The 144,179-nt window shown below is 41.0% G+C and overlaps 1 long non-coding RNA gene across 1 annotated transcript; it reads right to left on the reverse strand.

Annotated features, from left to right (window-relative positions):
* Positions 1–34,326: 34,326 nt before the first annotated feature.
* LOC137501481 (uncharacterized) lies at positions 34,327–109,075 on the reverse strand. The gene is made up of 3 exons (XR_011018565.1): positions 108,972–109,075; positions 43,620–43,740; positions 34,327–35,117 (listed from the first exon to the last, which is right to left on the reverse strand). It is a non-coding gene; the product is annotated as an uncharacterized lncRNA (long non-coding RNA).
* Positions 109,076–144,179: the final 35,104 nt, after the last annotated feature.

The raw sequence follows: 144,179 nt of genomic DNA on the forward strand, positions 1-144,179 counted from the left end.
TGCAGCGCCATCTAGTGGCGAGTTACAACTAAGTGGTATATGACACTATTGATGGTGATTCGTCCGTCGGATTGGGACTTTAAGACTTGAGCAAACCCCTTACTGCTATTCGACAGGATTACGCAATGTGCGGGCACCGGGTTTCATCTGGTTTTTTCTCCATGAAAATATACAAATACAGTCGAACCTCTATATCTAGAACCTCCATTACTCGAATTTTCAGGATCTCGAAGTAACTTAAATTTCCCGGCCGTTTGTCCACTTCTTCACGTGTATTTATTTCTCTATTACTCGAAATTCGGTTACACGAATTTCTCGATTTCTCGAAGCAAACAGTTCATCCCTTGAAGCAAAAAATACTCTGTAACTCGAATTTTGTCGAATATTTACAATGCAATACGGCATTTGTGAAGAACAGTTAACAAGTAAAGAAAGATTAACAGTGATGCTGAGAGCTAATATAACGGGAACCGAGAAACTGAAACTTCTAATCATCGGAAAATCGGCGAAGCCTCGCTGTTTGTCGGATGTGAATTAATTAGCGGTCACGTACGATAGCAACCCTTCGAAGTTGCGGATGACAAGCTCCATTTACGAATCTCGGCTGCGTCGTATTGACGAGAAGTTTCAGCGTTAAGAGAAGAGACTAACGGATTATTTCCAGAGGTGTTAACCGAGGTATGTTTTTTGTTTCACCACTGTGTGTATAGATCGCGCACCTTTTAGCGATATTTCTTTGTACGGTGGGGTGGAGTAAGGAGGGAGGTCTCATGGTTCCGGTAATATTGCCAACTGAATGAAAATGAAATCTGAATTGGATCGATAATATGATCGATCAATATGAATTTTCTAAACCTTTATCATCTTAAGCCAACGACTGTGTCATACACACTTTATATAACATTAAATAGCATTTCTCGATACGAATCTTGTTCCCAGCATGAATTTTATAGTTTGGCTTTGCTGTGTAAACAACAACAGTACTAGTACGTAAAGTGTACGCCAGATGTCACACAGCGATGCATAGGCGATTCATAGTCTGTGATAGTGATGCCATGAAATGGAGTTTGTATATTTTTAAATACTGTTAAAAATAATGTATTCAGTATAAGCCCGTAGATACATATGATTCAATTATGTTCTAAACATGTTCATGGAGTCGGTCTTGCAAAAACGGTATTCTCTATATCTCGAGATTTCGATAACTCGAAATAAAATTTAGCTCCCGAGGTGACTCGAGATATCGAGATTCCACTGTATGTGCCAACTTTCATGATGATCGGTCAAACACTTGAATCAACTATATTCAGTGGCTCACACACATCGACCCGCACACAACAAAACATTCTTCAAGGAGCGCCAGCTGTGCAATCACCATGCCCGTCTAGGAACACGGCTGATTACTCTTAGAATGGAGTTTCATAGCTGATTTGGGAGCCATTTTTGCGGTCATGCTATCAGCGGACCATCTACCTCCTGGCGACACAAAGACGTGTATAGTCACAATATCACTATTTGTTATTATTGAGGATTGAGACGTCGATATCATTTTTGTGATCGATTAAACGGTATAGAAGTTGATACAGTACCGCTCAAAAGTTTAGGACCGCATAAGGAAATCACGAAATGTCATCCAGAACTTAAAATTGTGCCACTAGACCTCTGTAATTTTCTTTCTGAGCTCTCGCATCTAATAGGATAAAATATGTCGCCTGATTTCATTGAGTTAGCCCAAATACTGTGGAATTTATGAATTTTTAACCCTTGGAAGGTCACACCAAAAAATCAAATATTTTGGTAATATAATGTGCTGAATACTCTAATTGGTTGCAAGTATCACCACCAACACTATTCTAATTTAATGTAGGATAGCCCAATTTATGGTGACACACTTGGTGTTTACCAGACAACATTCATTAAATTTCAGCCATGGACGCCCAAGAAAGTTTCGATTTACTCGGTCTGCCATCTAGTGGGCCTAGAGTAAAACAGAACGTCGAAATTGAGGAGCAGACAGCCAGATGGCGTCAAATTAAAATGTCTGCACACGGTAGTTGAGGCCATACGATTATTATTATTGTATTCAAAATATTATATGAGCGGCAAATATTATTTTTATTTCTAGAAAATGCCATTACATGACTATTGCTTATGTTGAAATCTAACTCATCAATAATGCTCCAATGTGATATGGTGTGTAGGTTTTTCTGAAGAAATGTGCAGTTCTCGAACGATTTTGAATATATTAATATCGTTTGCGAGTAAAATATGTTTAATACTCTGTGTTCTTAGGAAGACCATTTGTAAGTACCTGTAATAAGAAGATAAGTAGTCCACGATTTTAGCCCTGAGGGACACCAGTTCGGGTATTAAAACATGCAGAGTGATTAGATCTTGTTTTTTTCCTGGCCTGCGTATCTTTTGTGTTTTATCTTAATGCGCTCTGAACCCATTTCATCCTTGCCTTCTCATTATATTTCACCTTATCAAGTATAATTTCATTTATTCCTTCTTCTTCATGACAGTGTAGTTTTGGCATCCTTTTCTTAACAATATAATTTCACTGCCTCCATTGTTCTTCTCGCCATGAACTCAATTGTCCGGGATTTCAACAGAAATGTATTTTACGTTGAGAAAACTGCAAAATATTCCTTCTATCTGTCCAGTGATTTCCTAGGAACTAGGTACTATGAGTCCACCTGATTTACCCAATACATTATTCATTTCGGTTTTCTATCCGTATCTAAATCAGTTCTTGTTTGGAGACATTGTGTATGCCATGTTTCATTTACAAGCTACCCTTCATCATTCTACCAGGTTGTTGCTTTTTCTCATCTTTAGCCGCAGTTGTACATCGGCTTTCTTTTGTCGTTTCTACCAGCATCCCTCTACGCCATGGTGTGGGTTACAGTAGTCATGTCCTAGTTCGCGAACTATGAGGAGCGGCGTATCAAGTGGTCCTGAGAGTCGGAATACCAATTATTATGCAATTGAGGTCGGCAGCTTAGTTATATTCTGGATCAACCACCCCTTCCCCCTCCTTGTGCTCAAGTGCTCAAGACTATACAATCTATACAAAAGAGAGATTCTCACTGCGACTATGTGTAAGCAGAAATTACGGACCTCAAAATATTTTGACCCTATCACATATCTTTTATTAAAATATAAATCAATTAAATTTAATATTCTGTCCGAGTGTTGATTATTTTCACCGGGAAAGTCTTTTAATCGTTCTTGTTCTTTGTGTAACAATCGGGACCAAACATTTCGTTTGTTTGCCTCTTTGGTTCTTTTAGGGGAAAATGCTGACATTATTTACATTAAATGTCGTATTTATGTTCATGTTAGTTCAAATTAAAATATATGCTGCATATAGTGTTTAAACTCTACTTATGCTAATCATAAAAGAATATACTGGTTTTCTATCCTTCGATGGCCGGGATGAGTGGCTCAGACGGCTGAGGCGCTGGCCTTGTGACCCCAACTTGGCAGGTTCGATCCTGGCTCAGTCCGGTAATATTTGAAGGTGCTCAAATACGTCAGCCTCGTGTCGGTAGATTTACTGGCACATAAAAGAACTCCTGTGGGACTAAATTCCGGCACCTCGGCGTCTCTGGAAACCGAAAAAGTAGTTAGTGGGACGTAAAGCAAATAACATTATTATATCCTTCGATGAATGAAGGTATCTTAATTTAAAAGTAAAAAGCGAAGTGTGATATACCGTACTCCCTCTACCTCAGAAAGATTATACCCTTGGTATAAGGTGAAGAGCTTAAACAGAATGAATGTTCATCCTCTTTCACTCTATATTTTGTTCTCTCGTATTCCACTTTTCAGGTAGGCCTACGTGCTGCAAGGGTACTAACCCACAGGCAATGACAGCTTCCTCATAAAACCTAGTCGTAGTTCATTACGAGAATTCATATAAGTATATGGATCACTTTTGGCCGGTACCCCTTTTCCTGGTGCTCATACGTCTTTGCGATTCTTAATTTGGCATATTTCCATTTATTTGTGCCAGCTCTCTTCCTTTTCTTACCCACCTTCTTCCTGATGTCTTCTGTTGATGTTTCACCAGTATTTGTGACTGAAATTTGTTGTATTGTATATCTATGCTCGAGTAAACAATTACATTTGTTTTTTAGAATAAAATAAATTAAAGTACCTGTGCTCATAAAAAATCTCAATCCTCTAGATCAATGGATTTAGTAGTTAATTTACTGAATTCAGACTTTACCCTCCTAGAAGCGAGCTTATACCCATTGACGGCCAGGAAAATTCTATGTCATATATCTACTGTTTAATATTACTGGTACGTGACATTTTCAGAACAAGGTACAGTATAAGACTTGTAACATTATAGCTGTAATTTTGAAGTGAAAGGTATTTATAGTAATAAACAAATATGGGAAATATGCCAAAAATTGTTATTCTATAATGTAGTTCAGAGCATTTCAAACGTTGTTACACAATAGTATTGTGAAATGTACTGCATTTAATTAAATATCAGAAGAACAACTTCACTCAGAATATCTATATCGTCCAAAACCAGTATGCTGACTTGGATTGTTTGGACCAAGTCAAGAAAGATAAGAATATTAGAAGTTATAGCAATATTGATAAAGGTTGAAATGCAGTCTTCAAATCAAGTTATTATTAAAATAAAAATAGGCAAGCTGTCCAACACGAAATAAATTTTTATTTTCGTACTGTTCGTAGATAACTGTGGAAGACTCCTTAAGATCACATATTGTCTACTTACTTCACTTTTTTCCATTTTATGAGTTAAAAATTCTTCCGGGTCAACTCAATGCTTTCGTTATACCTTGCTGTACATTAGCCCATATTTGTCTGAATGAATTATAAAATATACACAGAAATAGGTGCAGTGCACTCTCGTAATACGAAGGAGGTACAGTTTAAGATTACGTTCCAACTTGTACGCTTGTTCTTCATTATGTTTTCTTTTTTACCTCAAGTCATTCCTTCTTCCTCAGTTACCATCTTGTGCGTATTGATTTATTCTACAGTACGTAACACATTTAATTTATTTGTATGTCAGAATATTGAAGAATAAGACCAGCGGGAAATATTTCCGGATGTGTTCTTCTACAACGCTAGGTAAAGTTCCACATCCACCCTCTTACCTTGACATGCCAGTCCCTACATTGTTCCCCAACAATTACTGAGCCCTAGATCGGATCAGCCTCCAATCCACTTTGTTGGCTGACCAAATTAATGGACAGTAATGGGGACGCATTTCTCTTGCACACGCCTCTCTTGCTTCTTTTGTTTCCCCGTCTCTCGCCGGCGCCTCCTTTAGCTTCTTCCACTGACCGGACACGTGCTACCGGGAACAATGCATAACTAACGCTACTGATTTGATTTTGATGTCCTACGGTTTTAAGCTCATTAGTTTAGTGGTTCATATCTAAATGCAGCAAAATAGCCTCTCATAGGGGAACGTTGCTAGCAACGATATAATCCATTAAATAAAGTACAGAGGAAGATATGTTTTCTACCTCAGGCAGCAAATTAAATATTGTACTTAGACTCTTCAAAATTATATACCAATTTCATAATGCTTTCTACTAATAGGTTCAATTTTCTATTTCCCTTTATGGAAGAGTAATATAATTATCACGTTCATCATGGGGACTGTTAGTGGAGATGTGATTTTAATCACTTTAAATGGCGCTAAAATTGCTCCAGCTCTTCAGATGTCTCCATCAATACTACATAGTCATAGATATTTGTATTAAAATTATATCAAATGATACATACGATTACATTCGAAATTATGTTTTATACTTGCAGAATTAATCCAATACTGACAAGCGAGTTGTCTGAGTCCCGAATATCATGATAACACAACGTTCCTCTATGTACATCGCAGTATTCTCCCCAAAGATTTTCGTAAGCCAGGTGGCAGGAATGAGTAACCGGACGGGGAATACTACGTTAAAAATGAATATCGGATAGTATGACTGCTAAATTTAACTATTTTAATGTTATTCATGAGGTATATTTTTGGGCTTGTGCCGTGTAATTAATTACAAAACACACTCAACGCGTTTCGAAAGGAACCTTGCCTTTCTTCATCAGGAGACAACTGAGAAATGAAACGTCGCATAACAGGTTGCTAGGAGAAAGCAACACGGAACTGGAAATGGTGCCCTAAGATGTAAACGGGACGCCATTTTATCCGCAACTAGAGACAACGAATGGCAACAGTAAAGTATTACTCTCTAATGGTTCTAATAATAGGTAGCCATGATTCACTGAGGTTGTAGCCTGTATCGCGGTTGAAATTATCTGGGTGTTTACGTATTTCAACCGCCTCCCTGGTAATTCTTGGGCGATATTGCTTTATGCGGGCAAGAACATCCACTTCTTGGAACAAGACATCATCTCCAGGTGTTAAGGCATGATCAGCAACAGCTGATTTATCAGGTTGGTTGAGTCTGATACATCTGGTATGTTCTTTGATGCGAGTTTGCCTAAATTGCAACAACCTGGTATCTACAGGGTTCCCTGTACTTGTGGCAAGGTTTATCCTGGGCAGACTTCGAGAACGGTATGTACTCGCAGTGTTCTCCCCAGAGATTTTCGTAAGCCAGGTGGCAGGAATGAGTAACCGGATGGGGAATACTACGTAAAAAATGAATATCGGACAAGTAAACACTGACTGCTAAATTGAACTATTTTAATGTTATTCATAAGGTATACTTTCTTATGAGGTTCTTGCCCGTATAAAGCAATATCGCCCAAGAATTATCAGGGAGGCGGTTGAAATACGTAAACACCCAGATAATTTCAACCGCGATACAGGCTACAACCTCAGTGAATCATGGCGCCTATCATCAGAACCATTAGAGAGTAATGCTTTACTGTTGCCATTCGTTGTCTCTAGCTGGAGCTAAAATGGCGTCCCGTTTACATCTTAGGGCATCATTTCAAGTTCCTTGTTGCTTTCACCTAGCAAGCTGTTATGCGAAGTTTCATTTCTCTGTTGTCTCCTGATGAAGAAAGGCAAGGTTCCTTTCGAAACGCGTTGAGTGTGTTTTATAATTAATTACACGGCATAAGCCCAAAAATATACCTCATGAATAGTTACACGGGCCGTGAAAGTCTAAATGATAATATTTGAATGTTATTATCACGAATAAGATATAACAGAGTATTTTGAACTCTACTGCTCGATCATAATTATGTAACACCGGGGCTTACAATTCGGTTGATGTAGAATGTAGAGTATGCCTTCGCTGGCAGGATCTAGTGTTTACAGTGCACTATGTCTTCTGGTATAGGCTATAGCAATTTTGTTACTTTCATAGATCTGTCTCTGTCTTATCCTTGGCTTTGACAATATGAACGTGACTGAGGTATGAGTGATGCTAGTAATGCCAATTCCTTATGCAGCCAGTCCCTGCTATGAATGGTGTGAAAATGTTGCTCATAGGGTCGGTTGATGCATTTCAGTGGGCTTGGCAGACTGATATGTAATAGCAACTCTGGCTCGGCGAGGAAAGCAACCGGAAACTACCTCACTCCTCATTTCCCTAGTACGCCTCTTCAGTGGTGCCTAGGCCATCTATGACAGCTGATGGCAGAGCTGTTGAGGATCCCACCAGCGGAAGCGCTGACGGACTGAACATACATACAGACTGTAGAGTGTCAAACGGGTTTGTGACGTCATGCGGAACAGACTGCTCGCATACGATTCCACGCCAGTCGAGACACTACAGGACAGTGAAGCTAAAGATTTAAATTCTGCTGTACTATGGTTGACGAGAAGTCACGTGGATACTGGGTAAGAGGTGCGAGAGGTAAACATGAATGTCGCGCTTGCTTCTATCTCAAGTCTCAAGGCCTGACAATAAACATATGTTCCGACCGCGATGACTCTTGCGAACTGAAGTGCTGTGGTGAAGTTTCAAAGTGATAGTGCAATATTGTGCCTTAGTTACATATTTACAGTATGTACTGCATGATGGACAGTTTGACCATGAATATACATTTATTCAGAGAACTCTCACTGTCTGTCACGACTGATGTTTGTAGCTAAGAGTGTATTATCAGTTACTAGTGCCGAACCTACAAGCTGCCGCGACGCAGATAGTAACAAGTGCAAATATGCTGACAATAATTAATATTTATCATTTAAATAAATAGTTTTAAAACATAATTTAAAGAACTAATTTGCTTTACGTCGCACCGACACAGATAGGTCGTACGGCGACGATGGAATAGGAAAGGGTTAGGAGTGGGAAGGAAGCGGCGGTGGCGTTAATTAAAGCACAGCCCCAGCATTTGCCTGGTGTGAAAATGGGAAGCCACGGAAAACAATCTTCAGGGCTGCCGACGGTGGGGTTCGAACCCACTATCTCCCCTAATCGCACGGCCAACTTTCCAGGTGCATTTTAATTTGGAGCAGCCAATTACTCAAACATGTATTAATATTATGTAACTAGCACATATCTAAGTTACGTTAACCGAGCGGTTTGTAAAAACGGCAGGGTGACGCGCCAATTGAAAAGGTCCTAGGGGCAACACTATGCATGATATCACGGAGCTTGAAACTTTCACGAAGTGTCTTTTGGCCATTTTTCCGGTTGGTTCAATTTTCTTTCAGATATTCTAAATACATACATACGATGAGATTTCCATTTACGGAGGTGCACATGGCCTTGAGATTCACTCAGCCTACACTAAAAATGAGTACCAGGTTAATTCCTGGGGGCAAAGGGCGGCCGGGTGTAGAGCTAACCACTCTACCCCATCAAGTGCCAAAGTTACGGATAGTGGAAGCCTTTACCTTCCACCCCTCCACGGGCCCTTTCTGGCCTGTACGGAGATTGCTTTGCGGTTATTAGAACTCTGAATCAACATGGCAATTTTATTCTTAATATTTTATGCCACATTTTTATACGCCAAGTTACTTCTATTTTGTATGCGTGGGAGATTTCACCTGGTCGTCATACAAACGTCAATGAAATCAAAATAATGCCTTCTACTTCTTCTGCCCCCAATATAGGCCTATTTAAATGTGAGGAAGTTATCCTTCAGAATGCAGGCTCTTGTCATAATTCAGAAGCTGTTACACTTGAAATGAAATGGGGTGAAAGAATCAGTTCCAGGAACACTTTCTTCAATTTCAAACACGCATAAATAACTAGAGAACTCCATTACCATACACAAACGTAATTTCAATTCATTCATAATTCGCATTAATCATTATTAAGGCAGGTTCCCTTGTCCCTCGGGATATTCCCCACGACGATACATCACGGCCTTCACGTGGAACACCGAATCCCAATCCCTCCTCTCAAACAGGTCGTTAATGAGACATCCGAGTTAATTACTGGAACAGAGCACGTGTAGGCGGCGCGAGAGAGCTATTCCCCTGTAAGAAGAAAGGGGAATGTACGTAATTCAAATATCCCTACTACCTACAAGCAATAGGGTTTGTTTACATGATACAGGGTGATGGTTCGATTCCAATGTCCTGTATTTTCAAAAGATGTACTCTGTACGACAAGTTGACCAAGAAGGAGAGGGAAGAAAGTTAGATTGTTTAACCTGTGATCAAGGAACAATAGCTGATATCTCTCAGTTGGCAGTATTGGGACCAGGCTGGTTTCCAATTATGCAGCTTATGAGGAAAGTTATTCTCGCCTGACATTAGAAGACCATCTTTAGCCGTTTCTGATGGATGCAGTGTGTTCGCATTTTTTCTCTAGGCGCAATTTAGAGCTGAATTTAGCTTCCGCCGAAGTTCTAGTCACATCCTCGGCTGTGACAGAATGTAAGTTGCCGAGGTATGGGAGGTGATGAGTTCAGAACACGTTTAGTGCATCTAAGTGTTGTGAAACGAGTCATTCACAGGGTTAGTCATGCTGCAGTAGCACATTTTGGCGATTAAGGAAAGCTATAGCAAACTACCTCACTCTTCATCTTGGCTAGTACGCCTCATTATGGTGAGTTACCGGCTTTGGCGGTTTCTCTATTGCCACATAATCTTGGGTGGTGCTATTCCAGGATCCAATCAGCCTCTCGTCTGAAGCCCTAACAAATAGACATACATTATTAGAAAAGACATTGACAAACGAAAGTGGTGATGGCGGTGATAATTTTTTTTTAGAGGAAGCACTACTTGGTAATACTAATCAGAGGAAGAAATTGAGGAGTTCCAAACCTTCAAATAATGAATATATTGATAAATAAAGAAATGACCGTCACAAACCTAGTATCGACTTAGCCAGAAAAGAACAAGAGTTGACCAAGCGAGGTCAAAAGAGACAGATGAACACGAGAAGAATGAAACAAGTAAGTGGAAATAAAACTGTACTCAGCTAGAGGCGCCATGGTCTCGAGCCAATACTCCTACGCTGAAGTCCGGCTCCATGGCTAAATAGTTAGAGTGCTGACCTTTGGCCACAGGGATCCCGGGATCGATTCCCGGCAGGGTCTGCAATTTTAATAATTGGTTAATTCCGCTGGCCGGGGGCTGGGTGTATGTGTCGTCTTCATTATCATTTCATCCTCATCGCGACGCGCAGGTCGCCTACGGGTGTTAAATCGAAAAACCTGCACCTGGCGAGCCGAACATGTCCTCGGACACTCCCGGCATTAAAAGCCATACGCCATTTAATTTGTCCTAAGCTGAAAACACCTGAGAGGTTGGGGTGAAACTGTATACATTTCAGGACAATATTTTTGATAATGACTCATTCTTAATGTTATGCTAATAATTCAAAAACTGCAGGTTGTGAAGCTACTCGTATTTCGTTTTCTTTCTCAGGCATGTGATTAATTATGTAACATTGTGCTCGCCACTTGGTTGCTCAGGGGTAGGTTCCCGATGGTGTCGCGATTTTAAGACGAGTTTAAGGGCCTAGAATTGCGTTAACGCGTTGCGGGGGTGCATCAGTACTAAGTGCCATGTCCATAACACTGAGTTTTAGCTTCAATCAGGAAATGTAGGCCTATCACCCAAGATCTTTTTCATGTCGATGTCGTACGACATGGTGTACCAAGTGAATAGTACTCTGCCTTTCTAAAGTACGACTACCTCTATCGGATTTGAACCCGCGGTCTAGGGTCATTTAAGACTCGTATGACAAGTACGGGATAAATGAACGTGTTCCCGCCCACAGAGTGAAGTGCAATGAGAGGATTCGATTATAGATATTTTTTAAACAAGCAAGCATTCTGGTAAACAGTAATTGGTTTACTACATATTAAATCATCATTGTCTTTTGTACACTCCTGTTTGAAATGTTTGATTCTTCTTAGTTTCTACCGAGGAAGTACATGCTTCTTCATCGATATTCTAGGATTTTTTATGTAGATGTCCAGTAAACTGGCTGAAGAATGATAAAGTATCCTCCCGGTATAATTATGAACTAGAACAGCCGGCACCCTATTGTCGGGTAAGAATTACCTGCAGACGCTGTTTTGACAAGGGCTGAAAGCAGTCTGTATAGGCGGGAATGGAACAAATCATGTTTGGAATCCTCATCTTTTAGAGTTACGTCGTGGGAATGTTGATATTTAAATTCAGAAGGAAAGATGTTGGGAAATGTTAAGGATCTCCATATCTATGTTCAGCTATACGGACAACATAGAGTTCTTAATAATTATCGAGTATGTTCCACCATATATAGGGCATTAGCTGAATTGAAGAATTATCTAACTTGATCTACAAGGTTGCCTATGTCAATTGCATATCCTCAGGGTACATGTATAATGGACTATTTCCATTTCATTTGAGTTCAGTATGACAATTGCTCGTTATAAATACGTATGTACTAATAAATGAATTGCACTGATAAGGATCCAAATTAGAGTCTGTAATAAAACAGACAGAAGAATAGGTAACTTTTTACGTTCTCTTTCATAGAATGTATCAAAAGTACAGAGTAAAATTCCAAGAATGGGTATCCTAATTTCAGGTAAGTAAAGCAGGTTATAACAACATTAGCCTGAAAATTATTTGTATTTCAATGTTCAACAGACACTTAAGTACGATCATAGTGTACATTAATGTCTCCCAAGCGCTGTTAGCTTGGGAGCACGGAGCTAGCTGGGTCTTACATTGATTTAAATTACATGTGCAATCCTTGTTATCATTTTTCCTATTCGATCTCACACGGTCAACACTTATTCTATTTGGACACTAATAGTTTTCTGTTTGTGAGGCATAGGGGTTCAGTTATGTTCAGGCTCTTCCTGGCCCATCCCTTTCTTTTTACCATAATTTTTAAAGGGTCGGAACTCCTCTATTTTAATCTGGAGTAAGTAGTAGTAGTAGTAGTAGTAGTAGTAGTAGTAGTAGTAGTACCTAGAATTGTGTTAACGCAAATTTCAGGCAAACGACGGAGGAGAAAAGTTGGTTACAATTCCACTCAAATACCTTTGAAGTGGAATGCCAAATATGTTCATCATGACTGCTCGTTCCAATAATGACTCTAATAATAATAATAATAATAATAATAATAATAATAATAATAATAATAATAATAATGACCTTATCTACAGTGTTGTAGACATTTTGATATGACGCCATCTTAATTTCGATGTTCTCTTTTATACTACCACATAGGAGAGAAATCAGAATTCCGCTGGACAGCCTACTGCTGGTTTTTAATTCCTTCTTTTTTTCGAGTGAACACCAAACGTGTCGCTAGATAGGACTATCTATTACATGCTAACGCCACACGATATTGAGTGTCGAGTGGTATTTTCCGCCCTTCAAAGTCCGTTTACCCGCCGGGTTTGAACTCAATGAGGTCAAAACTAGTTGAGAAAGTGAGGGGAACGTGAGAGGACAGTCACAAATAAGTAAAAAAAAAAAAAAAAAGGTAATAGGCTCAACTGTGTGTCACGTAATTGGCAACCCATCTTCCAAGAGTGGTGACCATGACAGGTAATCCCTCTACCATTAGGCGATATGTTAACTTTCCAATCACAAATAAGAGAATATGGTAGATATCTAATTGTGCTTTGTGCCAATATACATGCAAGAAGAAAGAAATTTCAATGGGATTAACAGGTTTACCCGCCGGGTTTGAACTCAGTGAGGTCAAAACTAGTTGAGAAAGTGAGGGGAACGTGAGATGACAGTCACAAATAAGTAAAAAAAAAAGGATAATAGGCTCAACTGTGTGTCACGTAATTGGCAGCCCATCTTCCAAGAGTGGACACCATGACAGGTAATCCCTCTACCATTGGGCGATATGTTAACTTTCCAATCACAAATAAGAGAATACGGTAGATATCTAATTGTGCTTTGTGCCAATATACATCCAAGAAGAAAGAAATGTCAATGGGCAAAATATTTGCTGGAACAACTTGCAGCACAATTACTTCATTACACGCTTATTAATATAAGCGTCTTTTAGATCTAATTTCTGCAAATATGAACTGGAGTGTTCTGTTTTAGACGGCACCAGTAAGACCTCATGACTGCCTTGGCTCTCCCTTCACGCGTAGAAGGAAATTCGCCTAACAATTCAAGTCCCAAGTGTGAAGACCATTATCCAGCAATTCTCTGTTCCGCTGTCTTCCTCTTGTGTGTGTGTGTGTGTGTGTGTGTGTGTGTGTGTGTGTGTGTGTGTGTGTGTGAATGCGCGTTCCTCCGGGGATTATCGAGCAAAGAGATGAGCTCAAATTGGTTATGTAATTATACGCTTTACTAATTAAGCGAGCAGCAATACGGCATCTTCATTACAATCACCTTACCTGGGAATACGATCATGATTATGAAACGGAAGTAAGTCGTCTGCAGTAGGCTTGTGTTTCTAACTTGAAGGAGATAATATTTTCTAAGTTATCTGACTTAAAAGTTTTGTTGTTATATGCTCATGTGGTTTTCCCCGAGGGTTAAAGATCATACGCCCTTCCTTACATCACGTATTTTTTCAGTTGAAAATTCCAACCCGGGATCGACCGGGATTTGAGCCCCAGCCATCCGGGCAGAAAGCCAGCAGCTAAGCCGACTGCGCTAACCTTTACATTTAAATCAAACCATACAAAAAAAACTATGATAAAATGATTCCTATCAACTCTAGCACTTGAATTGTTTCGTATTATTTATTAAAAGCTTGAATATGACAAGAGCCACTTACTGACATATTATGTAGCTATTCGATAACTCGGAACGGTTAACAAAAGCAATGTAAACTTTCTGAAAACAGTGCTATGGCTGTTCAATGGCAATGCAATGACGGATGCCTTTCTCAGGTATGGCTTTGTTTAATTGGACAACACTGACGTAAAATTTAACAGTATAAAGCTGAAGGAGAATCATTCTTCGTTTGCAAACATTCTACTGTTATTACCACTGTATTAAATACCTGTATAAACTCAAATATGCCAGAATATAAACAAGTCACTATCTATAGTAGAAGCGTGAGATCCTGAGAACTTGATCTTTCCACAACATTTAACAATGTTGTTTTCGCAATAAGTGGTATTAGATGGTGGAATCACATGAAAAATAATAGTTCAAGTATGGAAATAGTGCATACAGTTGCGACTTGAACCCATTTCTTTTAGTTTTTTAATATCTACAACTGCACGTAAGTGCTGAATGTCAAATTCGTGGAAAAAAGTCGTACTGACTCAAAGATTGATGAGGTAAGGATTGAGTTAACCATGCATCAATTGTTGTTTAAAAGGACAAAACAGAATTATCAGTCGTAACTGGTAAGCTTAACCAGTCAGATTACACTGACCTATCCCCATCACTAGTCATCTCCTCCACTGACACAACCATCAACTACGAAAATCCTTACTCGTGTGTTAAAGATAACTCCATTTTACCAGTCTCCCCTAGAACCAATATCATTATTTTCGTTCTTGAAATTAAGGGACCAGTACCCATGAACAAGTGTGTCATACTGGAAGCTCTCACACATATCATTCCATCCCACAGAGCTGTTACTGATAATCCCACAGTAACATTCTTATGATTACCCCAACCAAGAACTGCCACGTCCTCCAAGCCCCGAACTCAACACACGATTATCAACGTCCACACCCAGACCACCCCGTTACTTTCTACTAAATTCACCCAAACACCGCCCCGAACCAACGACTCTCTCCAAAAAAATCACAATCTAAGAAATAACATACACATGACAAATTTACCATAGTTATCCCCACCACAGATTACACACACACACACACACAGCTTAAGAGATACGGAGGATGCCCAGTCAAATCACGATACGTTCCCCACGCCAGAAATCACCACTCAAACGGAACCTAGGGCTGCAGAACCCCAGGTTTCTCACCCTCTCAACCCACTGTCTCATCTCTAGTCACGTGCACCTCGTGCTAATTCAACACTAACCACCCAGTGTTATAACTGCCTAAAGCTACATCATTCAGCTGCTTCCTGCAGATCCTCCACCCACTGCAACGCTCCCAAGCTAAGAGCCCCTACCCTCCCTCCCCTCTTCAGGCACCTCTAACGACAGGCAGGAGATATCGCGGGTGAGAACCACAGGTACCCCTGTGGGTGGGGTTGGTAGAATAACATACACGGTAATCCCTGCCTGTCGTAAGAGGTGACTAAAAGGGGGCCGAGGGGCTCATAATTTTGGAGCATGGGTTGGAGATCATTGGGCCCTTAGCTTCCACTTACTTGTGCCAGGCTCTACGCTTTCATCTAACCTATCCGATTTCCCTTGGTCAACTCTTGCACTTTTTGACCCTAACGGTATTAAGAGCATCCGAGGCCTAGTGAGTCTTTCATTTTCACGCCTTTCATGGCCCCTGTCTTTCTTTGGCCGATAACTTCATTTTTCGAAGTGTCGCATCCCTTCCATTTTTTATCTCTGATTAGTGTTATATACAGGATGGTTGCCAAGTCGTACTTAGAACAATAATCACCACCACCATTGAGTAGGCCACCTCGGGACTAGGCGAAGTGCGCTAAGTTCCATGCCAACCATACCGCTATGTTTACTGGCAGCCCTATATCAAGAAGGGAATTATAACTCAGTAGAAGCGCCACTACCAACATCTAAACACTCACATCGAGCAATATTCAATAATATCATCATGGGAGAATACACATCCTAAATACCTGAAGTGATCCACGTGTACCGGTTTTGAATTTCCCGACCTGTCATTCCATACTCTCATGTTCTTTCCCTGCTGAAATCACTTTATCTCCTGGAAATGTTAATTTTCAGATCATGCTGAAGTGATGGTAGTGGTGGTTGTGATTACGGTTTTTAGTGAAAAAACAAATGGGCAACCCCATACTTGATTAACACTAATCAGAAGGGAAAAATGGAAGAGGTCTGACACCAAAATATGAAGGGCATGAAAATGGAGGACCAAGGAGTTTGGATAGGAAAGATGAAGGTGAGTACACCCCCCGTGCGCTGGCAACACAGTCCTGAAGGGCCGTCGTCTACCAGGCGACCGCTGCTCAGCCCGAAGGCCTGCAGGTTACGAGGTTCGTGTGATCAACACGACGAATCCTCTCGGCCGTTAGTCTTGGCTTTCTAGACCGGGGCCGCTATCTCAACGTCAGATAGCTCTTCAATTCTAATCACGTGGGCTGAATGGATCTCTAACCAGCCCTCAGATCCGGGTAAAAATTTCTGGCCTGGCTGTTAATGGAATCTGGGAACTCCGGGTAAGAGGCAAGCACGCTACCTCTACTCCACGGAGCCGGCATGAATGAGAGCAGCCTTACATTATTAAGTGGAAGTGGTGGTAGACTCAGCATGGGGAACCGTTGCCGCCAACCCGCGCACCATAGTTATGAGCCCTTGGTAATACTGGAGTGCAGGAACACAAATCTTCATTGATGAATAGGTTAATACAGTAAGTTATCTTCTTCTCCTTAACCTACTTACCCTTCAGGGTTGGTTTTTCCCCGGACTCAGCGAGGGATCCCACCTCTGCCGCCTCAAGGGCAGTGTCCTGGAGCTTCAGACTCCGGGTCGGGGGATACAACTGAGGAGAATGACCAGTACATCGCCCAGACGGCCTCACCTGCTATGCTGAACAGGGGCCTTGGTGGGGGATGGGAAGATTGGAAGGGATAGACAAGGAAGTGAGAAGGAAGCGGCCGTGGCCTTAAGTTAGGTACTAACCCGGCATTTGCCTGGAGGAGGAGTGGGAAACCTTGCAAAACCACTTCCAGGATGGCTGAGGTGGGAATGGAACCCACCTCTACTCAGCTGACCTCCCGAGGCTGAGTGGACCCCGTTCCAGCCCTCGTACCACTTTTCAAATTTGGTGGCAGAGCCGGGAATCTAACCCGGGCCTCCGGGGGTGGCAGCTAATAACACCAACCACTACACCACAGAGGTGGACTTACTAAGTTATTCTAATTGAATTTCTTGTGTTTAAGATTCAGGACATCCTACATCTGAAACCCAATTTTCAGTAGAACAGAAAATAAATTGATATATCTAGTGGTGACTTTCATGGCCTTAGATCTTTGTTCCATTCCGTTCTATGACTATGGGAACCATTATATCTGACTTTCCATCTCTCTTTTAAAGAGCTTGTTATGCCTGCATAATGATAGGAATTTTTTATTAATCTGCCTAAAATTACACACGACCACAATGATACACAACACCACCGTAACTTTGTACATTAATAACCTACAGCGGTTATGAATGAAGGTGACATATACAGTAAATATCGAATGAAGAGATTCCTGATCTGCAGCACCAGAGTGCGTTAAAGTGAGGATATATGTCATGGCATGCACTGTGCTCGGTGCAAAAGACGACTTCGCTTGGTTGACCACAGTGCAGACCCCCACTCCTCGATTTGGACCAATAGCGCTGTCTTTCTTTTTCCTCACGCCTGTATCGCTCGCTCCCCCTGTCTCCCTCTAACTCACTTGCTCCGTAGCGCTCCAAATCCGAGCTGAGTTGAGCCGAGTTGAGCCGAGTTGAACCGAGCTTAGCCGAGTAGCCCAGAGACGAAGCGTTGCTCGGAGCCGAGCCGAACGGGACCGATGATCTGTGCACAGGAACTCTGCACCGCTGTTTGCGCGCGTGCGATTTTGAGCGCTTGAGAGGCCCTGATATATGCAGATGATTTATTTAAGATCCTGATTAGTGCTGCGAGGGTGACGGTGTTGATGGCATACTGTTTGATTCCGAATTTGTTGCAAAATTTGACACCGTTTAACTGTTTCAAAACTCAAACTAAGACAAACACAATCTGCAGTCGGAACACTGAAAGCTCAAATAGAGGACAAGAACATGACCCGCTATTTCTCCTAGTGCTTGGGAAATGTGACATTAATATAACGCAGAACCCAAGTTTATGGCACAAAATACTGTTAAAATGTTTTCATTTCGTATCGCAAATTGGCAAGGCGGGCCTCCTAGAGAATAACTCCCTCTCTCAGTCCAGACAGATTTGAGGTAGTGGTGATTATTGTTTAAAGAGGAAGTACAACTAGGCAACCATCCTCTATATATAACTGTAATCAGAGAGAAAAAATGCAAGGGATCCGACACTTCCAAAAATGAAGGTATCGGCCAAAGGAAGACAAGGGCCACGAAAAGCGTGAAAATGAAAGACTCCCTAGGCCTCCACACGTAATATCGTCGGGATAGTAAAAGAACAAAAGTTGACCAAGAGAGGTCGGATAGGATAGATGAAAGTGAGGAGCCTGGCACAAGTAAGTGGAAGCAATGAGAGAGATTTTAAGGGGTGATTTGAGGTGTTGAGAACAAGAAAGAGTGGCGGCCGTGGACCATAAAAGGAACTGTCCCGCCATTTGCATCAGTGTACAGTAGAAGAACGGAAATCCACGCTAAACCTTTCTCAGTGCAGCCGACGGTGGGGACCAGCTCCTCCGGCCCCCGAATGCAGAGGTGCAATGCAAGTAAAATCAGCCGCTGTTGAGCCGAAGCCCACTTGCCATATGTAACAGTAAACCCCCACCTCGGAAGGAGCTGCCTGTGTTAGGTGTCCGGTTCCGGTGCTTCTATTGCGCTCCTCTACCGGGACTGTTTAGAAACATACATATTTGTAATAATGAAAAGAAAAAAAAAAGCTGCAACCTGTTTTCGAGTCATTGACCGGGTCAGGGATGGAATGAATGAAGCCTCCATCTTGCGGCGAGGAGAGGAATTGTGCCGGCTGCCGAGGGCTGTCGCACTCCTCTGGGACAATGATTACTGACTGACAGATGAAATGAAATATTATTGGAGAATATTGCTGAAATGAAAGATGACAGGGAAAACCGAAAGCTGTTCGCGTACCCCACTAAAAGTCTCAGGCGTACTCTAGGGGTTAGTGTACCACAGTTTGAGAACCTCTGGTTTAGATATTGCATGAAGATAGAATAACGACAACTGTAATATATATACAAACTCAATGGTAAGGAAATTCTATGAGGCATCGTTCCCAAACCTCGCGTGTTATCTCTCTAGTCATCTTCCACGCCTCACACCCGTAGAAGAGCACTGATTTCACATTTGCAGAGCAATCAAGATAAAATTAAAAGGAAGAAACAACGGAAACAACTGATAAAGCAAAGTCATCTCCGTACAGGCCATGAAGGCCCTTGGAGGGGTGGAAAGTAAAGGCTTCCACTATCCGTAACCTCGGCACTTGATGAGGTTGAGTGGTTAGCTCTACGCCCGGCCACCCTTGGCCCCAGGAATTAACCTCGTACTCACTTTTGGGCGATGTGCACCTCCAGATGTGAAAATCTCGTTTCTTAAATTTTACGATTTCCTGACGGGGATTCGAACCCACGTCCTTCCGGGCAAACCGAGAACGCCTTTAGCGCCTTGACCAGGCAGCCACTGGAAAACCCTGATGACCGAACTAAGTAACAGTGGCGGTGGGCTCTCAGGAGCACATGAGCACGTGAACACCCAGTTTTAATACAACTTTACGCATTCATGGATAATTTAAAACTTTCCTTTCTTTCGACCTGATTTCGACAATCGATCGAAAGCCTTGGACTTATATCGAAGCTCCGTTACACCGACAGTTGTTCGTTTTGACTGACAGTGCAGCGAGCACATTAGATAATGCGCTATTGTGATGAAGATTATACGCATGCGTAAAGCAGATGACGTCATGGTTTATGCACTGATATTCCCATTAGCGAGGAGCACGGTAAGGTACGTGCCTTGCCGTCTAGAGCCACACTCAAACCAGTGCCAATATTACAGTTGACCACAAGGGTCCGCCACCTCCCCTATTACGGTTAGCCACAGCCTCGTAGGAGCTACTATTGCATTACATTACCGCCAGATTTCGCTAGTAATTCTGAATAGGCATTTTCTAGCACGTTGTAAACAGGTGTTCGCAATCGCGGGAGGAAGTTTGCTTTACCCTGTGATTGGAAAATCTTTTCAAGTGAAATGTATTTGAGTGTTTTGTTTTGCTTCTCTGTTTGTATCGTTTGTAACCCTGGTATTCTGTATGTAAGGGGAAATGAATTCAGTTCATGTAATTTTAACCAGCGAAATATTAACCGTGTTGAAAAGTGGTACGAGGGCTGGAACGGGGACCACTCAGCCTCGGGAGGTCAACTGAGTAGAGGTGGGTTCGATTCCCGCCTCAGCCATCCTGGAAGTGGTTTTCCGTGGTTTCCCACTTCTCCTCCAGGCAAATGCCGGGATGGTACCTAACTTAAGGCCACGGCTACTTCCTTCCCTCTTTCTTGTCTACCCCTTCCAATCATCCCATCCCCCGTAAGACCTCTTTTCAGCATAGCAGGTGAGGCCACCTGGGCGAGATACTCGTCATACTCGCCGGTTGTATCCCCCGACCCAATGTCTCACGCTCCAGGACACTGCCCTTGAGGTGATAGAGGTGGGATCCCTCGCTGAGTCCGAGGGAAACCCAACCCTGGAGGGTAAACAGGTTAAGAAAGAAAGAAGAAATATTAAACAGTCCGCCTCTGTGGTGTAGTGGTTGGTGTGATTAGCTGCCACCTCCGGAGGCCCATGTTCGATTCCCGGCTCTGCCATGAAATTTGAAGATTGGTACGAGGGCTAAAACGGGGTCCACTCAGCCTCGGGAGGCCAACTGAGTAGAGGTGGGTTCGATTCCCACCTCAGCCATCCTGGAAGTGGTTTTCCGTGGTTTCCCGCTTCTCCTCCGGGCATGTGCCGGGATGGTTCCTAACTTAAGGCCACGGCCGCTTCCTTCCGTCTTCCTTGTCTATCCCTTCCAATCTTCCCATCCCCCACCAAGGCCCTTGTTCAGCATAGCAGGTGAGGCCGCCTGGGCGAGGTACTGGAACTGGTCATCCTACGCAGTTGTATCCCCCGACCCAAAGTCTCACGCTCCAGGACACTGCTCTTGAGGCGGTAGAGGTGGGATCCCTCTCTGAGTCCGAGGGAAAAACCAACCCTGGAGGGTAAGCAGATTAAGAAAGAAATATTAACCTATCAGGATAAGTTAGAAATTAAAAGCTGTGGACCGGACAGACCAGACTTGATTATCGAAAAAGTTACAAAAACTGACAAACGCGAGTATGGACGTAAGTTTAAGAGAGAAGTGTACGAAATACAGAAGAAGATCTAGGAGTGCACTTTTTTGTTTGCCCTGTTTATTGTTTATGGAATACAGCTGGGTGCACAGACCTTGCTCATTTGAGTGCAAAAATAAATTAGCATGAAAATTATAATGCACACAAAAACGCGATTATTGAATTCCCTATGCTAGTGTTGCCTATAATTTCCAAGACGAGAATAATTAACATTTGATACAGTAGAACCCTGATTAACCGAGATAATATGGAGACTATTTGGGTCAATTGGGAAACAATTATTTTTTAAAAATTGAGCGGTAAATGCGGTACACATTATTTCTATGCTTCTCGTATTGCCCATGTGAACTTCGTGCTATATAAAAACCAAGAACAGTGCTCGCATCCTTCATTGTTCGCTGTGTAGTAAAGTTATTATGAATTTTACTTTTGTTCTACACTAACACAGCCTGCCCCGTGGTGTGGGAGTAGTGCACCTACCTCTTACCCGGATACCCCGGGTTCGATTCTCGGCCAGGTCAGGGATTTTTACCTGGATGAGGGCTGGTTCGAGGTCCACTCAGCCTACATGATTACAATTGAGGAGCTATCTGAAGGTGAGATAGCGGTCCCGGTCTAGAGAGCCAAGAATAACGGCCGAGAGGATTCGTCGTGCTGACCACACGACACCTCATAATATGCAGGCCACCGGGCTGACCAGCGGTCGCTTGGTAGGCCATGGGGATTGGTTTTATTCTACACTAACACCTTGGTGAACTGCGTGCTATTTAAAAACCAAGAATACTGCTCGCATCCTCCAATATTCGTAGTGTAGTAAAAATATTATGAATTTTACTTTTGTTCTACACTAACAGATTACAGATTACAGAATACAGAAAATTTATCCTCGGTCACAGGAGTTCTACCATGTGATTTGTGAAAAAGGAACCGTACAAGGAACTTTTAGTGAAGTGATTTATGTACCTATGTTACCTTTTTTTGCTGATTTGAGACATGAACAAAAATGTTGTTGTGAACCCCCTAAAAATGTTGTCACGAGCCGCCACTGCTAAATAATATCATTACGCTTGTAATAAAAGGGTTTCGAGCAATCAACTGACTTACTGACTTAATTCCTATTACTCCTGGGTGGAGCACAGGCCACATACAAGAGCTCTCCATCTGACTCGATTTGCTGCCACAGTTTTGATATTCTTCCAAGACTTCCCAATTGATGCCGCCTCCACTTCCACTGTTCGACGCCATGTTATCCTTGGTTTCCCTCTTCTTCTAGCCCTCTGTGGATTCCATTCAAGAGCCTGTTCTGGAATGCTATCAGGATCTTTCCTCAGTGTGTGACCTATCCATTTCCATTTACGTTCTTTTATCTGGATTTCAGCCTTACGTTGTTGGGTACGCTTCCACAATTCCTGATTTGACATAATATCTGGCCATCGCACTCCTAGGATGATTCTTAAACATCTGTTAATGAAAGTCTGGACCTTGCGTGTTATCTCTCCAGTCATCCTGCACGTCTCACACCCGTAGAAGAGCACTGATTTCACATTTGTCGAGCAATCAAGATAAAACTTGTAACGGTTCAAATCCCGTTACAAGATGATATCTGTATTTTTATTATTCTATGATTTTATCAGTATTGTATTATTATTATTATTATTATTATTATGTCAGTATTATTATTATTATTATTATTATTATTATTATTATTATTATTATTATTATTATTATTATTATTATTATTATTATGTTTTCTGTGATATTGTTGCTATTATTGTAATTATCAGTCTTATTTCATTCAATTTTGCAATGCCTGTTGCTTGCAAGATTTTACTTAGATGTATGCATATATACCTATGTGTAGATTATCATTAAATACCTGTACAGTGAGAGTTTCGATGTATCAGATGTGGAAGTGACGTTGTTATATTGCTATACCACTGGCGATTCTGCCAAGTCATCGCCACTCCATGGCTACGGCATCGTATTTATTTAGCAATGCGCTCAGAGAGTCGGCCGCTACGGGCTGTTTCAAAACTGTATGTAATATCTGTCGCGTAGGTGGGAGTATGTCATTGTTATTTCTGGAGATTACGTAGCTGTGTCAACCAACGTCTATAAAAGGTGGATGCACATTGTAGCGTCAGTCATTATTTAAACGGAAGCAGTACAGTGAACAAGTCTACTAGATGAAGAGGCCTCAGTCAGTCAGTCAACGAGTGTGAACGAGAGATGGTGAAGACTCAGTGAGCCATTAATTATTGGTCATTGAGAGAGTGAGACCAAATGGTTGGTCCGTCACTTAGTGGAAGACACGGACGCAAGGGCTTACCATGAAGTCAGAGAGGGCAACCCTGGACCTACCAAGAGGTAATACCATATTGACTTACAAAGAAGTCAGATGATATGGAGAAGAAGCAGTCACAAGGATGTATCACCAAGTTAGGCGTGACACATCTACAGTAAACACCAGATCAAAGGAATACGTCGTAATTACACTAAGGGTGTTGAAGGTACAGTCAAGTGTATCAGTGAGGGAAATATTTCGTATAAATTGTTAAATGTCCGGTCAAGAAGAATTCAAATTCATGCCTAGTTTTTTTCAGTTGCAATGTCATAATTTCATATTCTCATCTGTTTTATCGCAACAAGACTCACTATTTTGTTTATATATTATTTAAAGAATATATTTTGTTCTATCAAACGAATTCATAGTTTTATTTCAATGAAAGTAAAATATCTTAACCTCAAAATTAATGAGGAAACCGAACGCCAATCTCCTTTTTCCCAGAACTTATATGGTATGTTGTCAAAAGTAAGCTTATTACCCCACACCCTAGAGATAGTCAAGCGTCTCATTCTATTATTGCTGTACTGAGTGACAGCTGGCGCCCTTCAAATAACGTATGTGTAAGTAAGCAGGTAACAAGTAACTGTGAATACAAGGTCCGACGAGTGTGTATTTTATTTAATGAATCTTAATTTTCAGATTTTCCATTTTAAATGCAGATATTCAGATTTTTCAATATAAATGCAGTTTTAAATATAATATTTGTAAAATTTACTCAGAGATTTAGGAAAGTCACAATGTGGCGCCCAACGTGGGGCACGAATAAATTCAGAACTTGGTCTGAATGACAGCATATCATAGGTTCATTTTGGGAAGTGTATGCGCATTTAAGCCAACGGAAATTATTACCGGTAAATGTCAGGAGTGTAAGTTTATGATATATATTTGTATTTTGGGGATATGTCAAGGGATTTGAAGAGGGAAATTAATTTGAGATCGCGTACTATCAATAGTGAACCAAAGATGGACGAGGAAGACAATAACAAGTCATGTGAGGAAGAGGTCATTGCTTCTGCGGACATCCAAGGTGAAATTCAGAGTAGGGAGCAGGTGAATACGATGGAACCTTCTGAGGAAATTCAGGAAAGTGCAGAAATTGAGAAGCATACTGAAACCCAAAAGGAAATCGCAGGGGGAATGAACCAAGATATTCTAAATTTGCTGATGGCCAGACTTACCGAGCTCAGTAATGAAAATAAGAAGCTCAGTGAAAAGATTGATACTAGTAGTGAAAAAAGTCAGAAACGAATGGAGGAAAAGATTGATAGTAGTAATGAAAATTGTAATAAACAGATTAACTCTCTAAGTAGTAAAATGGAACAAATAATTAGTAGTAACGAAAATAGTAAGAAAGAGATAAGTAATAAAATTGAAGAAATGATTCGTATTAGTAATGAAAATAATAAGAAAGAGATGAACGAATTAATTGACAATAGTAATGAAAATTGTAATAAACAGATTAACTCTTTAAGTAGTAAAATCGAAGAATTGATTAGTGGTAACAGTGCGATTAATGATAAAATAGATGGGCTAAGTGAATCACTTAATTCTAAAATAGATACTAAGATAGTAGAGGTAACTAGTCAAATATCTAAGTTAGAAGATAAGGTAAATAAAGAGTGTGTTGACCTTAGAGAAGAAATGGAGTCGAGTCGGAGCGATCTTCATACTCAAATTGAGCATGTCAAAGGAACTTGTACAGAGAATATCAAAGAGTTAAGTAATAAGATTTCTAGTAATCAGGAAGAAATTCACGAGATTATAGATAAAAGACTAGACAAGATCCATAATGCAGTGGGGCAAGATATGAAGGAATGTGTCAGTAAGGTAGAAACGTTTGAAAAAGAGCTTGGGCAGGTCAGAGAACTAAAGAATAAACAAGAAACTTTGTCACAGAAGGTTACCGAGAAAGAGGAAAAATTACAGGAAGAATTGAGAATAATGAAAGAGAATGCGGAGAAAGTGGCGGAAGAAAAAGTTTTGAATTGCCAGAGGGTACTACGGCAAGAAATGAGAGAAGGTCAGATTACAAGAGAAATAGTAGTAACGATTGGTTTATACAATAGGGACCAAGATTTGCCTAAGTTTACTGGAAAACAATTGAATCCTATGGAATTTCTAACATTAGTTGAGAAAAGATTTGCAAATAAGTTGAGGGATAATATTATTGAATGGGAATACGTGGTGGAAATCTTGTCGAATGTTTTTATCGGTGAAAGTAAAATATGGTTTCGAGTGTACTGGAATAATGTGTCTAATTTAGGAGAGATTAAAGGCAAATTCATTGATAGGCTTTGGAAAGAATGTGTGCAAGGGCGCGCGCGCGAGAGAGAGCGCATGATGTCTAGGAAAAGTAATATTGTAGAGAGAAGGGGGAAAATGTTAGCCGTGTATCAGAGGAGAGGGGGTGATCATGATCCGCAGAGGATTAATAGTTGTGTTGATGGTGATAGTGGTCAGAAGAGTAATCAGAGAGAATCGGATGATGGGAGGCGTATGTATTTGAGTTATGAGAGAGAAGGTCAGAAGAGTAATCAGAGAGAAGCGGAAGATGGGAGGCGTATGTATTTGAGTTATGAGAGAGAAGGTCAGAAGAGTAATCAGAGAGAATCGGAAGATGGGAGGCGTATGTATTTGAGTTATGAGAGAGAAGGTCAGAGGAGTAATCAGAGAGAATCGGGAGATGGGAGGCGTACGGATTTGAGTTATCAGAGGGATTATGATAAGCCGAATATGAAGGTTATCAAGGTGTCGTTATCGAGCCAGAGTATTTCAGATTCACAGGGAATCGGGTAAGTTAAGTAGACAGGCTGAAGGTAGTAGATGAACTGGTATTTAGTATAAGTAGTTATGTAGTGAAAGTAAATTTAAGTATAGTGTGATTGTGACCTAAGTAATGTTAAGTGAGATATTTAAGTAGTGCCGTAGTCGTAGATCATGCAGTAATTAATGGTAGCAGTAAGTTAGACGTAAGAATTGTTCTGGTAAGTGATGTAAGTACTTATAATACTGAGAATATGATGTAAGTAGTGAGGTAGTAACTCCGATTATGGAAATTGTGATGTGAAGAAGGTACTATTTTATAACAGCCGTTAGGTAAGTCACAGTGAGTAAATAAGATGATAGCGGTAGTAATCACGATAGAAGATGATTGTAAGTTTCATCTATGCGTTGTACCAAAACTTGTGTATTCAGTTGTTTTAGGAGCTGACTTGGTTGCAAATCATGGAAGTAGAATAGACTTTAATTTAGGTAGTGTGTGTTTGTTCTGGGAGTAATCTAGCAAAGAAGTACGTGTTAATTATGATGGTCTGAGGTAAGTGTGTTGGTGACGTGTGTTCTTTTGAAATATATGAGAGGTAAGTGAAGTTGTTCCTAGTGAGAGGAAACGTTAAGGTGTGTTACGCGTCTATAACGACCAGTATCCGAGGGATAGTCGGTATGAGACAGTGACGTGAGGTAATTTGAGTGAATTACAGGAGGAGTAATTGTGTTCGATGTTTGGCAAGCATCGAGATGTATTTAGTGGTAAGTGAGGAAGAACACGTATATGAACAAATTTGTTGTACATGACCATTCATGATTTGTGGGAGGTAAGTACCCCAGTCAACTTAAAAATGCTAGTGACGTCTAGGAACAAATAAACATTATGCTGGATTACGGAATAATTGAACCATCTTGTAGCCATAGTATTGATTCTTTAATTATTGTTGCCAAGGAGGATGTGATCTATTGAGATATGTAAGTTAATAAGGGCAAAATTGATGCGTTTGAGTGACAGAGTGCTACTCAGAGTTCCATTTCATCACCTGCAGAGGCGGGAAATATGTTGAAGTTATTTTTTGTATCAGGGGTATTTCACTATTGTGAACCGTATCGGGAAGTGTGCATATTCTTAAAAGATCAGAAAGGGGATATTGTCGGTATTTATAGTATAATGAATGTAAAGAAGTACTTCATATGAGATTTGTTGAGATAATAATAAGATGATTAAATTTTGTGAGAAACTGGCAAAATAAAACTAACATCTGCGATATGCGTGTGAACCAAGTGTCGTATTGGTGCATTGGAAGAATAAGTGCTACATTGTCATGTTCTGTGTGACAAAACTGAGAACAGGACATTGGACAGTTATGTGCGATAACAATATGCGAGAAAAGTTCTCATATAAGTAAATTTTCACAAAATGTTTTGATATGTTAAAAAAAAGGAGAAGAATGTTGTATATTGATTGAAAATTATTTGTGTGTGTTAAATTAAGGGCTATGCTCTTGTGTATTGTATGAGAATGGGACACTGGACAGTTATCTGCGATGACAATGTGCGAGAAAAATTCTCATACCTTTGATATTTTATAAAATGTATGGATGTTGAAAAAGAAAATTATTGTTGTATACTCATTTAAAGTGTTTATATGTGTCAGTGTTATATTTATATTATGTTGTTCATAAATCAATCGATTCTTTGTTCTTCGATTTATTTATGAGCGAGGCGAATTGTAACGGTTCAAATCCCGTTACAAGATGATATCTGTATTTTTATTATTCTATGATTTTATCAGTATTTTATTATTATTATTATTATTATTATTATTATTATTATTATTATTATGTCAGTATTATTATTATGTTATCTGTGATATTGTTACTATTATTGTAATTATCAGTCTTATTTAATTCAATTTTGCAATGCCTGTTGCTTGCAAGATTTTACTTAGATGTATGCATATATACGTATGTGTAGATTATCATTAAATACCTGTACAGTGAGAGTTTCGATGTATCAGATGTGGAAGTGACGTTGTTATATTGCTATACCACTGGCGATTCTGCCAAGTCATCTCCACTCCATGGCTACGGCATCGTATTTATTTAGCAATGCGCTCAGAGAGTCGGCCGCTCACGGCCTTGATATGCCTGATTTAGTGTGACATCTCAAGACGTCAACTTAGACATTGCCCGTTAATTTCAAAGGAGTGGGTGAAATTGGCAACTGTTCCAGATGAAGCACGAAGGACATGACCATGCCATTGGAGACGTTTCTTCCGTACCTTCTCAGTGACGGTACATGCGAGCACAGAAATGGTGTCCCGATATAAACAAAGCATGGTATACCCCCCACCTCCACGCTTAACGCATTGCTGCAGGTAGACAGCCCGCTACAAGACTGTTGTGATTGAAATGGGCACAGTGGTGGATGTATAGCAATACACACACCGTGCCTTCAGCACTACCCGTTCACTCCCTCCCCTCTTTCTCCGTACTGGAGTGGCCTTCGACACTACCCCTTCACTCCCTCGCCACCTATCAGTACTGGAGTGGGGCAGTGTTGATTGTTTACGTCGGGACACCATTTCTGTGCTTGCATGTACAGGACAGAAGGATAATATAAAAATATGTATGATCGAACTAAGTTGTGAAACAATGAAATATTGTAAGTGGTTTCCTCTTGTTGCAAAAAGATGTACTTTGTATTAACAGAATCTACTGAAACGAAAGCTTTCAGAGTCTTTTTGATCTTCTTTTGTCCTGGCCTTTTACCCAATAATTTAGGGCAGGCACTAATGCGGGCTTCACAGTTTTTTACACCCGGATGCCCTTCCTGACCTCAAACCTATGTGAGGTGTATATGTTTTTAAATGTTTTTTATTCGGGGCGTTGACTTTGCACCATATGTTATGAACCTGCGTGTATTTGGAAATGGCGGAATGTGAGGAAAGGAACATTAAGGACGACACAAACACCCATTCCCCACGCCAGGGATATTAATCATTTACAATTTAAAAAACCCATACCCGGCCGGGAATCGAACCCGGGGGCCACCGTGTGACAGGCGGACGCGTTGCCCCCTACACAGCGGGGCCGGGCATGTGAGGTGAATACTTTTTTGCATGCTTCTGTGGTGGTCGGTAGTGTGAGGTGTTGTGTTTACATGAAGACGTATATTAAAGCGATAAGTAACTCCCTTCCCTCGAGCTAGAGGAATTAACGTGACTAAAATCCACATCCCGGTCAGGAATCGAATCCCGAGTCCTATGAACCGAAGGACACAAAGCTGACCATTTAACCAAATAGCCAGACATTCGGAGTATTAGGATGAGCAATTAAAATTGAAACCTGTAACTCCGAATCATAAAAATCCTCAGTCTGTTTCCAGTCAATCGACCCGGTCATGAATGGAATGAATGAAGCCCCCATCTAGTGGCGATGATAGGAATTGTGCCGGCTGTCGAAACCTGTCGCACTCCCTTGTGCCAATGAATAATGACTGACTGACAAAAAGAACTGGTATTGGAAAGTGTTGCTGGAATGAAAGATGACAGGGAAACCCGGAGTATCCGGAGGAAAACCTGTCCCACCTCCGCTTTGTCCAGCACAAACCTCACACGGAGCGGCCAGTATTTGAACCACAGAACCCAGCGGTGACAAGCCAGCACGCTCCCACCTCAGCCACGGAGGCTTACTAACTCCGAATCATATTAAATAAAATATTTCTATTTTCGAGGCAAAAACATCAGAATTTTAATAGTATTGCTCGATAACTTAAATTATTCGTGTTCAGATGTTTCTGAATGTTGTGCGACAACCATAGAGGCTCTACTGAGCCTTGCATTAATTCCTTCTAAGTGTGCCATGATGCTGCTCTCCTTAATATTTCATATTTGATCTCCTGATCTCGAAGGTAATAGGATTGTGAAGTTCTGAGAGAATTTTGTTTCATCTATTTGCTCCGAAGACTTGTACTCAATTCTTTCTTTCCTTCTTTTTTTCTTTGGAGGGTAGAATTGTACTCCTTCAGTCTTCAGTTTGAGGATTGTGATAACGACGTTAATGCCACTTTTTCTTAAGTTCCTCACTTTCTACATAATGATCAAGGCATATAACTGTTTTATTTTACATACCCAAGTAGGAATTATCCAGTCCTTTAAAAGATATAATAGTATAGATAAAATTAGGTAGTAGAATGTATGACTGATAGTGAGATCTGCAATTTTCACAGATTACTGATGAGTTGTAAACTGGCTATTATCGATAATGATTGATCTCGTTGGAGAAGAGGTACTGCATTAAATGGATAAAATCAGTGATTTACTTGCGGGGAAAATATTTACAGAAACTCATTAATTCAGTAATAGACAAATGGACTCATAATGGATGTCGAGTACTGCGTTCTCATGTTTTCCACGTGCTGTTTCATCAGCTGCATATCTTACCTTTCGTAGTTATGACTTCACATGACTGTAGGTCCAACGCTGTTTACAAAGATAAGTGCTTGATCTTACAATCAAAAGCCTATTTCTCTTTTCGGAGTGGATTTCATTTATCGGCGCGAAAGCTCTTTCACTTTTTCCATTGAGAATGGAATTGTCTCTACAGCCTTAATTAATGACACTCTAAAGAAAAAAAAATCCGAAATGACGTTCCGGTACGTTTTGATCCAGTTAAACTATTGGATAAAATTAATGTGCAGCGAGGATTGATAAATCTTCAAAGAGTACATACCTGCATCTTAACTGCCAACGGATCAGTTCTTATCCTACATATATCATTAGATCATAGGATCATGTGAACTTCAGCGCCAGAATATCAGAAGCACACTTTGATTCTCAAATTACAGACCGTCTGATTGTTGAGACCCAGAATTAGGGTGGCACATATGTCCGCCCTACGTAGCTGTCAATGGGATCGAGAGCAGCGTGGCAGTCCTAATGGATTGGCTCCTAGAGCGGCCAATCTGATAATGGCGGTCTTAAGCTACACATCCCGCCTTACTGGGAGACCTTGCCCACTAATGTTATGCCGCCTGGACCAGCCCACTACTGGTTACGACTTTCTGTGATAGTCTTTTCCACTCACTCTTCCCCCCGTCTTAACCACTCCTACTCGAACAATTACTACATTAGCTGAAAGAGAGGGCATACAAGAGTTACCTATTTTATTTTACGTTCCGGTAGTTACAATTAGTTGAGTGTGTGAGGTGGTGATAATGGTGATTATTGGATTATGAGGAAGTACAACTGCGCAACCATGCTTTCCTTACACTAATCATAAATTAAAATGGAAGAGGTCGGATCCTTAAGAAATTGAAGGCATGTGAAAAATTAAAAAAAAAAGAGCCACGAAAGGCGGTGAAATGTAAATACTCCCTAGGCCTCGCAAACCCAATGCCGTCCGGGTCGGAAGAGAACAAGAGGTGACCAAGGGAAGTCAGTGGTGGTGGTGATTATTGTTTTGAGAGGAAGTACAACTAGGCAACCATCCTCTATATAGGCCTAACACTAATCGGAGAGAAAAAATGGAAGGGATCCGACACTTCAAAAAATGAAGACATCGGCCATAGGATGTGAGCGCCGCGAAGGGCGTGAAAATGAAAGACTCCCTAGGTCTCCATACGTAATACCGTTGGGGTCGGAAAAGAACAAGAGTTGACCAAGGGAGGTCAGATAGGATAGATGAAAGTGAGGAACCTGGCACAAGTAAGTGGAAGCAATATCAGGACTCAGCTGAGGGCCCTGGGGTAGCCAACACACGCTCAAAAGTTCGGAGCTCTTGGGACCCCTTTTAGTCACCTCTTATGACAGGCAGGTAAAACTTTAGATGTATTCTACAATCCCAACCCACAGGGAGATGAGTGACGAGGAAGAAATAAGTTATCGCTACCATACAGTACCGGTCAAAAGTTTAGGACCACCTAAAATAATCATGAAATGTCATTTGGAACCTAAAATTGCGCTACTAGACCTCCTTATTTTCCCCCTGAGATCTCGCATGTAATATGATACACGTCGCCTGAGTTCATTGAGTTACGTCAAGTATTGTAGAAGTTATAGATTTTTAATTGTTGGAAGGTCACATCAGAAAGTCAACATTTTTAGAAATATTGTGTACTATATACTCTTCTTGGTTGCAAGTATCACCACCAAGATTATTTTGTAGACTTAGCAATTGTTGGGAGTCATTACATTATAAATATTAGGTTCCGAAAAAATGCGGCATAGATTTTTGTGTTTTTTTTAAACCAGCGCTATAACAATCGTTTTCTATAATTTGAGTTACTTTTTATTCTTATCTTTGAGTGCTCATCTAATTGTTCATCACATATTCTGATATCGGTAGTTTATTATTATTATTATTATTATTATTATTATTATTATTATTATTATTATTATTATTATCCCTCCGAAAAAGGAATGTACATATCATAAAACAAAACCCAAGATGCTACAGTCCTGACGGGCCTTGGCTTACCAAGCGACCACTGCTCAGCTCAAAAGCCACCGGATTGCGAGGTGACGCGTTGTCAGCGTAACGAATCTTCTCGGCCGTTATTCTTGGTTTTCTAGACCGGAGTTTCTCTCTCATCTTCACATAGATCCTCGACTGACGTGAGGGTGAGATAGCAAATGAGGTTGGGGCTGATAGGACCTCAAACCAAATATCAGATCGAAGGAAAACTCCCTGACCTCGCTGGGAACCTAATCCGGGGTCTCTGGGTAAGAGGCCTACACCTACAAGCACCGACCAGCTATGTTTATGTCAAAACGTACTTTCTCTATTTCTACAGACAACACTGAACAGGTTGCATCCTCAGCTAAAATTAATAGAGAACAATACTGAAATAATAATGAACCCAAAAATAAATGAAATCAGGAAATTCTTATCTCCGTAATAATTTATTTTACCTTTCATTTGCATCCTGGTATTCTGATCATCGGGCCCTTCTTCTTTGTTTTCTTAAATTTAATTTTTTGTTTTTCTTCTCTTTTGGCTGATTGTCTAAATATTATTGTCCTTAAATTCAAAACAGAAAACAAGAAATCAAACAGGTAACAATAATGTTCCTAAATTTGCCATATGTATTCGGTATTTGAATATATTTCGTACTAATTTAAATTCAATTTCATTTATTCACGAATAGTCATTGTCCTCGGACACTCCAGGAACTAAACGCCATACGCCATTTCATTTCATGGATAGTCATTATTTAGGAATAGCACGCTAACTGATATAGATTCAGGCTACTATAAGAGAAAGAGAACAAGAAGATATGTGCTGAAATAAGAGAAACTTTATTAAAGACCTTTTATTTATTAAGATAATTGCAAATTCTTAAGATAAATTATGCTGAAGAAATTACATTGAGTATACATAATAGCAAGGGTAGTTAAAAAATGAACGTTTTGTACAACGTAAAAGATTTATTTTACTAGATAAAACTGAGAATCATACAGTTTTACCTCTTAATATAACAACATACAACAATAACAACACGAAGACTATCGCTGTAAGGTGATCACACATAAATAAATAAAAAATAAATAAAGTGGACAAAATTGGATTTATGTTTAAAATATACAGCCATTTTCGTACAGTCGCTTCATTCTAAGTTTGGTTGAAAGAAATCAGCTACCTGCTCAAACACTGTTTTGGACGCACGCTCTCTCTCTCTCTCTCTCTCTCGCACACACATATTAGAATGAATGCTATCAACATTGCAATAGAATAGTAAAATGCTGAAAAATCTTTAGCAAAGCTCTGTACTGACCATGATCACCAAACAGAGTAGAAGGTAAAAGCTTCCACCATCCGTACTCTCGGCACAAAGTTGGATATATTGGTTAGCTCTATATTTGACCGACTTTGCCCACATGAATCACCCAAGTACTCATGTTTGGTGTAGTCTGAGTGAACCTCGAAGCCATGTTGCACTCCAGAAACTGACATCTTGTTTTCTAAAATTTTTCGACTTCTTGATAGGGAATCAAGCCCGCGTCGTTCTAGATGAACCGAGAACGTTATTACCACCTCGGCCTGGTATCCCCCACATAGCCTTGAAAGTTCAGAAATAGTTACTTTATCTACAACAAATTAACTTGTAATTCATTTAAAACTTCTTGCTTGTGTTCTTCAATGTCATTTTCTGTTCATGAGAGGAAAACGTACTATTCTTCAAAATTCACCTGCATCAGGTTCACCAACTCACGACTACTGACTGATAGTCTGCCTACTTACCGTAATTTATGTTCCTTTGAAGTTTTCTTAGTAATACTGTTTAAATTCATAAGTCGTACTCTATAGCTGGGATGTATTTCATTTTATTTGGTCAGGGAAGGCAAGTGATTTGATGTCATAATCTTCAGATGTTGATCAACAGTGCAGGTGGGAGTTGAAGGATCCCACGCAAATACCACAATGTGGACAGTAATGATCAGCCACCTTGCAGCGTCGAAATAAATATGGACACCAGCATAGCCTGCACAAATAACAGCAGTGTTATATAAAGTTTTTAAATTTTTACAATAAGTTAGCTTTACATCGCACCGACACAGTTAGGTCTTACGGTGATGACGTGGTAGGAAAAGGCTAGGAGTGGGAAGGAAGCGGCCGTGGCATTAATTAAGGTACAGCCCCAGCATTTGCCTGGTGTGAAAATGGGAAACCACGGAAAAAACATCTTCATGGTTGCTGACAGTAGGATTGGAACCCACTTTCTCCCAGATGCAAGCTCACAGCTGCGCGCCACTAACCGCACGGCCATCTCACCCGGTACGGTTGTATTTACTCGGCTTAAAAGTTGATATTGATTTTTGTTTTAAGGAAACTGCTGTATCTCCATCCCAGAAAACTTGAGCAAGTAACAGTGTTGCATTGCGGTTGCTGTATTTACTTGGCGTGTATGCTGAATTGATTTCTGTTGTATGGGAAGGTATCTGTATCTGTAAGCAACGAAAAGGTCTTTACAGTGGGTACACAGTAAGAGAGAACTACTGGTTACAACCAAAAGCAGAAATGCAGCCTGTTTGGGCTATATATTTCCTATTGAGGAATACAATGCTCTGCAACTTATTTTAAAAGGCAAAATTGAAGGGCAAAGGGGAAGACGGAGAAGACGAACACGCTGCCTTAGTAATATTAAAGACTGGAATGGTATGTAGAGTATCGAACAACTGTAACTTACTGTGTTGCATAAGAACGAAGAGCATTAGCTTCGGTGATGGTCAACGTCCGGGAGACTGGACATAGTATGTAGAAGATCTGTACCTCAGGGAACTTCATACGTGGTGAACTGGGAAACGGAGACGGACGGAGAGTGATAAGGATTAGTTGACACTGAAATATACTAGCGAAAAAATATCCAAACACGAAGAAGTGGTTGTGCTAGATTAACTAATGTTGGTAGGCGTGTTTATACATTTGAAAGATGACACTGATTCAAATTTTTCGCAAATCGCATTAGTGTTGAGCTAGTAGCGGCCCCATGATGCTGCATATAAGGTTTGCTTTAAATACGGCATGTACTGTGCGAGAGCGTTAGTTACCTGTGAGACTGGATGGAGTGACTGTGATTGGGTCAAGAATGCATTTATGACGACGAAGAGACCAGTATCAACAGCTCACTGCTGTTGAACGAGGCCGTATAATAGAGCTACGTGAAGGTGGATTTTCCTTCCGCTCTACTGCAGAACAACTTGGCAGGAATGTCTCCACTGTGCATGCGTGCTAGCACCAGTGGTCACGAGAAAGTACGGTCGAAAAAATGTCCTGGCTCCGGACGTCTCCGTGGCACCACTGGGAGGGAGGACCGCCGTATTCGTCGTATGGTCATGGGCGCAGTGGACTGCGTCTGGAGGAGCAATTCGAGCGGCAGTTGGCACCGCAGTGACGCAGCAACTGTTCGAAATCTCTTACTTGAAGTATAGGTCCGAGCCAGACGCCGTACGGTGTGCATTCCGCTTACCCCAAACCACCGCCGTCTGCGACTTCAGTGGTGACAAGCAAGAGCTCATTGGAAGATGGAGTGGGGGTCCGTTGTGTATTCCGATGAAAACCGGTTCTGCCTTGGTGCCAGTGATGGCCGTGTGTTGGTTAGGAGGAGGCCAGCTGAGTGCCTGCATTCCACCTGTCTGCGGCGTCGACACACTGGACCTACACCGGGAGTTCTGATCTGGGGAGCAATTTCCTATGACAGTATGAACACTCTCGTGGTTATCCCACGTACCCTGACTGTAGATGCGTACGTCCGTCCGCTGATTCGACCTGTTGTGCTGCCATTCATGAACAGCTTTCCCGGGGGTGTTTACCACCAGAATAATACAAGCCCCCAAGCCGCTGTTGTAACCCAATGCGCTCTACAGACTGTCGACATGTTGCCTTGGCCTCCGTGATCCGGGATTTGTCCCCAAATCGAGCGCGTATGGGAGATCATTGGGCGACAACTCCAGCGTCATCCACAACCGGCATTAACTGTCCTTGTATTGACAGACCAAGTGCAACAGGCATTGAACTCCATCCCACAAGCTGATCATCCAGCACCTGTACGACACAATGCACGCTCGTTTTCATGCCTGCATTCAATAGTAAGGCGATTACACTGATCATTAATGGAACTGTATGGCACATTTGCGTGGATATTAACGTTTAGTCTTGTACCTTTAATGAATTAAGTTACCTCCACAAATATATTGCGAATATTTCCGTATTCTACATTCCTTACTTCATGGTGTTCGGATATTTTTTCCGCCAGTGTACGTCCTCACTCAATGCAGAAAATGTGTACTGTAGTTTTACTCTAACGTAATACATACCCAGTGAAAATAAGAAGCATTTGTTCGCTTTTTTCAGAACTAACATGTCCCGTGCAGAATATCTACGCACTAGGAGTTGTACAATCAGGAGTTAAGTTGCAAAGGAAGTACAGAAATTTTCATATTTAGATTGTAAATTTTCCGATTACTGACTTACTTTTGCTTCCTAATTCCCTCTGAAGATGCTAACTGCGTTTGAAGTTTCTTTGACAATCATATTCTATCCTAACAATGTTCTGCAAAATATTATTTCAGAGCAGTCACTATCGGATCTTTCTTTGAATACGCAATTTGTATTTCTTGAATGGGAGATGTCGTAGTGTGTTAAAAGATCTCATTCGTGAAAGATGCCCATACCTGAGGACTGATTTTTGGAAATAAGGAGAGATTTTGCTAGAAGTTCGACTCTGAGACACTGATTGTCACTGAGAAAACTAGCTCTATTGGCGATTGTCTTAAAAGACATGCATGTGTCAGAGGGAGTAAGTGTTATTCTGCGTATGCGAGTTGTTGTTGTAATAACAGAATCTATAACAGTTGCTTCCAATTCTGTAATTCTTTTACTATAAATCTCGTCTCTCGGCAAACGCCTTTGAAGGGTCTTAGATATCTTAGTCAAATGGTTATAGCAAACTTATTCAATCTGAATTTGTATGGAGGCATGCTGGTTGGTGTTAGACTGTAAATACATTCTTCAGGGTAAGTTGATCTTCTCCATAAAAACTCACAATACTGACTACACTTTTGCACACTACCTCATCCCCAGGTAAAGATTGTTGATTCCAATTTATTCTTTGCTATCAACAGCAGGAATTGCTCTTCTTTCGAGATGTTAAACTGTGACAGTGGTGAAGCCATTATCACCACGCAGTTGTTTAAATGGGTCTCGCATTTTGTAGGTGGCATTTTGAAGAATTTGCGATCGCTGTTCCAGTCTTAGCTTCTCCTACTTCTGAAAGATATATTTAAACGTTTCCCTCAGAGTCATCCATGCATATTCCGGATATCATTAAAGTGAATTAATTTCGAAGTTTATGCTATTTCAAACAACTGGTAACGTCATAGAACATGAACCTGTCATTATTATAGGCAGGATAAGAGAGAAATAGCACTGAAAGGTTCAGCACATTTGGTAAGATCACTGAGAAGTATAGATGGGCCATTGGATCTACATCCAACCCTATTCATTTTGCATGTGGTAGGCCTTTGGTTTGGGTGCGTTTTATTTCACGTTGTAGACCGAATTACATTCAGAATCAATCGTATTTTGCAAACGAAATGAGGTGATCTGATAACAATTAAAAGTGTAGCTGCTATTCCGGTCGACAATACTGGAGTAGCCTTATCCCCTGTTCTTCTGATTACGAGGGTTGGAACCTAAATAGTGGCAACACTGCTGTGGAGACGCTATGCAACGGAACCTAATATTGTCTCTGATAGCACACGTTGGTTACATATCTACCTTACCTCAGAGCAAATGGACTCGCCCTTCCCACATCGCCTGGGTGCGCACAAGCGAGAGAAACACAGTCACTTGTGAGCTAGTTGTCACTATGTTTTCCAAACAGGAACAACGGAGTCGGATCAAGATTGAATGTGCCAGAGGTCGTACAGCATAACAGTGTCATCAAGGTCTTCAAGAGACTTGCGGGGAATCCGCATTGCCTTACAGAACAGTAGCACGTTGGGTAAAATCCTTCAACGATGGTCGGCAAACTGTGGCGGACATTTATCGGGCAGGTCGTCCTACGAGTGAAGAAGAAGTGCATGCTCTTGCCGCGTTACTAGACAGTGATCGAAACCAGACGATTCGTGAGCATTCGCTTCAGAACTGTTGCAGAGATTCGACAGGCAGTAGACCGCTCCATTCGCACCATCAATAGAACAGGCCCTGCTGAAGGTATACTACGACTTCCACATCGCTAGTAACGGGTTATAAACAACGCTGGTGACTGCATTGAAGGACAGTATAGGTTTCTAACATATAACTCTTTTGTATCTGTTGTAAATAAATAGTTGCCACTATTTAAGTTCCAACCTTCGTATTCGTAGCAGTGTGGATTAATCTATAACTTAGTTTTTACCTGTATCTGATGTTCCATCTATAAAGAAACACCTGTTTGGTTTCTATACACTGCATCAAGGACTAAATCAACAGCCATTAGACTATTGTTTTTCATTTTATGATTATTGCTGGTGGTCCTAGCTTGCTCCTATGCAGTATAAACGTGGTGCATTCCTAGACTGTGTACACGCAGCTTTATACCTGGAAATAAGTTTCTTCAGATGTAACCCGTAGGAATTACTAAGTCCATTGATTTTTGCAAGTGTATATTTGGACCACTTCTTCAGAATATCTGCGTATAAAATATTGAGATGCCGCACTTCTATTATGTTTCCCAAAACTCTGGAAAGATTTCTCGTTCTCCAAAACCACAAATTAGAGCAAATAACTTTCGCAAGTATCATGGCATTCGTGTATGAGTTACTTCAAATAAAGTATCATGCCAAATTTTAGCTCTCTCAAGAAGTCCGCATTGTTTACATATTTCTAGAAAGACGTTGCATAACATCCTACCAAGAATCTTTCTATTCTCAATATTGTTAGCTGTCTTCTCCCACGTTAGTAACATTCACAACAAATATCATCCCCTATCCTGAAGACTAACTTGCATTCTCCCGACTGCCTTTCCTTCTCCTCGTTGTCGCCGTTTCCTTTTTGTTCTATTTTCATCGTAAACATAGTAATTCGGTAAAGGGTCTATATGTAAGTCCCCTGCAAACAATAATCATCATCAGTAATTCAATGTATCTATGTAAGTGTGGATACGCGCATGTTCATCACTGTATGTTCGAAACAAGTGGTTAATATCGTGTGTTTTGAAAAAGCTGTTGCAATTAATGTTCTTGTCCTTCGTAAATAATATTTATTGTTGTTGTTGTTGTTGAGATGTATTCACTGACAGTCTGATTACTGTTGTTCTCTTCAATGGTGAACTACTTGATTCTCCACGCTACTTCCCCGGGGTCTAACGTGTCTGCCATCGAAATGCTGAAATGTAATCAAGGTCGAGTTTTGTGTTACTAATTGTATTTTACAATTTAAAAGATGCGAAATCATGTCCCTCGCAGAATTATCGGTAGAGATATTTGACACTCTTCACTCTTAAAAGAGGTGCAAACTTCTGTATCGATCCGAGCACTGAATTACTTTTAATAACTATAGATTAAATGGAACCACACATCCAATGTTAATGGCAAACTGGCCAGCTTTAAGGGAACCGGGAAATGTGATAGGCTCAAAAATGTCAATTTTCGTTTTGTTTAAGCTTTAATAATAAATTTAATGAGCCTCCGTGGCTCAGACGGCAGCGCGTCGGCCTCTCACCGCTGGATACCGTGGTTCAAATCCCGGTCACTCCATGTGAGATTTGTGCTGGACAAAGCGGAGGCGGGACAGGTTTTTCTCCGGTTACTCCGGTTTTCCCTGTCTTTCATTCCAGAAACACTCTCCATTGTCATTTCATTGCATCTATCACTCATTAATAATCACCTTGGGAGTGGCGACCCCATTGTAATACTAACCTATATATGTTTCATCCATTACAATCCTAACGCGGTCTAAGACTGGAAAACAGGTTGTAGGTTTTCATTTTCAATAAATCTAATATTTCCTGGAGTTATATTTAAGGCAGTACAATTAGGTTTAAACACAACTCTGCACGCTGAATATGATCATTAGATGCCAGCTACCAGTCAAACATTTTTTTTCGGATTTTCCGTGTCATATTTTTGGAAATTTTGTGTACCTTTTTTCAGAAACTATCACATCAATGTATTTGAAACTTGGTAGTCTCTTGGACATAGGTATGTTTGTGGAAGTAAATTTAATCAGATATCTTGATTACTTCATGGAGGCCAGCTTGAAGTGAGTGAATATTTTACAGAAAATTTCAGTTTTCAACTAGGATATAAAAAGCATTTCTCAAGTCCTGTGAATAACAGGGCAATAATTTTACTTCAGAAGCTCCAAAATGTTTTAAATATTATCCATGCAAAGCTTCTTGGGTCTGGTTTCAGTATTTTCTCAGAAAGGTACACAAGTTGAGGGAATCTTTTTTAAAAAACATATTACTTATATAACGTTCTTTCTGACAAATATTAAATATAGAAGTTTTATATAACAATGTTGAATGTGTTCTAAATACCACCGAGCTCGATAGCTGCAGTCGCTTAAGTGCGGCCAGTATCCAGTTATCGGGAGATAGTGGGTTCGAGCCCCACTGTCGGCAGCCCTGAAGATGGTTTCCGTGGTTTCCCATTTTCACAGCAGGCAAATGCCGTGGCTGTACCTTAATTAAGGCCAAGGCCGCTTCTTCTACTTCCTAGGCCTTTCCTATCGCATCGTCACCATAAGACATATCTGTGTCGGTGCGATGTAAAGCAAATAGCAAAAAAAAAAAAAAAAAAGACCGAAATACCTCTTAGTTTTTGAGATATTTAACTAAAGATCGGAAGTTACATTTTTATCTCGTTTCACACGGGAGTTGTGTATCGTCTTCTGTACATGGGATATTCATTAATGTAATCTTCCGTTACTTCTCTGAATTCGAATGGGATGTTGTACAGCGTATTCCTTATTTCATGCTGATTAATTACAAAGCATTGTCTTATGATTTCAAAAAGCCTTGTCAGGTATTTAGGCACTTAAATGTTTGTCCACGTAGCCTTCTTTGTGGATTCTTGAACCTGAATCCAATACAGGCTTCGTAAAATATGAGCATACAGAGTGTACGGAGTAGTTATACCGAATACTTGAAGGGTGTATAGAAAGTCTATTTGCTTCAATATGGTACAACTGTCAACGTCCTGTTATTGTCCAAAAGGGACGAAAGATAATGTCTTCCATTTAGCTCACCATCGCGCGCGCGGCGAGTGTTTAATGTAAACACATACGTACATACACATACGGGTGACCGTCAGACCAACACCACCTAGATATAAAGCCTGTGCATGGTGTCGAGATTAAAAGGAAAATGGCGAACATTTGAGGCAATGCCTTGTGAAAGTGATCCTTAATTTTGTCATACAAAATACAGCAATGGTCTACAAATGTTGTGCGCCTAATTATAGGGGAAACTACAGTGCTAATAGCAAAGTACAGATTTTTAGATTTCCGAAAGATGAAGATCTAAAAAAGAAATGTGCAATAAAGCGCGAGAATTTCGTTCCAACGAAGTATTCAGTGGTAAGTAACTAGATACTAGGTTATCCTTTTTTTTATTCGCAAATGTTCTTATTTCATATTGTGTTCATATATTCATATAATCAAGAGATGGTAGTATAAGATATCTGAAAAAATGGCTATCAGGGATCTAACCTCTAACATGCGTGGTGAAATTCGTTAGGTTTGTGAATTACATTTTAATCTGTCCGAAATAAGGAAACATACAGAGTGAAGGGAGGTAAGTACCCCAGTCAACACTTCGAAAAATGAAGATATCGGCCAAAGAAAGGTAAGGGCCACGAAGGGCGTGCGAATGAAAGACTTCTTAGGCTATCTAATACAGTTGGGGTCAGAAAAGAACAAGAGTTGACCAAGAGAAGTCAGATAGGATAGATCAGATTGAGGGGACTGACACAAGTGGAAGAAATGTCAGGACTCAGTTAAGGCCCATTTTTAGTCGCATCATACGACAGGAAAGGGTTAACGTGGGTGTTATTCTACCATCCCAACCCACCGAATTCACACACCAAGTGACTCCTACAAGTAACACATTTCACACCATTCATTACAGGGACAGGCTGTATAAGATGTAATACGAAGTATTACTTACGTCGCTCATAACTCATTGACTTCATTGTTAACGTCAAGGAAGAAACTGGAAAAATCGATGAAATTAACATTCTACCTCATACTAGAAGAGATCGTGCAATCTGAACTCTGTTTCACCAGAGATAGATTTGGACTTTACTTGTTGTTCTAAAATATTATAAAACCATTTAAAATAATTTCATTATTAATAATGGTTTAATTATACACCAGATTTACCTAAGTGCTCAGAGCTGGACAACTCATTGTGACACCGGCAATCAAACTCATCCACTTCACACGGCTTTAACCCAGATTCAGTTAACATTATGGATGTTATTTATTTATGATTACTCACAATAAAGGGCAGAGCAGCAAGGCGTAGAGATGAGTAGAAGTTCCAGTGCTGAACTTAACTTTAGTCCGTATATGCTCTTCACAATGTGGACACGTGAGATGTATAGGCAAGTATACACGTTCTGAAACATCACAAGAAGATCGTTATTTTTATTTATCTTGCTGTGCTGACAAACTGTTTAATGGGGACTTAATTAATTGTTCTACAGTACATATTTTCCGAGAGTAGTCAGTTATGCATATGTGCTGTACGTAACAAGAGACTGCAGGGACACTGAATTTCCTTTTAAAATATTCGGATTGTATAAATTAGTAGTCTATAGTGTCAGCCTCCTGTGAAATACAAAATAATGAATGTGAAGTTTTCTCAGAGATACCTCAATAATGTCGTTCAAACAATTAAAATATATTTCAAATTTTTCTAAACAATGTACAATTTTCTCTACGTCGCACCGACACAGATGGGTCTTACGGCGAGAATGGGATAGGAAAGGGCTAGGAGTGGGAAGGAATCGGCCGTACAGCTCCAGTATTTGCCTAGTGTGAAAATGTGAAACCACGGAAAACCATCTTCAAGGCTGCCTACAGTGGGGTTCGAACTCATGATCTCCCGGATGCAAGCTCACAGCTGCGCGCCCCTAACCACACGGCCAGCTCGCCCGGTGAAAAGAAGCGGCCGTGGCCTTACTTAAGGTACAGCCCCAGTAATTGACCGGTGTGAAAATGGGAAACCATGGAAAACCATCTTCAGTGGACTCATCTTCAGCAGCATCAGTGAAGTGTGGAACGTAATGCTTGGTATCATACCGTGGACATTATGATACAAAGGAATGCTAAACAGGTTCTATCAGAATGATTTCATTGATAATTTATTTCAATTATAGGCCTACCGTACGCTGTTACGTTGTGTTCTTCAGCCGACTGAGTACTGATTAACTTTTTATTCGTAGAACTATCTACTCTGGCGGTACTATTGATAGATGGAGATGGTGTAGACGCAGCATGAACATCACCTGAAACATAGCGCCCCAACAATTAATAGCAAATAGAAAACTTCGAATCCCTTCATGTGGACTATATGGTAATAATAATAATAATAATAATAATAATAATAATAATAATAATAATAATAATAATAATCGTATGGTCTAAGATACAGTGTGAAGGCATTTTAATTCGTCGCCATCTGGGCGCCTGCTCGTAAATTTCGACGTTCCGTTTTACTTTAGGCCTACTATGTGGTAGATTAAACCTAATCTCTCTTGAGCGTCTATGGCTGAGTTTTAACGAATTGTGTTGGGGGACTCCAGGTGTATCACCATAGATCTTTCACATGCCGACATAGTACGACATGGAGTGTCAAATGGATTTTTCTTCCACCCTTCCAAAATCAGACTCTCTCTGCCGGGTTTGAACCCGCTATCTTGGGATCCAGAGACCGATACTCTAACACAAATCCTCAGAGGGAGCTATGTGGGCTATATTATTCGATGCAAGTGTGAGAAGATGATGGACGAGGAGGTAATTATTGTTTAAAAGGGCAAACCATCGCGATTACCTGCTTCTCTGAATACAAACTATGGAAGAAATAGAACGAGTTCGATTCTTCGTCTTGGTGAAATGAAATGTCGTATGGCTTTTAGTGCCGGGATATCCCAGGACGGGTTCGGCTCGCCAGGTGCAGGTCTTTCTGTTTGACCCCGTCGGCGACCTCCGCGTCGTGATGAGGATAAAATGATGAAGACAACACATACACCCAGCCCCCGTGCCATTGGAATTAACCAATTAAGGGTAAAATCCCCGACCCGACCGGGAATCGAACCCGGGACCCTCTGAACCGAAGGCCAGTACGCTGACCGTTCAGTCAACGAGTCGGACTTCGTCTTGGTGAAAGGTTAGTAGTTCTATTTTTTCAGTGGAAACACTACCGGGCAACCATAACTCATCAGAGGAAGATATAAAATAGGTCCGACACTTCGAATAACGATGGTATTGGCAAAAGGAAAGGAAGAAACTCAAAAGCCTGAAAATGAAAGATATTCCAGGCCTCACAAACCCTGGAGTCGGAATTGAACGAGATTTGTCGAGGTGAGGTGGGATAGAGAAAATGAAAGTGAGGAGAAGGGGAAGCAATTCCCGATTCCGCTAGGGTCCTCATATTCAAGTGATGGTGGTATTTACCGTTTTATTAGGAAGTACAACCACGTAACTTAAGCATCCTCTACTAACACTAGTCAAAGGGAAAAGACTGGAAGAGTTCCGATCCTTCGAAGAATGGACTTATCAACAAAAGAGTTGTAAAGTAGGGATGGGAGGTCCACTGTTTCTTGTTAAGGAGATATGTTTTTCCATTAGGTGTTCTTGAGATCATGTGATAGTCAGATATACTGGCTGCCAGAAAATTGTTTTTCGCTTAGCACCATACACGGGTCACGTGTAGGGTACTTTAAGGTTATACCTACGGACGTGAGCAACATCCACTGGACATTCTCATTTGAAATTGTTTTCTTTTAATTTTAAAAATTTAATTGTTTATATGAAGATTATATACCGTACGCTAAATAAAAAACCAACAAAAAAAAAGGGAAAGGCCATGAAGGCCTTATAAACCTAATATCATTGAGGTCGGACCAAGGGCGACAAGACGGGAAGGACTAAAGTGAAGAGCCTAGCATTAGTGGAAACAATGTCGGACTCTGCTAGGGAACCACGATCTTCAAGCCACACTTCCAAGTTGAGAGCCCGTGATCCACCTTTAAGTCATCTCTCACGACATGATGATGATGATGATGATGCTTGTTGTTTAAAGGGGCCTAACATCTAAGGTCATCGGCCCACTCTCACGACAAGCAGAAAGTACCGTAAATGTATTCCACTAACCCCACCCACAGAGGGAAATAAGGTATGTATTTTAACCTGGCTGTGGATAATGAAATGAAATGGCGTATGGCTTTTAGTGCCGGGAGTGTCCGAAGACATGTTCGGCTCGCCAGGTGCAGGTCTTTTGAATTGACTCCCGTAGGCAACCTGCGCGTCGTGATGAGGATGAAATGATGATGAAGACAACACATACACCCAGCTCCCTTGCCAGCGAAATTAACCAATGATGGTTAAAATTCCCGACCCTGCCGGGAATCGAACCCGGGACCCCTGTGGCCAAAGGCCAGCACGCTAACCATTTAGCCACAGAGCCGGACTGTGGATAATGTGGTCATACTATAAGAAATCCAGTATTACTTGTAATCCAAACCACAGGTACATGATCGTTTAAAAAAATCTCACATAGGCACATTGGCTGGGACCCGAAATGCAGCCGTCTCGGTGAGAAACTAGTAATTAAAATACTCAGCTAACGGTATCGGCGTAAAAAAGGAACGTGGAAAATGTAAAGATATTAAATACCGTACTGTACTTCCCAGACCTCTTAAACTTAACACCACCCGATCGAGAGAGAGCAACCCTGACACCCAGAAAACTGCACACGATTGAAAATAGATAAATGGTCAAAGTTAAGGCTGCAATATTAACCACCAAAACCATAGCTCAGCACCAAGAACGAACACTGGAAATTAAAACGTCTCAAACTGATGACAGCTCTGCATTTGAAAACTAAATACTTGACTTACATAAGTCTGGGAATGCTATTGCTAAAGGCCAAACTCCACTGTCTTCCATTTTCCTTCGTCGTAGGATGGAACTGACCCAGCTTACAAAGATTTCGGTGTTACATCGTAGGTTGCCTCTTCACAAACCCCATTTTTCACATTCTCCAGTTTTCCTGGGATGTTGTTTTCTTCTCTGAGAACATGCTCTCATTGAAAGTCTAGGTGTTTCCCTCCCTGAGCAGCATTTTAAAACTTGCAAAATCAAGTTTGAATGCTATCCTGAAACTATCCCAAACCAAACATTTCCAAGGAGTATACAACTAGCTGCATTTAGATTGCATGGAACTATTAAATAATATTACTTATTCCATGTCCCAATGTACCATACTTTATTTCGGACCCAATTGTCTGTGAGCCTCGTCCAGCTGGAAAGAGGAAAAAACCAATAAATATCACTTTGCATTCAGCAGTTAATGGAAGAGAATTTTGCAGATCGCAGATAATTATGTTCTTCCCAATGGCGTCACGATCCGCTGACCAATGGCATCAAACATGCCCGGAATGGCCTACCTATCTTAAGTATTCTAAGTTCCATGAGCAGCATCATTGCCTCAAGTATACCATAGTTTATATCTATGACCGTATAGCGTTTGCTCCCGGAAGACTACGCGACCAGCATATTTACAGATTTAAACAGCTTTACTCTAGAGCATTGTATCGTGTTCCTGTAGTTGTATCATTGTCTCTGGGTGTGTTGCTTGTTTCTGAGCTGGAAGATGGTAAGGCTAACACTCAATCGAAAGCCTTCGTAGAAGGAATGATTAGATGATAATGCATTCACTGCTTTCATCTTGAATCGTAAGTCGTAACTCTTTAACTGACAGTTGGAAATACGCAAAACAGTAAGAACAGTAAGTAATTAACAGCGGAACTTCGGTTCCCTAGTGTTGAATCGGTAGAACTCGGTTATCTTTGAGATACGGACTGGCAACTTCTGACGTTGCCTACGAGATATTAAAGGCCGGGAAATACAGCCTACTGGACGCGGCCTCGAGATACTTCCGACTACCGCCACTAGAGTTCTCTCTACTGAGCTGTCTCGCCCTAGACAGACCTTGGTCTCGCCCGCTCATTGACACACATTCGAATACGAAAAACTATAAAAATTCATTAAAACTAGTAATTTCAGAAGACTCCAAATATATTTCAGATAAAAAATAGACCAAGAGAAATTGTATCACTTACTTTCTACAACGTTTTTCTCACTCTATGGTAAAACGAAATAAGTAATTATTCAAGAAAACTTTGTGATAAATTAAGACATACAGTATATCAGCAGCATTATGTTCATAAGGTCCACTTCATTTAATTTAATCTCATAGAAATACCGGTATTGTAATATTGTGTGACGTACCGGTACATAAGATTAGATTACCTGAATTGCATGAAGCTATCATAATTTCAGCACTTTGCGGTTCAGGTCTTTCGTTCTGAAATTCTTGAAGTCTGATCGGAAATTTCCTTTGCGTGTTTGTCCAGAATCTCTTTTATAAGCTTTGTTAGTATTATTTTATGTAGTGTTTCAAGCTCACAACAACCAACACTGTGAAAGCGTTGCAGGAATTGGTAGAAGTAGCGCAAAGAGGAGCACGTGAATTTTAAAATGTTTCTTAGGATGGATACCGCATTCCAAATAGATGCGTTAGAGGACTATCGCTGGTGGCTGATGATAGTCCTTGTAGGCAGGTTTCACAATGTGTATGTTCCTCAGGCACTTTTCACCAAATACCGGGAGCTATTATTGCCAGGGAGACAAACTCCTAAATGACCATTTTTACCATTCTTTCCAATTTGGATTACTTTTTTTGGGAAGTTCAAATACCTTAAAACTTTTTTTCTGATTTTAATTAGCGTACTGGTATCCTACTTCTCAATTTAAAGATTGTTTTTTCGTAATTTGATATTTATTTTTCACATCAATATGCATTTAGATTTAACTGAGCAACTACCCTTTCTTTGACACAGAAACGAGACTTGTACTCCTTTTTCTTTGTGGCCGACGTAGAAGAGTTATCTTTTGAAGATGTAGCATGTTCATCGTTATCCAAATCTGAAATTTTATTAAGTATTGATGGCAACACGTCATTTCTTGGAGCTGTATCCTTTCTACGTTTGAAACTTTTCGGTTTGTGAATAGGATACACATTAACAACCGAAGGAAATTCGTTGGGAAGAATTCGTTTGATTGATATGCTTAGATATACTGAAATCTGATGTATTCAAATAAAAACTATTTTCTTGCGTTTTAGCAGTATCCGAAGAGCATAGAGGTAGACAATAGTGCACCGTCTTCTCACCCTTGCCGGGCAGAGCGGCTTAGAAAGTTGAGGCGCTGGCCTTCTGACCCCTACTTGGAAGGTCGATCCTGGCTCAGTCCGGTTGTATTTGAAGGTTCTCAAATACGACAGTCTTTTGTCGGTAGATATTCTGGCACATTAAAACTCCTGTGGGGCTAAATTCCGGCGTCTCCAAAAACCGTAAATGTAGGACGTAAAGCCAATAACATTATTATTATTATTATTATTATTATTATTATTATTATTATTATTATTATTATTATTATTATTCTCACCTTCACAGACCGTCACAGACACTCACCAATAGGGACAATACTCACAATAAATTGCACAAGATCAACACAGCATCACAATTTATTACTCCGCACATCACAATGTTAAAGTCTGCCTACAACAGAATAGAAACCTGGCATCTAGCAGCCAAACCGTGAACACGGTCGGGCCATCTTTTCGGCGATAAATGAGGTGCTATGTCCTGGCCTTGTATACCCAGCACCTCCCAGGTGGTGTTGGTATATCTTGTAGGCAACGCCTCTGACAACAAAAATGAGTCGATGATGCATCGCCGTGAGACATCTGGCGGTGTAATCGCAAATGTCGAATATTACCATCACCGCCGTCTCAATCCTCTTCTAAAGGCAAAATATTTATGACTTACTAACAAACCGTCAACTTGAAAGATAGACACGTAGGACCGAAGATGAGCGTGGGATGGGGACAATTTCCACACTGTGGTGGGGACCTTTCCTAATGTCGATAACGACAGCGTTCTATTATTATTATTATTATTATTATTATTATTATTATTATTATTATTATTACTGTGCAGCCTGGAAGTAGCCACCAGGGATTTGTTGATAGCTATGAAATATTATTCCCGCGACATCCTTGTAGGAAAACGTGTAATAATATTGTGCGAAATAATGACAATATTACTGCCAGAGAATGTATTGCAAAGATACATGTGTAGGGCGTTCAGAAACATACACGTGCTGTTGTATCACTTACTGTTATTGTCCAACTCGTTGGCTGAATGGTCAGAGTACTAGCCTTCAGATCAGAGGGAGCCGGGTTCGATTCCCGGTCGGTTCGGTGATTTTAATCGCTTCTGATTAATTCTCCTGGCTCGGGGACTGGGTGTTTTTGTCCGTCCCAACACTCTCGTCTTCATATTCACCTAACACACTACACTACAAATCACCACTTTCCGTGGTTTCCCATTTTCACACCAGGCAAATGCTGGGGCTGTACCTTAATTAAGGCCACGGCCGATTCCTCCCCACTCCTAGCCATTTCCTGTCCCGTCGTCGCCATAAGACCTATCTGAGTCGGTGCGACGTAAAGCAACTAGCAAGAAAAAAAAAATCACCACAGAAACACGCAGTTCGGTTAGGGGCGCGCGGCTGTGAGCTTGCCTCCGGGAGATAGTGGATTCGAATCCCACTGTCCGCAGCCCTGAAGATGGCTTTCCGTGAGTTCCCATTTTCACACCAGGCAAATGCCGGGGCTATACCTTAATTAAGGCCACAGCCGCTTCCTTCCCATTCCTAGCCATTTCCTATCCCGTCGTCACCGTAAGACCTATCTGTGTCAGTGCGACGTAAAGCAAATAGCAAAAAAAGAAAAAAAAAAGGTACTGCTTACATCCCGCCGCTATTCTTCGACCTTCGCTCAACTTCTAAAGACTACACTCGGTTTTGTTCCTTTGCACAGTCATGTGTAGCAATGATAAATGTCAAAACGGAGGGTGTATTTTGTTCATTGCGTTCATTGTTTAGCTGGAACAGAATGACGTTCTGTATGATGATTTGCTTCGTGTACACACATCACATTCCGGACGCCCAATCTTAATACCCCACATTATATCTGCCGAAAGTATGATGTAAGTATAAACTATTCACCTGTCTCCTCGGACGATTGTAGGCATACCGTGATAGTGGAAAAAATGAAATGACGAATGGCTTTTAGTGCCGGGAGATCCCAAGACGGGTTCGGCTCGCCAGGTGCAGGTCTTTTGATTTGACTCCCGTAGGCGACCTACACGTCGTGATGAGGATGAAATTATGATGAAGCAACACATACACCCAGCCCCCGTGCCAGGGAAGTTAACCAATGATGGTTAAAATTCCCGACCCTGCCGGGAATCGAACTCGGGACCCCTGCGACCATATCCAACACTCTAACCATTTACGCATGGAGCCGGACACCGTGACAGTGATTTTAAATAATAATAATAATAATAATAATAATAATAATAATAATAATAATAATAATAATAATAATAATAATAATAATAATAATGTTATGAGTTGGATCCCTTCCTTTTTTTCTCTGATTAGAGTTATATAGAGGATGGTTGCCTAGTTGTAGTTCCTCTTTAAACAATAATCACCACCACCACCACTTTTACGTCCAACTACGTACATTTTTATAGTTTTCGGAGATTACGAGGTGCCAGAATTTAGTCACCCAGGAGTTATTTCATGTGCCAGCAATTCTACTGACACGACGCTGACGTATCTGAGCACCTTCAAATACCACCGGACTAAACCAGTATCGAACCTGCCAAGTTGGGCTGAAGGCCAGAGAAGCTATGCTATCATTACTAGAATATAGGGCATATTCAGTGGAGTGGGTGAGAGACGCCGTGAACGGATATTTTCATACTTTATTATGAGTATATAGTTGTAGTATTATCTTTCGCAAGTCATCATCAAATTCAGATTATTTATTTTGCTCACTCGTTAAGAATATTTATATCGTACCGGTCCATCGCAATCCCATAAAACCTCAGCGACCGCTTGTACATATGCTCCATCCAAGAGCGGGCAAGAGAGTGAACGTGTGACGTCATGCTGTCATCGAGTTTCCGCAAGCGAAACGAGCCCGAGTCTGGACTAGAAAGAGTCGAGTACCGCGATTCCGGGCATCACTCGCGCACAACACTAATATGCACGAAAAGCTGAATTATTTCGTACAACGAGTAAACGTGCCTGTTTACTTCCGTTTGTACAACTGATAATTTGTATAGAACTGTGAAATTAATTTATCATGTTATGCTTAAACATATTTTAAAAGTTCTTGTACAGTGTACTTGTTTTCTTCCGTTTGTGCAAGTTATATTATTTGTAGAACTGGAACTTCACACTTTTACCCGAAATGTTCAAATGTTGTGTACCATTAGGGCCTATGCAAATTTCGGCAAGGTGGTTCGCATCGCAGCCTGAAGAGATACGATTCCATAAAATACTGTCTAGAAGGAAATTAAGAGAAAAGTGGCTGTCGGCTATATCTAGGCAAGGTCGTAATAAAAGTAGTTGGATATTAACAGATTACTCTCGCATCTGTAGCTTTTACATTTATACACCTTATTTTAAAGCCGTGGATGGTAGTGGATTCCTTGTGATAAGAATTATGACGGACAATCACAAAACAAATCTCTTCATTTATATTATTATTATTATTATTATTATTATTATTATTATTATTTCGGACAATCTCAAATATCCCAATGATAATGTGTGACATTTGCGTCAGCAACATCTGCCTACCTATAGCTTCGACACCAGTAAGTGGAAATCATTATGCATCAGGACAGAGGAGGATTTCGACACCCAAAACCTTATTTTGTTACTCTGATGAAACATCTGCAGGAGTTTGTTGAAGCTGCTGTGCCCAAATGTCGGAAGTCCTTCAAACTTACGAACTTAATAGGACTTGCTACTTCTTCCCTTTCAGAATGTGTTCTGTTACAGTGTGAGGTCAAGGAATATCAGCATACTGTTAGTGATATTATTCTAACCAAGTTCATAAGACCTCTATTAACTGATAACGCGTTGGCAAGAACACAAAATGTTAGCCGCCCGGTTATCACTCCAAGCATGGCCAGACTAGTCCGGCCATGCTCCAAGGCTTCGTCCAGGAAATTCTTTAAATTGTTACATGAAGAGGTGAACTACGATTTCATATTTAATATTACAGATGCAATTTACGAGCTTTAGGGAACATATGACTATACTGCACGGCGGCTGTAGGCTGTCTTCATAATAATGCATTAGGAACTTCGTGCATCTATGCCTGCCATCTAGCGTAGAATTTTTGTCGAAGAATATTTGCAAAAGCCTGCATAGAGCAGATAGTATAGAATGATCGAGATGGCGGTGATTAATTATTTATACAGTGAAGCAACGAAATACACTGTAAGTGAAAACGGAACTTTTGAAACGTATTGCAATGGCTGAGGAAATTCCAAATACATTACAGGAACACCTTAAGGTCACAAACGAACATCATGAGCTATATACTATGAGGGCAGAGAAATAATGGTAAATCTTCCTGAAACACTCACCAGCGCAGGAACCGCTGTTTAACATTCAGTTGTCACTGGACACAGAAGTAGGTTCTTGGCGACTGGTACCAACTGATGTGACGTAATTAGTTCCTAATACCACCTTTACTTAGTTCCTACTTCCTAGTACCAACTTTGGTCGCGCTGTTTAATTTATTCGTGGTTAGTTGCTAGGGTGATAAATAAATTCGTCGTTGCTATGGCAATCAACAAACTATTGTTAAATATGGATGTTGTTCCGTGCGGAGGTTGCTATGTCAAAATTACTGATTTTAATGATTTCAAGAGTAAGTTTGAACATTAGTTGTCGTTATATGTTAAGCACGGCTTGATAACTTGGGAAAGGAATTATTCCTTAGTTGCTCTCCAATAAGGTAGGCTAAATTTTGGTATAAAACTTCCTTCTTCCTATGTACTATAGGTACGTCACACTTATCGCCCAGCTAGTGACAGAATCATTGGTCTGGTTAGGTTAGGTCCGGCTAGTGATGAAACTATTGGTCTGGATGGGTTAGGTCCGGTTAGTGGCAAACGCATTGGAATGTGATGGAGGAAAGGGGGTTAGGGCCGCGAAGCAGCTTTAGGTCCTCTTGATATCAGTGCAATCTACACATCACTGTGTCCAGTTTTAGAATTAACACGCTTCGCTTTCTCCGGACGAAACGTAATGGTTCGCCCTGTACCGTTTACAAAGGTTATTACTCCTCTTGTTCAAAATTCTATTTCCATTATTCTTGTCCCATGAATTACAGGAGTGACATCAGCGCATTTTATGCTTTACAGTGATAAGATTCGAAATTGCTGTATGGCTAGCACTGGGACGTTCAAAAATGTTATTTTTCTCCTTATTAATTATTAATAATGGCTGGCGGTGGCACGAATGGACTCTGCCAATGGCTGAAGATTTGTCCAGTGAAACGTCACTCACATAATTGATGATGACGATGATGCTTGTTGTTTAAAGGGACCTAACATCTAAGGTCTTCGGCCTACTCACGTAATTCAAGCTGTAATGAGGATTTTCTTCCCCTCCTACTAAAGTGAAGACATATAACACGCCTGAACGCTGTTTTCGACGAATGTAAATTGTATCTATGGGATATGGGCCTCATAAATAATCGACTGTGTGAGTAACGTCAGCTGTTCTCGGGAATCAAAAGGGAGAGAGATACGATGGTTCCTATTGCCTTCAAGCACTGCACTCTGGGAGTAGTTCCGTTCGCTTTACAGTTACTATACTATAGCCAAATAGATAGGTAAGTTCCGGCCTTCACAGTTAACAGTTGGATATGGAGTCATGTTTACATGATAGTTTGATTATACGTTGTAGTAATTTCAACCTTATTACTACACCCTACCGGGCGTCGAATGGATGACCCACGCATAAGAATGCCTCCACGTAACGGGGTAAACACCCACGGATGAGACTGGATTGAAGAGCGGGTCGAATTGCTTAACGAGCTTCGGACCGCTCCCCTTCCTACTTTCTGTGCCGGCCCGGCAGCCTGAGCACTTGGGGAAGTGGTACGTTCAAGAAAAACAAAAACAACAACTACTTAAGATGGAGTCTTATGTCGATAATATGAAAGTAGGATCTCTGGGTCCAAATGCCTACTGGATACTGCTTAACACTGCTACAAATGACAAGAATCATAAAATAGGGGTTACGAATATGAATTTATTCAAAACATGACAATTAAAAGAAGTTGATACAGCTCTCTATACAATGACTCTCCACATATGGGAGGAAAAGAAAATAATAATCCCTTTAAAATGCGAATCGCCCATGGGCGTCGTCTGCGTAACGGTATGATTGAGGTTTTGCGACTTGCTATCGTTCATTTTGTCCTCATTAATTCATACCGTTCATGAAATTTGTACATTATTCTGTCTATCACACCATGGGATGACCTGATGTCCTTATTCACAAATATTACTAGCTGTTCTAAGCACGAACATAACCGGGGCCTACACTACATAATATCATATTAAAAGACACATTTGCATAATGCACAAACAAACACAAATACCATTTTTGCTAAACCCCGGACTACTCATCTATCACCAAGACCACACAATGTGCACATAGGTTCTGTTTGAACTCAAAAATATGTGCACATAATTACGAAACATACACAGATATATATAGATATATACACTTCATGCACACAGGAGGGCCATTCCTAGAAAAAAAAAAAAACAGCATGGTTATCAATGTCTCCGGCCCAGAGCGCAAGCTCGGAGCAGCTCGCTCAAGGGCGTCATAATCCGGAATCGAACTGGCAGACTCCCGACCGAGAGGTACTGTGGGTTTCTGTAGATCCCGAGAATAGCTACAATCTCATCTCGCCGGACATCTGGGGGGGATCCCTACTCATTTATTAAATACCTTTAAAAGAAGTTACCGTGATATTATCATCATACAAGTATTCTTAGCTAAGCCATTTAACCCAAACAAAAGAACGCGAGCAGACCAGGCTCCAAGCCCTCACACAATGGGATACGGGACCCTTTTGTCCCGAGGGCGAGAACTAGACATACACAAAAAAAAAGAGGGCCAGCCATTCACTTCGCACGGCCATTCAGATTCTTCTCTCCCTCAAACGTTCCCCTCTCGTCTCGGGGACACATCCTTGGCCCATTTCATTTGCTTATTTATATTATCGTGGAATTCCCATAAAAGACTCTTTTTATTCACTCCCTTCTCATTATTATCACTGAGACTGGGGCACGATCACTTCTCAATCATCTCATCGTAAATTCCTATTCGGCCTTCTCACTACGTCTCATATCGCGTATCTTCTTCCCTTGGGCCTATGGCTCTCATGGCTCCTCGTTCATACCACATAAATACACTTATATTTCAACCTTCTGACCAAAGATTAAGGGACTCCTGCCCTGGGTCTCGCCCCGGCTATAGATAAAAAAAGAAAACACTCCTAACCATTATGGCCAATTAATCAAAATCACGGGAGACTTGCACATGGTTCCACACACCTACCAAAAATGACACGACATATACCTCTCTCGGTCGAGATTTTCTTCTTCCTTGCAGTACATGCACGGATTATATCTGTAAGCTAGGCATGCATTGTCTGACTGACCCATGAGTTTCCCTGGCATATCCGACAACCACGTGGGACAGTGACTACCAACATTTTGACATATTTCCCTGCTTGCCAGCACTATGTTTCCGACCGCCCCTACGGGAAACTCAAATATTCTCCTAACCTTGTTCCCATATCTGCTAGGACGTTCTACATTAAAAATATAACCCTCACGATAAGCTAATCATTAAGAAAGAAATATGAGTCGTCCGGGAATTCAGCTCCCTTAAGTTTTACTTCAACCTTATAAAATCAATAAAATTTCCATATAGGACATGCATTAACTTACAACATTTTGATATTTACAAAAGAACGCTAATCCTATCCCCGGGTTATGTCATGCTTAGAAATTAAATTTGGACATCACTCATCTGTTTGGTGGCCGTTGTTTATCCCGCCACGGGAGACCCATGGTGAAGTTCTTAGTACTCCATGACCACTCGGTAGGTGGCGGGCGTGCAGTCCTTCATCCCTGGTCCATACAAGTCCGACATCCTGGGGAACTCGTCACAGCTGAAATCTTACAGTAATCCAAGTGGGTAACACTTTTACACTCGTCACACGTCCTCTATTTCAGAGTTTACACCCGCGTTCACAGTAAGAATCGGGTGGCTCACGAGATTCGAGCCCCTGATTCACAGTAACACGTTGGGTGATACCAAATTATGAATTTCACTGACTCATTAAAGCCGGCACTGTCTCAGCCGAATTCTAATATTTTGTTCGAAAATTATGCTCGCGGTTTTTTTACTAGTTTGACACGCAGCACAGGAACAATACCTAGGCTCGTTTGGCCTCCCGTTCACTTCACAAAGCGTGCTGGACACAATGGCGCTTTCAATACACGGTCAAGGGTTTCTGACTTAAACTGGGGCACCGCGGGATATAGTGTCCTCCTCACCGACCCGTAAAAGAACAACTGTCTCTACCATGGCCTGCTCGGGCTATATTATCTTGCCCGCCGGAAGCTCGGGGGCGTCAACGTTCACGGTTCATTAAGAACAAGAGCTCCTTTCGTACCAAGAATTGACGATATTTGAATATTGCATCTTGTAGCCCTCTGTCTCCTCTTTCATTTGAGCCAGGCGTGCTGGATCTCCGATCAGCAGTTTTTATGTAATTTGCTTCCCGCCTTTGATTAATTCATAGCGTCCTCTGGGGGTGGAGCTATCTCCTAAGCGCGATTCTTGGCTTGGGGTGACGCCGCTGTATCCACATGTGTTAGCGATATGTTACATCTTGACAGCTGGTGACCTCATTTCTTCCCCTGCATAAGTTATTACATATTTTTAGTCTGGAGAACGCAGAAAATTCCGCTCTATTCAATGGTGTGTCTCGCATAATTTTCCTATGTCTGGATTAAAATATCATTCTATTGTTTACGCGCCAAAATCCGACGTTGGCACCCGTGACACGTGCATAAAAAACCGGAAGTTCCTTGTGTTCGTTTGGAACTCCGGGAAGCTAAGCTCCACCTCGGGGCGTATCTGAGTACTCCAGCATCGCGTCCCCTTCTATCTCTCTCTGCGAGTTGAGAGCGTATTTCCGCGAGGGCTTGGCTGTTGCTTTGTCCTCCCTTTGTTCGCAGGCGCTCTTTTCGCGGGTTCCGTTCTGGCAGGACGCCGCTCGATCCCCTTCGCCCATACTGCTACCACTGACGCGACCTTTAGGAGTAATTTTAATGGAGTATAAAAGCCCATATCATTCCCATGGAGCTGTACAGGACACTGTACGGTTTCATTCTCCTCCTACTTCATCAAAGAAAAATCACGAACTCGGGATTTTTCTTTCCCTTTTAACTGGCTCGGAAAGTAGTCATTGGTGATGGTCGCGTAACTGGTGGACCTTCTCGGTCAACTCTGTGTTCTCCAGTTGTATCTGGTAGCATAGATTAATTAAAGCGTTCCTAAGACCGGTCCTCTCAGAACATTCTGGACAATCTTCACAGGCTGATGCCTCGGACTCGCTCCCTTCTTCCAAAACAATGTGATCCACGGCATCATCTTCTTCATCGGCTTCCATTTCTTCCATTGGATCCGGGTTGTCCTCGTCATCCTCGGCTTCTCCTGGTTCTTCTTCCTCCGGACCTTCTTCAGGGTGTTGTCCTGGGGCGTGGTACAGTTTGAGATTTGCAGCATTGTAAGTGGCCTCTGTTCTCCCATCCATTGACTGTACTTTGTAGGCATTATTCTCTAGGTTCTGGATTATCCTATACGGCCCGATGTAAAGTTCTGCAAACTTGTGGTAGTACTTCCTCGGAGGGTCGGACATGGCTGGTCGTTTGACTAAAACTAGTTCTCCCACACGAAGTGGCCGATGAAATCTCCGGTTTCGATGACGTCTGAGCCTCTTCTCTGCCTGGGCTTTGAGATGGTCCAAAGCTATCCTCACACGAAGTTCAGCCGAAGGCCTGGGATCTTCTGGGCACTGTAGCACGCGGTGCCACGGTCTCTCTGGTTTCTGATCAAAATGTACCGCTATCGGGATCTGCCCCGTAGATTCATGAATCGTCCCGTTGATGCACTCCATGATGATTGGAAGAACATCAACCCATCGCCAATGCTGTCTGGCACAATAAACTCTGCAAAATTTCGCTATTTCGCGCATGATCCTTTCTGATGGATTGGACTCGGGATGCCTAATAGAACTGAAGACATGCTGGATTTGGAGTTGCTCGATCTCGCGTTTGAACATGGCGGACGTGAACTGAGACCCATGGTCACTCAATATCTTATCTGGCTTTCCCATAGATGGAATGATCTTATTTCGGATCTGTGTCAGTACCGACCTGGAATTTGCCTTCTGTACTGGGCACAGCATCACATACTTCGAGAAAACATCTACGCAGACCAAAATGAATTGTAACCCTCTAATTGCCTTGGGTAAGGGCCCGTAAAAGTCTATCGCAAATAGCTCTCGTGGCTTCTCTGGCAACAGCGGCTTAGGTGGTTGCCGCAGGAGATAGGTATTTGGTTTGATTCGTTGACAAGTATCACATGTTGTCAACACGGTCCTAATCATCCGCCTCATTCTCGGCCAGACAAAGGTCTCCTGTAGTGTCGAGGTAACTTTATCGATTCCCGCATGACCGATGGAATGATGTGCGAGCCAAATCAGTTCCACTTGCAGCACGGGCGGAACAACAATACGGTACTTCGTATGATCTTCATCGATGAACTGGTGAAGGATCCCGTTGAAATAGTTATATTTTGGTGCCTGCCTCTCACTCTCCTGGTATTCAGGCGTTCCTGCTGGTATCCTCTTCCTGAAGAAATCGATCAATCGTCTGGTCGCGGGCCAATTCTCTTGCTCTTCTCCGATGCGTTGTAGCCTGTCCAACGTCTCACGGTCAACCCCGCTCAACTCTATGTGATGAAGAACTTGGGCTTCCGGTTCGGGGTTTCGGCTTAATGCGTCGGCAATCACGTTGTCCTTTCCTGCACAATGTTCGATCTCTAAGTCGAATTGTTGGATGAATAACGTCCAGCGGTTTACTCTCTCGGATGCCATCGTCGACTTCAAAGCGAAGGTCAAAGCTTTATGGTCTGTCCGCAGCACGACCGGGAATCCGTATATATACTTCCTCCAGTGACTGAGGGCTGTAACAATTGCCAACATCTCTAATTCCGTGACGGTATATTGGCACTCATGAGCCCGAAGTCTACGACTCATGAACGCGATGTAGTTTCTGCGTTTTTCCTGATCCGGCGTCTCCTGGTACAATACCGCCCCTACACCTATCATGGATGCATCGGTTTGGACTACGAATTTGCTCGAAAAGTCGGGGTACCCAAGCTTGATGCTGTTGGCAAGTAATTCTTTTGTCCTTTGGAAAGCTTCGTCACAGTTTGAATCCCATTTCCATCTATTATTCTTCTTCAGGAGGTCCTGAAGAGGAGCTACCGCCTCCGTGTAACTAGGGCAATGATCGGCGAAAAACCCGCAGATTCCCAAAAACTGCCTGATGTGTTTGACTCGTGTTGGTTTGGGGAAATTTTGAATAGCTTGAATCTTAACGGGGTTCGGAGTAACACCCTCCGAATCTATGACGTGTCCCAGGAACAAAATGCTTTTCTGGCAAAAGTTCGACTTATCCAAATTAACTTTGAAGTTGTTTTTATTCAATTCTGCTAATAACAGGTTCAAGTGTTCCAAATGCTCCTCCAGAGTCTCGCTCGCAATCAAAATGTCGTCTACATAACGCACCGTAAAGTTCTTCACCTGCTCGCTCAAATTCCTATCAAGTGCCCTTATCAAAGCCGATCCTGCGTTCTTGACGCCGAACGGCAAACGGTTGTAGACGTACGTCTGTCCGTCAAACATGAATCCCGTCAGTACCTTGGATTCCCCTGACAACTCAATGTGGTGGTAGGACGATCTCAAGTCGACCCCAGAAAAATAATTTTTGTGACTAAATTTCTTCAAAATATCCTTAATGTTTGGTGCCCTATCGTACTCTGGTACCAAGCGCTCGTTAATGGCACGTGCGTCTAGGCACACCCTCAGCGAACCGTTCGTCTTCTCCACGATGACTAAAGGGTTTAAAAATGGCGTCGGAGATTTGGAAATTAACTGGTTTTCTTCCATATCCTTGATGATAGGTCGTACCTTGGCATAATGTTTCTCGGGAATCGGGTACGGATTCCGTCGGAAAGGTTCCCAACTTGTGACGACAAAATTGTATTTGAAATTCGAAATTTTTCCCGGTTGTGACCCAAATGCATCGCGGTGGCGTTCCAAGATTTCTTTCAGTCTAGCTCTTCCCTCTTCACCTATCATTGCTTTATTAATTTTTGATAGCACTGCCTCCTCAAATGTCGGTTCTTCCTCTTCCTGTTCCAAGTTTGCAACCATTCTCTCGAGTCCGATTATTATCTCTTCTTCCTGATGTTTCCCATCCAGAGTCTGATCCGGACGGACTTCCTCGTCGTAGGTCACTTGAGTAGTCCAAATCCTCTCATCGACTACGCAGTCTCCAATTTCGTTTAGTTTCACCCCTTGGGAATGCATGTTGATCTCTAGCCTGATCTCATTTCGGTGCATGTCGATAACTGCCTTATAGTCCCTCCAGAAGTCGGCGCCCAATATAATGTTGTATTCCAATTTCTCGAGGATGATAAATGGGTGTGAAGTAATGGCCTCTCCGATCTGCAATTCTAAATAAACCTGAGCCTTGCACACTGTGGTGCGATCTGGGATGATTCCTCGTACCTTCATGTTAGAGACCGGTAATAATGGGATCTGCTCCTTCGATTGGATTTCCCGTATAAGCGTTCTAGATACGACGCTTACGCTGGCTCCCGTGTCTACAAGAGAGCGCACGCGCAATCCATTAGCTCTTATGTACACCACTGGTAATTCCCTGATAATCCTCTTATTCGGTCGGTGTGCGTCTTCGATCAAATCCTCGGGTTGGATCACCCACGCAGCTATGGTAACTGACGTCCTCTGTGAATCGAAAGAATGGTTGCTCCCCGAACCGCAGGCTATCTCCTCACTAGTTAGGCGAAATTTTTTTTTTGCGCTCCGGAGCTACTGGCATACTCCGGAGCATGGGGGTTCAACTCTCTTCCACGTCCTTCCTTCTTGTGGGCTTGCAGTTGCAGGCTTTCTGCCCCTTCGCACATTCCCGCGGCGGCCATACCCTGTATGGGTCTCTGCCACTTGTCAATACCGGGCGGCGTGTTTCGCAGTTGTTCCACATACTGTCGCGATTCATTCCTGCGATCTCGTATGTACTCTTCCCTTCTTCCTGGTCGTTGCCCTGTCGACCGCTGTCCGCTCGGTCCCCAATTCTGGTACGGCCTCCTCCGCTGTCCATACTGGCGATACCGAAGCCTTGGCCCCTGATTCATCCTCTCACGGGGTCCTGGTTCGCGGGTGTTCCAGCCCTCCTGGTATTCCCGTTTCGGTCCATTCCATGTCTGGGGACCCCAATCACTCCTAATTCTCGAGGGGTACATCTCCCGAACTTCATTCGTACTAGTCCCCTGGTTCTTCCTTTTCGGTGGGCTTTCATCCTGAGCTAAGTCGACAACATGGACCGCCTCGCTATGGCGATGTCGCGCCTGCATTCCACTCGTTTGATCGAGCTGCCTCAATATTTGTTCAGCATCGACCGCATTTCGGACATTCGCCGCTATGAGCACCTTCTGTACTTCCGGTGGGAGCTGTTTCCCGATGGCGGAAATCAACTCTAGCTCTGTGGGAGGACTATCCAGTTCTTTGAACTTCAACAACTGGCCCACGAAGTACTCGCAGAAACGGGTCTGCCCTGCACCCGAATACCTTCGCGAATACAATTCTAGCCTCAAATTCTGTTGCGTCTCGATCCCCCAATACTTCTCGAGGAAGCGCCGCCGGAACTCCTCATACCCATCGAAACAATATTTGAACGCCCGGTACCAGACCAACGGCTGATCCGTTAGGTACCGTTCGACTACTCTCAGTTTTCGGTCCGCTGGGACTCGATGATCAATGAAGTATTGGTCTACCTCAGCAAGGAAACCTTTTGGGGTAAGATGAGTGTTTGACCCGAATTTCTTCGGCTCGTCATTCGTCATCCGGAGGAGATTATATACCGGAATTGCTCCACTCTCTTGCGGGGTCGATTGTCCCCGAGGTGCATTATGCACTTGTGCATTTTCATTTCCCTGCGAAATGTCAACGTTGGCCTCGTGACCAATACTACTGGGCGGACTCACTCTGTCAACGCTATCCTGCTTCTTGAGGATCGATCGCATCACGATCTCACCTCTCGCCTCTTGGAACTTTAACAACTCGACCTCCTCCCGGATCTCCTTAATAAGCTCCGCGTGGACTTCTACTTGGACGGCAGCCTTGTGAGTCTTGTTGCCCCACTCTTCCACCTGTCGGTTCAGGCCTTGGATTTTCCCTCGAACTTCTTCTTGTTCCGCTTCCATCTCTTCGGTCACTTCCTTCCGGAGCTCCATAACTTCTCCATGGGCCTGAGTCTGGACTTCCTTGAGCTTGGCGGTCGCAATATCCTGCACTTGGGTCAGACGGTCACTGACCTCTTTTGCCACCTTGTCGAGGGCCTCCGTCGTCTGTGTCCTTAGTTCTCGGACTTCCGCCTTGGCCTCCTGCATGTCTCTTGCAACATCCTCTACGCGGGTGCTCACCTTCTCCATCTCTTCCTCGCACGCGCTTACCCTAGTGTCCGTTACGTCGATCCTATTGGTCACCCTAATCTCTACTTGCTTTAATTGCTGGATGACGTCTTCTAACTTCCCCTCTAACGCCTCAGTCATCTTTGCCTCCAGCCTCGCGGCGTTCTCGTCGCTACGTTCACGACCTAATCTCATATCCTCTGCGAGCTCGTCTAACGAAGCCTTATTCGTAGCCGCCTGAGCCTGGCAAAGCTCTGCCTGCGTGTCTAATTGTTCTTTCAAAAGTTCCCCCTGCTTCTCGAACTGCGCTTTAACATCCGCTGCCTGCTGATTTGCACGTTCCGTCATTCTGTCTAATCGTTCTTCGAAATGTTCCTTTAAGCCTTCCTCGTGTTTTGCCAATAATTGGCACATCATTTCCCTCATGGCCTCCATGTCCATATTAAATTCAATCTTGGAGAAAGCGGATCTCCCGTGGGCAGAAAATTGACACCGGTGATCGACAGAAAGCATAGATCCATTTAAATATTTAATACAAATTTCAGCGTGACCTAACTTTACTCGAAATTCCAACAAATCAATCCAAACTGGGCCTACAAACGGCTTGTGTCACGCCCCCTACCATATTAATGTCATAATTCATTGTATAGGAAATTTCGTCATATCATTTGACAATAATAATAACAATAATAATACTGATTCTACGTTAGCCCTGTTATCCTGGAATAAGTTTTCCAACCTCGCGCGCGGCCTACCGTGGGCTCGATTTTACGTATGCCGGAAACATGGCACACCCCAGTCACTAATGGATGTTATCACCTTGAGATTGGTAAGATGACGTTAGCAGACAATTACCCGTCTCAAACTGGCAACATCGCATCCGTCACTGCGCAAAAATTATAGCATGGGTTGAGGTACCCTGCTCTATCCGCGGCGTCTAAAGCCCTCTCGAAAAATATTTATATCTGCCAAATGTTGTTACTTCAGCGCACAATCTTTGGCCGATACCCGTAACTGGCGAAATTTGAAGAATTTTGCCGGCCGTTTTAACCTCACACTGAGAGAACCATAACGTTGTCTCCCAAAGAAATGACAGCTTCATAGTCTGTCCCGGGTATCCATTTTACTTTTATGAGCGACACTCATGCGGATTTCCACTTAAACTGGACACATGATTTTTCTGTTCTTGTCATTTTCCTATCCTATTTCTTATTCACGTCGCTCCCTTTCATGGCTGATCTTGTGCGAGTTATCATCACGAGTCGTGACTTACGCACGCCCGTACGATGACCATTACAGTCCTGCTGAGTATCACACAATCTGAACAACCCTTGCAGTATCCAATCTATAATTATGAATCTTAACACTTCGGACATGTGCTTAACGTCTCCATCCGTTCGGTTACGTGGCGGGTACTCCATTCCAAATAATTGCCAACCCGTTCGATACCAAATGTAATCAGATTGTGGCACGAACCTGGCAATTTGACTCCATCATAGCACACTATCCTCCCTGTGGGCGGCCTATCTCTTACTCAAAATGCTCCAGCGTACACTATAAACAATGCCCGGCCACGAAGGGCGCCAAGTATACACCCTACCGGGCGTCGAATGGATGACCCACGCATAAGAATGCCTCCACGTAACGGGGTAAACACCCACGGATGAGATTGGATTGAAGAGCGGGTCGAATTGCTTAACGAGCTTCGGACCGCTCCCCTTCCTACTTTCTGTGCCGGCCCGGCAGCCTGAGCACTTGGGGAAGTGGTACGTTCAAGAAAAACAAAAACAACAACTACTTAAGATGGAGTCTTATGTCGATAATATGAAAGTAGGATCTCTGGGTCCAAATGCCTACTGGATACTGCTTAACACTGCTACAAATGACAAGAATCATAAAATAGGGGTTACGAATATGAATTTATTCAAAACATGACAATTAAAAGAAGTTGATACAGCTCTCTATACAATGACTCTCCACATATGGGAGGAAAAGAAAATAATAATCCCTTTAAAATGCGAATCGCCCATGGGCGTCGTCTGCGTAACGGTATGATTGAGGTTTTGCGACTTGCTATCGTTCATTTTGTCCTCATTAATTCATACCGTTCATGAAATTTGTACATTATTCTGTCTATCACACCATGGGATGACCTGATGTCCTTATTCACAAATATTACTAGCTGTTCTAAGCACGAACATAACCGGGGCCTACACTACATAATATCATATTAAAAGACACATTTGCATAATGCACAAACAAACACAAATACCATTTTTGCTAAACCCCGGACTACTCATCTATCACCAAGACCACACAATGTGCACATAGGTTCTGTTTGAACTCAAAAATATGTGCACATAATTACGAAACATACACAGATATATATAGATATATACACTTCATGCACACAGGAGGGCCATTCCTAGAAAAAAAAAAAAAACAGCATGGTTATCAATGTCTCCGGCCCAGAGCGCAAGCTCGGAGCAGCTCGCTCAAGGGCGTCATAATCCGGAATCGAACTGGCAGACTCCCGACCGAGAGGTACTGTGGGTTTCTGTAGATCCCGAGAATAGCTACAATCTCATCTCGCCGGACATCTGGGGGGGATCCCTACTCATTTATTAAATACCTTTAAAAGAAGTTACCGTGATATTATCATCATACAAGTATTCTTAGCTAAGCCATTTAACCCAAACAAAAGAACGCGAGCAGACCAGGCTCCAAGCCCTCACACAATGGGATACGGGACCCTTTTGTCCCGAGGGCGAGAACTAGACATACACAAAAAAAAAGAGGGCCAGCCATTCACTTCGCACGGCCATTCAGATTCTTCTCTCCCTCAAACGTTCCCCTCTCGTCTCGGGGACACATCCTTGGCCCATTTCATTTGCTTATTTATATTATCGTGGAATTCCCATAAAAGACTCTTTTTATTCACTCCCTTCTCATTATTATCACTGAGACTGGGGCACGATCACTTCTCAATCATCTCATCGTAAATTCCTATTCGGCCTTCTCACTACGTCTCATATCGCGTATCTTCTTCCCTTGGGCCTATGGCTCTCATGGCTCCTCGTTCATACCACATAAATACACTTATATTTCAACCTTCTGACCAAAGATTAAGGGACTCCTGCCCTGGGTCTCGCCCCGGCTATAGATAAAAAAAGAAAACACTCCTAACCATTATGGCCAATTAATCAAAATCACGGGAGACTTGCACATGGTTCCACACACCTACCAAAAATGACACGACATATACCTCTCTCGGTCGAGATTTTCTTCTTCCTTGCAGTACATGCACGGATTATATCTGTAAGCTAGGCATGCATTGTCTGACTGACCCATGAGTTTCCCTGGCATATCCGACAACCACGTGGGACAGTGACTACCAACATTTTGACATATTTCCCTGCTTGCCAGCACTATGTTTCCGACCGCCCCTACGGGAAACTCAAATATTCTCCTAACCTTGTTCCCATATCTGCTAGGACGTTCTACATTAAAAATATAACCCTCACGATAAGCTAATCATTAAGAAAGAAATATGAGTCGTCCGGGAATTCAGCTCCCTTAAGTTTTACTTCAACCTTATAAAATCAATAAAATTTCCATATAGGACATGCATTAACTTACAACATTTTGATATTTACAAAAGAACGCTAATCCTATCCCCGGGTTATGTCATGCTTAGAAATTAAATTTGGACATCACTCATCTGTTTGGTGGCCGTTGTTTATCCCGCCACGGGAGACCCATGGTGAAGTTCTTAGTACTCCATGACCACTCGGTAGGTGGCGGGCGTGCAGTCCTTCATCCCTGGTCCATACAAGTCCGACATCCTGGGGAACTCGTCACAGCTGAAATCTTACAGTAATCCAAGTGGGTAACACTTTTACACTCGTCACACGTCCTCTATTTCAGAGTTTACACCCGCGTTCACAGTAAGAATCGGGTGGCTCACGAGATTCGAGCCCCTGATTCACAGTAACACGTTGGGTGATACCAAATTATGAATTTCACTGACTCATTAAAGCCGGCACTGTCTCAGCCGAATTCTAATATTTTGTTCGAAAATTATGCTCGCGGTTTTTTTTACTAGTTTGACACGCAGCACAGGAACAATACCTAGGCTCGTTTGGCCTCCCGTTCACTTCACAAAGCGTGCTGGACACAATGGCGCTTTCAATACACGGTCAAGGGTTTCTGACTTAAACTGGGGCACCGCGGGATATAGTGTCCTCCTCACCGACCCGTAAAAGAACAACTGTCTCTACCATGGCCTGCTCGGGCTATATTATCTTGCCCGCCGGAAGCTCGGGGGCGTCAACGTTCACGGTTCATTAAGAACAAGAGCTCCTTTCGTACCAAGAATTGACGATATTTGAATATTGCATCTTGTAGCCCTCTGTCTCCTCTTTCATTTGAGCCAGGCGTGCTGGATCTCCGATCAGCAGTTTTTATGTAATTTGCTTCCCGCCTTTGATTAATTCATAGCGTCCTCTGGGGGTGGAGCTATCTCCTAAGCGCGATTCTTGGCTTGGGGTGACGCCGCTGTATCCACATGTGTTAGCGATATGTTACATCTTGACAGCTGGTGACCTCATTTCTTCCCCTGCATAAGTTATTACATATTTTTAGTCTGGAGAACGCAGAAAATTCCGCTCTATTCAATGGTGTGTCTCGCATAATTTTCCTATGTCTGGATTAAAATATCATTCTATTGTTTACGCGCCAAATTCCGACGTTGGCACCCGTGACACGTGCATAAAAAACCGGAAGTTCCTTGTGTTCGTTTGGAACTCCGGGAAGCTAAGCTCCACCTCGGGGCGTATCTGAGTACTCCAGCATCGCGTCCCCTTCTATCTCTCTCTGCGAGTTGAGAGCGTATTTCCGCGAGGGCTTGGCTGTTGCTTTGTCCTCCCTTTGTTCGCAGGCGCTCTTTTCGCGGGTTCCGTTCTGGCAGGACGCCGCTCGATCCCCTTCGCCCATACTGCTACCACTGACGCGACCTTTAGGAGTAATTTTAATGGAGTATAAAAGCCCATATCATTCCCATGGAGCTGTACAGGACACTGTACGGTTTCATTACATGTATTCGCTCGTGTTTCCATGGAATAATATTACTAAAAAGTATCCGTAAAACTTAATATTCTGTATAAATATAAATATAAATATTCAGTTATAGCTTTTTAGTTTGAGCAGCCTGGTAATAAAAATGTTGCAATGCTAGGTTATGTGCACCCACTGAACGTTCAGAACTTGCCCAGCCGGGTACAAAATTCAGTATTTTGGGCTCCGGTAAGGAAGTAGGGGACTGGAAATAATAATAATATTTGCATTGAAAATTAGGCGCATGTGTTGAGCACTCCATTTTGAATAATTTTAGGTCCAGAAATATAGCATTTTTAGTGATTTTGTGGGTAATATTGGTAATAACTACTCATGTAAAGTAGAAGCCTCTTTCTAGCTCGTTGAGTAGAAGGATGTATTTATGATAGCCATCTTTGTTTCCAGAGCTGTTATGGGATAGATTGGGCTCTTTTACTTTAGAGCAAAGCATAAAACATTCAGTGGGTGAGTTAAGCATGTAAGTTACAATGCAAAGCATGGTTGTTACAACTTAAAGCATTGATGTTACAAGTTTTGTGTATTTTATTGATATAAGGCAATATATTTTCATAGGTTATGGTATGGTGTTGAGAAGAACAATAATCTGGGGACTAGTAAGTGGGGCCTGGGGGCGTAAGCCGGTTGGAGCCGCGAAGCGTCTTTAGGCGTCTAGTTTGCACTGCAAGCATCATTGGTCTGGACTCGTTAGGGTAAGGCCTGGACTAGACCATTGGTTTGGACTGGTTAGGGTAGGTGCTGGACTAGATCATTGGTCTGGACTGGTTAGGACAGGGGCAAGACAAGAGCATTGGTCTGAACTGGTTAGGGTAGGAGCTGGACTAGACCATTGGTCTGGACTGGTTTAGATAGGTGATGGACAAGAGCATGGTCGGGATAGACCAGTTATATGGGGACAAGCAGTTGAACCTAGGTACCTGAGGCCACTTCGCGGTTCTAACGTAGGTGCTTACGCCCCCAGACCCTTTTTGTTGTCCGCAAATCATTGCTCTTCTCAACACCATAACCTATGAAAATATATTGTTGTTTATCAGTAACATAAACAGAAATTGTAACTTCCATGATATGCGTTGTAACTTCCTTACTGTAAGTTCCATGCTTTGTTCTGAAGTCAAAGTGACCAGTCTATCCCATAACACCTCTGTAAACAAAGATGGCTATAATAACTGCATGCTCCTACTTCATTATGAGTTATTATTACCAATATTATCTATAAAATCGCTAAATCTCCCACCTTTCGGGACGTGAAAATATTCAAAATGGAGTGCTGAATACATGTGAGTAATTTTCAATGCATTATTATTATTATTATTATTATTATTATTATTATTATTATTATTATTTCCAGTCCCCTATTTCTTTACCACTCCTCATTTTTTCTTAATACGTATTAGCGTACTGTAGCATCTTCCTTGCAGAATAGGCTGAATGTATAGTGTGCCTCATTGTACATCTACGGGAGGGTCAATTTCAGTATTTCCATTTGTTAGAATAAAAGGATTGCGTGATAAATGGATTCGTGCTGTATATCGGTCTAATTGTGAATCCGATGAACATACTTTTCTCTGCATCAGATAGTCTTCAAAAAATGTGTAAGTCTATTATACACTGCAGACAGACCAGATGGTTCTGTTTTACCTGTGCAAAAGGGAAAAATCCAATATTAACGGATGATTCCCTTCCAACAATATTTTCTTAACAGTCCTCGTATATGTCAAAACCAACCACTGACAAATGGAAATCACCAGGAGAAAGGAGAGAGGATATGTTGCAGAAGGATGAACTGAACCATAAGATGTAGTGTGTAGAAAAAACATAAAAATTCATATTTTTGGGTAAGTTAATGGATACACTTACTGAATTTTCAAGAAAAATTTTACGTTTTATATGTGTATTTTCTTTTAAAAATTATAACCTGGCCGCAAAAATTTTCATGCAGGTGTAAAAGTGTGTCTAGGTGCTTACAAGGTACCGTAACTTCCAAAATAATTTAGCTGTATTTTAAGAGTTAATTTGCTGCGTACAACACGTTCAGCACTTGCACGTATACTAAGATATTTCAATGCCTTAAATACTCTTTTGTATCAATAGATACCTTAAAAATTTCGGTATTGTAACTGTTTTTAATTACAAATAAATAATAATAATTAACTATAATTATTGCCCCAAGCTTGGGTGCCATTTGTAACTTCAATCTTAATAATAATAAAATAATCATAAATGATCATAAATAAAATGACTCAAAACTTAATAAAATAATTGAAATGAAATGAATTAATAAAATAATCGAAATGTCCGTAGTATGGGCACCAGAGTTCACCAGAATGGATCCCTCGAATTTTGATAGAGCATGGTAATTCTTTACCTGCCGGGGCATGTACATGATGCTGCGTACTGGTACATCTGCTTCAGGCCTTACCTAACCTTCTGAAAACGACTAAATAGGTAGTAAATGCACCTAGGTTCATCAATAACTCCACTCATTCTAAAATAACTAACTATATTATCAATAAAATCCGTGCATGAGCACCTCATCAACACACCAGTATACACCTATAATACACAAAAAAGCTATTACTGGAAAGACTCCATATCTACAACAACAATAACAAAGCAAACAGAGGGAAAACGAAAGCGAGAACTAAGCTACCATTTGTAGTCAGTCCGTTGAACAATGTACATGTATGTAGACCAGTATCCTTCACTGTCTCTGTATCAACACGACTTGCCGATTCTCATAATCGGCACTTTATATATCACACAGTTACTGTACCTCATAATACTGTGCTCTCTGGCTCTAAGACTTGTTTCAAAGATATATTCACTTGAGCAAAACACGCCTGTCGTTCTAAAACGTAAACTCTGGAAATTCTGAGATATAGCACCTCCCAGCTTTCACCAACATGTAATACCAGGCCGTGCTACAATACTTAGTGCCTAAGCACTCCACAATTGTAGGTCAGTCACGTTCCACAAACATAATAAGACTACGTTCCACGAACGTTTGAAGTCCATTCCAGTATGTTTAGACGTTCATTTTCCGTGTGTCTTCTCGCCGTTTGATCAGATGCATACATAAACCTCAGCTCTTACATGATACGTCGAGATAGATACTGGCCAGCCAATCATTAGTAGATCCTCTAGTCAAGACCACGTCCTGAACTTCTTCCTGGTCCCAAGAAAATAACAAACTATGGGGTGTTTCACATGAGTCATAGAACTTTCCGACTACAACAACAAGTCCATCTCATCAGGCTGGGATATACACATGACTCATCCAAATTTCCTGAGTTATTATAGCAATGATTTTCCCAGCTGTCGTACAAAACAAATTACTCATACCACATATGGTGACCTCCCAGCTTACAAATATTAATGACAAAATATGCAGCACTTTCGAGATGACATTAGCTTACTGGTCAACCATCAAAACGTTATGAAGTTCTCTCTTATTAATTTTAAATTTTTGAATTTTTAGAGTTATTTATAGGATGATGTTAAATTTCAAATTTGATGTCTTTAAACTTTGTCCTGGTGGCAATCCAGAGTGTCTGAGAACTAGGTGAGTTTGTCAATAAATATATACTGATGTTCAACTCCCCATTATTGAATGACATCCGAAATTACATGACGTTAGACGTAGCGAACTATATGATAATTCGTTCCGTGAATTGTAAGTAATATCTACCTCTAGTTTTCCCTTCACAAATGCAAAATACTTCAGGGCTAGTTGCCGATAGACTTAGCAGATTATCGATCTGAAAGATCTCTTGTTCTGAAGAAGAATCGGCACTTATATTGGTAGACCCGGTTTGGAATAATCTGCAAAGTGTGTTCAATACAACAGCCAGCTCCTGACGGCACAACTGAAATTGCGTCAATCAAGTTTAGACACTCGTAAAAATGTTGCTCCGCTTCGACCTAGACAGGCTCAGTTCTTCATTAATTTTCCTTTCAGTTTGGGAAAGAATGTCACACACACACTTTTAGAGGGACGTGTTAGAAACCTCGTGCTCTTGCCAGATCCCTAATCTTCAATTTCCGTAAGAACTGGAAAACGACTTTCACTTTCGTGACGAAGAGAACGGACACAGTATTATACAAATGAATAATTGTGAGGATTGCCTAACAAAATATCCGGCCAGGTGATAAACTAAACACATTTCGGTTGAAAGGTAGGGAACGGAGCTCAACTCCGGCACAGCACTTTCCCAATCTTCAATATGTGAATAGATAAGGACAGTTTTTCTTTCATGAAAGTTTCCTGTGACATTTTTCTTAGTCTCGTCGCGCATTTTCATATTCTGGGCCAATATTCGCATCTGGTTTACGAGGGACGCCCGCACTAATTCCCTTTTCGGCTGACAGTTTACTTCAGGTGATAGTGCCTGCTTTAAAGGAAAGTAGAATGATACATTGTAGTGAAAACAAATGAAGAAAATCTGTCGTGGATGGATGGTCTCCCGAACTGAGTGAACGCATGATTCCGAAGTGCCGCACTAAGAGATCCTGAGTGAGTTTTCCTGTCAATATATACGAATAACCTCTTTTCCATATCCACTCGCTCATCTCTAATGTACTTTGAAACCCAGATCTGTTTAAAATCTGCTGGAATCAGAACGGGACATTGTGCTTAATTTTTCTTACCTCTAGTTCCTGAAGATTTCCAGGCTTTCGTTTTTGACTGACTACCATCATACGCAAAACCTACCACTCTCACCCCCATTCTTTTCTAGCTGCAATATATCCTGAATTAGAATTTTAGCATGGATATATCCTGAAGTAGCATTTCGGCTTGCATAAATGACGATAGGTTGCCCCCTCTTCTGAAATGAGTTACAAACATAAAAACTAATACATGATTTGCCATCTGATTTATTTGACAAACTGACGTAGTTCACCAGAATCGACTAAGCCATCTACTTTCAATGAACCATTAAATCGAATCTCTTCTCTTAGTTTAAGCTCTTCGAATATAACTACATCGTACATTTTTATTCCCCTCCATTTCATCCCCAAAATGATCTGAAATAGCACTTGTACAATGAGGATTTGGGCCATAGGGACATTTATGTTCTTTGCATAGTTGCCTCAGATGGCTTTATGAGGGAAGAAGTAACACACTATGACTGAGACAGTGCCTATATCCATTAGCTGCCTTTATTCTAAGTAAAAAACTCTCTAAGAGAAAGTCGCTACTGTACCTCACACCACTGCGAAATTTTACTTGGCTTTTTCTTTAACTTAGTATTTTTAATAATTTACTGTTTCTTACTAAGAAATATATAAATTGAAATTTCTTTTTCTTAATCTGTCCCTGTAGGAAATTAATCCTTGCTTTGGCTGAGAAATGACTGCATTTAGCTCGCATGAAATTACGAGGTGCGTTCTTTATTCGCCTTTTTGAGAGACGTTGTCTTTTCGACATCGGTAAGAGTACTAGACTGGCTCTGAATTTGACTACAACTAGGTTGACCTTAAACTTGAACTTCACCGCTTACTGTTGCCATCACTGCTTCACTCACATTGTGATTCTGGTTTCTTGTCCTCTTGATGCTGTCTTCATTCCGTTTCCTACTGAGTGCCTTTCGCGATTTTAACGCAGTGGATGGGTATTTCGGTAAATGTGAAAAAATATGAGGTACCGTTCCTGGTTTTAATTTCCACCTCACACAAGGAAGTTCCACGTTTTCACCATTCACAACGAAATAGTCCGCCATTATAATTAAATCTGCCAAAAAATGTAGGTCACATTTTCTGCTTATGGCCGACAATTGCGTATCTTTCCACGGAATGACTTTCGCCCACTTCCCAAACATTGTTTGCCTTTGCTGGTGTAAAAAATAGCCTACCGTCAGGCTTCCTTCCGTAATCCGATTTACACCCGGAAACGAAACAGTACGACCTTTTCTCGGAATAATAGAAAACTACTTGATTGCACACACAAAACACTGCACATATAAAACACAGGCTTTCGGAAATTATTAAAACAAACAAATTCCCTCGATAGGCGTTAAAATTATCATCATAACTTCACGCACGCACACTACCTTCGTGGACAACTTGGTGCATGTACTGTTGCAGCTGGTGCCCAAACACCTTGCTGGTGCCTTGCGATTGCTGCGCTGCACTCCGGCGGGGCCACCAACGACAATGCTGAGAAAACGGAGAGACCAGAGTAGATATTCTATTTGTCAAGCCTCTGTCAATCTCAATTTATTCTGTTTTATTATTCGTCTACTCCAGTTATCACCTTGTCCTGAATGACAGTCATAAATATTCCACGCTTACGAAATACCACAACATATATAAAATAAGAGTTTTGTCTGCACATTGCTTAGAATTGGAAAAGAATGGTATTTCTTTACCAGTCTTGTTTGTAGTATCAAGGAAATTCATTTTTTTTAAATTTTCCGTTATGTCTGTCTGTCTGTCTGTCTGTCTGTCTGTCTGTCTGTCTGTCTGTCTGTCTGTCTGTCTGTCTGTCTGTCTGTCTGTCTGTCTTTATGTTCGTGCATCGCGAGAAAATAGCTGAAGAGAATTTTATGAAAATATCTATGTTAAGTCTGGGAATAAATTACTACAGTCTAGGATACAGATAATTTTATTCACACTGGATAAAATGGTAGTTTAGGAGAAAGCGCCTAAAACGTATTTTTTAAACTACTAATGTTATTGGTCCTATCGAAAAGTATTGTATAACAAAAGTTACAGAGAATACAAGTTCCGATCATTTATGTCTTAAACAGTTTCACCATACCGACTATAATAGAATTTATGAATTCATAATTTTGTTGCCTAGTCCATACATCGCCTTCTGCTATGCACTACATGCCTTTCCATTCCGGCTGAGAGCCTCGTACGTTGAACTAGTGTCCACTACCCACTTCTCAGCGCTTCTAGGATGTCGGTCGTCTGGTAGGCACTAATTTCGTCTTTCAAGTCGTGCATGGTCTTTTGTAAATGTGATGTCCTGGCATTTTTAGGAATATGACACAAATCGAAATCTACGAATATCTGTCGGTCTTAATTGGTAGGGGCAGGAATCTGATATTCCAATACTCTTCCATTGGTAGTCGTCTCATCAAATTCACGTCCTGCTCTATGGCTAAATGGTTAGCGTGCTGGCCTTTGGTCTAGAGGGTCCCGGGTTCGATTCCCGGCCGGGTCGGGGATTTTAACCTTCATTGTTTAATTCCAATAGCTCGGGGACTGGGTGTGTGTGTGCCGTCTTCATCATTAGAATTCATCATAGGTAGGGCCCCATCCTCATAGACGCGCACGTCGCTTATACGTCGTCAGCTCGAAAGACCTGCACCAGGCCTCTATGGGGGCCACACGCTATTGAAATTATCATGTTCACATTTGTCTCGTGGTTATCTGAAACCAATCTTAAAATTACGAAACCAATATTTTCAACCTATCGGATGACTAACAGTGTCAAATTGTACACTTCAGCACCAGACAGCCTCTTCGAAAGGATATAGGCAACGGGAAGTTAGTAAGAGGTTGATATGCCACGTATAAGAAAGCATAATAAACTATTGGCAAGAGCTGACCCTTTTTCGCGGATCTCTATTGAAATGAACATACTGCCATAACTGTCTAAATTTCGACTACCCTCGGAATGTGTTGATATACCCATATGACCAAAAAATGTGTCCAACTTCTTGTCATATTGCTGCTTTATTGCCATTTCATCAATAATGAGGGAGCGCGTGTTTTGGCCTCAATCATTCTTTCAATTTCTACGTTCTTTGACGAGATCTGTTACTCCTGTTTGGCACGACGTCTCTTAGGTAACGATCCATTGTGCTCATAGAAGGCAACTTGGATAAATGATTTCGTGCTTAAGCATAACTCTTCGGAGAAATGCATTGCCAGATAATGCAGTTATACACAGTTTTCTGACTAACGGGATGACATCTTGTTAAATTTGGTCCAGTATGAATAAGATCTTCTAGTCGTCACGATTGCGCTTGTTGGTATCCATTATTGTTTTTAAATTAGTACTGATAGCTGAACTCATCCATCATCGTTTTCTCGACTTACAAATCAGCTTACAGCTTCTTTATTTTCTAATTGGTGCGCCATGATTTCAGTCTCAAATGGTTTTGTTTTCGTCAGCTTCAGAACACGTACTGGTTGCCTGTACTCCAACAGACATACTGGCACTAGGCCTATCTGCCAGGTGACCGGCATAAACAACATTATTACCATAAACACCTGATCCGTCATAGAATTTCTCGTCTTTATTTCTCTTATTTTCAATTTTTTTCCTTAGTTCATGTTCTTTTAATGCTCGCCTTTCCAGTGTTTTTTATTTTTACATCTTATGCTCTTTAAATATGGAAGGAACAACTTCCCTTTTAATTTCCTTATTTTTCGTCCGGGAGGGTAATCTGTTTCAGCAAAATGCAGACTATACACAAATGATGTTCTGAATTCAAACTTCGGAACAAAACTGTCCCGTGACAGGTTTTTCAACCATGCATGTCTAGGTCTGCATCACAAGGGAATTTGTGAAACTTTTCACGCTCTGGTCTCTGCATCATGGCATACAACAATGAACCATTGTGCAAATATACTGGTACCGGTACTTAAAAGTGAAAAATTATACTTTAATTAGATAATTGCCAGCTTTCAGTTTATAAGGATGGCATACTGTACATTATATTAACTGAATATAAAATATTCTACTCCGCCCCTGCGGTGTAGTGGTTAGCGTGATTAGCTGCCATCCCTGAGGCCTGGGTTCGATTCCCGGCTCTGCCACGATAATTTGAAAAGTGGTACGAGGGCTGGAAGGACTCCACTCAGCCTCGAGAGGTCTACTGAGTAGAGATGGGTTCGATTCCCACCTCAGCCATCCTCGAAGTGGTTTTCCGTGGTTTCCCACTTCTCCTCCAGGCGAATGCTAGGATGGTACCTAGCTTAAGGTCACGGCTGCTTCCTTCCCTCTTCCTTGCCCATCCCTTCCAATGTTTCCATGCCCCCACAAGGCCCCTGTTCAGCATAGCAGGTGAGGCCGTCTGAGCGAGGTACTGGTCATCCTCCCCAGTTGTATCTCCCGAACCAATGTATCACGCTCCAGGGCACTGCCCTTGAGGCGGTAGAAGTGGGATCCATCGCTGAGCCCATAGGAAAAACCGACCCTGGAGGGTGAACAGATAAAGAAAGAAAGAAGGAAGAAAGATAAAATATTCTACTGTGTGGCCTGGTTATTTTGCTGGGTCTTAATTCAATTAAAGTAATAGTCATGTGAATTAATCACAACCTTAAGCGGGCATGCAGTTGTAGATACACATGAATATTATAACATTTTAATTTGCATATATATAGACTACTATACGTACCGACAACTTTCACTGTCTCCGGAATTATACTAAATTTTCGTACATACCACTCTGAAGATAACCAGCACTGTACTATTTCACAACAAACAAGACATAATACATATACAGTATATAGGCTAAAGAGAAAGAGAGAGAAATTATGTACAGTACATAATTTTAATTCTTTGTGAGCGCTTCTCTTTCTTTCGCATTTTCAGACAAAATTAAATCAGCATCTCCGCTTTACGAAGTTTTAAATTCTTATGATGAAATATTTAGCAACCTTCATCTATATATATAAAATAAGAGTTTTGTCTGTACATTGCTCAGAATTTGAAAAGAATGGCATTTCTGTATCGGTCATGTCCATAGTAACAAGAAAATGTACTTTTTACTTTTCCGTAATTTCTGTCTGTCTGTCTGTCTGTCTGTCTGTCTGTCTGTCTGTCTGTCTGTCTGTCTGTCTGTCTGTCTGTCTGTCTGTCTGTCTGTCTGTCTGTCTGTCTGTCTGTATGTACACGCATCACGAGAAAACGGGTGAAGAGAATTTAATGAAAATCGGTATGTAAAGTCGGGGGATGAGCCGCTACAATCTAGGCTATAAATCATTTTATTCACGCTGAGTGAAATGGTAGTTTAGGGGAAGGCCTTAAATGTAATTATCGAATATTTATATTCTTAGCGGTCCTATCGATAAATACTATATAACTAAAGTTATATAGAATTCAATTTCCAGTCATTTATGTCTTATACATTTTTACCTTACCGGCTCTGATAACACAGATATTAATGAATTTGTATTTTTGTTGCTAAGTCCATATCAATGCCTAGCCACGAGAAAATGGGTTAACAGAATTTAATGAAAACCGCTGTATAGAGTCGGGGATAAGAAACTACAGTCTAGGCAGTAAATAATTTTATTTTCCCCGAGATGAAATGGTAGTTTAGGGGAAGGCGCCTAAAATTTAATTTTAAATACCGGTACCTATGTTATTGGTGCTATAAAAAAGTACGGCACTACATAACAAAAGTTATAGACAATACAATTTCCGATCATTTATGTTTCATTCAGTTTTACTGTACCGACTATGATAAGAGTGGTATTTCAGAAGGCCTACAGTATCCAAAGCGCTTAACACTGATCAACAATTACTTTACATTGACCATTGTTTATTGTGATGTTCTTCGTTTCTTATGGTGCCGCTCAACTCCGATAGATGGGATTACTACTGCGTTCCGAGTATAACAGCCTGACTGAACACTGGCGGGAAATAGCTGGGGAGTTGGGAAACTTTCTTCTTTAGCATGCCATTCCTCTGGTTCATACATTTTCTGATACTGCAGGAACGTAACACACTGGTTCATCATAGCATTCACCTGTATCCAGTAATCGGGAGATAGTGGGTTGGAGCCCCACTGTCGGCAGCCCTGAAAATGGTTTTCCGTGGTTTCCCATTTTCACACCAGGCAAATGCCGGGACTGTACCTTAATTAAGGCCACGGCCGCTTCCTTTCACTTCCTAGGCCTTTCGTAACCCATCGTCGCCATAAGACATATCTGTGTCGGTGCGACGTAAAGCAAATAGCAAAACTTTTTTAAAAAAAATAGCATCATAGCAATCGAGCTATTCAATCCCTACTCTGAGGCACTGATTGGAATGAGTAGTGTGCATTTTTAACGGAATAATGACAGAGGAGTGTTCATGGCAGTCTGCGACCTGGTTGTTCCAGCTCTGGAACTTTGGACTGTTAGATCGGCACCGTAGTACTGTTCGTTGAAAGTGAGAAAGTGTGCGGCTTTTCATTTGATCGAGTTTTTTATATGATAACATTGCTTTCAATCGCTAAATTCCTACTGACGTTTTTGTAATGACCTATGTTGAATTCAGTTAGGAAAACCACCAAGTCAGTCTTTCTGAGAATCCCGTAGCGAAGCACGGGTACATCAGCTAGTACGTAAATAAACTCCATTATTTTTCGTTAACATTGGGTCAGTTGTTTTATAGCTGTTCAAAGAGTCACAAAATCTTTCGGTAAATTTGACGACCACCGATGAATTTCACTTCAGTATAAGCGAAAAGTTTGAAAACAGATTGATCAATTTGTGGTTATTTTTCCTTTTATTTCAAGAACACATTGATCCCACAGATAAAGCCACCCATCGATGAAGCCACCGGTGATTTCAAAAACTCTCCCATTGCCATTTCATGGCTGCTGAGATCATAGGATAATTATTATTATATGATTACTATTTTATTATTAATTATTAATATTAATATTATTATTATGTTCATCATTCTTTTTCATCTGTTTACCATCCAGGGTTGGCTTTTCCCTCCGACTCAGCGAGGGATCCGACCTCTACCGCCTCAAGAGCAGTGTCCTGGAACGTGAGACATTGGGTCGGGAATACAACTGGGGAGAATGATCATTACCTCGCCCAGGCGGTCTCACCTGCCATGCTGAGCAGGGGCCTTGCGGCGGGGGAATGGGAAGACTGGAAGGGATAGACGAGGAAGAGGGAAGGAAGCGACCGTGGCCTTAAGTTAGGTACCATCCAGGCATTTGCCTGGAGGAGAAGTGAGAAACCACGGTAAACCACTTCGAGGATGGCTGAGGTGGGAATCGAAACCACCTCTACTCATTTGACCTCCCGTGGCTGAGTGGACCCCGTTCCAGCCCTCGTACTACTTTTCAAAACTTCGTGGCAGAGCCGGGAATCGAACCCGGGCCACCAACCACTACACCACAGAGGTAATCGATATCAACTGTCAATTTTTTTTAAAAAAACATAGAAATGAGAACAAATTGTTTAAATAGTGATTGTCAGTCCCAGAAAAATCATTAAATCTCTTGTGGTCTTTTAATTTAATTTATTTACAGAAAAAATAATTGTACCTTTCCTACCAATATTTTCTTGAAGAGACTGAATAATGTGTATACATTAAGATAATCCACAAACGATGTACAACTAATTATACTCTATTTATGTCATCTCATATCCACGATTTCACTATAAATTAGGATGAACTGTATTTCGAAAACACGTTTCATACGTACTATTCTAAAAAAATAATGGATATGGGAAAGCTCCTTGCTGTTTGCGAACTTCAAACAGACTGAGCCGCAGAGCTCGCGGCGACTTACACAATAAAGTTGTCATGCACAGAGAACTCTTCTCTTATATCCCACAAACACACCGACACAGCTGCATTTTTACATTCCTCTTTAGAGGACAGGAAATGTTCTCAACACTTGAGGGGAATTAGAAGTTTTGTTTTGATACGAAAGAAGATGGGTGAACATAAAATATTATTCTGGAAACAACTACAATGGCGATACGGGAAGCAGAGATACAGACTGGGAAAAGGCCATTCCACAAGACCGAGATTTACTAAATTTTTATTACAGTCTGTACATAGTCTCTGCGTATTATTCGTTATAAATGGTGTAACTTAGGCGTTACTTGATATATCCACTTAGAAACATAATTTCAAGTATTTTAATGGAGTTAGAGACATTTTTCTCTTTTTTGCAATTTGCTTTACGTCGCACCGACACAGATAGGTCTTATGGCGACGATGGGACAGGAAAGGGCTTGGAGTAGGAAGGAAGCGTCCGTGGCCTTAATTAAGGTACAGCCTTTTGCTTGGTGTGGAAAAATGGGAAACCACGGAAAACCATCCTCAGGGCTGCCGACAGTGAGGTTCGAACCCACTATCTCCCGAATACTGGAAATTGGCAGCACATAAGCGACTGCAGCTATCGAGCACGGCCAAAATTATTTTAAAGGAAAATACAGCGAAATTATCATCCCTGAACAACATTATTCGAGAACTCCCTCAGAGGATGGGGTTGGTAGAGTGGTATCTCTTGCCTGTTATTACTGGGGTAACCTCTAGGGGCACACAAACTTATGAGCATGGGTGGGTGACCACGCGGGTCCCCTAGCAGAGTGTGACGTTGCTTCCACTTATTTGTTCCGGCCTCCTCACTTTCAACTTTGCTATCCGAGCACTCTTAGTCAACTCTTGTTCTCTCTTGACTCCGATGATATTACTGTAATTTTGTGAGGCCTAGGGATCCTTTCATTTCCCCGACTTTCGTGGCCCGTCCCTTTCTTTGGCCTGTACCATTGACGTGCTGATGCTGGTAAACTGGCAGCGAGCAGCTTGCTACAAGGGCAGCGGGCACATTGAATTGGCACAGGGGTGTGACGTTACAGTCCTCTGTGTTCCCGTGCACTGTATGACTGTAGATTGCATTCATACGATCTCAATTAACGTAATGGAGGTTACTGCGGAAGGTTCAAAGCAAAGACTCCCGACTTCCTTGTCGTTTCGACATGAATTGGAAGTATTGTACTTATTTATGCACACTCAAGGATTGGCAAAAACGTTTATTTTGTCACAGAAGCTTGAATCAATTGAAATTCAATCTAAAACGGCATTATACTGTTTATCATAATGAGGATTACGGTCAACATAAAGTTGAAGATCGTTTAGCACCAATAAAGATATTTGATCAACCAGAGGTAGGTATCATACTCACATATTTCAGAGTTAATTATTAATTTATGCCTAATAATATTAGCCTATTAAATAGGGTTTAAAACTGAATACGTACTAACTACGACGATGTCATTCTGTTACGCATTATTAGCACATTGCGGATGGTTCGTAAATATGATTACTTAAAAAAACTAAAACCTGAAATTTCCATATGGCCTTTAAGAATTCTATGCTAATGGCTTTACGTCGCACCTACACAGATAGTTTTTATGGCGACGATAGGATAGGAAAGGCCTAGGAGTTGGAAGGAAGCGGCCGTGGCCTTAATTAAGGTACAGCCCCAGCATTTGCCTGGTGTGAAAGTGGGAAACCATAGAAAACCATCTTCAGGGCTGCCGACAGTGGGATTCGAACCCATTATCTCCCGGATGCAAGCTCACGGCCGCACGCCTCTAACCGCACGGCCAACTCGCCCGGTAAGAATTATTTGAAGTAAGGGTATGTTAAGTTTGCGTCACTCTGTTTGCTTTCAGGACAATGAAATATATTGTAAATAATAACAATGAACCAACCGTCCGTCTCTTCTACAGAAGTTCTCTTCAACTGGAAAAATGATTACGAAGTTCATCAGATGGAGATTTCATCAAAGATTGTTTAAAAATAGGGGCGGGAGAATTTAGTACAAATATGATTTTAAAAAGTTAATCAGTAAGCGTATCGAGATGGACTGTAAATAGACGAATTCAAGGTCTTACTGAGGAAGTGTATGTTGTTATTGCTAACTCATGGCTTGTGAGGGCACTAACATCACTGAATGAGGTGGGTGAATCCGTGGACCTTTTTCACTCACCCCCGTCTAAAATCAGACATGCCCTAATGACCTCATGAATGTAAGACCCGATATGTAAGATATGTAAATATGTAAATGTTACTAGATGTAATTTAATAATGTCAATTATTTAAGGAGATTGAGTTTTATTTATTTTATTTATTTAAGGTTTTGTAAATATGCATATAAAATGGTCTCTAGATTTAGTTTGAATTTAGTTATTATTTTAGGAAATTAGTGTTATTTACTTAAGGTATATTTGTTGTATATTATGTTTTTTGAATCATCTTTAATTGGGAAAATAACCTGTTGATGATAAATAAATAAATCTAAAAAAAATAGCGCACTGGCATGCGGCTGCTCGCGGGCTGTTCTAGCAAGCCAAGCCTGCGCATGCCTGCCCTATACTCCCATTCTTCGAAGGGTCGGAACTGTTCATTCTTACCCTCTGATTAATTCTAAGATGGGGGAGTTGTCCGGTTGTACTTCCTTTTAAAACAATAATCACCACCATTGATTTTGAGAACTGCAAGTAATAGGTGACTTAAAGCGGTTACGTTCCAGTTAAATTAATTCTTATCTGTGACCTGGGCAGTTGTTTAACATTATGTTCAGTAATTACAAACTCAACTTTTGAACTCACCCTGACGTTAAATTACTTATCATTCTCTTGTCACCACTGACGGCTGTGTTCTATCTGTAGCAATAACCGATAGAGCGTGTTCAGTCTATCAAACCAGTTTGAATGATGACTTAACGCGTGGATGGAGATCAGTGTGAGTTTAACAGAAATGACTAGGACGGATAAGAAAAACTATATACCATGTTAACCCTCAGTTGAATTGAAAAAGTGTGGAAGGTCATTTCTTGGATGCCTTGAGTCGAAATTTCCCTGTGAGTGGGGGTAATATAACACATCCAAGGTATAACCTGCCTGTACAGCTGGACTTCCAAGGGCTGCAGTGGTAGGCTCATACCTTACGTGAATCCACTTACTTGTGCCAGGATCTCCGCCGTCATCTTTCCTATTACATCTCTCTTGGCCAGGTCTTGCTATCTTCCAACCATGACGGTATTAGGTTTTTCCGGCCTAGAGTGTCCTTCATTTTCACGCCCTCTTGAACACTCAGTCTCTTACTATTGGTAACTCCAGCCAGATCTAAACATTATTTTATCGATGGTAGTCGCCATTATCATTGTAAGAAGTACAACTAAGCAACCATACTCTCTTAACAGAGGAAAAAGAGGTTTTATACTCGGAAGAAGGGAGGTATCAACAAATGAAAGGCAAGAGCCGAGAAGGTGCGAAAATGAAAAACACTCTAGGCCTCGCAAACCTAATATTAACGATTTTGTCAACCAGCTTGTGTAAGTGCGGAAACCTTTCTCTAGAAAATTTGCTGAAGTAGCGTTTCGCATTATAGATGATATCTTTCTCAGATATTCCGGTCACTTTGTTGAGTTGCTGACCTTGCATTCGTTTGGTGGAGAGGGAAGGGAAAAGTTGTGGAAGACAGTGGGCTAATGTTTTGAGGGAAAGGAAAATTAGGGCCAAGGGAAGAGTTTAGTAGAGGTAACGGTGAGAAATCGGTATGAATTATTGCAGGTGGAACAGCAGAGGGAAGATGAGGAACAGGAAAGTGTTAAAAGGAAAACGGGAGGCAAGAGGATATGGAAACCTAGAGTACAGGATTGGAAGAGGGAGGTGGAACAAGGTATTAAGGGAGAGAAAAGGGAGGAGGAAGTGGGATCGTGTTCGGAAAGGAGCAGGGGTGCTCGGATAGGAAAAACGAAATTGAGGAGCCTGGGGCATATAAATAGAAGTAATGTTTGACTCAACGAGGGTCCCTTGGTCGCCAACCCACGCTCTGAAGTTGAGAGCCCCGTGGCCTCCTTATGGTCACCTCGTAGGACAGGCAGGGGATAACGTAGGTGTATTCTAAAATTCCCACCGAAAGAATGAGTCCTTGTCGATGAGGTCAAATGGTTATAGAGCTTTTTTTACACATGTAGCAGAGGTGATAACTGGTGGCGTCCCTACCGTCTTGTTCAATACTAAAGCAAATTCCTGAAAAAGTTTTCGTCCTCGGTGGAGAAAATTCCTGTCCGAATCTTTTATTCACTGTCGACAGGAAAGAGAGACCGATAACTCTTAATATACTGAAATAAATGCTTTTTGTGTGAGCTGTTGTGCTGATGGCATAAACGACTGACTCTGAAGAATACTTTCCATGTGATCGTATGAAACTAAGCATATCTGTCTTCTAATATTTTTGGTCAGCTCACTGGAACCTGCATTTTCTAGTATGTGACTTCTCAGTTTTTAGGATTAAAGGCGTCTGTACCTTGAAGGAATTTTATTAAATAACAGTTATAAGGAAGACGGAGGAAAGAGAACTCTTTGGCCGATCGCGAATTGAGACGCAGAGTGACTCAGCTGGGGCCAGAGAGTGACCTTCGACGGAGTTTTGTAGTCGTCTGAAATGAATACACCGGTGCAGTTCGAATCATAAAGTGATGAGACGCAAGTCCAGACACACTTGACCCTGCAGACGGCAGTCTTTATCTGTCAGTTTTCTGGGAGTGATGTGTGTGAAGTAGAGCGCCTGATGTTTATTTAAAATGCACAAACAAAAAAAATTTCTATACGACACAAGTTCTTTTGACTACTTGAGGAGTGAACTGAGGACGCAGCCGTGGGACGAAGTTGTAAAACAAATCTAAATAACGGTAAGTTGTATGTGACATTTGCTGTCATATTTATTTCCACTCTTTTTTTCCTCTTTGCGTGCGTTCTCGTCATTGTGAACGCTAAGTAAGCTAGTAATTTGGCCCCGTACGCGGCATCCGAATCCGATTCGGAACTACCAGCAAATATTTAAGCCATAGTGAAAATCAATTGAGCTCTTGCAGACTGTCGTGGTATACCCCAACGTTGTTTGTGTGCATATTGCATGTCTCAGACTGCTGTCCAACGTGAGCTTCCACACTGCAAGCTCTTTGCCCTTGCGGTGCTTCACGCCCATCACTTGTTCACTCAAGGCTCTACTTGCGATCGGCCTAAAAAGTAAGCAAGCTTGTAGTTCTACGTGACGGTTGTTATTGATTTTAGCAACAGGATATCCAGTTTTACACGGAATCCGAACCACACAGTGGTGATTTTTCATTTCAAAATTTTCACTTCCATTCAGTGGAATTCAGATCGTAATTGCTATGAAGAGAAACATGCGATACGATCACTTAGCTATCACTTTGTCATTCTCCTTTGTCCTTCGCATTATTATTATTATTATTATTATTATTATTATTATTATTATTATTATTATTATTATTATTATTATTATTATTATTATTGCAATCCCACCAATGAGTTTGAGTTGTGGAGAGAGGTGAGAAATAAGTTATTATCGTTAATACATTTCACTTCGCACCACGGAAGGGAGCTACTTTATATTTCGTCAAATATTAAAATAAATATTGTTATCGAGACTCTTAACACGCAAATCACTACACAGATCAGATAGGTAAGTTAGTGTGTTTTACTGTATATGTAATTTATTGAACTACTGTTTTAAGGTTGACTCGTGTATGAGTTTTCGTTTTGACACGGGTTCTCTTTGCACACGCGCGTGCGTGCGCGTGCGTGCGCGTGTTCACACCACACACCGACTTGTCGACGAACTCCTGTTGTCCACGCGGCTTCTCACAGCGCACCGTCGTTCCAGAACGGTTCACAACTAGCAAAGTTCGTTGAAATCCACGAAGCCGACTGGCGGACACATTCCCGATGAATGACTCGTTATGAACTCGCGACCGTCTCTAAATGCTTACATTCACTTGCGATTGACTCACTCAGACTGACTCGCTCGAGACTGACAGGCGTGCGACTGTTGAGCTCGTTGTATAGGCACGGAGAAGATTCTAGTATTTTCCACTTCGAGATCATTCTTGTCCGGCTCCGTGGTGTAGTGGTTAGCGTGATTACCTGCCATCCCCGGAGGTCCGGGTTCGATTCCCGGCTCTGCTACGAAATTTGAAAAGTGGTACGAGGGCTGGAACGGGGTCCACTCAGTCTAGGGAGGTCAAGTGAGTAGAGGTGGGTTCGATTCCCACCTCAGCCATACTAGAAGTGGTTTTCCGTGGTTTCCCACTTCTCCTCCAGACAAATGCCGGGATGGTACCTAATTTAAGGCCACGGCAGCTTCCTTCCCCCTTCCTTTCCTGTCCCATCCAATGTTCCCATCCCTTCAGAAGGCTCCTGTTCAGCATAGCAGGTGAGGCCGCCTGATACTGGTCATTCTCCCCAGTTGTATCCCCCGACCCAAAGTCTGAAGCTACAGGATACTGCCCTTGAGTCGGTTGAGTTGTGATCCCTCGCTAAGTCTGAAGCTACAGGATACTGCCCTTGAGTCGGTTGAGTTGTGATCCCTCGCTAAGTCCGAGCTTAGCCTACAAGGAATACAGGCCTGCCCAATAGCCACTCATAGTTCTTAGGTGTAGTATAAGCCTTTCTCACGCCAGATAGGAATAAGGACCGCGTTCGTGTAGGCCACTTCGGAGGCGCTGCAATTCAATCTCACATGAACACCTCGGTTGGCGGTATTTCTACACGTTGTAGGCCTACTGGTGATGTACGACTTACAGAAGGCTGTGAAAGGAAAATTAGTAAGAAGACTGACACACAAACATGTCTATTCGACAACATTTGAGAAAATAGACCGTTGGTAGAGCCGTGGATATTTTATCTTCAGATGTCATTTCGGCGCTCGATTTCTTGAGGCAATACGGGTCTCAGTTTGGAATTAAAGAATTTCAGGATGCTGAAGGTACTATTGAGTTCTTGAAGATAGTTAATAAATGGTTAACCATCCTCAACGTGAAGAACACTTTGCAGCATATTCGCTCTCGGAATGAAGACGTGCATTTCTTCTCAGCTGATGATGAAAGACTTCAATGTCTGGAGAACGATTTCTTATCTGGAACTCTGGGGGAAAGCATCAGCAAGTCCGGTGGAATTCATAAGTAAAGAAACTTATCAAGCAGCTTGTCTGACAACAAAATCTGCCATCATGTGTGTCAAGTACCTGCTTGAAAGAATGGCTTCCATTTTGTACTGACCAGAAAATTTTCTTCTGATGAAGTAGAAAGCTTACTTAGTTGCTTCAGACAACTTGGAGGTAGCAACAACCAAACAAACGCTGCAAGTGTTACACAGGCCCTACATAAAATTTTAACAACTGGACTCTTTAATGCATCTCTCACGGGAAATGTAGCACATGAATCCGCCTGCAGTGACTGGATGGAAACATCTAACTCAACAGGGAAACGCACTAGCACAACAATTCACGCGGATGAACCGGCAGCAACGAATCGTGAGTTAGCAAGAAATTTTCAAACACAACTGGAAAGCATCGAAAAGGAAGCCGAAGGAACACCATGCATTTCTATGTCGAGTGCTGCAATGGCATATATTGGAGGGTATTTGGTAAGAGTTGTCGAAGACCACATGCCATGTCAAGAGTGTGTCGATAAAATTAGTAGTATCCAGAGTCCATCTCCACTAACGACATTAATAAAAATCGAAGACAGAGGTGGTCTCAGGTCTCAGGTATCCAAAGCCAAGTTTTGTTTCACTACTGATGAAACTGGGGCAAGTAACTGACGAAATAAAAGTAAACTCGTGTCCTCATCCCGAGGTGGTGCAGCTCTTTTCAGGCACACCCCCATTGGAGGTGAGCTGCATGTGCCATTTCAACCACATACCAGCCCTCCTGCCATTCTTAAATTTCTGGCAGTACCGGGAATCGAACCCGGGCCCCCGAGGACGGCAGCTAATGACACTAACCGTTACGCAACGGAGGCGATATCCGGTAATGCTGGGCAGTCCAAAAATAGCACAAACATTAACCGAAATACTGTTGCCACATGTTGCTAAAAATCCTATTCTACAGTGTGGGAAAAGTGATAATCCTGAGGAACTAAGCTGAATAATACTGCAGAAGTTTCTGCGCCCCTCTGTCATTAACTACGCTAATGGCATGACAGATGAGTATCGCCGAGAATACTTCCTGAGAAGAAAAAAAATTATGAGAAGGAAATATCAAGGAAAATGGTTAAAGTCGCTCCTTTTTTACTGATGATCTACGATGCGGTAATAAAAATATGTAATGTAGACCTTATATCCTTTTAAATGCCAGACATAAATTTCGACAGTTATGTGTGTTATCTGAAATGAAAATCCACAGCTGAATTGAAATCCTAGGGGTAAAAAGTGAGCATTTATTATCTTCTACTTCATTCTGTTCAGTAACGTATATAATATACAGGAAGCATAGTGTGGAGGTAAATTTGTGTTAGTTTTAACTCCCGTTAGCAATGCTACTGAGTGCTGATGTGAGGTGGTATACCAGCGCTGCAGTGGTCAAGACTCGCACTGCCAGGCGGACACTGTTTCTGAAGAGAGCACTGCGAGTGAGCAGGCTTTGTATTCCTTGTAAGCTAAGGTCCGAGGGAAAAACCGAACCTGGAGGGTAAACAGATTAAGAAGAAGAAGAAATCATTCTTACCGCAAGTCTCAACAAATCGCCGGCTCTATTGTTTTCCTCACCACTGACCCGCCCACATTGTCGTGTCGTTCTTTTTGGCACTATTCTATTCCACCGGCCACCCCCTCCCCCATTCGACCTTCATTTTCACAAATGTACATAATTCACAGAATACTGTGTGGTAAAGACTGAAAGAAACTGTAATTTCATGATATTTAAGATAGGAGCTATGTGAACCTAATAGACTTACTTTAAAGCCTAAGGCGTGTCCTCCGTAAATTGTCCGGGGTTATTTTTTCCGCGGGAGAAAGACGAAGATGGGTTGGAGAGTGCTAGGTTTTATATACGGTACCAATCAGAAGATCTTGTAGTATTTTAAATGCCTTTGACGGAATGAAGACAAGAACTAAGAAGATGTGCGTATTGGAGAGCAGGTTTAATTTATGAATTGTGCTCACTTCTCGGCATGATGAAGTTAAGTGCAGACTGCTTTAAATTACTGGAGAGTTCCGACCCATTCCTCAGTTCCATTGCTCCCCTGGGGCCACGGTGAGAAACTACTACACAAGTGTTCGCCTTATAAAAATAAAGCACAGTTTCGAAAGAAAATAGGAGTAAATGGTACAGAACATGTCACTTTTATAAATATAAAACATAATATCATGGTACTGTACTGTCCGACTCCTTGGCTGAGTGGTCAGCGTTGAAGCGTTTGGTGGAGAGGGTCCCGGGTTAGATTCCCGGCCGGGTCAGGGATTTTAATCGCGTCTGATAAATTGTTCTGGCTCGCGTACTGGGTGTTTGTGTTTGTCCCAAAATTTTCCTCTTCATATTCAGATAACATACTACACCACCAGTCACCACAGAATAATAATAATAATAATAATAATAATAATTGTACCGTACAACAAATTAACTTCTTCTTAAGTAGTATATTACGTGATAAACATCAATTAAATATTAGGATTGAACAGTTCGACTGGATGAGTAGGGCTCATTGCCTCAATTGTCAGTATCGAGATTCCCTAGTTTAGTTTCTGACCGAATCGGGGATTTTAGCCATGAATGGTTTATTCCTCTAGCTCAGAGGCTGGGTGTTTGTGTTTGTCTTACTGCAAACATCTTAATTTACACACCACACCACACCACACTACAATGTCACACAGAACAACGTAATGGCTTGACGCATCTCTCTACATATTCGCTGGCTGAATGGTCAGCGTTCTGGCCTTCGATTCAGAGGGTCCCGGGTTCAATTCATGGCCGGGTCGCGGATTTTAACCTTCATTGGTGAATTCCATTGATTCGGGGGCTGGATGTTTGCGCTGTCTCCAACATCCCTGCAACTCACACTCCCCACATAACACTATTCTCCACCACAATAACGCGCAGTAACCTACACATTGCAGATGCTGTCCACCCTCATCGGATGGTCTGCCTTACACGGGCTGCACTCGGGTAGAAATAGCCACACGAAATTATTTATTATCTCTCTACAAACGGTTGGTTTCAGCAGAGGTAACCCATAGTTGAACTTAGCGAAGGCCATAGGTGCGAGACATACCACAGTGGTTACTCCACCAGGGTATGGGAATAGCGGCAGAGAAAGAAAAGTCTCCAATGAATGATAGTCTAACTGTTGGCTGCAGGTTTTTGATAACCCATGCTGTCATTAAGTGAGACTTAGGCTAATCAACGTACGATCACTCACATTGGCGCTGAAATTTGGTGGAGAAGTGTATCATGGAAGGCAAAGTTGTCGGCGGAAGACCACGAGGAAGGACATCGAGTAGGTGGATTGATCAAGTTCTGAGTATCACCGGTCTGACTCTTCAGCAGGCTTTAAGAGAAGCTGAACATCGTCAAAGTTGGCGCCACTTAATCAAGAATATTGTGTGAAGTCAAATGGGGTTACGACGCTCAGCAATGAGTTACACGACCATGGCTTTCTGCGACCATTTGTAGGGTAGTGGGCGGTCTGAGGCTGAGTTTAGGCCTACCTTGCTAACTTTCTTCTGATGTTTCCCTTCTCTATGTAAATTAGTTTGTGAAATTGAGGTGTAGTATAAGCCTTTCTCACGCCAGGTAGGAATAAGGACCGCGTTCGTGTAGGCCACTTCGGAAGAGTTCCCTCTAAAGATGGGCACTAGAAACTCGCAGCTCTAACTTCATATCTGTTGACTCTATATTAGTTATAATAATAATAATAATAATAATAATAATAATAATAATAATAATAATAATAATAATAATAATAATAATAATAATAATAATTGCTTTTAAAGTCCCACTAACTACTTTTACGGTTTTCGAAGACGCCGAGGTACCAGAATTCAGTCCCGCAGGAGTTCATTTACGTGAGAGTAAATCTACCGATACGAGGCTGACGTATTTGACCACCTTCAAATGCCACAGAACTGAGTCAGGATTGAACCTGCACAGTTGGGGTCAGAAAGCCAGCGCCTCAACCTCCTGAGCCACTCAGCCCGGCACTAGACTGAATGATTTCGCCATTCTTTTCCGTTGAATTTGGTGAAAGTCTCGGAAGAATTCTCCTCAAGTCCCTTTGTTGAGTGTGTCTTTGTTAACCATATCCTTTATTCTTTGCGGATTAAAACTTCGTAACTCTGTATGTGGGAGCATTGGATATGTTAGAGCCGTGTAAAACGAAGTTTAGAATCACTCAAATTTATAAGAAATATTTCGAAATCTAGACTCGTTCAAAGCTTACTGCTTGAGCACTCTGGTGAGTAAGTGTTTGAAAGAAGGAAACTCGAAAATATGGTCTACTTCACTGAACAAATGATTCTACCGAACTGTCCTTGCTGTCTGATTACAAATAACAGAAACGAATCTGGGCACATCAGGCAGCTGAACAACTGAGAGGACTGATGTACCGAGCCTGTTCACAAATTTCAAGTTTAAGTTGACACGCACGCTCGCTGTTGAAATATCTGTCCAAACTCGTTTATTTATCTCTCTCTGTCCGTTCTAGATGCAGGCTCGTTCTCTGATCACACCAATTGAGTAGAAATGGAAAGGCATCATCTGAATGAATGAGCTCAGACTCATTACACAGTTCTAGAATATGCCCATGGTATCTTCTGACTGTCGTAAGAGGCGACTAGAAGGGCCAAATTTTAAGAGTTATCTTAGGAGTGTGCGTTGGCAACCAGGGAATCATGGGATTCCTAGCTGTGACTAACACTGCTTCTATTCAGTAGCTTTCAACCTTTCTGTCTGACCTCGCTTGACCAACTATTGATCGTTCGTGGGGATTTGCCCTGTTTTATTGCCGGATGTCCTTCTTGACCCCAACCCTATGTGGAGTGATGTATTCACTACTGCGTGTTTCTGTGGTGGGTGGTAGTGTGGTGTGTTCTTTGAATATGAAGAGGAGAGTGTTTGGACAAACGTTGTTCTGAACTTCACTCGCAATATGTTCCCAAGTCCACCGCACCGTATTCTGGTTCACAAATGAGAGTCCCGAGAGGCACATGTCACACCATACAGTAATAAGTTTATAGAAAAGAGGATTAAGTGTTAATTCTGTTTTGTGTAAAACTGAGGCATCAAATTAAAGTTATTGAGACTTTTCCTAAAAGGGAAAAACATATAGTCTAGTAAATACTGGCTAAGATATAACCACAAGCTATGCATTTGTTATACATTATAGTGAAAAGAAGAGGAATGGAACTGGGGCTTGTGTCCATGAAGTACATAATACTGCGTTTGTACGAAATATTCGGGAATTTAGTTACCAATTTCAATAAGATGGTACGTTTTTCAGTAAAAACTAGTTGTTTTCTTGGCAAATGAATGCTTATATCATTAAATGAACCACTGGTCAATGAATACTCTGACAGAACGCTCCAGCATATCCAGTTCCTAAGCTACGTTTTCCAGAGCAAATTGTCCTGTAATTTTATCACATATCAGAAGACTCTGAAAATCCCTACATTTTTCAGCCTTTATTTCAATCATACTGATGTGTGAGAAACGCTGATAGCGACACATATAGTAAGGGCCTCCTTTCCATTACGGATGTTCGAAGATTATAACAAGACATTTTCCCCGCTTATTTACAGGGAATGGGCATGAGCTACAGTACATTGTAGCAGCTGCGTGATGATTCAAATATCTCAATATCACCAGGCATGTGACATGGGCTCCGTTTCCACTAAGTACCTTAAAGACACACGTAAAGCCCACCCAATCATGTAAATGTCACAGTAGCGTATTCGACTGTTGGAACGTGAAGAAGACGCGTGCTGGATGGAGACATTACTTCAACTCTGCATGCCAAAGGCATCTGATTGGTCGAATACCCTTTCACTGACACCCAAGTTGTTCTCATCGTGAGCGTGGCACGTACACCAGCTTGCCTTTCATACTTAAGGTTAATGCCATACAAAATGATAATTTACCGTGCATGTATATCAATGCATCAAACGTATTGTATAAAGATTGGTACTTCAAGTATACAATACTGTAATTATTGGCTCAATATCGCTCGAACGGTTTGCACTGAAAATCATAATACACTCTAAGATTTATAACAACTTCTTTGTCTCCATAGATAGAATACTCTATTAATAGCTACCTATTTGAGATAATTAATGATACCAAATTTTTTCTTTATATCCACCGAGGTCTGACAGTGTCAGATGCTAATTCAACTAATGAACTATCAGCGTGCTTTTCGTCATCATTAATTTTTGTGTAGAACAATTACCATGACAGGAGTGACGTCATTATGTCACAACAGTGTGTCTGTCTCTGTCCAAAATGCCGTCCGTCTTATCATCTATCTTTGTTTATAACATCCGTTTTTGATATTATGACTTCTGAATTAATGTGACATGTATATTTGTAGGCGGAACGGAACGGAAGACCTTAGATGTTCTTTTGGGATCTGTTTGTAGTGCTGCCTTTAGAAAGGGATGAATGTGGTTTTGAAATCATTAACAGTAATTGGTGTTACTTATTGTAATTGTTAATTATGAAGATGTTATGCCGGAGGGCGGTACGGGTGCTTTGATAAGAAGTTACTGTGCGTGGGAGATGGGGGTGGGAGAAGACGAAAAGGAAACCAGCTTGATTAATTAACACGACTTGAAGGGTAGGGTAATTAGCAATGGCCCACGGAGGATGACTAACTGCTGCTTTATTTGACCTCTGGCTCGAGGTAGAGCCCTAGAAGCTGGTCAAGAAATAAGCGGTAACAGGGTGTGCTACAAGTAAATATACCTGGATAGTCAATCTCCTGATAAGTCTTGGAGTGAAATAAAAATGACAGAATATTTTTTTCAGAGTATATACGGCGCAAATGATTATTTAATATTAAGTAAGAGGTAAAAAGTGCATGATTTTATATCCAATTGGTGTTGTATAATAGGGAATCATTCCGAGTTTTATTCCTGTAACATCCTTTGGTGAAAGGAAGGACATCAAACGTTAAACTCCCAGTCAAAACCCATAAGGGGCCAGGTTGAAACTTAAGTCTCGATTGCTTCATTGATTTGAGTTATTGAAGTTATCTGAAAAACTCATATTTTACGATATTTGTGGGTCATAAATTGTAGGAAGGGTACATTCCGTATGACATATTAGTTCAGAAACAGTTTAGCTAATGCTGAATAATTCATTCTCAGGTATGAGTGAGGTCAAGATTACCATCGGAAGTGGCATTGCCGGATTTATTGGGCATGCTCTCTCCTTTTTTTTCTTTACGTCGCACCGACACAAATAGGTCTTACGACGACAAAGGGATAGGAAAGAGCTAGGAGTGGAGAGGAAGAGGCAGTGGCCTTAACTAAGGTACATCCCCAGTATTTTCCTGGTGTGAAAATGGAAAATCACGGAAAACCATCTTCAGGGCTCCCGACAATCTTCCGGATGCAAGCTCACAGCTGCGCGCTCCTAACCATACGGCCATATGGTGGATACGCTCTAAAATTTATTGTGGCAAGATTTCATAATAACATCCAATACTTAACCAATGTCTTTGTGATTGTTGAGATGATGATGACGACGAGGATGAATTAAGATCACTGTCGTTCATAATAATCTAGATACGATGTAACTTGGCCTATGTGAGTAGTTGCTCTCCGAAACCAACATACAATTAATCTAAGTTTTCCACGGTAACGGAAATGCCTGAGATTTTCATTGGAATATAAAAGATGCAAAACAATGCAAGATATGCACGTTATTGTTCTAACTAATTCCTCATCCCGGTTAAGCTAACCCTGCATTCTAGTGATAGTGAATCTGCCTCTTAACCGACCAGGTCAGAGTATTTTTACGTGACTGTTGAGCCATAGAGTTTTGTTTTATCTCTATCCCGATTAAGTGTAAGATTCCTGACACGACCTTAAATGGAAGCCGGGGAAGGAATTTGTATAGCGAAGCTGTATTGAAGTAGAGTAGCTTACGAAGGATAGCTAGTCACTTTAACCTTGTTATAGTCTCACTGAAGAGTGCGAGAAGGATTGTTGTCAAGTTGTTTTCCTTACAAATGCAAGCATGGTGTATGTAATAGTTCACATTTAAAATGTTGTAATACTTCAGTGTCTGAACGCTATAATATAATGTATGTACTGTAGGTTACCTACTTTCTTCGGGAAACACTGTCCGGCTCCATGGCTAAATGGTTAGCGTGCAGGCCTTTGGTCACAGGGGTCCCGGGTTCGATTCCCGGCAGGGTCGGGAATTTTAACCAGACCATAATTGGTTAATTTCGCTGGCACGGGAACTGGGTGTATGTGTCGTCTTCATCATAATTTCATCCTCATCACGATGCGCAGGTCACCTACGGGTGTTAAATCAAAAGACCTGCGTCTGGCGTGCCGAACTTGTCCTCGGACACTCCCGGCACTAAAAGCCATACGACATTTATTCCGGAATCACTAGAGTTCTTTCAATACAAACGATATTATACTGGAATTACGAAGATTGGAACTACGAAAATCTGCTCATATTCAGCCATTCTGAACAATATTAACTAAGTATAGTATTTTTAAAACCCATGGCGCTACAGCCCTGATGGATCATGACCTACTATTCGCTCCTTGCTCAGCATGAAGGCTGGAAGTTCACGAGCTGATGTGTTGTTAGCGTGACGAATCCTCCCGCAGTTAATAGGATTTTCTATGCCAGAGATCGCTATCTCAGCATCGGATAGCTCCTCAGTTGCTCGCACGTAGTCTGAATGAATTTCGCACTAGCCCTTAGATCTCGGGGCCTTCGGGTGAGGGCAAGTTTGCTATCCCTAGACCACGAGGCCGACCACTACTACTTTTTTGCTAGTTGCTTTACGTCGCACCGACACTGATAGATGTTATGGCGACGATGGACAGGAAAGGCCTAGGAATGAGAAAGAAGCGGCCGCGGTCTTAATTCAGTTACAGGCCCAGCATTTGCCTAGTGTGAAAATGGGAAACCACGGAAATCCATCTTCAGGGCTACTGACAGTGTGGTTCGAACCCACTATCTCCCTGATGCGAACTCACAGCTGCGTGCTCCTAACCGCACGGCCAACTCGCCTGGTGACCACAACTACTGTAACTGCAATGCAGACCACAAAAGTGATCAGGAATACATATTTATAACTAAATGGGAAAAAGGCCTGAAGATATGTTTTCCGCTGTTCATCTCCCATAATACTGATCAAACTAACCTCAGTAAAAGGAACGGTATGCCTATAACCAAAAAATGCACTTCTCTGTTTTTTTTATGGAATAGACTTTATTTCTTCTAACTTACTGAATATGTTTTCGATATTTTAGTTACAGACCACCAAGCATTGCTGCAATGTCACCCTATCTCCCTATTATGGAGGTTCCCACACCTGTCTTCACATGACTGATGGAAGATGCTAATGCATGCCAGAACACTACCTGTTGGTAATTAGTAGTGGTCAATGTTCCAGACTGACCTAGGCTATACCTGCTGAATTGTAATGATCGACGAATGCCTTAGGAGACCTGCACCATAAAGTGACGAACTGTTCTCAAATAAACATCGGGAATCTGTGTCAAGTGGAGATTAATATTCATCTACAACCCGTGACAGGAGTTTTAAAAATCGAGCTTGTAGTTTTACGTGGCTATTGAAAGCAAGAAAATAACGGGTTTATGGAGAATCCAGGATAACCGGTACCTAATTTTAATGATGAATCTAGGAAAACATTTACGTGTACTTTGGCCTCGCTATTTTCACTAGACTTCCATACACCTGTTATCAGAAATGTGGTAAATAACATATATACGAACGCACATATATTGGCTGCCATTTAAACCGTGGCGTCTTGGAAATAATTCAGTACCTATCTATGTGACTCTGCTATTCCACCTTCAGCAATAATTCAAGGGCCTCATTCATTGACTGAGAATGTTTCAGTATTTTAAATACTGAAGGTTTGAAGTTTATGCACTGACATGTGGTCAGCGTGACGAATCCTCCCACCGTTAATTTGGCTGGGTGTGTTGGTGACTGGTATCTAGGTTTAAGAAAGAGACCCCATCTCCTTTAGCAGCGCTGACGTTGGCGTAGGAAAGGGAAATATGTTCAATCATGATAATGTGCTTTCTAATTGCTGTAATAATTCAGTGCCTAAACTTGAAATGAAGTCTCTTATTATATTTTAGGAAAACTGTCAAAAACTGGCATTGCTTCAGTAAACTCAAGGATACAAAATTAAAAACTGAAAGCTTGAAAGTATATAAAATACCTTGCGAGTTGACCTTGCGTTTTGGGTCATGTAGCTATGTATTTGCATTCGGGAGTTGGTGGGCTTGATTTCCACCACCGGGAGCCCTGAGGAGGGTTTTCCGTGGTTTCCTAATTTCACATTAGGTAAATTCTGGGGCTGTATCTTAATTAAGGCTGTGGCCATCTTCCCAAATTTAGCCCTTTCCCAACCTTGGGCCGCCGAAACCTTCAATGTGTTGGTGCGATGTTAAACCACTAGCAAACCAAAGTAACGTAGGGGGCCCATATTTCATCCCCTTAGCGGATTTGGACTAGTAAAAATTGAGGAATATTATGGATAAGGCTAGAAGTATATATACATTACTGAATATATTCTCCACTTACGGGCAAGTTTCAATGAGACTGTTATAACCTAAGATAGTCAATATTTGATACAAACATAAACACTACGAAAACTAAACTACCAAAAATATAAATAAAATTCAGAAAACCGGAATGCTAGCCGGCCAGTGTCTTGGGAAGATGCGGTATCCAACTGATGAGCCCATGTCACACTGGCAATTTTTGACGATTGAGTTTCCTGAATTTTACTTAGCTATCTCAATCGGAAGCCATATTTTTGGTCATACCAAAAATCTGTTCTTAATTTCGTCCCTCAAACACGTTCCCTATACTGCATTACTTCAAGCCCATTTGTGAATATTTTCTTGGTAATCATTTTAACATAGTCCTTCAGCGTTGCTCGTGAGAAGTTAAACGCTTTACTTGCACGTTTGTAACCCATTATCTTGTCCCTCACTGCCTTAATAGCCTTTTTTATAGCCTCCTTATCCCACTGCGTGCGTTTTTCCATCTCAAAATAAAAATAAACATAAATAACATATAAAATGCAGGGGGACGAAATTACGAACATTCCCTGATTTATTATAATGGATGCTACAGTGAGGTAGTTGGCGTGAGTTTGGCACTCATTAGTTTTAATTCTGTGAGAAGGTTATATATTCGACTGGTAGAATCCTAATGCAACATCCATCCAGAGTTTTCAAAAACAAAGTTTCTAGTTTTAGGACTATATTGGTATCGTGACCACAGCCACAGAACACCTTATTCGCTGATGCCGAGTCACAGACACGTAATTTTTCATTTCAAGAATCCCATGAGCGTTGGTTGAGATCCGACCTGCGGCTGTTTGGTGAGGTCACTTGGCTGTCAGGACAGAGCCTTTCTGTAGAGGAAATATACCAATTATCTACTCCATTTTCCCAGGGATAAAACAAAGGCCCCTGAGCATACAATGGCCTGGAGTGCAGGTACTGATACCAAGCTTCTGTCGGCATTTTCCCCAAACTTACGTAGTCAGTTCCTGTTACCTTCTTAGCACAACGCTATTGGGGTATTCGAGTAACTCATAAAATCTTCTTTTGACCAGACGTCCCGTATTATACGGGGATTTCCAAATTGACGAAACATCCTGTTGTCCCGGAAACATTTGCTAGGAAGACAAAAGTTCCTATTTCTAAATGTAGTTACAAAATGGATTAGTATCGTGAGAAGTGGGATGTCAATTGTAGTAAAGCTGCCCTTTTAAATACTTTCCCTGCTTGGATTGTTGACAATCTGTGGAATTACAACTTAACTTTCTGAGAAACAACTGATGGCAACAAAGTATTTAATGAGTTTCTGTATGCTCAATGTGCTTTTGTTAGATGATGAAGTCTCAGAGTGGAACTCTGGAAACAAAAGCGTGGGATGTCACTGGATGGAAATGTTCAAGTAGTTTTCCTCTGAACACACAGCGCGCAGAAGAATTGGATTAGCGGTTGAGCTCATGTTGTGTTGACCTGGAACAGAGGCGTCTGTGGAATGAGTATTTTCCTCAACGAATAAGTTGTGGGTTGCTGGAGAAAGTCAATCAGAGCAATGCTCATTTCGTGTTGAGTTTTTTCGAAGATCAAGAAAACAAGCCACAACTGGTTATAGTTACCTTCTCAGAAAAATATGCCAATAAAGGATCGTATAAATTAGCACCCGGTAATTTTGTTCCAGAAATAAGTTCAGTTTACTAAAAAGGGTACTCTAAGAAATCCTCAGATGTTCATGGCTGGAGGGTTGAGGAGGAAATATCTTGCACAATTTCTACACTGAAACTGTCTTCTCTTTCCCCAGTCACTTGGACCCATTAATCTTTTTTCTTCGTTTCCTGGTTACATATCTCTATATCCTCGTATTTTAAGCGTCAAGCCATTCTGATTACGTCCTTTTTAATAGCATATTATCTATCCCGACATAAACCCCAAATATATTCAAGCATTTGTCACAGCATATGATGAGTGCCTCCTTTCCTGAATCACAGGAAGTGGCATTTTGTTTGATAAAATGAAATGGCGTATGGCTTTTAGTGCCGGGAGTGTCCGAGGACATTTTCGGCTCGCCAGGTGCAGATCTTTCGATTTGACTCCCATAGGCGACCTGCGCGTCATGATGAGGATGAAATGATGATGAAGACGACACACACCCCCAGCCCCGTGCTAGAGAAATTAACCAATTAAGGTTAAAATTCCCGACCCTGCCGGGAATCGAACCCGGGAACCCTGGGACCAAAGGCCAGCACGCTAACCATTTAGCCATGGAGCCAGACATTTTGTTTGATGAACACCTCCAACTGATTTGTGTTAGTTTCCCATTCAATTTCGTAACTTGCATTAATGGGTACGTCTTATGTTCATGAGTGACCTCCACTCTTGGTCTTACACAATTATTCGACTCTATACTAATTCACAGCACCGTTTCTGCTCTCTTTGGACAGACGTCGAGCGTTCTTCCTGTAAAGGTGACCACTATACGGGCCTCGTCCCGTTACCACTAATTCAGTAAATGTATTACTATGCAACCGTCACTGTACCTGTACGAAATATATCGGTGTGACCACAAACCATCGGATATAAATATTGTAGCGAGATCTGTTTCTTTGTTTCGAAGCGAGAAAAAACAATAACAAAAAGAAAAACCAGGGAAATCACGGTGATCGGCATTCCTATTCAGTATAGTCTACTCCACCATTGGTGAATGGAATATGGAGTTTTAAGTTCTACATCTACGATTGGTCACATACTTTAAAGTTTCCTTTACTTACGGAAAGAAATGGGAAATAATTTACCCTTATAAACAGTCCACAATAATACGTAGTTGGATCTGTGTGCGCTCGTAATTTACGGAACTACCCGCGAGCATGATGTAGGGAAATTGCCTCCAACTCCAACCAAATTCCGCAAGCTGGCTCCTCACATCTTTCTCTTTAATGCTCTACACTATCTCGCACATAAAAGGTGAGTTGTTTGTGAGGACGAATGAATTCCGGTTGTGTTTTGCTGCTGTTTTTTGTTTGTGCGGTCAGCGTATGCTGGTGTGAATACTTCATTCTCGCTTCTTTATTTAGTTGGTTGTGACCTCTGCTAGCCCGCGCTTTATATTCTCTTGGATCTATTATGCACACACAGAAGAGCATCCAAAACAGAACAACTTCCACCAATCCCTATATTGTTGTGCCTCAGTTAAATTCTACATGAATTATACTTCGAAGTATAACTTATATTTCCTCAAAATATTGTACAAGTACGGAACTTAGTAAGTATGTTTATATGAAGGGACTTGATTCTTACATCAGGGTTAACAGATGCATGTATTTTCATTATACAGGTCTACTAGTTTTTCTTTTCAGCGTGCAATCTACAAACCTCTATGAATTAAGTGTAGGTCTCCACAATCCTCCGTTCGTAACTATCCTTGAGGTCTTGTTAGCCTCCATACCTCATATACATATATAGTATATGTAGTATAGTATATATATAGTATTAAAAATCGAGTCCATCCATCGCCGCCTTGGTTTCCTTCTGCTTTTCGTGCCCGCAATGGTACAGCCCCTTTATCCGGGGTAAACTATTTTCTTTCATTTGCCTCACATGACAACACCACCAAAACCCGTCTATTCACACAGCTTCATCCATCAAATTCGTTCGCAACTTGGAACTTGGCCTTTATCTCTTCACAACGACTACCCTCCTGCTATTGCTCCCACCTATTTGCACAAGAAATTATACTCACTTCTCTTACATCTTATACTTCAACTCTGCTTAAGATAAACTGAGTTCCCCAGTTTTCACTCCACTTCATTAGATTCCATTTGAAGACAGAACGATGCATACATCCAAGAGCTCATATTATTATTAATATATCGTAATACATTTTGTGCAATATTTATTTCCGCACTCATGAAATGACACTTGCGTTAAATGCTTTCACCGTTTTCTTAAAACTTTGATAATTGATTTATCATGTGTATTAAACACTTTGTCTTATCAAGGAGACGTGTCCATATTGTCAACAGTGAACAATGATAGATTGATACGTCTCACAAACTATGAACGGAATGTTCGTACTACCGGAGCAGGCGCAACAATAAGTACCTAGTTGAGAGTTTTGTTTTTCATTCAGTTGTTTCTTCGTGATCATGATTTTATGTATTGGTGTGGGTGAAGCGCGTGAGTTTAGTAAAGGTATATTACGTTTGGATTTCATACTGTACATGTGTTTAATAGGATGAAAATAAGTGCATACTTATATACATATTTTACCACTTTCTGCAGCATATTTGCATGCATTTATTAGCGACTTATACAGCATATAAATCCGATGTCTATTAATAACTAATCTGGTTCTTAAAATACGAATACACATACACATACGAATCTCGTTCTGCGAACTGGGTCTTTTTCAAAGCTCGCGAACCGGGATCGCTTGTTTGTTTTGTCCCACGAACCATGTTCGTGGCACACATGGATTTCTGTCGCGTTGGAAATCTTGGTTCGTGGATTTGCCAGCGATGAACCATGTTCGCGCATGTGTGGTGGGTGGTGCGAACGTGGTCTTCCTGTCCACTGTACAAAGCGATTATGACCGTCTGAGTTGATAATATGAGACCAGGGTTTGGTGGTGATCGGTTGATAAGAACAGTAGACGCTATGGCAGATACTGCGACCTCCATGCATTTTGGAAGTCTTTTTCACTTGTGTCTTAGAGCATGTTTAAACTATTCATATGCGACCACTTGTCTTTTTCCCGTAACCAGTTCTTACACCACGTACTTCTTTTCTTCCTCTCCTTCCTAAAACAATCCAACTCTTCAAGCACAATAACAGCAGCCGCAACATTCGAAACGCTCATTTCCATGACAAGTGTGAGACTGAGTTCTTCGTGCTGGATGAACGTGTGTGTGGCGAAACAGAAGCGAACTTGGTTCGCGAGCCAACTTTAGGAACCTAGTTCGACGAGCCATGTTTCTATGAGTATACGGCACTTTACATGTGACCTGGCGTGTGTATTTATAAAATTAACCGAATTTAGCATAGAGAAATATGTAACTATGGCCTTAACGTTAGATACTCAATCACCATTGATTTAGCAGTCTCTGTGCATCAGTGGTAGAGTGTCGGCCTCTCCCAGTACCATTCCTTTTCTCTAAACTTTCTGTGTTTTTATAGTGAAATGGGTTGAAATGGAAACAAGTTCGAGTTGTATCTATTATTTCCTCATTTAATCTTTAAAAAATCTTGCTCTCACTGTGTCGTGGCATTTCAAAAGTCTGGGTGGAGGCGTTGAACAGATCTTAATGAATTCAAGTAATTCAATTACTATTTTGGAATTCAGAACAAGCGCCAGGAAATGGTCATCAGATTCGCTCAAAAGATATCGTGCAGCCGTGTTAATCAAGTTACATTCTGCGCGCGCCAAGGGAGGAGAAGGTTTCATAAGAAACTTCAATGAGGCTATTGATTAGAGTCGGGACGTGCAGTGATTCTCAGAGAATAAAATCTATGGCTGTATTTAACAAGGACAGAAATGTCGAAGCTGTCGTATAAGATACTCAGAGAAAAGTAATGCTACAGTAATTAATTAACGGAATGAAAAATGCGTACCACATCAAAATCTAAAATAAATAAATCGAAATATATAAGTAGAAATTGTAATAACTCTGTGAAATGGGTAAAATAAGTGTATGGAATATTACCTAATAAAATAAAAAGTAACAAAACATATCTAATTAAAAATATACAAAATAAAGAAGCAAAAATCCTAGGAGTATCTTCGATCCGACCTGCATAGAGGAAATCTGATCTAAAAGGTTTTTATATGAGCTATATGGACATTCTGATAAATCTTTCACATTTTCTGTCAAAGGCGACTGGAATTTTAAATTCACATTATCAGGGTAAATCACTGCAGACTGGAAGCAGTCTTAAATTATATTGCTCGTGTTTGTATGCATTCAAATGTAAGATATTATTCTGACTTTTATATTTTCTATGAAAATATTTGTACAAACTGAAGATGTTTATCCCACTCTCAGGTCTGCATTACAATTAGTTCCAGTGCGGGTCACTATAATGTTTTAAAAGTACGACTTGCACTTTTCGAATTGTCTATGCATTTCATTTATTTTAGTGTTTGAGATGATACTGTAGTTCATATCATTTACCGGCTACTGTGGGTTAAAATGAGAAGCAATATACTGTATTGCCCGCGGTGAGCGAGGGGTCTAGAATATGTAAGTAAGTGCTGAGGAGTGAAAAATGTTGCAACCCACTTCTGCCACTGTATTCATGAAGAGAAATGTGTATAACATAAATATCTCGATCTTATTTCCTTCCTCGTCTTCGTTCCTGATTTCTTCCCACATCCACAACACTCTCCAATCTTGTGGCGGAAGGGCGAAGAAAGCCACGTACAGGCCACAATTCATACTTAGCCAGACCCTCAGCAAATCCCAGCAATTCCTTTCCGTGACGTAGCGCTCAGCTGAAGAAAACCATCTATATGCTTTCACTTCAAACTACACTGCAAGTAAGTAAGTAAATAAATAAGTAAATGAGTAAGTAAGTAAGTAAGTAAGTAAGTAAGTAAGAACCACAAAAATGAATGAAATTGAAGTGGATAAACGAAAATACCTAACGTTGTTTATGGTCGCATGGTTTGGACTAACAGGAAGCAGTCCTTTGCATTTATAGAATTTATGTGAATAGAAGAATTAAAACATGCACAGAGAAGCAGAACTGACACGTTCATACTATCAGACACTTCAACTGGTTTTAAGAATTCATTTGATCTTCATAACACCTCTACTGTTGACATAGGAGTCCTGAGGACCCTATCACACTATTTAAGTTTCATATGTTTGCGTTAGTAGAAATTGATTCGAAACCATCTACGTATTAATTTTAAAGTGTGATCATTGTAGAGCAACAGTTTGTTTGTGTTCCACGTGTTTAGTTATTGCCGCTTGCTTGGGTTCTAAGGATTCACGGTTATTGCATTAGTTCTTATACTATTTTTACGAACATTTTCTTTAATTCGAGTAAATTGGTAAATTTAAATTAAAATAGATCATCATCATCTCCTCGTCGACTATTTTCACTTGATTCATGCCTGTTTGTATGGATGTCTCAATGAAGCATGGGTTGGCGACCACAGTTTTCCTACCTGATTCTGGCATGCTGCCACTTACTTGTGTCTACTCTTGTTCTTTGGTTTTCGAGGCCTAGGCCGAGGAATAATGGATGGCAAGCCCCTGTTTACCTTCTGAATTCCTTCCATAAACCGGGTGTGGAAAAAATTGTAAAAGCGTCCATATTTTTATGGATTGTCATTAGTATTATTGAAATTATCTGCCATTGAACATAATGCATAATAATAAAATGTATAAAGAACAGAGATATCGATTACGTCTGTATTGAAGGTTGAAAATAAACTCAGGTCCTTGGGGCCTTTACTTGAATGACAATATCCTTAAAATGAAGGCACTATTAGAGAGTACTTAACGTAGTTGCTAAGTTGGTGTTACTTTGTCGAAGGTAAAGGGATACGATGCTCTTTCATTTGCAGTGGTTATTATATAACTGACTACAATCCGTCGTATTTATTTCTAAGAAAACAGCGCACAGTGGGTAATTTCTAGCAAAAATAATATTTTCAACCCTTGTCTTTGGTGCGCATTTTCTGTGAGTCGTGTTTATAAGACTCTTGGGTGCAGTAATTAAGTATTGAAAAGTCGCGCTGTCTGATTATCTAATTTCACCGAAGGCCTAAAGTGGCTCTCCTCCGTTAGGGCATCGTATTCTGGGTTATTATGTGAGGGCTCAGTAAAGACGTCAGAACTATTTCTTTAGCTTGCAATGTGATTATATTAGATGAAAGTATGTATTTTTATATAGTATGTAGCATTTTCTGAAAATGACTATATTGTTGTCCGAAATATGCACTTAAAATTTAGGTACACAGTGTCCAAGCGCTATCTAATTATACAAATTTGAGCTGACTTTCAAAATGGATTGCCTTTGATTTCCGCAATGAAAGTCTTTTGGATGAGTTATCTATACTTTAATGAATAGAAAACTGTGACTTTTTGCTGCGACCAGGCGCGACCATGAGAGTAATTCATTTTTTTCAGAAGCCATGTACTCTGTAACCCGGTTGTCGGTTTTCGAGCTGTTGAGGAACAGCACGGAATATAAGCGGAACGATGATATTGCGAATGTTGCAATTGAACATTTAGGCTTTGAGGATTGTTCCGAGTATATATCCAAGTCAATAAGGAAATCTGTCAGTATTTTGTGTGCTAAAATTTGAACACGCTGGGCAAAATATAGGAGAAAAAGGGACAAATTGCTGACGAACAATAAAAGTTGGTTCGAGCAGAGAATGAGCCTTGCAGAAGGACGTGCATCATAACAATGTCAGCCTACTATAGCTCATTCCATGTTAAGAAAACAGTATTGCTCTTATGACAACAGGGTTGCCATATCGAACGGCTCCGCTCAACGCCATCACGGGAAAACGGCGGCACATAAATTTGTGAAATTCAGTATGTAAGTTCAAGGAAAAAGGCTGAAGAAACTAAGCTACAAATAAATTTTATGAACTGAAGGGCACGTGGGGTTTACTGGGGCCACTTTTGGTTTGTACAGAATCAGAGGTAAATTACGGCACATAATAAACCTCAGCACTGAAATATAAGGCAAATTGCGAGAGAAAATAGACAAGTAATTTTATGGACTTGAGGGGAGGGTGATGTATTTACTTACATTTTATAAATTTATCCAGACAACAAAAGCTAGAAAATAGACGCAGTAAATAACTACTGCAGATGACTACAAAAGATCACAGTATTAATTTTAAAGAAATAAATCACACACGTAGGCTTATCGCAGAACTCTCATTCAACACAATACATTTACGCAATGATTTAAGGCCTAAAATACACACGCAATAAATATATACTGTAGATGACTTCACAACAGAAGTTCAGGGAGGATACGCGTCTATTGGTTGATATCCGAAGCAAAGTGCTGGCAATACCAATGATGGAAACCGCTAGAAGATTCTTCAGAGAGGCTTCCACTTCTGCGGATATTACTGGAGAAGATATAAATTTAATAAACCATCTACGTGCCACCGTAGAAGCTCTTTCGTGTAGGTATGCCATTGATAAAGTTACATTTGGCATGTACGCAAAGGAAACTATACAATTGTACTTACAAAGATACAAATCGTAATACATGCCTGTAACTTTGCACAAACTCTTGGGTCATGGCACTGTATTATACCTATTGGACACCTCTCCGAGGAAGCCCAGGAGACCAGGCATAAAGATAATAGGAAACCTTCCAGAAAGACAAAAATACTGACCTTTTCCATAGGCTGCTTATATCATCGGACCCTTATATTACCAGCTTAGGTAAATCAAGGAGGAGAAAGTTGATTCCGCTTTCACGAGAAGTGCTCAACTTACTGTCTGAGCCTCCTGTATCTGATTCTGCCAAAGGAGATAATGAAAGTGAAGATAGCGATTCTGATGTAACTGCATCTAATGAATAAATTGTTTGGCAAACACATGTATGCCTGTATTTGTTTTTAAACATTCTAAACAGCATGTCCCACTATTAACATCTATTTAATTTCTTAATGCTAAAACGAAAAATGATTAAAATTACAAAGATTACTAATTCTATTCCTGGCGTAGTAATTTGTTCTTTGTACTTGACTGACCACACACTTAATTATCTCCAATAATAGCAGTTACATACTAAGTTACTAAGTTTTATGTAAATCGGTCCATTAGTTTTCGAGATACGATTTTTGACCGGCTAGATTCCTGAAATTACGCACTGTGCAGCGCCTTGATCTTATTTTATAAAATATAATAAAGTCTCATGTAGTAAATTTATTACTAAATATAATAGAGTGGTAGTATTGCTTGATTAGCTAAAATTCAAAGTGGCGTAATCTTCATCATCGAACACGATCAAAAACTCATACACTCAAATTTTAATAGCTACTACTAATAATAATAATAATAACAATAATGGTACAACATATAGTAAAGTAAACTCGTGTCCTCATCCCGAGGTGTTGCAGCTGTTTTGAGGCACACCACCATTGGAAGTGAGCTGCATGTGCCATTTCAACCACATCCCAGCCCTCCTGCCATTCTTAAATTTCTGGCAGTACCGGGAATCGAACCCGGCCCCCCAAGGACGGGAGCTAATAACACTAACCGTTACGCTACGGAGGCGCACACGGTACAAGATGAGAAATAAGGGATGATGATGATGGCAATGATGATATGATGAGAATTTTGTACATTATTATAACATGACTATACTATTCACAACATGTTCAAATAACGCTGATACTTATAGAGTATGAGCTTTACTGATATGGATGACGAGCTCTTGTTTACCTTTTGAATTTTCTCCATAAACCGGGTATGGAGAAAATTGTGAAAGCGTTCATATTTTTATGGACTCTCATTAGTATTATTGAAATTATCTGCCATTGAACACAATGCATAATAATACAATGAATAAAGAACATAAATATGGATTACTTCTTTATTGAAGGTTGAAAATAAAATCAGGTCCTTGGGACATTTGATTGAATGACAATATCCTTATATACACTGTATACACGGTTCCTGATGAAAGGCTAATTTACGTTATTAATGTAACATATGAACAACAACTTATTACCTGGTAGACATTCGTGACAACGTTGCATGAAACTTGCAGGTGAGGCCCCTCTGGCAGAGAAAGGTAGTGTATTGTTATCAGTATTATTGTTGAAAATAAAATCAGGTCATTGGGACCTTTGATTGAATGACAACCTTAAAATGAAGGTCACTATTAGAGAGTACTTAACGTAGTAGACCGCCTCTGTGGTGTAGTGATTAGCTGCCACCCCCGGAGGTCCGGGTTCGATTCCCGGCTCTGCCACGAAATTTGAAAAGTGGTACGAGGGCTGGAACGGGGTCCACTCAGCCTCGGGAGGTCAACTGAGTAGAGGTGGGTTCGATTCCCACCTCAGCCATCCTCGAAGTGGTTTTCCGTGGTTTCCCACTTCACCTCCAGGCGAATGCCGGAATGGTACCTAACTTAAGGCCACGGCCGCTTCCTTCCCTCATCCTTGCCTATCCCTTCCAAACTTCCCATCCCCCTACAAGGCCCCTGTTCACCATAGCAGGTGAGGCCGCCTGGGCGAGGTACTGGTCATACTCCCCAGTTGTATACCCCGACCAAGAGTCTGAAGCTCCCGGACACTGCCCTTGAGGCGGTAGAGGTGGGATCCCTCGCTGTGTCCGAGGGAAAAGCCGAACCTGGAGGGTAAACAGATGATGATGATGATGATGATGATGATTTAAATTTACGTGCTTCAAACGTCATCAGTTTTAACTGAAATAAATAGGCCTGTATATTAAAAAATATATAAACCTTAATGGGCGAGTGTTGGCACTCAATTACATTACAAGAAACATTTCTGCTATGTTATGTAGCTGCTTTTCAATGTTTACAGCTAAGTACAATGTAGTATTATTCGTTAAACCACACATTTCAACAACATATTTACGTTTTAATTGTTTTAATTAAAATAAGTCTTATCTTATTCCTAGCGTTTTCACGCCGGTGATTTTATTCTTGCTCGTATTGTTCTTTGTAAATAATTATATGTTTAATTTGTACAGTTTATTAATTTAAGAAAAGTCAAACAGGAACCAGAATATTATGCTAGGTTCAAAGATAAGTTCTTCACAGGAAGTCTTTTAATTAGGCCATTGTACTTGCACAATGTGGTAAACAGTCTACTAGTTCATTAGTTAAAGAATGAAGATATATACCACAATTTCAATTCATTTTCGTATGTTCATAGATTAAAATATAATCAGAAAGTAATTTGCATGAGAGGATCACATTCTGTAAGAAGTGCACGGAGAGTTCGGAGACATTTACTGAATTCTACATTGTTTGTGCCATGTTTCTTTTATGTATTCTCTGACCTCTTTCAGTACTTTCTATTACCGTTGGAACAACATCAACTTGACTCTAATGTCGTCTTCTTTTCCTTCTTTCCGTAGCGTCATTCCGATGCTACGATTTTACAGGGTCCGCAGTCAGGTTAAAATAATTTGTCACTTTACACTTTCAAGATACAGTTTGTTCATTTTCATATCGACAACTGTTGTTTGGAGCGCACACAATTCATCGACAATCAAGATATATGTAATAATCAGTGCTTACAACCCTCCCTGGTGCTGCTCTCAGGACATACTCATATGAGCGAAGTTTGTATTCACGCATGTTCTCGCTGACTGAAGCCTCGCCAATTCGCGACATAACGGTCTCTCTCTCTCTCTTCTGTGTATATATTGATCATCTTCTTAGAAGAAACATCTCGTGCATGCCAATACATATATGAAAGCTACATGTGCAGTATCTCGTATTATCTGTATTGGAGTATGGCTCAGTAGTATATAACATTAGCATCAACATTCAAATAATACAGAATGCGTGTGTTTGATGAATTCTTTAATCCGTAGAGATGATCATATAACACAGTATATTCAATTTTAGTGGGTCAAATTAAAAGAGAGAATAATACTGGAAATAATACTATTAACACTAAATATTACAAAAATTCCACCTTATCTATATTCTGTATTCTCTGGAATGAAAAATATTCTTGATCGGCACAACAGATTCGCACGGAATACAATGCAGATACCGCACCACCGGACTGCAGAGTACAATAAATCTTTTACTTGCTGTGCGGCAAGTATATTAAAAATCAATAACTTACATAATTATGAATGGTTAGGCGCTCAGTTTTCAGGAAGCATCTTAGTAAAATAACGTTCTAATCTCAGGTTATACACGATACCATAATTCAAAAACTCATTTTGTATTGGTCTAACTGTGATCTTTATTACATACTGTACAATTATTATTTATTATCCATGAAAAAGCCCTGCTTTGTCTAACATATCAGGGCTGTAGGTTATAACTAGTTACCTTAAATAGTACAAAAGTTCTGTTCCTTACAGAATGTCAGTAATCCATGGAACATTTGTATAAAATGTGTCGGAAGCCCAGAAACTTCAATAGGATACTGACGTGGATAAAAACAGAAAACGGTTTCACCAACTCTACACTGGAAACAGCAAATGTTTTGATGGACCATTTTTTCTTGGTAGAAGACAATGACAATAAATTCCAAAAGATTGTATCCACTTTTGCTTCTAAGTTGGTGTTACTTTGTCGAAGGTTTTAATGACGTATGGCCTCCGGAGAGGCATGGTGCAGGTCTTTTTCCAGTAGACGGCCAATTAGGCGACCTGCATGTCTGTGAAGATGATGGCCCTATCTAGGATGATTTCTAATGTTGAATACGCCAAACACACCCAGCTCCCGAGTCATTGGAATTGACAAATTAAGGTTAAAATCCCCGACCCAGCCGGGAATCGAACCCGGGACCCTCTAAACCGAAGGCCAGTACGCTGACCATTCACCCAACGAGTCGGACTTTGTCGAAGGTAAAGGGATACGATGCTCTTTCATTTGGCATGGTTATTCTATAACTGAGTACATGCTTGAATACCAACTTCGCTCATATGAGTATGTCCTGAGAGCAACACCAGGGAGTGTTATAAGCACTGATTATTACCTATATCTTGATTGTCGATGAAACGTGTGCGCTCCAAACAACAGTTGTCGATATGAAAATAATCAACCTGTATCATGTAAGTGTAAAGTGACATATTTTTTTAACCTGCCTGCTGACCCTGTAAAATCGTAGCATCGGAACGCTACGGAAAGAAGGAAAAGAAGAAGACATTAGAGTCAAGTTGGTGTTACTTTTTCGAATGTAAAGGGATATGATGGCAGTGAGTGTAAACATCGCAGAGCTCTTTAGCTCTGCTGAAGAAGAGATACATTTTATTCATACGGGTAAAAGAGCAAATAAAAACTGGTGTGAGAAGGTTTTATCTTCTGTGAATAGTATAAAACAGATTCTTGATGTTTATAATGAAGAACTGATAAAGGTAAACAATACTCTAACCTCACAAATTGACCTCAATCAAACTAAAACATATTCTAGTGCTGTTGAACTCCCCAAACCAAGGCAAGACATTAATATCCAAACTAAAAATGTCGTGATGATATCACCAATGGAGGATAGTGATGTTAAAGATTCAGAACAGACCCTGAAAATGGTATAGACCACAACCAAACTTACTTCAATTAACATTGGAATCAACAACATTAAGGAAACCAGAAACAAACGTATAATCAACGAAATAAGGAATAAAGAAGAATGTGCAACACTTGTACGAACTATTGAAAGATCTAATGCCAGGTTATGTGCAAAAATTCCTTTAAAGAAGAACCCCAAAATCATACTGTACATTACACCAATATATAAGTATGCATATAATACTCCAATACATACGGCTTACGTGAGTTTATGTGAGACTGTAGGGCCGACTATGCATTACTTCATATAATCGCACGTTGTAGATGATACCTTTCTTTCCTTCCCCCTTCATGGTTGGATGTACGTTTTTACTAAAATAATCACCGAGCTTGATAGCTGCAGTCGCTTAAGTGCGGCCAGTATCCAGTATTCGGGAGATAGTAGGTTCGAACCCCACTGTCGGCAGCCCTGAATGGTTTTCCGTAGTTTCCCATTTTCACACAAGGAAAATGCTGGGGCTGGACTTTAATTAAGGCCACGGCCGCTTCCTTCCCATTCCTAGCTCTTCTCTGTCCCATCGTCGCCATAAGACCTATCTGCGTCGGTGCGACGTAAAGCAACTAGCAAAAAAAAAAAGTATAGTATATCATGGTGTATATCATACATATTCTGTACATTTTCTCCAGTCGAGAATGTTATGTTAAGCAATACTGAAAAATGAAAATCCACAGCCTGTTTCCAGTCATTCAATCGGGTCACGGATGGAATTAATGAAGCCCCCATCTAGCGGCGAGGATAGGAAATGTGCCGACTGCCGAAGCCTGTCGTACTCCTCTGGGGTAATGATAAATGACTGATAGAACAAATGAAAGTTTAATGGAGAGTGTTGCTGGAATGAAGTATGACAGAGAAAACCGGAGTACCCGGAGAAAAACCTGTCCCGCCTCCGCTTTCTGCAGCACAAACCTCACATGGAATTACCGGGATTTGAACCACGGTATCGAGCGGTGAAAGGCCAGTCCGCTGCCGCCTGAGCCACGGAGGCTTCTAAAGCAATACTGTACTGCATTAATTATATTACTTATGTTGTAGTGTATTGTATTATAATGATTAATATTTTACTATCTATAATTTGAGAACGGATTATTTACATTAAATTGAGATTCATAGCTCTACGTATATAATCAATCAATCAATCAATCAATAAATCAATCAATCAATCAATCAATCAATCAATCAATCAATTGCTCTTTCTCTCTCACACACACCCACACCTACCCACCCACACACACAAACACAACAGTTGAAACGAATTGAAGGAAACAGATGCTCTGATTTAGCTGGAGAGTCTTTTGCATCTTTAAACTTTGCCCTGGTTCCTTTTCAAAACTAGATCGAGACGCCAAAATTGTACAGATTTACGCGCCGAAGCATGTTCATGACCGACATTCTCCACTAAATATTTTTAATTATGTAATTAGCGCATGTTTCACTTAATTTTTCAATCAATCAATACTGATCTGCATTTAGGGCAGTCGCCCAGGTGGCAGATTCCCTATCTGTTGTTTTCCTTGCCTTTTCTTAAATGATTTCAATGACATTGGAAATGTATTGAACATCTCCCTTGGTAAGTTATTCCAATCCCTAACTCCCCTTCCTATAAATGAATATTTGCCCCAATTTGTCCTCTTGTACTCCAACTTTATTGTGATCTTTCCTACTTTTAAAGACGCCACTCAAACTTATTGGTCTACTAATGTCATTCCACGCCATTTCTCCGCTGACAGCTCGGAACATACCACTCAGTCAAGCAACTCGTCTCCTTTCTCCCAGTTCTTCCCAGCCCTAGGCCACCATAGCTCAATTGGCAGAGGAACCAACGCGATTTCCCAGCCCAAACTTTGCAACATTTTTGTAACGCTACTCTTTTGTCGGAAATCACCCAGAACAAATCGAGCTGCTTTTCTTTGGATTTTTTCCAGTTCTTGAATCAAGTAATCCTGGTGAGTGTCCCATACACTACAACTATACTCTAGTTGGGGTCTTACCAGAGACTTATAAGCTCTCTCCTTTACATCCTTGCTACAACCCCTAAACGCCCTCATAACCATGTGCAGAGATCTGTATCCTTTATTTACAATCTCATTTATGTGATTATCCCAATAAAGATCTTTCCTTATATTAACACCCAGATACTAACAATGATCCCCAAAAGGAACTTTCACTCCATCAACGCAGTAATTAAAACTGAAAGGACTTTTCCTATTTGTGAAACTCACAACCTGACTTTTAACCCCGTTTATCATCATACCATTGCCTACAGTCCATCTCACAACATTATCGGGGTCATTTTGCAGTTACTCACAATCTTGTAACTTATTTATTACTCTATAGAAAATAACATCATCCGCAAAAGGCCTTACCTCTGATTCCACTCCTTTACTCAAATCATTTATATAAATAAGAAAACATAAGGGTCCGATAATACTGCCTTGGGGAATTCCCCTCTTAATTATTACAGGGTCAGATAAAGCTTGCCTACTCTAATTCTAGAAATATAGCAACCCATTCAGTCACTCTTTTTTTCTAGTCCAATTGCACTCATTTTTGCCAGTAGTCTCCCATGATCCACCCTATCAAATGCTTTAGACAGATAATCACAGAACGTTTCTTTTTGTATGTTCGTATATGCATTATGACTGTTACTGATTTTGCATATAGTAAAGGAAACCTTCACTTCCTTTCTCTCTCTCTCTCTCTCTCTCGTACTGTTTGTATAGTGTTCATCGACTCAGAAAAAAAGATCAAGTGCATGTCAATAAATATAGGAAAGCTATTTTTGCAGTCACTCCTATTACCTATATTGGCGTGTGGCTTATTAGAATATAACGACCTTTCGGAAGTCATTAACATCAAAATTCAACGTACTATATACGCCACCTTCGCTTCATTGTAGTCGATAACATAATACTAAATCAGTAATATGTGTTTTAGAAAATCACAAAATTTGGCCCAGGCTGTGCTAATTACTTACAGTACGAACATTAAACTGTGAGCAGTGTGTAGTTTAACAGAATTGAGTTTTACTCTGAGCTGCATAAAGAACATTCTTTCATGAAGGCAGCTATCATTTTGGATTTTTAGTTCCAATTTTGTTTCTTCTCGTTTTTTATACTTTGAGCTATGAGGATCTACTTGATGTTATTTATTTACAGTATGACCTATGTGCACATTCATTTCTATGTACCACTAGGAAAATAGTCTTCCGTACGATATTAATGTACAGTATGGTCGTAAAATTTTATATAAACACAACATAACCACCTAAGTCTCCTTTAAAACAGAGCATAATTTTAAATAGTTACTCCATATTGTATTCTACATCGATTTAACACAATATACCTTAGCACAAATTCTAATAGTTTACCAGTTAGGCAAGTAGACAGGTGAGAACTTTAGACGACAATTTTATTTTAATTTTAAATGCTGGAATAGGGCCTTTCAGATTGGAAGAATACATATCCTAAGTATTTGAAATGATGCACATGTTCCAATTTTTACTACCTACCTGGAATTTAATTCACATATTCTAACACGATTTCTTTATTCATAGGTACTACATTTCGTTTCAAGTTTCAAATTACTAGAATGAAAGTTTTATTTGAACCGGGCCATATTTTCACCTATCTGAATCTCTCCCCATCGTATAATGTAAGTGAATTAAATAAATCAATAGTCCGCCTCTGTGGTGTAGTGGTTAGTGTGATTAGCTGCCACCCGCGGAGGCCCAGGTTCGATTCCGGGCTCTGCCACGAAATTTGAAAAGTGCTACGAGGGCTTGAACGGGGTCCACTCAGCCTCGGGAGGTCAACTGAGTAGAGGTGGTTTCGACTCCCACCTCAGCTATCCAGGAAGTGGTTTTCCGTGATTTCCCACTTCTCCTCCAGGCAAATATCCGGTTGGTACCTAACTTAAGGCCACGGCCGCCTCCTTCCCTCTTCCTTGTATATCCCTTCCAATCTTCCTATCCCCCCCGCAAGGCCCCTGTTCAGCATGGCAGGTGCGGCCGCCTGGGCGAGGTACTGGTCATTCTCTCCAGTTGTATCCCCGATCCAAAGTCTGAAGCTCCAGGACACTGCCCTTGAGGCGGTAGAGGTAGGATCCCTCGCTGAGTCCGAAGGAAAACCGACCCTGGAGGGTAAACAGATTAAGGAGAGGAAGAAATAAATAAATAAAATAAACATACAGCAGTAGCCCTTTATAGATGTTTAAATTCCGTAAATAGAGAATCTATAATAATGAAAGGAAGAGAGTGTGTGTGTGTATGTGTGTGTGTGTGTGTGCGCGCCTGCAATGCACAGCATTTCACCAATGACGCATGGCTGTGTTTAAGAGCTATTCTTGCTCCAATAAAATAAATCTTCCAATGTCATCAGCAAGCAAATTTTACAAGAATTACTCGGTGTTCAACAAATGTGCAAGTCTTTGTACAAGCCATGAGGCTGTCAACTAGACGGGAGAGTTTCTGAAGAAATGGTGTTACCTGGAGTACCTTCGAACATCTTGGAGTGGACGTTTCTGTCACCGATTATATTTCTCAGGAATATGAATCCTCCTTCCCTCTGCAACGGAAGTCAACAAACTGATGCTGAATGTTAATGAAGCCACCGTCTTGACTAGACATGTCACTGGCGAAGTAGTATTCATTCCTTGGATTCAAAATTATCCCTTCAGATATACCATTTCAATTCAGACGTCTGCAGTTCCCCGTTTGCTTCAGTTTCACTATGAGCGCCAACAAGACCCAAGGACAATCGCTTGAAGTTGTAAAACTCGACCTTCGGAAACGGTTCTTCTCCCATAGTCAAATGAACGTGGGTTGTTCAAGAGTTGGAATGACAAACACATCGTCGTACATCTTAGCTCCAAATGGAAGGACACTAAACATAGCTTACCTGGTCCGGCTCCATGGCTAAATGGTTAGTGTGCTGGCCTTTGGTCACTGGAGTTCCGGGTTCGATTCACGGCAAGGTCAGGAATTTTAACCATCATTGGTTAATTTCGCTGGCATGGGGGCTGGGTGTATGTGTTCTCTTCATCATAATTTCATTCTCATCACGACGCGCAGGTCGCCTACTACCGTCAAATCGAAAGACCTGCACCTGGCGAGCCGAACATGTCCTCGGACACTCCTGGCACTAAAAGCCATACGACATTTCATTTTCATTTCATAGCTTATCTGGTAGCTCTACAAGGAACAATTTTTCTTTTATATAGTTTGTGTAGTTAGGAGCCCGCAGCTGTGAGCTTGCATCCGGGAGATAGTGGGTTCGAACCCCACTGTCGGCAGCCCTGAAGATGGTTTTCCGTGGTTTCCCATTTTCACATCAGGCAAATGCTGGGGCTGTACCTTAATTATGGCCACGGACGCTTCCTTCCCACTCCTAGCCCTTTTCTGTCCCATCGTCGCCATAAGACCTATCTGTGTCGGTGCGACGTAAAGCAAATAGCAACATAGCATATATAGTATGACATTTTATATTTTTTTTAATATTACTCTACCATCCACCAGCCTCGTACTTTAAGTATTGAAAGTAACAATATGCCGCCTCTGTGGTGTAGTGGTTAGCGTGATTAGCTGCCACCCCCGGAGGTCCGGGTTCGATTCCCGGCTCTGCCACGAAATTTGAAAAGTGGTACGAGGGCTGGAACGGGGTCCACTCAGCCTCGGGAGGTCAACTAAGTAGTGGTGGGTTCGATTCCCACCTCAGCCATCCTGGAAGTGGTTTTCCGTGGTTTCCCACTTCTCCTCCAGGCGAATGCCGGGATGGTACCTAACTTAAGGCCACGGCCGCTTCCTTCCCTCTTCCTTGCCTATCCCATCCAGTCTTCCCATCCCTCCCCAAGGCCCCTGTTCAGCATAGCAGGTGAGGCTGCCTGGGCGAGGTACTGGTCATACTCCCCAGTTGTATCCCCCGACCAAGAGTCTGAAGCTCCAGGACACTGCCCTTGAGGCGGTAGAGGTGGGATCCCTCGCTAAGTCCGAGGGAAAAACCGAACCTGGAGGGTAAACAGATGATGATGATGATGATGAAGTAACAATATAATTTAAAATAAATTAATGTAATTTATACACTTTATGTAAAAACTATGTGTGTTAATAAATATAAAATATTTTATTTTCCTTTGAACAAATGGTATAAAAGCATCTAACGGTTGAATTCATAAACGCGGGCGAAGCCGCGGTAACATACAAGTGTCCAATATGACGAGGCTTGTCCTGTTTTTCTAAAGTAAATCTGAAATAGTGTTTTTTGGCGTATGGCTTTTAGTGCTGGGAGTGTCCAAGGACATGGTCTAGAGGTTGCTGCTTCCCCATGTACATCCCATGGGGTTGTGCTAAATGTACCGCTGTGTGAGGGTGTTGTCTGTGTGTGTAGGTGCAATAGGATAGGCTGGGAATGGGGAGGAAGCGGTTGTGGCCTTTTGCCTGGAGAAGAAATTAGGGAATACGGAACACCATTTCGAGGATGGCTAACGGATGATACGAACTCTCCTGTCTCCCGAGTACAGAGCTAGCGGCCATAACCGGCAGTGCTGCTACGCACTAAGTCATAGGTGGGTAATGGGAGAGCCCCGGTCCTTGGGCTTACGGCCTGAGCGCGGGAAGAACCAAAACCAGCTGATGTCCAATAGATTTGTTCTGCAAAGGTGGCGATATGCGGAGTCAAGGCGCAAGAAAAGCCACAGACAGCAATATATCTGGCTGAGCATTTTTCAGTTCAATTCCAGATGAACTGTTAAGGCAATGCAATTGTTCGTACAGTTCGTTTATCGTTCATTGTTTATGCTATATTTCTAAACAAGCTTTTATGTTGGCTTACGGGGTATTTCTGTGAGTACAGTTAGTAGGCTAAGGAGCATAAAGTTATCACATCATGTCAAAATAATTAATTTTTTTTCTAACGATGCCTTTGCTGGCGACATGTAGTGTTTAGAGTGCACTATGTTTTCTGATATGGACTAGAATAAATTTGTTACTTTCATTGATCTGTCTCAGTCTCATCCTTGGCTTTGACAATATGAATGTGACTGAGTTATGAGTGGTGCCAGAAATACCATTCCTTATGCAGCCAGTCTCTGTTATGAATGGTATGGAAATATCACTCATAGGGTCGGTTCGTGCGTGCATTTCAGTGGGCTTGGCAGACTGATATGTGAGCAATTTCTGGCTCGGCGAGGAAAGCAACGGGAAACTACCTCACTCCTCATTTCCTTAGTACGCCTCTTCAGTGATGCCTAAGCTATCTGTGACAGCTGTTGGCATAGCTGTGGAGAATCAAACCAGCCTTCGGGCTGAATATTCAACATACATGCATATGCATAACCTAATGAATTGGTTATAATTAAACGAACTTACTTAGCAAATGGCGTTTGTATACGAAATAACTTATTTTGTTTCTTCAACATAATAAATAATACACTGGATAAAACGAGTCAATGGGCACAATAAAACTGTTATAAGTTGAAATAAATCTGTTTAGAATCGCGCCCCTGCACTAGTTGTAACTGAGATCCGTGCAGGCAGATGCTAGGCTGTACCTTCCGTCATAGCGCATCTCTGCTCCTTCACCTGCTTCAGCTGGAACGCTGTTCATTGAGTCGAATTGTGCCCGCCTTTGCACTAAGCTAACCTGTTCGGTAACAACCTATAGCATAGGACGATGTCTACAAGTCACCAGATCGACTCCATAGTGTGTCACACTATATTTCATGGTGTGTTTTACGATAAATTACAGTGACACAGACGGAAGGACGGGTAGATGTTAAGTGGGGAGAGAGGGAGAGATGGAGAGAGTTGGGGGCCTCACAACTAAATTATCACGGGGAACGGGGTCAAATTGAGTAATGGCTCTAACACTACCGTCGATAAATCACAAGGTTTTTATCAACCACCACGGAGCCGCGCCTGCTCTGTATTAAGGGAGTCCGAGGCGGTTCTATTGTGTTTCTATATATAGACTTCATGCAGTGAAGAACATTTTTCCTCTCTCACTTGATCTCCGACTTGTAACCTCGATACAAAATGAGTTCTGGGGTCGGATTTCATCAGGCTCAAGCTTTTATACAATACATAACCACCGGAAAAATATGCCTCTCATGTTCCTATAAACATAACATACTTTAAGCTTATATGTGAAAAGATTCGCTTGCTCGAAGTAAAATTTCAAGTAAAACTGAAATAATCTCGTTTAAAATGTAAGGAAACCAACTCGAGACGCTAGAGGCATGTTGGGTTCATCCGAGAGGACGTAGATTGGATTTCCCGACAAGAAGTCGTAAAATGTAGAAAAGAGACTCACTTGTGAAGACGCGATTGGCCCTGGGGTTCAGTCAGTCTCTACCAGAAATGAGTTCCATGCATAGAACTATCGCTTTATCTCACTTAATGTCGAGGTTATGGAAAGTGTTCACCTTCGACTCCTCCAAGGACCTCTATAACCTATAGGAAGATGGCTATGCTTGAAATGCTGTATGATATAGGAAATGTAAATGTTATTTACGGAACGAGTGAGGGAATTCACATGTATAATAAAGCCCTGAGGAATTCACATACTACCTCAATTTAACGTATAAAGATCAAGTTTATAACTTGATTCTTTAGTGTTGGCGCTTTTCTGTAGGGACCTAACATCCTATGACATAGTGACGATAACAGTTTGAGGGAAATGCAGCTTTCACTAATTAATAATAAATGATTTACCTAACTGGAGTATATTCAAATGCGTTTTGAATGGCAATCCTGGCCAACAGACTCCAAGGGCAGGACGTAAACAATTTGCTACACTATCGATATAACATCACATTCCGTATTTCGATAATTAACTCTTGAATTTGGTACTTAGATGTTTAGAAATTCACTCTCAGAATGTATTTAGTTTCTTATTATTATTATTATTATTATTGTAAGTTCCACCTGACTAGCTATATAGCCTGGAGATACTCTAGTGTGATGTAGTCAGAGTGGTAACATCCCCTGTCTTATTTATTACCTTTCGGCTGCCTCCCTTATCATCCAGCTCCTCAGATAATCTCACGAGGCTCAGAAAGCGCTGTTCCCGCTGTCACTCCAATACCGTATTTGGATGATCTGGGAATCGAAGTTTGGGCCTCTGGGTAACGGGAAGACATGCTACCCTTTCACTAACGCTGGCTACAGACACTGCTAAAAGTATTTTTATTTTAACGAACATTTGAGCCATATAGCTAAATAAATGAGATTAGTAGGCTAAACAATGTCACAGACAATTAACATTGATCTTACGTGTGATCTTAGAGGATCTAATTAAGGTCAAACCCACGTACATGTTATTCGTAGACGTAGAAAAGGCATTCTTAACGTTTATTTGACCAAACTGTTTTAGATTACGAAGGTAATCACTATCAAATACGGAGAAAGATGGAGTATGTTCAATCTGTACAAAAGTCGGTCTGCAGTGATTAGAATCGACTGCCATGAAAAAAGAAGAAGCAGTGCAGAAAGGAGTGAGGCAGAGCTACAGTTGGTCTCCTCCCTTATTCAGTATTTATACAGAACAAGCGGTAAAGGAAGCCAAAGAGGAATTTGGAAAAAAAAAAGAATTACAATTCAAGGAGAAGAAATCAAAACTCTGAGATGTGCTAATGGTATTGCTATCTTATCTGAGTCTCCAGTAGATCTGGAGAAATTGTTGAATGGTATGGATACAGTCTTGGAGAAGAAGTAAAAGATGAAATAAATCCGAAACTAAAGTAAAGGAGTGCAGTCGATCAAGACGGGTGATAGAGGAAATATTAGATTAGGAAATGAAGTCTTAAAGATAGTAGTTGAATTACATAGGTAATAGAATAACTAACGGTGGAACAAGTTTAAATGAAGACTTGCTAAATCAAGGAAGGTCTTTCTTAAGATAAGAAATTTGCTCACTTCAAACACTGAAATCCAAATTAGAAAGATGTTTTCGAAGGGTTTTTGTCTGAAGTGTGGCATTGTTTGGAAGTGAAACATGTACAGTACAATAACTTGCTTAGGAATAAGGAGAATAGAAAGGTTTGATGTGTGGAATCGCAGAATAATGCTGAAGGTGAGGGAGGCAGATCGAGTCATCAATGAAGAGTTACCGAACCCAATGGGCGAGAGGAGAACGATTTGTCGAACTTTGACCACATGAAGAGATGGAACTATAAGTCACATCTTGAGACATCTACGACTTGTTCAATTCTATCTTGCTCGCTCTTCAGCCAGCTCCTCAGGTTGTCTCACGAGGCTGAGTTAGCGCTGTTCCCACCCTAACTGCAATACTTGGAGGAGCTGGGAATCGCACCTAGAACCTCTGGGAAAGTAAACTACAGGTACTTTGTTATTACATCCAATATATAATTAAAGAAACATATAAATCCTTGCAAATCTCTTGTAACTGTTGTTGTAGTGTCATTTTTTGAAGTTCTTTCAATTGCTATAGAACTGCAAGTAAACTACTTGTAAGCGATCAGAACAGTAGGAGTGGAAGAAAGGCATGAATATGATAAACAAGTTAGATGTAGATATACCTCTTTTAGTATCAAATCAAACCAAACCCCAGTCCCGAATGGCCTGGACCTTCCAAGCGACCGCTATTCAGCCCGAAGGCCTGCAGATTAGGGGATTTCGTGTGGTCAGAACAACGAATCCTCTCGGCCATTATTATTGCCTTTGTAGACCGAGGGCGCTGTCTCACTGTCAGGTAGCTCCTCAATTGAAATCACGTAGGCTGAATGGACCTCGAACCAGCCCTCAGATCGAGGTAAAAATCCCTGACCTAGCCGGTGCCACAATTGGCGAGCGCATTGCTTAGTTATCATATCTACGAAATTTCAGACTCCTACGATCATTTTAGCCCGTGCTGTACCGCGCTGAATACCATAACCTTAATTGTGGACACCCGGTAGTTATCTAGAAATGAAAAGGTTAGCACAAGGTAGGGTGGCATGGATAACTGTATCAAACCAGTCCATGCACTGATGACGCAAATGACAACAACAGCGATGACGACATTGGATTCATTATTCTCGTTCTCCCTCAGGAGCTCACAATCTCGACAATATTAAGAGCACAGTTAAATCAAATATTGCTGTAACTCATTTATGCTAAACTCATCTCTTTCATACCGAGCTTGATAGCTGCTGTCGCTTAAGTGCTGCCAGTACCCAGTTTTCGGGAGATAGTGGGTTCGAACCCCACTATCGGCAGCCCTGAAGATGGTTTTCCGTGGTTTCCCATTTTCACACCAGGCAAATGCTGGGGTTGTACCTTAATTAAGGCCACGGCCGCTTCCTTCCCATTCCCAGCCCTTTCCTGTCCCATCGTCGCCATAAGACATATCTGTGTCGGTGTGACGTAAAGCCAATAGCAAAAAAAAGCATCTCTTTCATCTTGTATCTATTTTCATTTTACATCATTTCTAAGAAATGTGTGGTAACTTAGATCGCCACCACCGTTAGGATGATCAACAGTAACGTAAATTTGTAGCTACAGGTGATCCTAAAAATTATTGTTAAGAACACTAGTGGTTATATTAACGCTAGTCATGCATTGAATGAGCAGAAGTGTCAACAGTGTACCAAGCTAGTTGACCGCGCCGTTAGGGGCGCGCAGCTGTGAGCTCGCATTCAGGTTTCCAACCCCACTGTCAGCAGCCCTGAAGATAGTTTTCCGTGGTTCCTTATTTTAACACCAGGCCAGTGCTGGGGCTGTACCTGCATTAAAGGCCATGGCCACATCCTTTCCACTCCTAGTCCTTTTCTATACCATTGTCGCCATGGGACCTATTTGTGTCGGTGCGATGTAAAGGAGATTGGAAAAAAAGAAATGTATATTTGATGTGATGGGATAAGACCAGGGGATTTTCTCGGCTGGATTTAAACGTCCTTATATTTGGTGGTTGTTATTGTTATTTTTAGTGGCAAAACTACAGTATTATCAACCTTTCCTACCATTAATAATAATAATAATAATAATAATAATAATAATAATAATAGTAATAATGTCCGCGTTTCTTGTGTAGTGGTTAGCGTGATTAACTGCCACCCCCGGAACCCCCGGGTTCAATTCTCGGCTCTGCTACGAAACTTGAAAAGTGGTACGAGGGCTGGAACGGGCTCCACTCAGCCTCGGGAGGTCAACTGAGTAGAGGAAGGTTCGATCCCCACCTCAGCCATCCTCGAATGATTTTCCGTGGTTTCCCACTTATCATTCAAGCAAATGCCGAGATGGTACCTATCTTAATGCCACGGCCTCTTCCTTCCCTCTTCCTTGTCCATCCCTTCAAATCATCCCATCCGCGTACAGGCCCCTGTTCAGCACAGTAGGTGAGGCCACCTGGGCGATGTACTGGTCCTCCTCCCCAGTCGTATCCCGCTGACCGAAAGTTTAACGCTTCAAGACACTGCCCTTGAAGCGGTAGAGGAGGGATCCCTGGCTGAGTCCGAGGGATAAGCCAGCGCAGGTGGGTAAACAGATTAAGAAAGAAAGAAAGAATATTAATAATAACAATCGTATGGCTTCAGCTACCGTGTGCAAGAATTGTAATTTGACGCTATCTGGCTGCTTGCTCGTCAATTTTGACGTTCCGTTTTATTCTAGGTCTACAAGATAGCACAGAAAACGAATCTCTATTGGGCGTCTGTGGCTGAGTTTTAATTAATTTTGTCGAGTGAACATCAAATATGTTACGAGAGATTCTTTATATACCGACATCGTACGACTATCTCTGTCGGGTGTGAACCCGCTAATTTGGGAGCCGAAGGCCGACACTATACCACTCATCCACAATCAAAACTTGTAGAATTAAGGTACAGGTTAAGGGAGCGGAGTGGTCATGTGAAAATGATAGAAGCCTTGGGGTTCGAAACAAACTAACGCCACAGAGATAGGAGGGGGATGAATATTGACCCAGAAAGGTTGACTAGTACAGATAAAATTGTTGAAGTCTTATACATAAATGTCCGATTTCTTATAGAGGGAATGAACACATGGTGTTCCCGATGTGCCAATGTTAAATTACCCATTCAAACCAGAGGCATGAATAACTTTGTGTGTATAACTGTCGTAGATATGTATCAGAAGTTAATAACACTGATGATAACTGCTTATGAACGGATGTGTTGTAAAATTGTGTTGTAATAATCTAATCTAGTTATTGATAACGAAGAGAAGGTAGAATTGTATTCTGTTTCATATTAGTTTTTACATATTCATCCATTCTTAGTGAACATGGTGGCGGAAACGGTTAGCACTTTGGACGCCCCTTCGAACTGCTGTGGGACGGTCGACGCTCCTGCGGCGCCCGATATGAGACGAAAAGCGTCGTTATTCGGAACGAGGCGTCGCTCGCACCCTTTCACCACCCCCTTTCCCGCTGGCAACTCTGGTGTGGTTCAAACAGCTCTTAGTCCGCCTGACATCACTAGTTCACTTCCTAGCTCCTGAAATCTTGTTGTCACGCTCTATAAGCACTACTGAGGTAATTATCCGGAACAAACTTCAAACAAACTCTCTAATCTGGAGTAGCAAGATTGCCCAAGAACCTACATATATTTTTCAACAATCGATAACGAGTAAATTATGATCACGGTGATTATTGCAATACGACGTTCGTTTAAAAGCGTAGTTGTTTACCAATCCATTTATTCTAAATTTCTATTAACATATACACAAGCTAAAAGTTGTTTGTAGAACAACTTCTTGAGGGATGCCCTATGCCCTACTCAGTCCCATGGAAGCAGTAATAATAATAATAATAATAATAATAATAATAATAATAATAATAATAATAATAATAATAATAATAATAATAATAATCGCCGAGCTGAGTGGCCAGATGAAGGAGTGCTGGCTTTCTGAGACCGAAGTGATGAGTTCTATACAGGCCCAGTCCAGTCCGTACTTGAAATTGCTTAAATATGCCAACCCGTGGTGATAGATTTGTCTAGCCGATTAAAGCGTACTTGTTTTATCCAGAAAGACCTGACATCGATTACGCGTCAGGAAATCGACAGTCGAAATTTCCACTTCCGGAGTATTATATGTATATGTGGTATATGTTCTTAAGGTTCACTTAAACTGCACCAAAAACTGGCACCAGGTTAATTCGTGGAGAGCAAAAGACATTGCACTAACTCCATACAAATAAGTGCAATAATAATAATAATAATAATAATAATAATAATAATAATAATAATAATAATAATAATGTGTCTGGTGGCATCAATCATTGGTCGAAAAAAATTCACTATCAGAATTTTGGCCGGCGGGATAGGAGAAGTGGTGATATACAATTTCTAATCACTAGATTGCGTGCCAAACCTCTCCGCATATGGCACTGTTGATGGTGATTCGTCCGTCGGAGGGAGACGTAAAGTTTCGAGCGTACCCCTTGGTGCCACTCGACAGGCGTAGGCCATGTGCCGACACCTGGTTTCACCCCCTCCCTTCCTACTATCGTATATCACGTCATTCATTTCATCTCATTAACTCCTCTGATGGGATTGATGTCGGGAAGCGCATCCGGTCATGAAACTCGCTACGAAAATTCACCTCACATCATACTCGACCCCATAGAGAAACGGGACAAGGGTTGAACATACCGAGTAGTAACATTATCCTTAGGTTTTATGCTTATCAATGCTTGAAAATCTCTTATTTTTGTAAAGTTCCCAGAGCTGGGTTGTTGGAATTTGTCCCCCGCAGAAGTTCCTTAACGTACCTGAAATCAGTAACACTAAATTTTCTTCGGAATGGGACAGGGAGTGTGTACGTCAGTAAGCAACTACATTTTCGAGTCTTATATATAATCACTTTCAATTCGTACTCGAATTAAGTTAACCAACAACCCGATATTTTGCTACCTGGGGGATTCTTTACTAAAACGCGATTAAATGTATTTTGGTTTTCTTTGTCATAAATACAAAAATACACTTGTGGTAAATGAAATCCCAACTCCAAGAAGACATTAGTTTAGAGGAATTACTGTTTAGGCTAAGCAATTTTCTAAGTAACATAATGTTATTGAAATCTCCAGGTCACAATTTCAAATGTGAGCGAGAAGACATGCGATATGGTGATACATTAAAATCCGCTGTATTTAGCACGATTTTGAATGCGAGCATGCAAACCTGCATGCATTGTATCGTACAGGTGCCGAATACCATTTTGTGGAATGGAGTTTCATGCTTGTTGCACTTGGTCAGTCAAATCAGCAACGGTTAATGCGGGTATTGGATGACGCTCGATTTGTCGTCTCATAATATTCCATACGTACTTAATGGGCGATAGGTCCGATGTTTTCTCAGGCTAAGGCAACTGATCGACACACTCTAGACCACGTTTGGCACAGTAGCTGTATGAGGATGAGCGTTATTCTGTTGTAAAACACTCCCTTGGATACTACGAATGAATGGCACCACAATTGGTTCTGTGACAAGCCTGACGTACAAATTTGCTTTCAGTCTTGTTGGGATTATGACGATAGTGCTCATGCTGTTGAATAAGATCGCTCCCCAGACCATAACTCCTAGTGTAAGTCCAGTGTGTCGACGCCGCAGACAGCTTGGTTCCAAGTGCTCATTTGGCCTCCCTCGTACCAACCTACGACCATCGCTGGCACCAAGACGGAAATGGCTCTCATCTGAGAACAGAACAGATCTCCACTCCACCCTCCATTGAGTTCTAGTTTGACACCACTGAAATCTTAGATGGTAGTGATTCGGAGTTAGTGGCATGAAGGCTTCAGGACGTCTGGCTCGGTGTTGTCCCTCACGTAATCTATCTGTTACAGTTCGCTGTGTCACTCCGATACCAACTGAAGCTCCAATTGCTGCTGCAGATGAAGTACGACTCACCCCAGCCATGCGGGGAATACGGCGGTCTTCCCTCTCCGTAGTGGTCCGTGTGCGCCCGGACCTCGGTCTTCATGAGACAGTGCCTTCCCATGACCATTGTTGCCAACATCGGTGTACTGTGGATACATCCCTGTCAAGTCTTTCTGCAATATCGTGGAAAGAACATCCATCTTGTCTTAGCCCTATTAAACGGTCTCGTTCAAACTCAGTAATCTGCTGACACTGCCTTCTTCGCCTCCTTAAAGGCATGTTTGAGTCACACAACGTCAACGATGGACGATGACTAACACTCACGAAGTGGAAAGCGCGTATTTAAAGCAAACTTGCATTGCAAGGTCATAGTGCTGCTAGTAGCACCAATCGTCGTCGACTAGAGCGCGAATTTGAAAAGGTGCCATTTTTCAGATGTAGAAACAAGCCTCCGAAATTCCGTTTATCAATCACAGCTCCTTCTTGGTGTTGGGATTTCATTTTACGCATGTGTATATTCAAAATGTTGGTAACCTGTGAATAGTGTACATACAAATATGACATGATCCAAGTGATAGTGTGTAGAATTGTGTTGTGAGGAACTTCACTGAAGAGAACATTGTGCAAATGGATGCACATTTATTACTTCAGTATTATAAGATGATAAGCAAAGTCTCCAAACAGACAACGGAAGACCAAGGATGAATGGAAGGTAATGGCCTCAGCTACCTGTAACATCGAGTTAAGTAATTAAACTCGTGTCCTCATGCCAAGGTGGTGCAGCTCTTTTCAGGCACACCCCCAATGGAGGTGAGCTGCATATACCATTTTAACCACAAACCAGCCCTCCTGCCGTTCTTAAATTTCTGGCAGTATTCCGGCGGACATCGACACTAAGTGAGAGAGAATAGTCAACCCTATGCCCGTCCGCCTTTCTCTCCAGGAATTCATCTGATACTTATTGTCGGTGTAGGCTGAGTGAACCTCGGGAACATATGCATCTCCAGAGGTGAAAATTTCGTTCCTACATTTTTTGACATGACTGGGAATCGAAAATAATTCCTTCCTCGCAAACTGAGCACGCCTTTACCTCTGCGTCTGGACAGCCTCTACAGTATAATAAGATTTTCTGTAGCTGTTATGCGCATATTTAAATAACCCGACTTGTCGTAGAGCCACGCAAACTAAATAAACTGAAATTCATTCTCTTCTTGTCTTTAAAATATCCATGCTTACATAAGATTACACCGGGCGAGTTACCGGTGCGGTTAGGGGCGCGCGGCTGCGAGCTTGCATCCGGGAGATAGTGGGTTCGAATCCCACTGTTGGCAGCCTTGAAGATGGTTTTCCGTGGTTTCCTATTTTCACACCAGGCCACGACAGCATCTTTCCAACTCCTAGGCCTTTCCTATCCCATCGTCACCATACGATCTATCTGTGTCAGTGCGACGTAAAGCCCCTAGCACATTAGACTACTAACACTCTACTGTACCGTTATCTCATTGATGGATTTTCAAGCATACATAATTACGCTAGTGTAGGTTGTCCACATAATGTTTATATATAAAAGGTACATTTTTAAACAGGAAAGACCAGGGACAACTAAAAAATAAAAAAAATTGTTCACAGAATTTAGTGAACATTTGAAATTGATCTTCGTATCGTGGATACAAACAATCCAAAATTACTTCTTATATTTGTTCTGCAGAGATTAGTGAGTTTGAACGAGAGAATTAGATGACTCATTAACTCTGTACTTTTCACATTTATGTGTTTCATCAAGAAATGTCTCTTCTCATGATGTTCAGCACATGATACCCCATTAAAGTGTGTTTTTAAGTGAACAAGGCCTTCACTGTTGCAGTTCAAATTCCATTTATTTCATTTGACCACAAAGAGTTCACTAGAGAGAAAACACGTTCACAGCAGCATTTGATCCAGGAAGTGACATACACAACCCTACCAAATAAACCATGTTCGTAAGGTTTTTACTATTGAAATAGGCAATCATTGTGCAAAAATAGTTTCAATGTTTATTGCATCACAGCTTTCAGTTTCTCCTTATAAATAGTTCTGTACCCACGAACAATCATCAAACAGTTCGTCTTCGTCAGCAGAAAACTTTGGTACAATACTTTTAATAAAAACACAACAATCTTGACTATTCTTCCACTTCACCTGTTCATTTTAAAAATCACCCAATCAAATGCTTTACAAGGTGTGAGAAATTATTCACACCATTCGTTACTATACTCAGTGCAAGTGTTATAGGACATGCAAGCATAACTGACCACAAATAATTCACTAAAGAGAAAACACGTTACCCCTCCTCTTCCAGCTTGCGTAGTTGATCATGTCCAACAGAAGTGAGAAACCTTCCAGACTTTCTGCATTGTAAATTATTTAATAAATTGTATATTTCCTGATAGATTTCCATTATTGTGATTTCTTGTATCCCAATTTAATTTTGTGGCCTAATGTTTTAGCTGACTAACAAGAAAATGTAGAAGAGTAATAAAAAGAGGGTTCTCAAAGAATTGTTTGAGCATGTCAGGGCACTCATCAATGGACGGAAAATAAGACTTCAAAACAGGAAATATCTCTACAATTCCATTGAATGTTGGTATCAGAGATAGCCACCTAGTCTGGCTGTGCCCAAGCTTAGTTTGCTATTCAGTTTCAGTGAAAATACCGAATGAGTTGAAAGATATGATCCATACTTTATACATGTGGAAGTGCTGGTAGATTTTATTCACAATTAATTGGCAGTCAATAGGTAAGCATTATGGACATCTATTTGGCTGTTCATTATGTTTCGGTGAAATTTATATTTAAAAAAACATTTCCTTTCCTCTGTTTACCACCAAAGTTGGTATTAATATTATATGCAGAAATCGCAGTTACCTTTTCCTCAAGATCATATATCTTTAAAACCTCCAGCACATAATTTTGAAGTAAATCTGGATGTTCTCCAGATAAACTACAGTAATAAAATCCATAGGATTAGATGTATCGATAATTATTTTAATGAATCGAGCACTTCTCTGTTCATTCAAAACCTGCTGAGCTGCATAGAAATGATTGCGTTACACTTTATATGACCATACGTGAATTTCGGACTGAATAGTTTTCTAACAACTGTCATGGTGCAGTCCATTGATCTAAAAGTATGGTTATGCATTGCCCTGTGGTATGAGAAAGTAGCTTCTCGTGCTGCCAACCTTTTGTCCATTTCCGTCACCGTTTTTAAGTTTAGATAGCCATTCATGCTTTTATTTACACTTTTTCGCTGTAACGTGATTCAAAATATCAGACGTGCATTCTACAGTTTCTCCATCACCGGTGATAAAAGGAAACGCAAGTTTTATGTTGATGTTAAAATTACACCTTCGCTTCGGCGTGTTGAAACAGTGTTTTCATACATCTAACATCTAAAATCTACAGCTACTGTAAGAACCAAAGCAGTCAACATACGAATGAAAATCGCGAAAGTGCCACCAATAACACAAAATATTAAACGCTAAAGGCAAGAGTATTGAGTAAGTTGTACAAGTGGCGATTCCTAGCGTATATACGTACTTGTATAGTGAACAACGAAACAAAACAATGTAGCGTAAGATACATTCGCCAAGCGGAATCACAAAAAAGTGGAGCATTTGAGCGTCCCCAGTTGAACTTTCGGTACAGCGGGGCATTTTTCCAAAAAAGGGACTGTCCTTCGAAAAGCGGAACAAATGAATACACTATGCTACGGCTTATTCAGGTCTAAAATAGCTTTTGCTTTGTAACTGGACTGGCACGTTTTGAGTAAGTCTAAAATCCCAACCGATAATAATTTATCACCTATGAATACGATGAATTATTCTACAAAATTCACCAATTTAGTGACTCAGTACAAGATCTCGGTGTTTTCCTATACGAACATCTTTCATGGAAGCAGCAGACTATCAGCGTTTTTAGAACAGTATTTACGACAGTTTAATCACTTTCAAAATTCCGCAAAATATTTTCTCGAATACTTGCGCTTTGCTATTATTCCATTTCGATAACTGTGGCGCCGTGTACAATGATAACCTGACTGCTGTGCTCAATGACAAACTACAACACTCGCCAAACGCCTGTGTTCGCTATATATGTGACGTACTTTACTATGACAATGTTATACCTTGCAGTAAACTTGGTTGGCTAAAATTCAAAGTAGCGTAATCTTCTTCATCGAATATTCTCCTCATGCTCACTTTCCTGCTTGTACTGTTAATTTCACTTTCTCTCATCCATTAACAATTTAAGAACACCGTCAAAAACGGATACACTCTTACCAATACCACCGCATACCACCACAAGATACTCAAGCACATTTGCTATTTTTTCAGCAAGACAGTGGAATACACCACCTTTCTCTGCCATATGGGCCTCACCTGCTGGTTCCATGCAACGATGTCACCAATATCTACCTGGTAATAAGTTGTTCATATGTTATATTGAAAATCCACAGCATGTTTCCAGTCATTCGACCGGGTCAGGAATGGAATGAATGAAGCCCCCATCTAGCGGCGAGGATAGGAATTTTTCCGGCTGCCGAAGCCTGTCGCACTCCTCTGGGGCTATGATTAACGAATGACAGATGAAATGAAATGATATTGGAGAACGTTGCTGTAATGATATATGACAGGGAAAATCGGAGTACCCGGAGAAAAACCTGTAGCGCCTCCGCTTTGTCCAGCACATATCTCATATGGAGTGACCGGGATTTGAACCACGGAACCCAGCGGAGAGAGGCCGGCGTGCTGCATCCTGAGCCACGGAGGCTCTATATATGTTATATTAATAACGTAAATTAGGGGTAAAAGATCTCCTTAACCCGACGCCCCGAATAAATAGCATTTTCAAAAATTTTAAAAATAACGTAAATTAGCCTTTCATCAGTCACCGTATATAAACTGGATATAAACAGACCGTTATTATTAAAGATAATGGACATTTTGTGAATAGTATAGTCATGTTATAATATTGTACATAATTCTCATCATCATCATAATCATCATTGCCATCAATCATGTTTTATTTCTCATGTTTTACCGTTCTTATTTTGATTATAATGCTGTATTGTTAGTAGCTATAAGTCATTTTCATTTGTAGTCCATTCCTCTTAATTTTCCACACGTAAATATTGCATTTTCTGGTTAGATGCAAGAGAGGGTATACTAACTCCATCTGGTAACATTACGTATACTCCGTACGAAAACTCGGTAAGGAATCTAGGTCTTATTACAAATGAGAGTGTTAACTGGGTAGAGCACATTACCAATGTCTATAAAAAGTGCACGCCTTCCTCCGCCCACTAAAATATAATCTAAATATGCTGCCACTAAACATGAGAATTAGGCATATAAATACTCTTAACCTCCCTATATTTTCCTACTGTGACGTATACGTAGTACTAATTGATGCCACGAGAGAGAAACTAAACCGATTACAACGTGCTATTAACTCTTGTATTCGATTTATTTTTTCCTTACGCTATGATGTTCACGTTACCCCTTATTATCGTCAAGTTTACCTTCTAAAATTTGAAAAGTATAGAAACCTCTACGTGGCAGCATTAATAGCCTATTTCGAGTATTAAACGAGAATATCCCATACTACCTATTTTCAAACTGAATTTCCTTTCCTCTTTCCAACACCTTAACACCGTTGCCTACGAGATACATATATCTCGTAGGCAACGATAACACACGCTCCGGCACACACTTGCTATCCCTCTCAGTAGGTGAGCAGCATATAGCCGTTCCTGAGTTGCAAATGTAGCTAGAATATGGAACTCTCTTCCCCATAACATTAGAGCCATAAAATGCTTAAATCTCTTTAAGTCATCTTGCCGTGAGCATCTCCTTGATGTGTGTCGCCAGACTGAATGGATCTTGTGCTGAGAATGTGTGTGTGAATGTACGTTTACTGTGCTTATGTAGTTTCTAATATTAAGAATATTTATTATGCTTATGTTATTTGTGTCATGGTACTGCTAGTTTGTAAGGTAAGATTATGAATGTTGCTCCCAATATGTACAATGCTAAGCGCGTCGGCCTCTCACCGCTGGATACCGTTGTTCAAATCCCGGTCACTCCATGTGAGATATGTGCTGGACAAAGCGGAGGCGCGACAGGTTTTTCTCCGGGTACTCCGGTTTCCCTGTCATCTTTCATTCCAGCAACACTCTCCATTATCATTTCATAGTATTTATCACCCATTAATAAATCATGTTTCATTCATTACATCCCTGAAGCGGTCAATGACTGGAAAACAGGTTGTAGGTTTTCATTTCATGTACAATGCTAAAGAATTATGGTTAAGTGTAAGAGAAGACCATGAGTCCTAACGTCGTCACTGTTAATAACGGCAAATATAATAATAATAATAATAATAATAATAATAATAATAATAATAATAATAATAATAATATACACAATCCTGCCAGACAATATAGCCTATATTTATTCTATTCTATTCTATTCTGTATTCGGGATGAATATGCTGAAATAAATAGATCACACGTTCCCTTTTACATTCGTGGATATATGGATGAAGCACCATACCTCAATTTCACAATAATCAATTATCTGTCCCTGGTTTCAGCAAACATATCACTGTCTTCTAAGGATAGTTGACAGCAACGCTAAGTTTGTAATTTTCGGAAACCAATCCCATTACAAATTTTCGGAAAGTTGTAAAAAATATATGTGAGTATATCCAAATTTTGAAACGTACCGGTATCACTAACAGTGAAACGTACCGACATATCCATAGTAAAATAACTCTGTACAAAATATGAAGTGGATACTGTGCTTAATATTCTCCTGAACCACACTCTAAACGTAGTATTGTGAACGATTACTGATTAGGCCTGTTGAAGCATCCTGCCTCATTCATTTTATATTATATGATAAACAGAATCAATATGTCACTTTTTACAGCTTGACAAGAAGAGGGAGGAAGTTATGTATTTCCTTCTTTACTGGTATCTAATTCTGTAAGTTGTATTATTACTATTATTAAGGCAAATTTCGAAATAATGGACGGGTATAGATTGTTTCAATTCTTGCACCTAAACATACAAGAGGCTTGCCTTGCTTTATGTAGTATAATACTCGGTACTTTTTCTCTTTCTCCTTCTTCTTCTTCTTTATCGGTTTACACTCCAGGGTCGGTTTTACCCTCTAACTCACAATCAGCAAGGGATCCCACCTCTACCGCCTCAAGAGCAATGTCCTGGAGCATCATACCCTGGGTCAGGGATACAACAGGGGAGGATGGCCAATAGCTCTCCCAGGCGTCCTCACCTACTATGCTGAACAGGGGCCTTGCGGGGGGATGGGAAGTTTGGAAGGGGTTCGATTCTCAGCTCTGCCACGACATTTGAAAAGTGGTTCGAGGGCTAGAACGGGGTCCACTCAGCCTTGGGAGGTCAAATGAGTAGAGGTGGGTTCGATTCCCATCTCAGCCATCCTCGAAATGATTTTCCGTGGTTTCCCCACTTCTCCTCCAGGCAAATGCCGGCATGGTACCTAACTTAAGTCCACGGCCGCTTCCTTCCCTCTTCCTTATCTATCCCTTCCAATCTTCCCATCACCCCCACAAGGCCCCTGTTGATCATAGCAGGTGACGCCGCCTGGGCGAGGTACTGATCATTCTCGTCAGTTGTACCCCTGACCCAGTGTCTCACTTTCCAGGACACTGCCCATGAGGTGGTAGAGAGATGTTCAATTAATTTCCAATTTCGTTGAAATCGTTTAAGAAAAGGCTAGGAAAACAACAGATAGGGAATCTGCCACCTTGGCTACTGCCCTAAATGCAGATCAGTATTGACTGACTGAGGTGGGATCCCTGGCTGAGTCGGACGGAAAAACCAACCCTGGAGGGTAAACAGCGTGAGTGAGTGAGTGAGTGAGTGAGTGAGTGAGTGAGTAAGTAAGTAAGTAAGTAAGTAAGTCAATACTCGTATGGCCTTAACCACCATGTTCAATCATTTTTATTTTACGTCATCTGGCTGCTTGCTAGTCAATTTTAACGTTCTATTTTACTCTATGGCCGAATTTTATGCATTTTGCAGTGTAAACATCAAAATTTGACGCACCACCAGAGATCTTTTACAAGCTGACGTCGTAGGACATGGATTGTCGAATGGATATTTTTCCGCCCCTCAAAAATCCGACCCCCTCTGTCGGGTTTGAACCCGCTAGCTTGGGATCCGAATGCTAACATTCTGCAACTGAGCCACAGAGGTGGTTGTTAATGTTTTAAAAGGAAAGACAACTGGGCAATAAACCTCTATTAAGATTAATCACAGGGAGAAAATGGAAGGGGTACGACACTTCGAAAAATGGAGGTATCAGCCAAAGAAAGACAACGACACGGAAGGGCGTGAAAATCAAAGATTCCCTCACAAGTAATACCTTAATACTGTCGGAGTTGGGAAAGAACAAGAGTTGACCATGGGAGCTCGGATAGGATAGATGAAAGTGAGGAGCCTGGCACAAGTAAGTGGAAGCAGTGGCGTTTAGGGCTGTCACCCAGGTGGGACAGTCCCTGTCAAATGTTCACTTAGCCCTTCCTTAAATAATGTCAAAGAATTTGGATATCTATCTCCCTGGTAAATTTTTCCAGTCCCTAATTCCTCTTTCTATGAACGAATATTTGTTCAAATTAGTTCTCCTGAATTCCAGCTTTATGTTCATATCCTTTCCTGCTAAAAAAAAATAAACAAGGAAAAAATACCACAACACTCAAGCTTATTCGTCTACTAATGTCGTTAAACGCCATCCCTTCACTGACTGCCCGGAACATACCGCCTAGCCGAGCAGCTCCTGTGCTTAATCCTAAATCTACTCTGGCCAAAATTTACAACATTTTAATTACTCTTATGTCCACAATCGTCGAAAACAAATCGTGCTGATTTTCTTTGGATATTTTTCCGTTCTCGAATCAAATAACCTGGTGAGGGCTCCATACACAATTTAATATACATACACAAGTAACGTTCTTTGTGAACTTGTCGAAAATATGTCCAGCCTCCTCTATTATAGAAGAGACCAAACAGAATTTGTCACCTGCAAGATTTTTAAAATTTTGTAACCCATTGTTTCTTTAACATTTAATTCACTATAAAAATATCTACGAATTAAGTAATGCTCTGCCTTCACAAGCAGGCAAAAGAGAAGAGAAACGATATTTAATCTCCACCAGGACTTCCGCAAGATATTTTAAACGACACGGGCGTGTCAAAACATGGCGTAAGAGGTATTAGAATAATTTCTATTACAATCTTTTTCTCGGTTTCTCCTCTTTTTCTTGTTTCAGATTCCGTCAACGCAACAAGTTAACGACCAACTGTTACTGCATAAAATAAGAATAAGAAGATAACGATGGAAAAGGAAGAAGAAGTCAGAGGTATGAATTTGCTAAGTGGCCTCATTATAAACTCAACTTTCTTGGGAGGAGACGCAAGTGAAGCCCACGGCAGGTGAAGGAGAGGTACTTGAGTAGACCTGAGACAAGAAGAAGACAGAGATGTTTGCCCTCTCGTTGGCTCTAATTCCCCTTGTCACTATCTCCTTGTTCACCACCAACTAGAGGGTTGTTTTCAAAACTAACAAGTGAAGAGTCCATACTAGAAGAGACTTTTTTATTTAAATATTTAGTAATATCTTACAAAGATATCTTTATATCGTCTTTGCTCATCTGTAAATTATTATTATTATTATTATTATTATTATTATTATTATTATTATTATTATTATTATTATTATTATTATTATTATTATTATTATTATTATTATTATTAGCATTAGCATTTCAAGTCAGTTTTAGTATAGTGATACATGCATGTGGAAAGTTTGGCCTTGTGAAGGATAAATTATGAATCATACATTCTGTATTGTAGTTATAACAGAGAAGCAGAGTACTTTTTAATATTCAGATCATTACATAGGAGCCGATGACCTAGATGTTAGGCCCCATTAAACGTCAAAAACATCATCAGACCATTATATAAATTTAATTTTGCTTATTTTGAATATTATGTACGCTGTTTCCTCCAATGGGAGGTTGCGTAATTGACAAAACGTACAAAATAATTCACTTGGAATGGTGACATTTTATTGTTGAAGGGAAGGGAAGTTAAACTGTCAGTTACAAACATCTCGGCGGTTCGAGCAGTTCCTGGCAGATGTGGCACAATCCGCTGCCGTCATCCACAATGCGGTGAGAACGAAACTGTTGGACATGTGTTAGGATACTGCCGCAAAGGAGAATTGCTCAGGAACACCTGTTATCACAGAGTGAGAGCAACCTTAGCCTCTTCACTGAGAGGTTTGAAATGGAGAGTTTATGATACCACCTTATCCTTTGTTTCGGCCATGAAACCCTTTCCACACTTTCCGTCTACCATACAGATAGAAATGGGATTGAGATTACCACAAGGCCAATGTATCATATGAGACTTTCACTACATTGTATAAGGTAGTATCAATGGGATCGGGTATTTCAGCAGAAAGGAGCTTGTCAATATCTGAGATGTCACTGAACTTAGAATTTCCTTTAAGACACAACAAATAGACATGGGGCAACAAACTTTAATCCTATTATTAATGCCGGCAAATTAACTCAAAATCGATCGTTAATTTCTATCGTTGCATCGAAGGTGACAGGGCGAAATTTGTCCGTAATCAAAAGACACGACTGCGAGTAGTCACATACGCAGGTTTAGCGGACGCACTGCATGGAAGAGCTGTAAACGAGAATTAAGCGTTGGGCGTATGGTTATATTCTTTTTTTCTTTTACGGACAATTTTCAAAACATGGTGCAAAATTACCAGGCTGCAATGGTATTGGTAAGAACATTTGGAAATCCGAATATTTTCCTAACGTTTACTTGCAATCCATTATGGCCTCAAATCACTACCAGGATAAACGCATATGAAACTCCCAACAATACACCCGAAATCACCGTCCGTGTATTCCATGCCAAACTGAAGGAACTGGTGTGTTTGAAAAATGAAAATCTACAACCTGTTTTCCAGTCAATGACCAGGTCAGGCATGGGATGAATGAAGCCCCAACTTGCGGCGAGGATAGGAATTGTGCCGGCTGCCGAGACCAGTCCCACTCCTCTAGCGCAATGATTAATGAAATAAAATGATAGCGAAGAGTGTTGCTAGAATGAAAAATGACAGGGAAAACCTTAGTACCCGGAGAAAATCCTGTCCTGCCTCCGCTTTGTCCAGCACAAATCTCACATTGAGTGACCGGATTTTGAACCACGGTATTCAGCGGTGAGAGGTCGGCGCGCTGCCGCCTGAGCAACGGAGGCTCTAAGGAATGGTTACGTTTAATAAACCAAAAACAAATATTTGGTGAAGTGCATACTGTTTTCTTTACTGCTGAATTTCAAACCGGCCGAGTTGGCCGTCCGGTTAGAGTCGCGCAGCTTTGAGCTTGTATCCGGGAGATAGTGGGTTCGAATTCCACTATCGGCAGCCATGAAGATGGTTTTCCGTGGTTTCCCATTTTGTCACCAGGAAAATGCTGGGGCTGTACCTTAACTAAGGCCACGGCCGCTTCCTTCCCACTCCTTGGCCTTCCCTATCCCATCGTCTCCATAAGACCTATCTGTGTCAGTGCGACGTAAAACAAATAGCAAAAAAAAAAGGCTAAATTTCAAACAAAGAGGCTTACACCATGTCCATTTGTTGTGTTCAGGGACATCTCAGATCGTGACAAGCTCATTTCTGCAGAAATGCCCGATCCCATTGATACTCCCTTAACCAATGTAGTGAAAGTCTCATATGATATATTGGCCTTGTGGTAATCTCAATCCCATTTCTATCTGTATGGTAGACTGAAAGTGTGGAAAAGGTTTGGCCGAAACAAAGGACAATGTGAACGGCTATCTCCTTTATTGAAGGGGGGAGAATGGCAGTACTATTATCAGGTGCAGTTGAATGTAATGATGTGAAAACTGACAATCTTTTTATAGTGCCTAATAATCCTTTCCTTTTATTGTACTCACAAGTTTATAATAATGTAGAGATTTGTGCAAGTGTTAAGAGTATAAAATACATTTACAAATGACATGACTGCACAAATCTGCACATCAATCAATCAATCAATCAATCAATCAATCAATCAATCAATCAATCAATCAATCAATCAATCAATCAATCAATCAATCAATCAATCAATCAATCAATCAATCAATCAATCAATCAATCCCGATCTGCATTTAGGGCAGTCGCCCAGGTGGCAGATTCCCTATCTGTTGTTTTCCTAGACTTTTCTTAAATGATTGCAAAGAAATTGGAATTTTATTCAACATCTCCCTTGGTAAGTTAATCCAATCCCTAACTCCCTTTCCTATAAACGAATATTTGCCCCAATTTTTCCTCTTGAATTCCAACATTATCTCCATATTGTGATCTTTCCTACTTTCAAAGACACCACTCAAACTTATTCGTCTACTGATATCCTCCCACGCCATCTCTCCACTGACAGCTAGGAACATACCACTTAGTCGAGCAGCTCGTCTCCTTTCTCCCAAGTCCTCCCAGCCCAAACTTTGCAACATTTTTGTAACGCTACTCTTTTGTCGGAAATCGCCCAGAACAAATCGAGCTGCGTTTCTTTGGATTTTTTCCAGTTCCTGAATCAAGTAATCCTGGTGAGGGTCGCATACACTGGAACCATACTCTAGTTGGGGTCTACCACAGACAAATAAGCTCCCTCCTTTACATCCTTACTACAACCCCTAAATACCCTCATAACCATGTGCAGAGATCTGTACCCTTTATTTACACTCATATTTATGTGATTACCCCAATGAAGATCTTTCCTTATGTCAATACCTAGGTATTTACAATGATCCCCAAAAGGAAGTTTCACCCCATCAACGCAGTAATTAAAACTGAGAGGACTTTTCCTATTTGTGAAACTCAGAACCTGACTTTTATCCTCGTTTTTCATCATACCATTGCCTACTGTCCATCTCACAACATTATCGAGGTCATTTTGCAGTTGCTCACAATCTTGTAACTTATTTATTACTCTGTACAGAATAACATCATCTGCAAAAGCCTTATCTCTGATTCCGCTTCTTTACACATATCATTGATATACGTAAGAAAACATAAAGGTCCAATAATACTGCCTTGCGAAATTCCCCTTTTAATTATTACAGGGACAGGTAAAGCTTCACCTACTCTAATTCTCTGAGTTCTATTTCTTAGAAACAGAGCCTCCCATTCAGTCGCTCTTCTGTCAAGTCCAATTGCACTCATTTTTGCCAGTATTCTTCCATGATCTACCCTATCAAATGCCTTAGACAGGTCAATCACGATACAGCCCAATTGACCTCCTGAATCCAGGATATCTGCTATATTTTGCTGGAATCCTGCAAGTTGGGCTTCAGTGGAATAACCTTTCCTAAAAACAAACTGCCTTCTATCAAACCAGTTATTAATTTCGCAAACATGTCCTATATAATTAATATTACTTCACTCATGATGAAATATTTATCTTTCTAAACTCCCGATATTTAATTCGGAGTGACGCTGTTTAGAGGATTGTTTCCTGTCCTATGCACGAACAATCTCATGTTATAGTTCGCTCACCTGTTCATTTTTAGATAAACAGCATGTGTATTTTTGAAATGCCAATGACGCTGAAGTTCTACTTCGAGTAGAGGTGAAAAGCACAGAACTGATATCATGATTTCGTTTAAATAAGAATCCAGCGACAAGAAGTCCCTTCATAAGTCCAGAAACGCCAGTTCATTATGTTCGGAAAATCATTAAACGCGTCTGAAAAAGGAGAGTTAAGCCTGGGAAAATAATAGGTAGAATGTTTAACGTTTAATAGTAGGTGGAGTATTAAGTTTCCCTAATGGCATCAGAAAAATATCACCTTAGTTTACTGTTTGTTCACCTAGTACGTGCCACATGTTTTCAAGGTATAGTCAGTCAAACATTTGCGTTGTTCTACATTCATTTGAGTCACCAGAAGATAATTTATCTCAGTGTAAATAACTTAATTACTGAAGATGAATACGTAATTCTCTATTTCCCATAGAGTTTCTGAACATCTTATAATTAATGTTACTTGCCTCCTCAAGTACTTACGTCAAAACTTGTGCAATTGTAACATTATTAATTAACTTAAATTTTTCACAGGGGCTTCTAAATGGAACCAGATTAATTGAACGAAAAATGCCCGACAGTTTTATGGATCTGAAAATCATTACGGGTTAAGTGCTGGACAGAGAATTTCGGTTCATAGAATTTATTTAACATCATCGTACACTACTCTGACATTTAATTTTAACAGACACCAGTTTCCTATTTGCCTTACATTCAGTATGACGAATTAACAAACCTCAAGGATCTTCTTTAGACCGTGTTGATCTATATTTACCCCAGCTTGTATTTAGCCATG

The sequence above is a fragment of the Anabrus simplex genome, chromosome 1, assembly GCF_040414725.1.
Source record: "Anabrus simplex isolate iqAnaSimp1 chromosome 1, ASM4041472v1, whole genome shotgun sequence".
In the NCBI taxonomy this organism is placed as follows: Eukaryota; Metazoa; Arthropoda; class Insecta; order Orthoptera; family Tettigoniidae; genus Anabrus; species Anabrus simplex.